The sequence below is a fragment of the Schistocerca nitens genome, chromosome 8 (assembly GCF_023898315.1).
Source record: "Schistocerca nitens isolate TAMUIC-IGC-003100 chromosome 8, iqSchNite1.1, whole genome shotgun sequence".
Lineage (NCBI taxonomy): Eukaryota > Metazoa > Arthropoda > Insecta > Orthoptera > Acrididae > Schistocerca > Schistocerca nitens.
In genome coordinates this window covers 35,729,263-35,873,441 of record NC_064621.1, presented here as the reverse complement: position 1 = coordinate 35,873,441, position 144,179 = coordinate 35,729,263, and the positions used below count along the sequence as shown (strand labels likewise).

At 43.4% G+C, this 144,179-nt stretch overlaps 1 protein-coding gene across 1 annotated transcript; it reads right to left on the bottom strand.

The window, feature by feature from the left end:
* Positions 1-30,523: 30,523 nt before the first annotated feature.
* On the bottom strand, positions 30,524-143,641 carry LOC126198829 (myrosinase 1-like). Its single transcript, XM_049935402.1, has 11 exons — positions 143,461-143,641; positions 116,282-116,415; positions 99,470-99,604; positions 98,575-98,697; positions 90,023-90,206; positions 79,877-79,971; positions 67,251-67,398; positions 45,679-45,827; positions 37,369-37,503; positions 30,941-31,047; positions 30,524-30,680 (listed from the first exon to the last, which is right to left on the bottom strand). The coding sequence occupies exons 1-11, from the start codon at positions 143,612-143,614 to the stop codon at positions 30,554-30,556; spliced, it is 1,491 nt and encodes a 496-aa protein (XP_049791359.1). The 5' UTR covers positions 143,615-143,641; the 3' UTR covers positions 30,524-30,553.
* Between the last annotated feature and the right edge of the window lie 538 nt (positions 143,642-144,179).

Genomic DNA, 144,179 nt, shown 5'->3' with positions numbered 1-144,179 from the left:
ATACACAAACGACTAAAAAATGACTCGCTGAAAGGAGATCCTAGCCAGAAACTGCTTCGTTCTCAGCTCGTGCCCATATGCGTAACGCTGTTTTTCAAAGACGTGAAGTATATCCATTTATTTGATTTTACGATGTTGTCAAAGCCTTATCTATCGAGATGTCGTTAGCTGACATTTAATTACAATAAATTATACAAAGGAGGCGCGATTTTAATAAACTTCTAATGCGCTGGTGTCTTGAAACGCGATCCACCAAGTAACGATACGAAAAACACCAAGCACGAAAAACACCAAACACGAATATTTTTAACCAACAATAATTCGCTACGTACATTTTATTACGAAGAACCGTACCACAAGCGGCTCTATTTTCTAGAGATCATCAATAAGACAGCATTACATCAAATCCTATTCAGAGTATTTAAGCAATAATGTAGAAACACCAGCAATAAGGGCCAAAATTACAAATATGGTGGCTCCTAAATTTCGTTTGTTAGGCAGAAAGCCCTTATGCATCTCATCAGTCACATTTCTCTCCATGAAGCAAAATTCTGCGGCATCTGATTCTACCTGCCACGGTCGATATGCTGCTCGTTGTGAAATTCCCCGTTGTGACGCCATATATATTGGACCAGATTCTCGTCCAAGTACGCTTTCCCGCCTTGAGTGAGGACTGCTTGACCCGTTGTTTACTACCAATGAAATCTGTGTACAGTGAAATACAAAGGCAAACTAATAAAAGGGCCAGAACATTCAGAAAACTGTTTTACAGTATTTTTGTTGTATGTCGTTTCAGAGCAAAATCATTAGAAAAACCTATGTTAAGTGTTTGGGAAACTCTACGAACTGTTGTTATTACTTATGCAGAACGCCGTGTTTCACTGTGCTGCACAGTTTACCATCTTGACGTTCCCTCTGTAGGCGTATGTTGCTGCTTCATTTAGCCGTTCGGCGTGTGGAACGCGAGCTTTGAAATAGCTAATGCTTCGTGATTATTGCTGTTATTGTTGTCGAGAGCGTTGAAGGCGCCACGACTCGTAGAATTATAGAAATTGTAACCTTTATCAAACTCAATCTTCGTTGTGAATTAATTTCGCACAATATTATGCTACACTGACTATAGCCACGTGAAGAACAATCCACGTTATTCGTTGTCAGTGTTCCACTTTGATTGTCGTTGAGATTACTGACTTCTGATAGCCTAACAGTGGCCAGATCAGCAGCGCACAGATTCCCAGATTCCATTGTTCCGTGATTCTGTTGCTGAGCAGGCAAGACGACTCAACTCTTATTTGCCAATGATTACACACTGAAGCCATGCATGACACTTTTGCTCAGGACGAAAGGTTACTCGTAGTAATGACTTACAGCACACAAAATGTAAATTAAAGGCGCCACAGCAAAACCTGAAGTTCTCCGAACTGTGTAACAACAAACTCGATACATACAGTATACTGTGGCCGCTGTTAGAGGTCAGATGTAATTCACCCTTAAGACAGGAGGTTCATAGGGTTCATAGAACCACCTTCACACTATTTCTCTACAGTTCCACTCCCGAACGGCGCGCAGGAAAAACAAACGCTTAAATATACTTAAATCTTTCTGTGCGAATACCATTTCTCTTACTTTATTTTTATGTTCGTTTCTCCCTATGAGTGGGGGTGCAACTCCAGTACAAGCTAAGTGGGGAGCATTGTTCTCTTATGGAACCAAACTGGCCAGTTGCCTTAGTACTACTTATATAAATAAACCTTTCATTTAGGTCCTTCTTTTGTTCATTTACGAGGTGATCTATAACTATCATGACAGTTACTATAATTTATGGCCATGGTAGCTGTCGAGTAGCCTACTTGCGTTCATGTTTACACAGGAATTCGATTACTTTCGGTGTGAAGTGGCAGCTGTCATGTCCACCTCGGTAGCTACGTGGTTAGCGAGGCGAATTGCTAAGTGAGGGGTCTCAGGTTCAGTTCCTGCTAGGTCGGAGATTTTATCCGTTTTCGGACTGCACGTTGTGTTGTCCTTACTATGGTATCGTCATAATTGACATTACTATTGAGAAGGCTGAATGGACATGGCCCAGAAGCCCGTAAAAATTACAAAATAAAAAAAACTATCATAATGAAGACGGCAACTTACGGCCCACAAACGATGCCTCTACTCCCCCAATGGAGCAGTGTGCTCTTTCTCCTACCAACAATGTTGTAGTGTGCTCGAATTGGTCCTCCCACCGCCACCACCCCCACCCTCCCTACTGCCCCCATTATGCTGAGACTCTTAGTCTGTACCTCCACTGGGAAACTGCATGAAACATCTGCAATTTCCAGCATGGTAATGCATCCTCAATGCTGTTTGCCTATTATTTGAGGAACGTGGTTGTAAATATGGAACTTAACATCAAAAGACACCAAAAATGCACTATTGCTACTCTCATATTACAGCAAATAACATTCCTACTTAAGAAGAAAATAGGACTTTGTAACTAACATTACGGCACATAAATGGCAATCATGCGTAAAAATGTATAGCTAACGTCACTCTGCATCAACAAAATACTCACTTTCTACTTTGATAGTACAATACTATGGTAAATAACAGTAATATATGGTATCAATGTATTTTATTATATACCTTCTGCACACTGGTACTGCACTTGATTGGGGATACTTGAGAGAGCAGATCAATGCAGTACATCTCCTCCTTCTCGTCCGCTCCAGTAATAACATGGATACACTGCCTGACGTCTCTCTTGCAGCATGATTTGCATCAAATTCAAAATGCTTAAGGATGTGCTGCTGGTTTAGCACAACCAAGAGGGTACTTGCTAATAGAGAAAGGGAGTAGCCCTCATTACCAACGAGTCCGCAGCTCGTGGGCTAGCGGCTAACGTTGCTACCTCTGGATCACGGGGTTCCGAGTTCGATTCCCGGCCGGGTTGTGGATTTTCCCTGCTCGGACTGGGCGTTTGTGTAGTCATCATTCCATCATCTTTCATGAAAGTGGCTAGACTGCACTGCGTACAGATTGGGAATGTGTACAGGCGCTGATGAACGAGCAGTCGAGCGCCCGACAAACCAAACATCATCATCATTACCAACTGGTTCAGCTAAACCAGCCATAAGATTTAAACAGAAGAAGAGAATAAAACTTATTTTTTTTTTAAAAAAAGAAAGCCATTTTTATTCGAACCTTCATTTCCTACCCTCACTGCGCAGTTTAATGGAAGATGTGCCATCAACATAGCAATTTACATCGAACGGTAAATGCTTATCACAGAGTTACATTTGGAAATAATGTCATCACTATGAAACACAGGTACAATTTCTATGTTCTATTACACAAAGCAGATATTTGTTTTTAGGAAACAGATAGTAAGTACTCTACTGCATTCAAATTATAGCGCTCATCCATAATTCTTTTATAAACTTTAGAAATAACTTTATACACTTTTCAGAAACAAGTGGATAGAGAATATATATTGCTATCTTTTCACCCCAAAGAGAAAAACATTCGTAAATGTCATTATCGCTCTAGACGCACCAACACTTGTACTACGAGAGATGGTCTATTTAAGCATGTGACTGAGAATGACATACATCCATGTTCATGATAGCGTAGATTTTCCCGGCGTATCAAATACTGATGATTTTCACGGGTTTGCAGCCGGGTTCCATCGTCCTGACGACAACACGATATTTCGGCGGACCATCTGGCCGCCATCTTCAGGTGAGATTGAGTGCACAATCACGCCGGAACTGAAGAGACCTCATTTTTTTTGTCTTTATTGATTTTCAATTCCCCCCGAAGGGGGCGGGCTGGCAGCAGCTTACGACGCTGCTCTACAGCCTACAGACTTTTTTTAAAAAAAGGAAGAAGAAAGAAACAAGGCAAAACAGGCGATAAAATGGTGATTTAAAGTGTAAAATGGCGTAAAAATGCGGAAGGTTAAAACAGAAAGCAAAAGGGGTTGGCAATGTTGATAAATTACACAGGAATCAGACAAGTAACATAGCAGACACACAATTAAAAAACATGGCGACAGTCTGGTTTCTGTTCGCAAGAGATAAAAAAAAAAGCACACCCAGCGACAGTATGATGGCTGTTCGCTACACTTCCCAAAAGACACAACACGGAACACTCACTGGAAAAACACACCGTAAAACACTGCACGAAAATGGCGGCACAAATATGGCACTCCCGATCCAAAGGCAGATGGCGGGGGGGGGGGGGGGGAGGGACCTGGAGGAGGGGGAAAAACAAGGAGGGAGGAGAGCAAAAACGAAAATGGGGGAGAACCGAGGAGGGAGAGGACTAATAAAGGGGGAGAAGGGCAGACACGACAGGGAATGAGAGGAGGCAGAGGAGGGAAATGTAAAAGGACTCGGGGGAGAGAAGGGGGCTGTAACAACTAAAACGGCTTATGACACCAAATGTAACAGTTGTGATACTAAATGTGACACTTCTGTCACTAAATGTAACTGGGTTTTCTCTTTTGATGCTGTCAATTGTCAGGATGAGCATTCTAAGCATTCTGTCAGGGTGAAAATATTAAATAAATTAACTTTTCTCTCTTAACAACATGTGGGCAGGGTGGGTTCTCCCTTGGCTAGGGTATGAGGTCGAATGAAACATCATTATTACATAAGAATAACTTTTATTGAAGATTTGTACAACAGTATCTTACGGAATATTCTGGTTCGGAGAGCGGCAGCTGTGTCGTTTGTGAAGTCTTCTGCTGCGGCAGCGGCAGCGGCGGCAGCGGCGGCGGCGGCGTCTGATTACGCGTAGCGGTGTGTATCTCGTGTCGCCGTCTCGCCCAGCTGATGGGAGACGCGCAGCGCGAGGTGGCCGGTTTAATTATTGCGAGCAAAGTCGTGCATCGGATGATACCTTGGGTGTGGCGTCCCAGTGTTTCTCTTCTATAAGCGGCCGCGTGTGTTGTGCGTCGACCAGCGGAGCGGCGCGGCGGGGCAAGGCCAGTGTCCCGGACTCGAACCACGGACTCCCGCTTGCCAGTCTTCGGCTGTCAGGTCTTCATCCCAGCTCACAGGTGACTGCTGAGGTGAGGCCGTCTCCTTCCCGTCCTCACGAGTCACCCGGGTACGTAAAAATCAGACTTCAAATACCTTTTAACTTCTGTCTTCTGGCGCCGCGGTTGCTGCTTGCTATTCCATTACAGCGGCGGACTTGGTTCGTCTGTGCATGATGCAGACTCTTCTTACATGACGGTCTTCAGCACCGAAACTGACTGAAAACTACTGCTACGCTTCTTCGTCATCTTCGTCTCTCGTCTCCGTCTCCGTCTTCGACTCCGTCTTCGACTCCGTCTTCGTCTGTCTTCATCTGTCTGACCCACTGCGTCTTGCGTATTTATTCCTTCAGTTTACTGGAGGTGAACGACCTCACGGTCATTGCCTCGTCTGTCACGTTGAAAAGCTTCTCGAAGAATCTTCTTAACGTCGGTCATTGGCTCTTGGGATGTAGGCGAGGGCCTTTGATCACACGTGACGGCTGAGAAACACGTGAGCCGGTCATTGCCTCTTCTGTCACGTTGAAAAGCTTCTCGAAGAATCTTCTTAATGTCGGTCATTGGCTCTTGGGATGTAGGCGAGGGCCTTTGATCACACGTGACGGCTGAGAAACACGTGAGCCGGTCATTGCCTCTTCTGTCACGTTGAAAAGCTTCTCGAAGAATCTTCTTAACGTCGGTCATTGGCTCTTGGGATGTAGGCGAGGGCCTTTGCTCACATACGACAACTGAGAAACACGTGAGCCGGTCGGGCGATGCCCTGATGGCTGAATCGACAGCGCCCGCTTATGTGGAAGTTGCTGACTTCACGGTCATTGTCTCTTCTGTTCTGCTGTTCTGCCCGCTGTGTACCAGTATGTAACTCTCTAAACTAAACCAAGTTTTTCATTTATATTCTATATATTTTCATTTATATTCTATATTTATATTTCTAGTTCAGTTTGATTTCACTAATTTATTTACTTAAGTACCACTCAACATTCCTCCACCCTTCGGAGAAATTCGCCCTCGAATTTACCACTCAACATTCCTCCACTCTTCACACGACAAAAGCACAAACAATGAAAACTCTCGACTTAGAAAATTACACACGCTTCACATTAAGTATGTGGAAAATACTTTATCACTTTACAAAAGTACTGTGCGGTCATGAATCACAATGTTCTTACATAAATGGTTGTAATAAGTGTAACAAATCTTGGTGACAATGAATAAACAAAAAAAAAAGATTATTCACTCGGAAAGTTACATAGCAACACCTGTTTAATCAACCCTATATGAATGCAAGAATATTTATTCTACAGTATTGTTTACTTTAACATAAGACTGTGTAGTAAAGACTGAAGTACAATAAACAAAATTAATACACTAATGCTCAAAAGTAACTACTGCAGTACACTAGTTAAGAGTGTGGTATCCAGTTAACAGGGATTTGATGAAGTGTTATATTATTATTTGGCTTATTTTTTCGTCTTAAATAAAAGAAAACTGTACAAAGCAGAAACACCAACACAAAGGTTCCAGATATACCCGTTCCTAGGATTATAATTTTAGTTTTGTGTTCACTTTTTAACTTTAAAACATGTTGCATCATAACATTGGCATCAATTTTGCCTTGCTGCGAGTTTATGATCATATCTAATGACTTCAAAAGGGAACTGTCAAGGGAGTCAATGAGGTAGGATAGGTTTTGTGTAGGAAATGCTTGCATGGCGTTGTCTGAAAAGAGCGAACAACATGGTTATGAACCTACCAACCTAGCAAAAACAAAAACAAAGAAAAGAAGGAATACATTGTAAACTACAAGATCTACATGTTTCTACGTTCAGCTTTTCTTTCTTAAAAAATAAACCATTATAATTTATTAATTATGTACATTTTTATACTATCCACAGTCTACTGAGATTCCACTAGGGCATTCGTACTCTTGGTCGAAGATTGTATGGTGCCATGTCTGTATGTTGTGCTGGCGTGGCCACTCTTTTTCCTTTTCGGGTACTTCCTCCACCCTTCGGAAAAGCAGACACTATTGTTGAAGGAATTACATCTGGAGCGCCCTTAAAAGGTTTTAAACGACTTGCATGGACAATGGTAGTTCGGGTGGGCAGTTGCAATTTAACGTTGACTGGTGACGTGATCTCAATAATTTGATAAGGACCTCTGTAGTTTGTTACAAATTTCTTCGTTTTTCCTTTAGCAATGTAAGGAGTTGAAAGCATAACCCACTGACCGATTTTGTAATTTGGATATTTACCTTGGGCATTACCTAATCTTTCCTGTCGTTCCAAAGCCTTTGTATTAGATTTTTGAACCATTTTCCATACATCCTTCATCATTCGACTGAAATCTCTTACTGTTTCTCCGACTTTTCCGTTTTTCTGCCTGATTACATCAAAAGGGGACGGCATTTTTCTCCCATAGACCACTTCATAAGGTGACATGCCAGTTGCTTCATGCGTTTTGGCGTTGTATACCGACACGATTATTGGTAAATACGTATCCCAATTAGAATGTTGTTCGTTAATATAATAACTAAGCATCTTGCCAATTGTCCGATGAACTCTTTCTGTGCGCCCGTTGCACTGAGGGTGTAACGGAGTTGTGCGTAATTTGCGTATTTTTAGTAAGTGGCATAGCTGTTTCATTAATTCAGACATGAAATTAGATCCCTGATCTGTGATAATAGCTTCAGGTACGCCAAATTTAAGTATCCAGTTGTTAACTAAAGCTTGGGCAACTGTATTTGCTTGCTGATCTGGGAGACTCACCATAGCTAGATAGCGTGAAAAGTGATCGATAATTGTAAGGACATACTTATTACCAGGAGGTGTTTTATGAAATGGCCCGTAGAGATCCACTCCGCAGATTTGATATGGACATGAAGCCTCAGGGAGCCTCTGTAAGGGTATTTTTGAACGAGAAAGTTCAGCTCGCTGTGCGCACGCAATGCAATTACGAACGTACTGCGCAACATCCTGCTTTCTGGTTTGCCACCAAAATCGCTCTGCTACACGTCTTTCGGTTGTCCGCTGTCCACCGTGTCCTGCAAGGATATGATCGTGGGCCTCTGCCATTATTTCTTGTCTAAGGTGTTGGGGAACAACAATTCGCGGTCCAAGTTTTGTTTTACGGCATAATACACCATCTTCAAAGCAAAATTGTTTTTGAGTTGCGTATTTTTTGCATTATGTATCTTCATCTTGTGCCTTTCTCCAGTCCTCAGTATCTCGGCCTGTTGCTTCCAAAAGTGCTATTTTCCGACTTAGGCAATCTGCATTCGTGTGTTTTTTGCCTGGTTTATGGATAACTTCGAAATCCATTTCGGAAAGACATAGGGCCCAACGGGTAAGACGACTAGATGGATCCTTTAACCCAAGCAACCATTTTAACGCTGCGTGGTCTGTAATAACCTTGAATTTCCTACCATACAAGTAGCATTTAAAGTATTTGATACCATAAATAACACTTAACAATTCTTTCTCCGTTGTGGAATAATTTCTTTCTGCCGTTGTTAGTTGTCTCGAAGCGTAAGCTATGGGGTGTTCCGCGCCATTAATATTCTGACTCAAAACAACTCCTACTGAATGACCACTTGCGTCACAGGATAAAATAAATTCTTTATTATAATCTGGGTAAGCTAATACTGGACTGTGTGTTAACTTATCTTTAAGGGTTTGAAATGCTGATTTACAATCTTCAGACCAATGAAATTTTGCACCCTTTTTCAATAATTGGGTTAAGGGTCGGGCAATTTCAGCAAAATTTTGAACATATTTTCGGTAATACGATGCGAGACCAATGAAACTTTGTACTTCCTTAACGCGTTGTGGTGTTGGGAAGTCCTTGACTGCCGAAATTAATCGAGGATCTGTTTTAATTCCTTTTTCACTAATGACATGCCCCAGGTGTGTAACCTCTGTCAATGCAAAAGTACATTTTTCCATATTTAATGTTAATTTAGCTTTTCTAAGTCTCTGAAAAACATTACGCAGACGCACAGCATGTTCATTAATGTCTTTGGAGAATACAATAATATCGTCTAGATATACACAACATTGCTGAGTTTTGAGTCCTCGCAATACTCCATCGAGTAGTCTTTGAAAAGTTGCTGGTGCATTTTTCAAACCGAAAGGCATTCTTTTAAATTGCCAATGGCCTCCAGGAGTAGAAAATGCTGTTTTATGCCTATCTTCAGGTGCAACTTCCAATTGATGATATCCGCTGCGTAGATCGATTGTTGAAAAGTATTTACTGTTACCCAAACTGTCAATGATATCTGTAATGTTTGGAAGAGGATAAACATCTGAGATAGTTTGTTTGTTAAGGTGTCTGTAGTCACAACAAAATCTATATCGTTTCGTACCGTCGGGAGGCTTCTTTGGAATAATTACGATATTTGAATTATAAGGCGAATCAGAATATTCTATAATTCCATCTTTTAGATGCTGTTCTATAAATTCATCCAGTACTGGCTGTAAGTGATGCGCAACTCTATAAGGCTTCCTATAAACTGGGGGGCTATTTCCTGTTGGGATCCTATGCTGTGTGATATCTGTTGCTGGCAGTGGACCTTCTGCATTAAATAAATCTTGGAACTCAACTAAAACTGCTTCTATCATGTCTCTATCATTTCCTTTCAAATGCTCAATCTTCTGGCATAATGCGGTTTTATAGGCGTCTGGTTTCTGACCATCATTAATATCTGACCAAATGAAATCTTCTTCTTCAAAAGTACTGACTGTAGCTACTAACATTCCCTTATGCAACTCTTTGTCCTCCACTCCGAAATTGTCAATATGTACCGGTACTTTTCTTTCTCCCTCAACGTCTTGAACCCGTACAACACTTCTACGTACAAAACAATGTGATACATCTAATTCCTCATTTTCCTCTAAAGGCTCTATTAGACACACTGTATCTGTAGGTACTTCGGAGTCAACGGTCATCCAGAAAAGTTTTCCTGAGCCAGATGGTATCTGATCCCGCGAATCAACCTTCAAGGACGTTGCACGCAGTATAGTTGATTTCGCCTTCCGGTTAGGGAAATCTTGCTGCAGCGGGCCCTTTGCAGCGGTGTCACCTAGCTGAAACACTATTCCGCTAAGTTCTACAGTTTGCTGTCTGAGGTCGATTTTAGCGTGATGTTTATTCAGGAAATCCAGTCCTAGGATCGCGTCGTACCCGTCAGTTACCTTTGTTACCACTTCTACATCTTCTTGAAATTGTACACCGTGAATATAGAAAATCAGTGATATACATCCTAATGACTTCACTGTACCTCCTCCTACTCCACTCAATCTATACCTTGGAGGGTCATATTTCTTTTCTCCAATACATTCATTACTTACTATTGATACGTTTGCGCCCGTATCCACTAGTATCCTTGCCTCTTTAGCCTGTATGGTAGCAGATAACCAGCATTCCGCCTTCACATTCGCCTTAATGGCATGAAATTTTATTGGGAACGCCTGGCGGCGGCTCCGACATTCCCGTTTGAGTTTAACTGATTTCTATTTCCAAAAACTTTCTTAGACCTGCATTCCTTGAATGTGTGTCCTATTCGTTGACAATTAGTGCATTGAGGTTGTCTGCAGTTTTTTGCTATATGTCCCTGTCGATCGCACCTAAAACATCGTACTCCTGCTGAAAATACATTTCGCTTGTCCTTGTATCTGGTGGCAATGTCTATTTCTTCGAAAGCTGTCGCCACAGATAGAGCTCTGGATACACTTTTACGTGGGTTACCTCCTGAAACGTCCCGTCGTGTCAGGGCAGAGTTTCCTAAAAATTTAGCAGAAGCTGTATTTTCTGCCTCTTGTAAAATAACTTTATTTGCTTCATCACTAGTTGTCAACTGATAGGTGTTAATATTAACTTTTCTAATCCTATCTACAAAACTTTCTAACGACTCGTTTTGCCTCTGAGTGATAGTGTTTAATTTTTCCCTATAAAATCTACAGCTGTTCTGTTTTTGAAAACGTTTAAGCAATCCTTTCTTCAATTCCTCAAATGTTGGAGCATTCCGTAATTCTTCATGGTATAAGACGTGTGCTTTAGCCTCTCCTAGCAATCTTAACTTTGTCATCTGTAAGAGCTGTTCATCTGACCATGATCCTAACTTTGCAGCTGCTACTAAATCATCAAAAAAAGCTGTTATGTCCTCGCCAGGTTTACCTGAAAAAGGAGTTACTAAGGCTGCTGGTGAGGAATCTAGGGTGGGAGGGATTGAACTGGTTTGCCTAACCTCACTCAACTGTTTAAATAATGCATTGTTATCATTTTTAAGCTGTGCTATTTGATAACTAAACTCTGAATAGCTTCCTCAGTAGAAACCGCTTGTGGTGCTGACTCTGACTTTGTACGATTTCGTGTCATCATTTTACAAACTGTTAGTTACACAATCTTACCACACTGAATTCAAAATATGTTTAAATATTTTCGACAAACTCTTAAAATTATGAGAGAGAATACACATCTAAATAAAGAAAATATAACGACTGCTGTGCAAACCTCTATCCTTTCACACATTAAACACTACTAACTGTGGACCTTTAGTGACTGCCATTCACACCTCATATTGAGCCAAGGGTTTTTTCTCTGACACCAAATGTAACAACTAAAACGGTTTATGACACCAAATGTAACAGTTGTGATACTAAATGTGACACTTCTGTCACTAAATGTAACTGGGTTTTCTCTTTTGATGCTGTCAATTGTCAGGATGAGCATTCTAAGCATTCTGTCAGGGTGAAAATATTAGATAAATTAACTTTTCTCTCTTAACAACATGTGGGCAGGGTGGGTTCTCCCTTGGCTAGGGTATGAGGTCGAATGAAACGTCATTATTACATAAGAATAACTTTTATTGAAGATTTGTACAACAGTATCTTACGGAATATTCTGGTTCGGAGAGCGGCAGCTGTGTCGTTTGTGAAGTCTTCTGCTGCGGCTGCGGCAGCGGCAGCGGCGGAGGCGGCGGCGGCGGCGGCGTCTGATTACGCGTAGCGGTGTGTATCTCGTGTCGCCGTCTCGCCCAGCTGACGGGGGACGCGCAGCGCGAGGTGGCCGGTTTAATTATTGCGAGCGAAGTCGTGCATCGGATGATACCTTGGGTGTGGCGTCCCAGTGTTTCTCTTCTATAAGCGGCCGCGTGTGTTGTGCGTCGACCAGCGGAGCGGCGCGGCGGGGCAAGGCCAGTGTCCCGGACTCGAACCACGGACTCCCGCTTGCCAGTCTTCGGCTGTCAGGTCTTCATCCCAGCTCACAGGTGACTGCTGAGGTGAGGCCGTCTCCTCCCCGTCCTCACGAGTCACCCGGGTACGTAAAAATCAGACTTCAAATACCTTTTAACTTCTGTCTTCTGGCGCCGCGGCTGCTGCTTGCTATTCCATTACAGCGGCGGACTTGGTTCGTCTGTGCATGATGCAGACTCTTCTTACATGACGGTCTTCAGCACCGAAACTGACTGAAAACTACTGCTACGCTACTTCGTCTTCTTCGTCTCTCGTCTCCGTCTCCGTCTTCGACTCCGTCTTCGACTCCGTCTTCGTCTGTCTGACCCACTGCGTCTTGCGTATTTATTCCTTCAGTTTACTGGAGGTGAACGACCTCACGGTCATTGCCTCGTCTGTCACGTTGAAAAGCTTCTCGAAGAATCTTCTTAACGTCGGTCATTGGCTCTTGGGATGTAGGCGAGGGCCTTTGATCACACGTGACGGCTGAGAAACACGTGAGCCGGTCATTGCCTCTTCTGTCACGTTGAAAAGCTTCTCGAAGAATCTTCTTAACGTCGGTCATTGGCTCTTGGGATGTAGGCGAGGGCCTTTGATCACACGTGACGGCTGAGAAACACGTGAGCCGGTCATTGCCTCTTCTGTCACGTTGAAAAGCTTCTCGAAGAATCTTCTTAACGTCGGTCATTGGCTCTTGGGATGTAGGCGAGGGCCTTTGCTCACATACGACAACTGAGAATCGACTGAATCGGCTGAATCGACAGCGCCCGCTTATGTGGAAGTTGCTGACTTCTCGGTCATTGTCTCTTCTGTTCTGCTGTTCTGCCCGCTGTGTACCAGTATGTAACTCTCTAAACTAAACCAAGTTTTTCATTTATATTCTATATATTTTCATTTATATTCTATATTTATATTTCTAGTTCAGTTTGATTTCACTAATTTATTTACTTAAGTACCACTCAACAGGGCAAAGAGAGTGGAGGTGGGGAAGAAAGAGGATGGAAGGGGGGGAGAGGGTGCCCAGGAAAAGGAGAGAGGAAAGGAGGGGGAGTGAGGATCAGAGCTGATAGGAGGGATAAATGGAGGGAGAGAGGGCATCATCCGGGAGGGGGAGTTGATGGAAGCCACCTTGGGAAAGGAGATGTAGGATGAAGAGATGGAGGGTAGGGGGGACACAACGGTGAAGACGTGGCAGGGGGCAGGGATAGACCTGATTCGGCGGCTCCTTTATACAGCGGAGAGGAGAGGAGCAACCCGGGGGGCGAGAGGGTTCAAGACGGCGGGAGGTGTAGAGGATGCGGATATGCTCGAGGAATAGGACCAGATGGGGGAAAGGAATGAGATCATAGAGGATCCGTGTGGGGGATGGGAGGCGTATACAGAAGGCGAGGCAGAGTGCATGACGTTCAAGGATCTGGAGGGACTTATAGAAGTTGGGGGCGGCAGATATCCAGGCAGGACTGGCATAACAGAGGATGGGACGGATTAAGGATTTGTAGGTGTGGAGGATGGTAGAGGGGTGCAACCCCCATGTCCGGCCAGAGAGGAGTTTGAGGAGTCGGAGTCGGTTGTGGGCTTTGGATTGGATGGAGCGGAGATGTGGGATCCAGGTGAGGTGACGGACAATGGTGAGGCCAAGGTAGGTGAGGGTGGTGGTAAGGCGCAAAAGGACGGGCGCAGACAGTAAGGGAGAAATCCAGGAGCCGGAAGGAGCGAGTGGTACGACCTACGATGATGGCCTGGGTCTTGGAAGGGTTGAGTTTCAGGAGCCACTGGTTACACCATGCAGCAAAAAGGTCAAGGTGATGCTGGAGAAGGCATTGGGACCGGTGGAGGGTAGGAGCAAGGGCAAGGAATGTGGTGTCATCAGCATATTGCAAGAGGTGTACTGGAGGGTGGGGTTGGGGCATATCTGCCATGTACAGGAGGTAGAGGGGAGAGGACAGAGCCCTGGGGCACACCTGCAGAGGGGTAGAAGGTGTGGGAATTGGCATTATGGATGGTAACATAGGAGGGGCGGTGGGAGAGGAAGGAGGCCACCAGACGGATGTAGTTGATAGGAAGGGCGTAGGTTTGGAGTTTAAATAGGAGACCAGGATGCCAGACACGGTCGTAGGCCTTTTCGAGGTCAAGGGAGACAAAAATGGCAGAGCGATGGGAGTTAAGCTGGAGGGAGGGGAGGTGAGTGAGGCGGAGGAGTTGGTCATCAGCAGTGAAGGAAGGGCGAAAGCCACACTGGGTGTTTGGGAGGAGGTGGTTGTGGTGGAGGTGGTGGTGGATGCGCCGGGAAAGGATGGATTCCAAGAGCTTGCTGAACACCGATGTGAGGCAGATAGGACGATAGGAAGAGGCATCAGATGGAGGCTTGTTGGGTTTGGAGAACATCAGGATACGGGAGGTTTTCCACAGGTCAGGATAGAAGCCAGTGGCAAGGATGACATTGTAGAGGGTGGCAAGGATTGAAAGGAACGAGGGAGGGCAGTGTTTGAGGTGACGGTAGGTAACGCAGTCGTGGCCGGGAGCAGTGTTGCGTTTAGTGCGGAGTGTGAGGCTGATGTCCTGTGTAGTGATGGGAGTGTTAAATTCAGATGGTGGGGTGTGGCCCAAGTACTGGAAGCTAGGAGTAAGGGGAGGAACAGAGGTATTCGTACGGTCCATGACATCAGGGAAGAGGGAATAATCAAAGTGGGGATCATCTGGGATGGAAAAAACATCAGAGAGGTGGGAGGCAAAGTGGTTGGCCTTACTGAGGTTGTCAGGAAAGGGACGGTCATTAAGGAGGAGAGGGTACTGGCGGGGGGGGGGGGGGGCGGTACCCAGTAAGGCGGTGGAAAGCAGACCAATACTTGGAAGAGTTTATGGGGAGCGTGGTGTTGAGTTGTGTACATGTCTGGCGCCAGGCATGGCGTTTCTTCGCAGTAAGCAGGTTGCGGATGTGTCGTTGTAATTGCCGGTGGCGGGTAAGTGTATCCCGTTCCCGAGTGCGGAGAAAAGAGCGGTAGAGGCGGAGGGACTCTTGAAGGAGAAGGACAGCCTGTGGAGGCAGGGCGGGGCAGTGAGGGTGGATGGCTTTGGTGGGGATATGGGTGGCGACGGCGTCAGACAAGGTGCAGGAAGGCAGCAGTGCGAGAGATGTCATCAGGAGATTGGAGGGTAAGGTCGTGGCCGTCAACCTGGGTGTGAATGGAGTCCCGGTAGGCATCCCAGTTGGCACGGGAGTAATCATGGACAAGTTTAGGAGGGACGTCAGGGCGAGGAGCGTTGCGGGTATGGCGACCGTTAGAGATAGGAGAACAGGAGCATGGTCACTGCCAATGAGGTCAAGGACATCTGCGGTGATGCGCCCAAGGAGGTTGGGAGAGGCAAGGACCACATCAGGAGTGATGTTGGATTTGGGTCGGGTGTGCTGAGGCAGGGGAACCAGGTCTCCCTGGAGAGTGGTGAGAAACTGATGCCACCGCTGGAGGTCGGCAGATTCACAGCTGTGGATATTGAGGTCGGTGGCAATCATATAGGTGGAGAAGGTGCGGTCAATGTGGGCCAGGAAATCGTACGGGATGGGGGTGCGAGGACAGACATAAATGGTGGCACAGGTGATGGTAAGGGTGGGGAAGAAGAGGCTGAGGGTGAGTTGCTCGGGAGGATTGTTAAGGAGAGGTTGGGGCCGGACAGGGAGGTGCTTGAGGTGGCCTATAGCAACTCCACCACGCGCCAGAGGGTACGGGTTATCGGTGCGGTGTAGGGTGTAAGGAGCCGTGGAGACGGAGATACGGGGTTGAAGGAAGGTTTCATTTAGGACGAAGGCATCCATGCGGTGCTGACGGAGGGTGTGGAGGAAGAGGAGTTTGTGGGTGGGCAGGGAGCAAATGTTGTGGTACAGGAGACGGTAGGGTTCGTGTACCATGGGAGGGGAGAGTTAGATGAGGGTGGTGAGGGGGGTGAAGGTGAAGTGGGCCTGGTTGTGGGAGTATGTGGCATGGGTGGTAAGATGGAAGATGGAACGGGCAGCGAGGGCGATTTGGGAAAGAGTGTGCGAGCGCTGGAAGGGGTGGATGTTTTGGAGCACAATGGTGGTGAAACGGATTATGTCCTCAGCAGTAGGGGGAGGGCGGAGCGAGTTCTTAGGGTGGATGGGGTCATCAACAGGACAGACAGGAACGGTGAGCTCAGGGGTGACTGGTGGAGGTTTCGCTTTACACTTCAAGGAGTAGGTAGGATGTGGTTTGTTGCAAGTGTTGCAGGAGGGGGGAGAGGTGTGGTTGGGGCAATTCTTGAGGAAGTGTGAAGCTTTGCAGTGGGGACAAGTATGGGGGTTCTTGCAGGTAGAGGTAACGTGGTCGTTGTAGGTGAGACAGCATTGGCAGCGGTAGGATTGGACTGGGGAACGGGAGGGGTCCACCTTATGACGGCGATTGTAGATGAGGGCTCCCTCGGTGAGGAGGCGGTCAATGGAGGAGGAGGATTCGGTGAATATCCGCACGAGAAAAGTCGGCCTGGCATCATTGAAGATGCGACGGGCCGAGCGGATTTCAACGTCGGGCCAGGAGTTGAGTTCCACCAACACCTCAGCCTCTGTGATCACAGGGCTAAGCTTCGTGATCACAGCAGTGAAGGTTGGCGGACACCGGGGAGGTTGAGGTTGATGGGGAGAGGGCGGGGTGTGGTAGGGGGTGAGGGTTGCATGTTGGTCAAATTGGATACGGGGGATGCGGGAGAGGAGATCGGTGTGGAAGGAAGCATTGGGGGATTTAATGAGGACTGAGTCCTTGCGAGGAATCAGAAGGGAGATGGGGGCATTGGGGTAGTATTTCCGGATGGTGAGGGTGAGGGAGCGGGCATCAAGTAATTGAGGGTCAGGATTGAAGAGGACAAAGGTGTGGGTGGCAGGTGTGGCGGGGGCAGGGGTCGGAGCCGCGTCCATGGAGGTGGGTGGGTCACGGGGAGTGGAGGTTTTTTTGGAGGAGATTTCGGGGGAAGGGTCAACATTCGGGCGCTTTGAGGGTTTCGTGATCACGACCGGGTGTAGAGGGGGCAGGGGGACGGTTGCATGGGGAGATGGCGGGGTTCAGGACCAACCTGAGCAGCGGATGACACAGACGGAGGGGGCGTGGGTGTCACAGAAACTGTGGAGCGTCGAGCCGAAATCCGTGCTGGCTTGGAGCCTGTCGGAGGTGGTGCAGGGAGCGGCGGAAAGTCAGTAGCTGTCGATGGTGCGACAGTGATAGGAGAGGAGGAGTTGGGGGTGGTTACAACCGAAAGTGGCGCAGGGGTGGGGTGGACAGGGAGAGAAGGAAGGACGGGAAGTGGGGTGGAGGATGAGCTCCATGTGATGGTGGTTGGAGCAGCGGAGGGAGAGGTGAAAATGATAGTGGTGGTGGGTTGGGACATGGTGGCGGCGCGCGAGAAGGGTGGCGGCGGCGGCGGCGGCGGCGGCGAGCACCGGCAGGTGGCGGCGGCGCGGTGGCAGGTGGCGGCGGCGGCGGCGACCAGGCAGCTGCAGGCAGCGACCGAACGGCGGCGGCGGCGAGCACCGGCAGGCGGCGACCAGGCGGCGGCGGCGGCGGCGGCGGCGGCGTGGAGGACCGGACGGCGAGCAGTAGTGACGGCGATACAAATTACTTTAAGAGAAAAAATTTTGTCACACACATAGCACTGATAAGAAGCTACAGTAGTTGTAGTGGCAACAGGCAACTCTTGTTGACGGTTTTTGCTAACATGCTGACTGAGATTCTTTCTGTAATTATACACTTGCCCACACACTTCGCATTTAAAAGCACTCATTTGACTTACTACCATTAATTGCTGGTTTAATTCAAGTACATGGAGGAAATATTGAAGACATGGGGGCTAGCCAGAGTGGCCGAGCGGTTGTAGGTGCTTCAGTCTGGAAATGCGCGACAGCTATGATCGCAGGTTCGAATCCTGCCTTGGGCATGGATGTGTGTGATGTCCTTAGGTTAGTTAGGTTTAAGTAGTTCTAAGTTCTAGGGGACTGATGACCTCAGATATTAAGTCCCATAATGCTCAGAGCCATTTCAACCATTTTTGAAGACATGGGTGTAAGTGCTACTCTGAGATGAACAGACGGGAATTTGTGTCTGTCCTTCTGACAATTTTAATACAAATGATGGATACATCATAATTGCGCAAGATTTCTTGTAGCATAATTCACACAATGTATGTGTCCTCTGTAACATTATGATGTAATATAACACAGCTGGAAATGTTATTAATTTTAGCTTTTTTAAATAGTTAGGTATTTCCCATATTACTGCAGAAGTTGTGTTCTAATGCATGACGATTGGCATAAACATAAGAATGTCCCAATTGGACACTGGTGATAGATACTCGTGAAGTTTTCCATGTATCTACTACTGCATTTGTGACCTACACAAGCATGTTTTTATAGGTTTGAAAACAACATCAAAATTGCTGGAGGTAAACTCAAATAGGTACTTTCAACTCTTAAGATTTATGTCTGTCATTTATAGTACTGTAAGATTGATTGTTCTCTGTCATCATGGTACAAGCAGTATTTCTCCTTAAGTGCCTAATGTAATTATGTTTTTTGTATGTCTACTTGTAATCTGTTTCTGTAATACTTTATTATTCATGACACTTCTTTTTGTACTAATGTATCTGCAATTAAATGATTGGTTGTATATTGTCAGAGTACTCAGTAAACTTTTATTTTGGACAACGTACAATGTATGTATCATGTTGTAATTTCATTGTACTGTTGGTACTGTATATATGGAATTATTTCATAATGTTCTAAATTGTACAACTTTTGAATGTTAATGTGGTGTACTATCCCAAGAAACAATTGAAATTGTGGCATGTAGTGTAACACAGATTATGTTTTCAAATATAGTTATCTGAATAATCAAATATAGTTTGCTACATCATTTGTATGACCAGTGAGAGAATTTAACCATTTATGATTGAGAATGTAGTTTGCAAAGTGAAAGGAATTCATTTGTGACCTTTGAGATTTTTTTAATGATTAACTGTTGACATTACTACACTCCCAAAGATAATGGTATCCTCTTGGAACATCAGATATTGAGTCCCAGGCTAAATGCCCCTTGTTCCCCACATTTGGTTTATTCTGTTGTGTTAGTAATTTACAGAAAGTTAATGATTCAATAAAATTATATCACTGAAGAATTTTCATTTTCATTATTGCATTGCCTGTCCTACATAATTAAATGCCATTCTCTGTGCTGCAGTGTCAAGAAAGTAGTCATCCTAAATGTGTTGTGTAAGATGAATGTACTGAAGGCATAAACAAATTGAGCCTCGGAAGCAAATCTCATAGGTGGTTCACAATTTTATCCCCAGCACATCCCTCCATATCTTTCTACATTTGACAGAAAATCAGCCCCTAGGCTGAGAGTAAGAATTCTTCTCTATCATTTCAGTCAATAAAGGTCTTCCTGGAAGGTCTTGGAGAGAGCCACTGGTTTGTTTGGAAAGATATGGAAAGAGGTAGTAGATTATCAAAGTTTGATGACTGGCTCAATTGGCAAGAGAGTTACTCTACAAAAACCAGTGTGGTATCTGGATTCAGATTCAGGCTGGTTCACAAATTTCATGTTTCATTAATGTTTCAAAAACAGTACACTCCACTGCACTGTAAAAGATTTCATTTTTGCGGTGTATACATCACAAATGGTTCTAATTGGTACATCACTTCCCATGAAGCTAGGTTATTGTTCATGTCTTATAGTGGAAAAACTGGGATGTGACAAACAAATGAAGGAATTAAGTCACCATTAATCTCATTATCTTGCAGTTCCTTGGAAAATATTTCTGACCAGTTTCCTGTTTTTTTTTTTTTTTTTTTTTTTTTTTTTTTTTTTGATGAAATCCAGTACTGACGCTTGCTTGAGTTGAGAACTGGTAACACCTAATATCATGACAATACACATGATGTATTGAACAATTAGTCAGGATATTTTAATAACACGGGACATTGAGCCAGAATGGAGTCTGGTCCCTTTTTTCTCGCCAGGGTATATCACCCGTGCAAGAATCTTTTCCATGTTCTGTGTGTTTACACACAGTCCCTGGGGTTCTTGTTATGCATCCAATAGCCAAGATGGTGACTGCATAAAGATGCAATTAATGAAACTTGTACTTCTGTGCAGAACACTTTTAAAATAAAAATATTAGGTCTCACACTATAGATAATTGATAATATTTGAAGTCTTGTGGTGATATACAAAACTTTTCAGAGGATAATAGAATAGCTACATTTTCAGTTGTGATCAGTAACTTCATACCAAGAATGATCTCAAGAAAGAGATGTAAGCTAACTACTGAGAAATTAACTGTCAAGAGTCATGAAATATACTGGATCTAGTGTTATAATGAGACTGATGAATTCTTTTCATGGGAGGAAATTTGCATTACTGTGATAAATGTCAATTTCACAGCAAATTCAATTATATAATCACTTTAACTACCTCCAGAATTTCTATGTCTACCTAATCTTATTATGATCTGAGGTATGTTGGTAGTTGTCTTTGTAGGATTTTGTTGTGAAACGATGTTAGATGAGATGTAGGATGCATAACACTTTCGCAAGTATACTGCAGCTGAATATATTATGAACTGATATAAATAACATTCTGATTTACAGTGTTATGCATTGTTATGTTTTCAGTGTGTGTTGTATCTGATGTACAACTATATTATGAGTAGTAATATAAGTCAGAAATGGAATCAGACATTTTAACTTTAGAGTGAGGGTTTTCAAAATAATACTCAATAAAAAATAATTATGTATAAAGGAAACTTACGTTAAAGTGACATGTTCCACATCATTACGAAATATCGTATTCATAATCTATGGAACAAGTATTTATGTATGTATGTATAATAGAGATGGTACAATAATATTATTATACAAAATAAAACAGTAATATGTAATACTTATGTATGGTTAGTTTTCACCCACCCCAACATGTGGTTGGGGGATTTGGATTTAAAAATAAAAAATGTTCAGGTAAACAAAATTTAAACAACAACATTGAGTCATTATATAAACTCTTGTCAAGAAGGGGAAAATAATTAAAAATATAACAGAATAATTTTGCTGCTTAGTAAATGTGGAGCATATTTGGCCAACCGCAGCCACCCTCTGAACACACTAAAATCGCCCATGAAAAAAAACGGCAGAAGGTCTTTAAGACAAACTTTATGAGATAATCAGACACAAACAAGAGTAGTGTCACTGAGTAATCACCAGACTGATGTGAAATATCAATCATCTTTAGAAAAACAATTCTGTTAATCATTTTCAAGTAATAATCAAAATTTAGTAACAAATATTTGCAAAAGTTGACTTGTTGAAGGAACTCAAAAATTCTACTTAATCTCTAATTATTTTCCTTCAAGTCAGCAGACGTTTCTTTGCTAATCAAAGTTCGTGAGGATGAATGTGTGAGTAGCTTGGTGGAACATGGAAGTAATGAAATGCTTTCATAATGCTTAAAGACAGCCAACTGGCTGGCTACTACCCAGTTAGCCATTTTGGGCACTCCCTCTGTCAGGTCTACTTTATCTGGTGCGTGGGTTGAGATGGGGAAGAAGTCACATGTACAAAGGTTGACAGCCACGTCCCAATGTGCAGTTTCTGTCAAGATGAGCAAGCAGGGTGAGAATAGATCTATGGTAGTAGGTGACCGTGTAGCACTGCTGAAGCAGGTAGCATGCATTGCATAGCATAGAATGATATCTTCAGTCTGTGTGAGACCCTCAGTTTCGCAAACCCTCAACCAGGTGCCACTCCCCTCGTATTACGCTGTTTGCAGGAGAATTATCAGTGAAAACTGAGCAATAACCTCTTAGAGGGTCTCACTGTCAAGGATCATGTGGTGGAAGACACTATGACATTAAATAGGCATGTACCATCACAGCAACTGCCTATGCTGATGTGACTAAGGGTGCTGTAAAGGCTGATATATGTCATTGACAAAAACAGCCAGCCCGCATTTTGCTCTGTGGTTGGTACTGTCTTCTCTTCAGTGGAGGCTATTGTCTACCATCACAGGAGTGTCAATAGGTTCAAAAATGTTCCTTGCAAACAGAGACACAATTGTCTTTCCAGCACTATGAGCTTCATTTCCTGTATGTGAATTCTGTAACCCATTACATGGGTGTAATTTTATCTACTTTGCATCTTCTACCCTTCTATTGTGACAGTGGGGCCGCACAGGATTAGCCAAGTGGTCTAAGGCACTGTAGTCATGGACTGTGTGGCTGATCCCAGTGGAGGTTCGAGTCCTCCCTCGGGCATGAGTGTGTGTGTTTGTCCTTAGGATAATTTAGGTTAAGTGGTGTGTAAGCTTAGGGACTGATGACCTTAGCAGTTAAGTCCCATAATATTTCACACACTTTTTTTTTTTGACAGTGGGCAACTGATCTGTGGGGTAGGAAAAGCAGGATTTACAGACGCGAACGTGGAAGCATCGGTGTTGTGTGGGTTGGGGAGCATTTGGCTTTTGGGTAGCAAGCCTACCACTAGAGTTTGACACTGAAACATTTTCTTCCATAATCTTCCAGTTGCCATGACCACTACTCTTATTTCCTTATGACAGAATCACCTGAAGGTGGAGGATTTTGATTGTTTTTTGTTGGCTCGTGCATATGTTTCTGTTGATGTTGCAGGCAGTGAGGAGCTGGTAATTATGATGATAAATAATCACTCAGCACTTGCTACAAATACTTTTATTCTATGCTACATCCATTGTGTATATGCTGTTTGTGAAATCTTATGGGACTTAACTGCTAAGGTCAGTTCTCTTCTCTTTAGAGATTTGATCTGGCAAAGAGACAGTTCTTCTTGCTGCCATATAGGGCAGCAATATTATTGGGGGTTAGAGCCAGCGGTTTGACATCCCTACACTGTCTTCACCACTGTAACAGCGTAGGCCAGAAATGCTGGGATTTGGTGACCTACAATTAATCTCAGAGTCCACTGAATGTGATTCCTTTCATTATTTTTTCTTATTACAATCTTTCTCTGCTTGGAAAATAGGGTAATCACTTCTCAAATCTGAGATGTATCTGAAGTAGTCAATGTGCACCAATGGGGTACATGCTGCCTGCTTCATGTGTGCATCAACATATTTGCTGTAAGATGTCTTACCCTTGCAGGTCATTACCATAAGACCCAACTAGTGAAATTTAAAACATCACATGGTGCTGATGATGAATGCCCTAACCACTGCACACATTACTACCTGTGTTTACATACTGTGGTAAGTAGGAATGCTAAATCATAATAAATGTAACAGTTTTTCCAGGTCTTTATTGTTCCTACTAGTGACTTGTACTGCATCCATGATCCATTGATAAGCTGCTTCATATTTTAAAATCATGTCCATGAGGTCTCTACATATTACCCTTTCTACTATTTGGAGCATAGAAACATGCCTCACTGTTTCCTTTTCTATAAGTAGTATGCCATTAAACAGGCCCGTTATTAAAGAATATTGTCAAAATTCAAACAACAGAAACTCCAGGGAAGGATATCAACAGTGTAGGAAAAGACACATTGCTGCTTACCATAAAGTTTATATGTTAAGTTGCAGACAGACACAATTAAAACACACTTAAACACAAGCTTTCGGCCACAGCCTTCATCAGATAAAGAGAAACACATAATTCATTCACACAAGCAAGCACATCTCACGCACACATGACCGCCACCTACAGCAGCTCAGCCAAAATGGGGGAGTTGGGGAAACCTTCTCAGAAGATCCCTCCCTTCTCCCATCATCAAAACCATATCCCTAGATAATGTTTAAAAATATTGAGAATTTAGAGATTTTCACATTTACATCAGTTTCTCCATATAATTCATCTCAACTTTGGTTTGCTTGTTATTTTGAAATATCTTCTATTTTTATTTCTGATAGATGTCTTTCACAAACTTGCAGTTTCGGGGATTTTCCTATACCAGATTTTACTGTTGTTATTTGCCAGAAATGGTCTGACAGCCAAAGATATTTTTCAGCTACATCACACTTTTCCCTGTCCATGCTTGTGGCCACAGTGTCAATAACCAATGGAGTCACTGCAGTAATATTTATTACACCATTGACCAACACGGACATGCGAAAACTCTGAAGAATATTGATGAGGGTTCTACTTGTTTTGTTTTCATATTTGTGTTTATGTCTCCACAGAGAGGTTTGTTTACTTTAGTGTCTGAGGCTTTTAGAACTTCTGTTAATTTATTGAAATAAGTTCCCACACTACTACTAGGAATTTGATACACACACAATATGATTAATTTTCTGGTTGTATCAAGCCCTGTTAATTCAGTACCTGATATTTCAAAGTCTTTGTCTTCACTTATTGTAGTAAGGACACACCTCGATTTGAGCCACATTTCTTTTCTTGTATAAATTCACAATCCTCAACCCTTTCGAAGTAGCCCTGCGGTAAGGGTCTGTCCTTACATACAAAGCTAATAATACGTGTTTGATTTCTGTGTCTTTACACCAGTGCTCAGTGACAGAAACTACTGTGCAGTACAAGGACTGGATCTCACCTTCAGACTGTTGTATTTTATGTTTTATTGATTGTATGATTTGATGGAGAGTTGTTAAGTCTCTGGAATGTCCCATGATACTTCTTCCGATGGGTTCTTGTTTTCTAATGACATGTAGAAATATCCATATTGTAAACTATTGTATCAGATTTTTTTATCTGCTGCAAATACTCTTTAGTTGGGGAAATCTGTTATCTGGATTTATTATAAAAAGGATCTGTTTCTCCTGTGTATGACAGCAAATATTTCATCATGCTTGGCCCAAGGTACACCCCATATACTATGGTGAATCTACTGTACCAATCTTCTCTTCCTCTTCCTGCTTAGGACTAGGCCATGTCTAGTGAGACACCATGATGGTATTGACTGGCATGACAGCAACATTTGTGAACCTGGCTGCCATCACTGCCTTCTGTAACCCCACATTAATCTGCCTCAAAGTTCCATATAGGTGTGGCTGATCATGGCACTGGGACAACTCATCAAAGTGTGCATTTGTGCCATGTGTCAGGGAAACTGTCTTCTCCAGGTCACCACCTATGTCTTATGCCCCATTCCTGTCCAAACTGTTTCCGACCCCTACCCACCGTCACCACATGGTCATCTTTTGTGAAATCCGTAACTAAAGACCTTAAGTCCTCCATCATTTGACAAAGCCCTGAATTTACTTTGAATATACTCGTGACCTTGTGTGCTACCCTAATTTTTTCTGTAAATGAGGCCTACATCTTGCCCATGACTACTACCTAGCAGCACCACATGTTTTCTTCCCAACTTGTTGTATACTCCTAGGTTTCCTGACATTGGTTGAAATGTATTGTACATTTCCTGTTGCTAGTCCTACCCGAGGCTCTGCTCCACTAAACTCTGTCAGAAGTAAATACCTGTTTTTTGCGTTGATAATAAAACTATCAGATCACATTCTCTTTCTTCCTGCCCACTGCCAGTTCTTAACCACTGTCCTCCCCTTTATCTCCCTTGATCCTGATCAACTCCTACTTGCTTCCTTTTCTGTTCTTCAGACAAAATGTTCCTACTGCATACTCTGCATTTCCAGGAGTTTTCCCAGTGTTTTCCCCACAGCAATCCTCCCCCGCCCCTTCAGTGAGAATATTTTCTACAAGACTGGCAACAAATCACCCTACTCACTATGCTATAACAGCTCCTGTATCTCTCACTCATGATTGAATTCCATAGAAGAATTAAGTTCAAATTTGTCAAGGACGTGAGATTGGCTGTAAGTACACACACATACACGATGATAAATTGTTTTGTGTTGTTGCCACTGTTTACGTTCTGTTTTAGAGGTACAGCGGCAGAAGAATTAATTACTAATTGCTTTGGTTTTGGAGAATCACATTATAAAGAATGTTTAGATATGTTTTTAAACGTTAGCAACTCAGAAATTGTATGCCTACATCACGTCTGTCTAACCAGTAACAAATACGAACTGTGTTGATAAAAATTAATTAAAACGTTTAATCACTCTTTTCTGGTAAGAACAGACAGAATAGACACTACTGGAACTAAGTACTGCATTGTTTTAACGAAATTTAAATTATTAAGAAAACTTAAGCAGATATTTTAATGTTTATGTAACACAAAATTTCGGCCTACGTGGCGAGTATTGGGATTTATATTAAACGAATTGCTTTTAAGAAAAAGTATTACTGAAAACGCTAAATATTCATTTTCGTAACAAGAACGGACACTACAGCAAGTATACAAAATAAGAGCTCCTACTTCTTAAGGCACTCCTGCACCCACAAAACATTTAAGTCACTACAGATAAACTGAAAGTAGATCAATAAATAGTACGTAATTTTGAAGTGAATTAGTCGTACCATTGAAGTATTTGGTAATTATAACAATAATTCATAGGTTGCAATATACCTACTTCTAACTTTACATACAGACGCAAATACTATATTAATGAAATACCTCACGTGTCATGTATGGAAAATACGACTGTCTTTATAACGTTTTTGTTATCAGTATGATTTTTATATTCTTCATTTCTTTAGGTCTAATGAGTCAAGCTACCTTTTATAAACATAAAAATATTGAGTCAAGTGAGGACATTGTAAACAAGTAGGCCTGTCTATTCTTATTAGAATATTGCTTCTATTCCGTAGTAGAATATTTTGGATGTTTGAGATACAGAGACTAGAAACAAGATAGTGAAGCTAATGCAAATAGTGCAAGCTGTTTGGTGGATAAAGCTTACATTTATGTCTCTACTGACATAATACAGTATTTTTACTGTGCTGTTTTGGTTTGTGTTTGTTCTGTGTCTTATAATCTGGAAAGATTTTTTTGGATGAATAAAAGAAATAAACTCTGTTGCCATCTGCGACATCGTAAGCTTTTATTACCGACATACGTAACATTTCCAAGCACATTATTTGCGAAGTGTAGTTTTCCCGAAAGATCACGTTATATTAAGCGATTAATTTGAAGATAATTGGCTCACATTATAATTAACAGACAGCACGTTTGTATTTCGCTTTCATTTATTATCTTAAATCATTCGTGATTTTTTGTTCCGCTTGTTGTAAGTACCATTAGGTACCGGAAATCCATTTTAAGTTATAGACACTTCTACTTCGTCAATAACATACAGTTACAATCGTAGTCGTGTCTGTAAACGTTTACATTAATACCTGAAACTTAAAGTCTTTGCATTATACGTTGGAAATTGTTTATTTTCTAGTTCTCGTTCTGGGAGTAACATATCTGCGACGATGTGTATCGTTTTGCTCCGGTTGGGCGGAGCATCTTGCTGATCAGACGTGGAGCGGGGACTATGTGTCGGGATATTCGCAGGTTTTAAGCTCATGTATTCATTGGTGCCACCAGAGTCCAGTTATTGACAAAGTATTATATTTAGTAGGGGATGTGTGATAGATTTGCTGTGATCGGCATGCTTATAAAGTTTGTGTTGGGGCGTAACGTTGCTGTGGTCATTGTTACGACATGTGCGAAGAAAATGACATGTCTGGTCTTAAAGGGAGGTATGGATTTGACTTGGGAAATGGTGACAGCCGTTAGAGGGATGAAGGATATTATGTTGATAGTTATGTCCACTCACAGGAGGGATACAGATATTGATATTTTCAGTTAAAATGGAGAGAAAATATTTCCAGATTTTTATTTAAATGGAAATATGATTGATTCTCGAAAGAAACATAATTTCATTATTTCTGAGAGTGTGACATTTTAAAATGAATTGTTGCCTTGGTATTCAAGTTATGGAATGATATCTTAGCGTGGTTGCGATGTGGGGAAGTTACCTCTGATTAACAAGAGTGTAAACATTATATCTCTGAAAGTGTGACGTAAAATAAATATTATTTAAAAGTACAGACAAGCCCAATGCAGTTTGCTGGTTCTGCGCAGTCCGATTGTGGTTTCCAATTGGAGAGACATGTGGTATAATTCATAACGGCGACTGGTATTTATTTTCAATAAAAGATTCAATATTGTTGTTAGGCCGTTGTTTAGCGAGGCTCACTGTTGTGTAATAGAGATATATACTGGAAGATTTAGTTTGTGGCAGTGAGTTGTGAGATCGAGTCTCTGATTTTCTGTCCAACGTATACTATAGTGTATAGTATTTTCCACTGATGCTGAGATTTTCTTCGGTGGTAATGATTCGTACGCACTTTGTTGTCAGATGCATTATTAATTCATTCTCATCATATTCCAGTTGCTACCACTAGCCCGTCAAACCGGAAATAGTGTCTGGAAATTCTGTAGTCCACAACGTTTTCGTAGTGGTACGTAGCGTGGCCTGTATCGTGAGAATTTCAACATACAAGTTAAAGCGTCCACGTTCTGACTGGACAGACGCTACTTCCAATACAGATGTTAACACCCGCTGGTTATCTTATGCGTAGTCTTACCTGTAAAGTCGAGTGACGTATTTCCGCAATAGAGCTAACACAGCAGATTCTTGTGTTGTGCTTTCTGAGTACAACTGAGCGAAACTAAGGTGCTGATTGCTGCTGTGCGTCGTCGTTCTCCCCTTACTTGCCACTGCGCATGTGTAGTGTCTAATCGTTTTGTTATTTCTATTAGGGGGGTCGTGTCTATAGGGTGGCGTATTACAAGTTGCGTCTCTTCTCCGAAGAGATGAGCTTGTACTATTCCCTCTCTAGACAGGCAATAACATTATTGCCACGCACTTAATGTCAGTGGGTGTAAATACCTATTTCATAATTTTCATAGCAACGGCAAGCGTCCACAGAAAATACCCCTACCATTATTATTACTGAGTGACTGGTTATTAATACGCCTGAGTATAAATTCTTTTTGGTTTATTGAGTTACGTCTTACCTTCTCTCAAAACAGCATAGAGCACTATTCACTCTTTGTGAAAATTGTGTAGGTAGTTCCTTTTTGTAGCAAATCATTCCACTCAAAAATCTTCCATATTTTATATCTGACATATCACGGAATAGTTTTTATCTTCTTCCGTAATTTCATTCTTTCTTTCTAAATTTCGTAATATTTGGAATAAACAATCCATACACGATCCACGAGATTGTATTGTTCTGTATCCAAATATCGCAACTCGGGCAAGGCTCCCAGTTACTTAGCGAGAGTTAAGCAGTCTGTGCGATTTTCAGTGAAGTTACGGATTGTTCAGACTCTTCGTTAGGTGTCAGGTAAACATAAAGCGGTACCTTTAGATGGCGAGAACTCCTTTTTATCGCAGTTCAGTTAAAATAATACAGAGTAACTGAAATTCACGTGAACATTAGTTAATCCGAACGTCAGCTACGTTTTACTACCACAGGTGACCCATTTCCTTCCAAAGAGGGTAATGGTGGTTGAATGAGGCGGATGTTATTGAGGACTATTAATACATCCGGAAACGGGCGTTATCGTGTATTTTTCTGCCTGTGCGCATGACGCACCCACTGTTTCCTTGCGTTTGTCGCTTGATGCCTTGGGCGATCAGCGGTAGCCTGTCCTGCGCGAAGAGAAGTTTGTAATGTAGTAAAGTGAGGCAGCTGCAGCCGCCGTTTTGATGTCATTTTATTACACTGCAGCCAGTTCGGTGACTCCGTACACCATCTTCAGCCCTTAACTGAAGCTGAGGCGTTGAACTTCAATAGTTTAAGCGATCCCATCAGTGGCGAACATCTATGAACTGGCTTCCGTACAATACTGTAAAAGCGATGTTGTATCTGTAGCCGTCATCTACCAGGTCAACTTGAATTGTTCGTTGACGGTCGCAGATACAACATCGGTTTTACAGTGTTGTACGGAAGCCAGTTCATAGATGTTTGTCACTGATGAGATCGCTTAAACGATTGGAGTTCAACGCCTCAGCTTCAGTTAAGGCCTGAAGATGGTGTAATGAGTCGCCGAAACTGGTTGCAGTATGATAAAATAACATCAAATCGATGGTTGCAAGTGTTTCATTTCATAATATAAGTGAACGACTAAAGTACCGCATATCGTCAATCGCAAGGAGACACACACAAGAACTAGAAGTTCGTAAGGTTGTAATACTTCCAGGCGCCAAAGCTGCGCGTATAAACTGAGTGGTTTTGGATAAGCTGGCGGAGGGTGATGTAGCTCAACGTTTGTGTCGATTATAGATAGTCAGTCAAACATTTGAGAAAGGTTTGCTCCTATTTTAGGGAACCTTGTTTCATGATAATAGTGAAAAAACAGAATGGGTTAATACCAACAATAGCTTTATTTCACCATCTATATCATATATTTAGCAGGAAGAGTTTTTGTTCTGAATATCTCCTCTAAAAATCTACTAGATGCCTTGGGAGTCCTCTTCCGATCCGGATCAGTGATATCCACGTAGTGAAGTCCAAATCTCGTCCTTGAAACACAAAAAAACACAGTTTCAGTACATTATACAAAATTTGTCTTTCTGATCAAATAGTTTGTTCTGTATGTTAGTGAATTTACCAGTTTCAAAATTACTAAAACAGCACAATCGTCTCACCACTATGTAAACTTTTAGCGTTATTTAGGTAACAATGTTCCTTAATGCTTAGAAATTAATTAACTTATATAAACCCCGATGAGGATCACGCTGAACATAATGTTAGTTGCAATCAGTAGTCTAAGATAGCTTACGTGAAACCGGTGCCCCACTCGAAGTTATCCAGAAGACTCCATGCAGTGTAGCCTATTACAGGGACGCCGTCCTCATTCATAGCGTTCAGCATCTCCGCCAAGTAGGCCTGGCGAAAAGAAAAACAGTTAAATGTAGGTGATTTGCCCCGTTTGGCTAACGAATGTTTGCTGTATAGTTTGAAAGTACGAGAGAATCTACATTTGGTGTAATTAAAATTCCAAGCTCTTGTCATCAAGTGTGAGGAGAGAATCGTAAATTTTTCTGGTGTCTTATAAATGTTTAGTGGGCTATCCAAGCCATCCATCCTCACAGCTTGGCCAGTACCTCATCTGCTTACTTCCAGGAATGTTGATTCTGGAGTTATGCAGGAGAACGTCTGTGAAATTTGGAAGTAAAGAGAGAGGTAACGGTCGAACTGAAGCTTTGGGGGAGTATTGTGGATTGTGCTTGGATAGCAGAGCCGCTGAAGCAATTGCGCGCGAAATCCAGAGGTCTCAGGTTCAAGTTCCACCCCGGTACACAGTTTTGGCCTGCCCTGAAGTTTGAGATCAGCGCACACTCCGCTGCAGGATGGAAATTCATTCCGTCACGCACTATGATGCGTTTACTGCAGTTGGGACATGCGTTATCAGCGAATAATTATCCACAATATACTACCATTCACATATCATCAGTGATGGAGTAGCCACCATAAAGTTGGTGGATGAACAAGCTACAGCAAGAGAGGTTTCCTTAATGTAACAGACGAAAACTGTTTTTGCAGTTATCAGCAAGTCTCTCTGAGATGCAACGTCAGCAGCCGCTACAGTATGGGACTATTCTGAGTCACCTTAAGAAAAGAAATGAATGAAATTTTCACTCTACAGCGGAGTGTGCGCTGATATGAAACTTCCTGGCAGATTAAAACTGTGTGCCCGACCGAGACTCGAACTCGGGACCTTTGCCTGGCGGAATTAAAGCTGTGAGGACGGGGCGTGAGTCGTGCTTGGGTAGCAGTCGGTAGAGCACTTGCCCGCGAAAGGCAAAAGTGCCGAGTATGAGTCTCGGTCCGGCACACTGTTTTAATCTGCCAGGAAGTTTCAAAAAAAAGGAAGTTGCTCACCGTCTCTCTTTATGAGGATTGGATCTCTCATCAGGTTTATAGTGCTTTCCTGATGTTGGAGTATTTGTAAAAGACATAAACATATATTCATTCGATCGAAACAAGTGTTTGGCTTCGACAGTACAACAGGGTTTGGAGCAGTTCAGAATTCGAGTTCAGATCGTTCTGAATACTCGTTTGGGGTGTAAAGAACGCTGCACGGAACAATTTCCGATGCAGTTGCATACATCAAGCCGAAACAAAAATGCTGACAGTAAAACTGGTGTCGACGCAATGAATCAAAAAGCTCCACCATGCCGAAAATATACAGTTTTCGCTTAGTAAGATAACAAAAAATTAACGTACAGTGTATTTCACATTTCATGTTACACACTTCTAAAGGCTGTAGATGGCAGTTAGTAGATTAAGTTTTAATGGGAACCCATGTTCAGAAACGCCATCCAGCCTGGTTGCAATGGCTCTGAGCACTATGGGACTTAACATCTGAGGTCATCAGTTCCCTAGAACTTAGAACTACTTAAACCTAAGTAACCTAAGGACATCACACACATCCATGCCCGTGGCAGGATTCGAACCTGCGACCGTAGCAGCGGCGCGGTTCCGGACTGAAGCGCCTAGAACCGCTCGGCCACAGCGGCCGGCGGCAGACTGGTAAAACAGGACAGGCGGCGAACTCCGGCGGAACTAACATCAAACTTGAATACTGGCCAGAGCACAAGTCTGTCTGAACACACAGCGCGCCGAATACTCCTAACTATGGGCCTTCGCAGACGACGACCAGTGCATGTGCCAATGTTGACACCATGACGTCGGCAACTACGACAGAAAGGGGCACGTGACCATCGGCACCGGATGTTGGCGCACGGGCAAAGCGTTGCATGGTCTGGTGAATCCCGATCTCCGTGACACCTGTACAGCGGGACGGAGACAAGTTGGTGGGCGTTCCATTATGCTCTGGGGAAAACTGACGAGGGCATCCAGGGTCCAGTGGCGCTCACAAGGTATCATGACGACCTAGGAGTATCGTACACTGGTTGCAGACAACTTATATCCCTTAATGACGATGTTGTTTCCCGACGGCAGTGGTATTTTTCAAGAAGATAATGTCAGAAGGCCGAGAGTGGGATGGAGTGGTTCGAAAAACAAAATAGCGAGTTCCAATTGATATGCTGGCTCCACATCTCCCTAGTTATGAACCCGATCGAACCCACCTGGCACGTGATTGAACGTGGCGTCAGAGCTGATCGGCCGGCCGATGTGGCCGAGCGGCTCTAGGTGCTCCAGTCTGGAACCGCGCGACCGCTACGACCGCAGGTTCGAATCCTGCCTCGGGCATGGATGTGTGTGATGTCCTTAGTTAGGTGTAAGTAGTTCTAGGGGACTGATGACCACAGAAGTTAAGACCCATAGTGCTCAGAGCCATTTGAACCATTTGAAGAGCTGATCGACTTCTTCCCCGGAATTCACAGGAATTATGTGACTTGTGTGTGCACATGTGGTGCGAGCTCCTCCAGCGAGCTACCAAGGCCTCACCCCTTCCATGCCACGACGTGTCGCCGCTGTTATCTGTGGCAAAGATGGACGTAGCGGCTGTTAGGTAGGTGGTCATAATGATCTGGTTGATGAGTTTATAGACAGGGCAATTCCGTGATGACCTCATAATCTTTGAAGGACGATGGAGACGGATAAATTCATCACTTAGAAGTAAGAGTCCCTGGTTCGGAAAGTTGCAAGTGAAAATCATTGTGATACCTCCAACAGTGGAATACATGTACAGGTACTGTAGTTGCTGAGAATGTAGGGTAGACAGCTTTTAGAGGTGTGACTAGGGCCTCCCGACAGTTGGACCGTTCGCCGGGTGCAAGTCTTTCGATTTGAAACCACTTAGGCGACTTGCGCGTCGATGGGTTATAAATGACCATGATTAGGACGACACAACACCCAATCCCTGAGCGGAGAAAATCTCCAACCCAGCCGGGAATCGAACTCGGGCCCTTAGGATTGACATTCTGTCGCGCTGACCACTCAGCTACCGGGGCCGGATACTTTTAGAAGTGGTATCACGGACCAAGACAAGGAAAAACGTCTAGTAGATATGGACACTAAAATGCATACAGGAGGAGCTATGACGACTTGTTCATCTGCGCTAGTGTGAAACACGTCTCCTCCATTGAACAAGGGCTCATAGCACCTCAGGTAGGCATTTTAGGGTCCATGTTACCAGACGTTTCTTCTTGTCTTGGTCCATACTACCACTTCTGAAATTTGCCTACCTTACATTCTTAGCAACAACAATACCGGTACATGTATTCCACTGTAGGAGGTACCACAATGATTTCCGCTTGTCACTTTCACCTCATTTGTTTCCGAACCAAGGACTCTCACCTTAAATTGATATATTTATCCTTGAGAGTTTGTAGCGTCATCACGGAATAACCCCTATACAGGGTGTTACAAAAAGGTACGGCCAAACTTACAGGAAACATTCCTCACACACACACACACACACACACACACACACACACACACACACACAAAGAAAGAAAATGTGTTATGTGGACATGTGTCCGGAAACGCTTACTTTCCATGTTAGAGCTCATTTTATTACTTCTCTTCAAATCACATTAATCATGGAATGGAAACACACAGCAACAGAACGTACCAGCGTGACTTCAAACACTTTGTTACAGGAAATGTTCAAAATGTCCTCCGTTAGCGAGGATACATGCATCCACCCTCCGTCGCATGGAATCCCTGATGCGCTGTTGCAGCCCTGGAGAATGGCGTATTGTATCACAGCCGTCCACAATACGAGCACGAAGAGTCTCTACATTTGGTACCGGGGCTGCGTAGACAAGAGCTTTCAAATGCCCCCATAAATGAAAGTCAAGAGGGTTGAGGTCAGGAGAGCGTGGAGGCCATGGAATTGGTCCGCCTCTACCAATCCATTGGTCACCGAATCTGTTGTTGAGAAGCGTACGAACACTTCGACTGAAATGTGTAGGAGCTCCATCATGCATGAACCACACGTTGTGTCGTGCTTGTAAAGGCACATGTTCTAGCAGCACAGGTAGAGTATCCCGTATGAAATTATGATAACGTGCTCCATTGAGCGTACGTGGACGAAACTAAAATGAGCTCTAACATGGAAATCAAGCGTTTCCGGACACATGTCCACATAACATCTTTTCTTTATTTGTGTGTGAGGAATGTTTCCTGAAAGTTTGGCCGTACCTTTTTGTAACACCCTGTATATATATATATATATTTACAGGCGCCTGCGTCTCTAAGTTCTGCGCTCTGTAGCGTCGCTGGATCACGTTTCTGGACTTGGGTTCCTATGTGAAACTTGATGTACTAAGTCCCCTCTACAACCTCTAGAAGTGTGTAACATGAATTGAGAAACGCCCTGAGGAATGTAAGTGGAATCTCTACCTATTTTCATGGAAATATGAATATGGTGTCCCCCGTTTTTCTTCGGCCTAGTAAATCGATTGTGCATCTTTCTCGTGTGGATGGTTAGAGATCTGGAAGAAAAACTGACGGTAAAATCTGGTGACGTGCACCTACCTTCTCCTATCAAACAGCAAAAACTGAGCTTATCATCTCCGTCCGGCTAGGCGATCGCTTGTACTCCTCATTATTCGGGACTCTGCAGAGAGATTTGGGGCGACACCGGCTCATAGATTGCTGAACGGCACCATCTCTCAACTCCCTTCCTACCAACAACTGAGGATTAAATTTGTTTCCACAAGAAAGAATCGAACCGGCTACTCTCGAGTCACCCGCCACTGCTTCCTTCATGGAGCTTGCCTTCAAAAGTGACTATTTCTGTACTTGCTGGTTGCAAGGAGGATACACTCGTCGTGACATAACTGTACTTCAGCGAGACCCACGACGAATACGTATCTGCAGGTTTCAATCTACACACAATTCGTAGGATCATCGCCGTTACCAACTGATATTCTGAAAAATTACGTAACTCCGAAAAAATGATAATGCAAACCATTATCTAATTTAAAAAATGCTCTTTAGCGGCCATTGAATGGAGTATTTTGATAGTAGTTTTTACGAGTTATGGACAAATACGTCGAGGAACATAGACAAAAGTGCCTGCTGATGATATCATCATGCAGCCACTGTGGTCCATGCCGCCGAAAGTTGCACCATTTTGTCGAAAGTGATCACATCGCCAGCGAATGCAGCAGCTGAACAAGCTAGGAGAAGCATTTTGCAGAGAAGGCGACTTGCAGTACCGCAAGAGATAGCCATAAAGCTCAGCGATTTTTCTGTTCTCAACAACAAGAGATTCAGGAACGGCGAATAGGAAATCGATGAAACACGCAACAACACACGGGGTGTTAATTTTCTCCAAAAAAGCCTCCCTCCAGGCGAGAACACGTATCAATGGAAAGAGACATGGTTTTGCAAGATTATTCAGTATACAATGTGAAAGGTATCACCGTCTCCACTCTCAAAAGAGGCCTGGAGTACGGTTGAGGTATTACAGTCACCTTCCAGTTCCAAAAAGAATTTGTGGTAGTATTAGATTGCCGTGCAACTCAGAAACCACTGCATTGAACTCATCCACCTGCAGCTTTTACCACCTCCAAAGGACTACATATGACGTCTTTTGGCCCCGTTGCTGATAAGCCATCCACCTCCATGTACATCAGATCTAAACAAGGGTCCATTGCTGTAAGTAGCGTTCCGCAGCTGTCGGTCGCTTCTGTCACGGTGGGCGACAAAAGTGACGAAGAATCACTGGTCATTCCAGTGATGTGAAACGTGTCGTTGTGGCGCCTGTAACAAGGTAATGCGTGTGAACCTTACACACGTACCGCATTTTTTTATGTGACGAACCGAGAATTACGGTTTCTTCAGTGAGTTATCATTCACCTCTCAGTATTAGTTTCTCGAATTATGAATTCTGTAAACTATCAGAGAGCGCTGGCCAAGTTCCTGTAAGCCATGCCGTTCTAACAGGCTGAAAGTGATAAATATCTCGCATGATATTACAACGAAGTGAAGCTCCTATCTCAGTCATGTTCGAAATGAAGCGAGATAAGGTGTTAATGTATCAAATGCCACGATCTCAATGAACTGAGTATTTTTTGTATGAATTGCTGATAACCGTGCAATACGTAAATTATTGCACTGGTCACGATGAGTGAGGAGAGGAATAACATGAAAAATTAACAACACTCTCGCAAAAAGTAGGGCGTGTGTCGCCGAAGATCGACGCCACGTCGTTATGTCGCCATGAAACTAGAGGCAAGGGGTTTCGCGTGTACGTCGAAATGCGCGTCAGCTTGACACACTTACACCGTAGTAGTCTATCCGCCCCTGGTCGTCCAGCTCTCCCGTGTCGGACCAGCCGTTCTCCATGACGAAGATGGGGTAGCCTGGGTACTGCTGCACCAGCCAGTTGAGCGTCTTGCGGAAGCCCCACGGTACACTCTGCAAAAAGACAAATCACACGTAAGTACACAGGCTAGTGATTGGCTGTCATCATCATTTGGCGTGGAAATTCTATATTGTCAGTTACAGTCTACACAAATTAATAAGTAGCTGAAGAGAACGTGCTACAAATAATTTCCAGTAAAAGATCTACTGAAACAAAGCTTCAATTTTAAATGGCTACAGAAATGTTTAACGCTTTCGACTCTGACGCTCTTCCGAGAGAGATCACCAGCGCATGCGACTATTCTTCCTCACTGCATTCGTAAGGCGTAGTTCACTTTCAAGAAAGGCAGCTAATTGTTGCGCACTGTGGGTCAAAGTCGCCCAGAGGACAGAATTCCAGGATACAAAGAAACACAGAAGAAGAAAGAAAGTACTAACCTGACTGTAGGAGATGTTGAAAGTGACCACCTAACGCTCTTGGGAGCTGGTCAGAAAACTGCCGAAGGCGGATGGACGCTGGACTGCTGGCATTGCTGCAGTCTCATCCGAAATGTCCTGCTGCAGGTCTTGAAGACCATGAGGGTTGTTCCGATACAACTTAGACTTGGGGGCTCCCGGCAGAAAGTAGTCGCACGCTGACATGACCCGTGTGGCCACCCGACTGACCTTTGACACAGTCTTCACGCCTGACACAGTCTTCACGCCTGACACAGTTAGCAAAGTGCTACAAGGTTCGGCCGGTTGTATGGGCAGTTGCTCCATCCTGTTGCAGATAACTGTAGGTCTTTTCCTTCTCCGTTAATGCTGCCACAAATGATCGTCCAATCGTATCCTGGCCACTTTTATTTGCCCCACCCTGCATTTTCTAAATTGGGGGGACGGGGTACTAGTTCATTAATGTTTTCATGAAAGACTATAACGATCACTACATGAAAGACTATTCACTGTCACTGTGAAGAATACCTTAGACCGTTTTATAACCATAGGCTGTTGGAGCTTTCTCACATTTCTAACAGACTGCCGGATCTCGGTGCTCTTCGTGTTGTCCATTAATCGTGTGGCGCTGCCGAAGCATAAAAACGTAAGTCGAGATTGAACAGGTCGCTAGTTTTCAACCGAAAGAAAGTAGTCTTAAGTCACGTGGACGAGCGGTTAAAGGCGCTACAGTCTGGAACCGTACGACCGTTACCGTCACAGGTTCGAATCCTGCCTCGGGCATGGATGTGTGTGATGTCCTTAGGTTAGTTAGGTTTAAGTAGTTCTAAGTTCTAGGGGACTTATGACCGCAGCAGTTGAGTCCCATAGTGCTCAGAGCCATTTGAACCATTTTTTTCTTAAGTCACGTAAGTGAAGCGTTTAAACTTTGGCTGACTTTAATTACCGCATGACAGCATTAGGCACATACAGGGCTTTCATAAGTATCGACTGTGCTGATGAAGAGATGAAGACTTTCTAGTCGGTTTCAGAAGTAGCAGGTCTCATATGACGTTGATGCTTACTTCAATCACTTGACGCGAACGGCAAAATGTCTTTTGAAACGCTTAACGCCCATCTTCCTTATCACTGTCCAGCGGGGCCAGAGCGCTGGTCCCAGTCTTCCCAGCAACGCGTTAGACTACAGCGGTGTGTTCAACATCGTGACCGCGACAATCGGCCGGTGTACATGGTGATTCTGTGACATCAATGCCGAGCGACGGGATGCTCAGCGAATGCTGCTACAGTAAAACTTAAACTCCGCCCAAACAAGTCCAACGGTGCCGACCGGCCGCCATGTCATCCTCAGGGCCCTATTCTGTATCGTTCATGCCGATCGGTGTAGTAGGTTAGTCTCGGCATTGACGTAATTTTCGGTTCTTTATCGAAATATCCTATTCAGTAAGCTTCTGAGACTTGTTACCGGACGGTCCACCCACCGATTTTAAGACAACTGTACCGAGAGGTTTTGGATTTCGGTCTGGCACTGTCGATCAGTGAGCTGTGGCTTATGTACACCTATAATTTGTTATTTTAAACATATTTAGCGGTTTTAGCTTTGGAGTTAGTGATTGTGTTACTAAAAAATCACCAGAGGACGCATCCGGTTGGAAAGTGAGTTCATAATTGACTATTTTCCTTTGTTAGAAATATGGTTAGGTTAGGTTGTTACTGTGAATGATTACCGCCAAAAAAAAAAAACTTTTCGGTCAATATTTTCTCAAAATACGTGTTATCTTTACGCAAATAAAAGTTTAAACATCATTAAATACACTCCTCGAAATGGAAAAAAGAACACATTGACACCGGTGTGTCAGACCCACCATACTTGCTCCGGACACTGCGAGAGGGCTGTACAAGCAATGATCACACGCACGGCACAGTGGACACACCAGGAACCACGGTGTTGGCCGTCGAATGGCGCTAGCTGCGCAGCATTTGTGCACCGCCGCCGTCAGTGTCAGCCAGTTTGCCGTGGCATACGGAGCTCCATCGCAGTCTTTAACACTGGTAGCATGCCGCGACAGCGTGGACGTGAACCGTATGTGCAGTTGACGGACTTTGAGCGAGGGCGTATAGTGGGCATGCGGGAGGCCGGGTGGACGTACCGCCGAATTGCTCAACACGTGGGGCGTGAGGTCTCCACAGTACATCGATATTGTCGCCAGTGGTCGGCGGAAGGTGCACGTGCCCGTCGACCTGGGACCGGACCGCAGCGACGCACGGATGCACGCCAAGACCGTAGGATCCTACGCAGTGCCGTAGGGGACCGCACCGCCACTTCCCAGCAAATTAGGGACACTGTTGCTCCTGGGGTATCGGCGAGGACCATTCGCAACCGTCTCCATGAAGCTGGGCTACGGTCCCGCACACCGTTAGGCCGTCTTCCGCTCACGCCCCAACATCGTGCAGCCCGCCTCCAGTGGTGTCGCGATAGGCGTGAATGGAGGGACGAATGGAGACGTGTCGTCTTCAGCGATGAGAGTCGCTTCTGCCTTGGTGCCAATGATGGTCGTATGCGTGTTTGGCGCCGTGCAGGTGAGCGCCACAATCAGGACTGCATACGACCGAGGCACACAGGGCCAACACCCGGCATCATGGTGTGGGGAGCGATCTCCTACACTGGCCGTACACCACTGGTGATCGTCGAGGGGACACGCGGTCTGCACGTCCAGCACGATCGCTGGTCCAACTGAGGCGCCACGTGGAAATGGCATGGCAAGCCGTTCCAGAGGACTACATCCAGCATCTCTACGATCGTCTCCATGGGAGAATAGCAGCCTGCATTGCTGCGAAAGGTGGATATACACTGTACTAGTGCCGACATTGTGCATGCTCTGTTGCCTGTGTCTATGTGCCTGTGGTTCTGTCAGTGTGATCATGTGATGTATCTGACCCCAGGAATGTGTCAATAAAGTTTCCCCTTCCTGGGACAATGAATTCACGGTGTTCTTATTTCAATTTCAAGGAGTGTATCAAGACATCGGCTCTGCTTACGTATATTACATGAGTGTGAACTGACGTTACTAGTGCCTTTGTGTACTTTTTCCCGCAAATGGGGTTGTTAGTAATTATCGAAACGTGTTTACAACTTTCAAGTAACAATAGAAAGCAAATATGTGAAGCCTGATATTGGAAACCTTCCAAACTATCACGCATTTATGACTTACGCAGCACCGTTTGGCGACGAAGTCAGCCTACGTTTCTCTACACAATACTACAAGAAATGAGGACAGTGTGTCTATTGTTTGGTGTGGCCAAGTGGTTAGCGCGTGGGAATGCGATATGATGGGTCACAGGTTCGCGCATGTGTGGATGAAAAAAAAATTTTTTTTCTCTCTTCGTATATATATATATGCAACACGTTCTGAGGCATTGTTATTCGTGTAAGTTAAGATTTTTCTGCAGTATTCGTTATTACGTACATGTAAGAGCGCACTTCTTCAGTAATGATTTCGTGATTTCTGTGTGTTTAAAATACGAAATATGAAATTGTTGGAGATGAAATTGCTGTGAGTGAAGCAGCCGACAGTGACCTTTATATTTTTTTCTTGTCAGAAATAATTCACCATTTTTTCCGAATATGTAGCGATTTCCGAGTATGCGGTTAGACAGAAATCTAAGAGCACAACTTAAATTACTGGGAAAGTATCTAGAAGCAGTCATCTTCATAATCTTGCTTGTAACAAGTATTTATCTGCGATCGAATCCTCAACCACTGTAGACGGAGATGAACGATCTCTGCCGTAATATTGTCAGACTGTAGCACCATATACGAAACATTTTCATTCATGAGATGCATGTTATAAAGTTCAACGAACTGCAGGAACTCTCGAAAATGCGTTATTTTTTTTTCAATTTTGTTTTTAAGACCCAAACAGTTGACGCATCATATAGGGAAGTGGGCTGCTTAATCATTTGGATATCTAGGAACGTGTTATAACCACATTCTGTTTATCTTCTTATTCTTTGAAACTCTCATAATCAGTTTTTCGGGTGCTTTTATAGATGTATTAGTACAATGTGGTACTACACACTATTCCTAACTCATTCACACTGACATCGTGTTTTGAATTTTACGTTTCAGAAAATAATATGATATAATGCTGCATTTACGACAATCTGCAGAATAGAGTCAAGTACGCTATCGTTATTATGCATGCATGGAAACATGCGGTCAGAGAAACTGTAAAAATTTTTATGCATTTCAGCTGAAAATCATGGAAATGGATATACTGCGCCTGATACTGTTAAGGAGGAGGCAAGGGCGATGATGGCGGGCACGTCAGCTTGATGTAATGCGGCGTCATGTGTTATGGCAACGCAAACGCAATTTTCAGTACTTGGAAGAATAGCGCGCCTGTGTCGTCTGCTAACCGCTTTGTGGTGGTGGCGCTGTGCGCGCTGCAGTGCGCATGCGCGGATCTGCCGCCGCTTGCTTTTGATTGGCTTGCGCGACACGAACCGACAACAGCACTTCGGTTCTCTAGGCCCGAACGGTATCGCTACCGAAATGCATACTGAATAACGCAGAGACTTTAATTCGAGTACTAGACCGTTCGGTGCTATTGAGTACCGAAACGGGCACAATGGCGAAAAGATACAGAATAGGCACCCAATTTACAGGCGTCGCTGGAAGTGGATATGGAGGGGCATGTGGTCAGTACACCTCTCTCCCGGCCGTATGTCAGTTTATGAGACCGAAGCCGCTACTTCTCAACCAAGCAGTTCCTCAGTTTGTCTCACAAGGGCACTGCTCTTACCAACAGCGCTCGGCATACTGGATGGCCACCCATTCAAGTGCCAGCCCAGCCCGACAGCGCTTAACTTCCGTGAAATGAAATGACGGGAACTGGTGTTACCAGTGTGGCGAAGCCGTTATGCTATTACCATACTGTGCTTTATTTCTTTATTACTTAAATTATCCGAGCGATACCTTTAGCAAGAATTCGTATGTCCAGGAGAGAATCTCACTTATAGTTTGTCAGGAAGTCACATTACGCTAAGAAGTATGTTGAAGAGTAACAATACTTATTCTTTAATGATATGACGACGTAGGTGAAGTTTCCCTATTCGTTTCAATATAACGATTGTTGCTTTTGATTTTTATAATATTTACGTCGTCGGAAAATCTCCTTTGAAGTAAAAGAGACCAAAGTTATACATTTACAAGCACTATAATGACCCTCCAAAAAAATTGCGTACTGCATTTTACTGCTGTGTAATTTATCTTGCACAAAAAGAGGTAAATTACATTAACACCGGAGGTCAGCTGACAATTTCATGTTAGCCTGTATTCCTGCTTTTCTTCTGCAACTTTTAGTAATTTTCATCCAGTACTCAAATTTTTGAAGTGGAGTAATTCTTCTCTAATATTATTTGCCTGCAAGGTCGATAAATAATTCGTCTGTATTCCTTACCTAACTGCTGTACATTGTGAACGGAAGAGACAGTAACTAGTATAAAAGAAGCAAGGGATGCTGATCTGGGTGTCTTTAGTCAATGTAAACTTGTTTGATTTTCCAAATATCTTATTTACTGAAACGTTTCTGTATATTAAGCAATGAAACTCATAGATACCGTTGTTGTTGTTGATGTTGTTGTTGTTGTTGTGGTCTTCAGTCCAGAGACTGGTTTGATGCAGCTCTCCATGCTACTCTATCCTGTGCAAGCTTCTTCATCTCCAAGTTACTACTGCACCCTACATCTTTCTGAATCTGCTTAGTGTTTCATCTCTTGATCTCCCTCTACGATTTTTACCCTCCACGCTGCCCTCCAGTACTAAATTGGTGATCCCTTGATGCCTCAGAACATGTCCTACCAACCTATCCTTTCTTCTAGTCAAGTTGTGCCACAAATTCCTTTTCTCCTCAATTCTACTCAGTACCTCCTCATTAGTTACGTGATGTATCCCTCTAATATTCAGCATTCTTCTGTAGCACCACCTATTCTCTTCTGGTCTAAGGTGTTTATCGTCCATGTTTCACATGCATACATCGCTACACTCCATACAAATAATTTTAGAAAAGACTTCTTCAGAAACGCTTTTCTTGCCATGGCCAGTCTACATTTCATATCCTCTCTACTGCGACCATCATCAGTTATTTTGCTCCTCAAATAGAAAAACTCGTCTACTACTTTAATTGTCTCATTTCCTAATCTAATTCCCTCTGCATCACCTGATTTCATCAGACTACACTCCATTATCCTTGTTTTGTTCATGTTGATGTTCATCTTATATCCTTTCAACATACTGCCTGTTCCTTTCAACTGCTCTTCCTGGTCCTCTGCTGTCTCTGACAGGATTACAATATCAATGGCAAACTTCAAAGTTGTTATTTCTCCTCCAGGGTTTTTAATTTCTAGCCCAATTTTCTTTGTTTCCTTCACTGCTTGCTCAATATACAGATTGAATAACATCGGGGATAGGCTACAACCCTGTCTCACTCCCTTCCCAACTACTACTTCCCTTTCATGCCCCTCGAGTTTTATAACTGTTATCTGGTTTGTGTACAAATTGTAAATAGCCCTTCGTTCCCTGTATTTGACCCCTTGCTACCTTCGGAATTTGAAAGAGAGTCTGCCAGTCAAAATTGTCAAAAGTTTTCTCTGAGTTTGCAAATGCTAGAAACATATGTTTACCTATCTCTAAGAGAAGACGTAGTGTCAGTATTGCCTCACGTGTTCCTACATTTCTACTGAATACAAACTAAGGTCGGCTTCTACCACTTTTTTCCATTCGTCTGTAAAGAATTCGTGATACTATTTTGCAACCGTGACTTATTAAGCTGATAGTTCGGTAATTTTCACACCTGCCAACACCTGTTTTCTTTGGGATTTGAATTATTATGTTCTTCTTGAAGTCTGAGGGTATTTCGCCTGTCTCCTACATCTTGCTCACCACATGGTAGAATTTTGTCAGGGTTGGCTCTCCGAATGCTATCAGTAGTTGTAATGGAATGTTGTCTACTCCCGGGGCCTTGTTTCGACTTAGGTCTTTCACTGCTCTGTCACATTCTTCACGCAGTATCATATCTCCCATATGATCTTCACTCACGTCCTCTTCGATTTCCGTAATATCCGTACATCTCCCTTGTATAGAGCCTCTATATACTCCTTCCATCTTTCTGCGGTAGCGTTCTCGCTTCCCACGCCCGGGTTCCCGGGTTCGATTCCCGGCGGGGTCAGGGATTTTCTCTGCCTCGTGATGGCTGGGTGTTGTGTGCTGTCCTTAGGTTAGTTAGGTTTAAGTAGTTCTAAGTTCTAGGGGACTGATGACCATAGATGTTAAGTCCCATGGTGCTCAGAGCCATTTGAACCATCTTTCTGCTTTCTCCTTCTTTGCTTAGAACTGATTTTCCACCTGAGCTCTTGATATTCATACAAGTGGTTCTCTTTTCTCCAAAGGTCTCTTTAATTTTCCTGTAGGCATTATCTGTCGTACACCTAGTAATATATGCCTCTACATCCTTACATTTGCCTTCTAGCCATTCCTGCTTAGCCATTTTGCACTTCCTCTCGATCTCATGTTTGAGGCCTTTGTATTGCTTTTTGCATGCTTCAGATAGTTAGAAAAACTTAAATCGCCCGAGAGATCTGTGTCTCGCTGCTAATCAACATTTATTTTGCGTTATCTCCGTCGGAAGCGAGTCCAAAGCGGACACAACGTCGACGCCTGACACAATGGAGAGACAGTAAGGAAAGATTTCGGCAGCGGTGTAGGTTGTAGGTGTAGACTTATGGTAGAGTACGCACCCTGAGCCAGGAAGAGGCAGCGAGCGGATAGTCCGTGTAGTCGCCGGCCACGGCGCCAGCGTCGAGGTCCATGGACGGGTTGGAGCCACTGACGCCCTCGGTGGTGGGGTAGCTGGTGTAGTGGTTCAGCCCAAAGAAGTCCGCCGTCCCTGCGACAGGGTGAGAAACATTCAGGAGGGACTAGCGAACATTTGGCTGAAGCGTAAGTGCAAGATTACAATAAGTAAAATTACTGTGTGATACAATGCTACGTAACTCACCGCATTTTCATACGTCTTATGCAACAAAATTCAATTCTGAAACAACATAAGATATATTTTCCACCACTACACAAAATTACCTGATACTGTTTGTCCTTTTTCATATCACGCCCTTTTCTTACATTTACTTTATCAGTTTTCTCCCTATGGTTAAAGTTTTTTGTATTTGGTTCCTGTCTTAGAAATTATACCCAGCTTTATTAATGTGTGTTGTAAGTAAGAAACATCTTTTATCCGTAAAGGCTTATAGGAAACAATTACAGTTTTGTAATCCTCTGATAGAACGGCGTCCTTTGCTGTACATCCCAATAATATACACTACTGGCCATTAAAATAGCTACACTTCGAAGATGACGTGCTACAGACGCGAAATTTAACCGACAGGAAGAAGATGCTGTGATATGCAAATGATTAGCTTTTCAGAGCATTCACGCAATGTTGGCGCCGTTGGCGACACCTACAACGTGCTGACATTAGGAAAGTTTCCAGCCGTCTTTTCATACACAAACAGCAGTTGACCGGCGTTCCGTGGTAAAATGTTGTTTTGATGCCTCGTGTAAGGAGGAGAAATGCGAAACATCACGTTTCCGACTTTGATAAAGGTCGGATTGTAGCCTATCGCGATTGTGCTGGATCCCAAGAGCTTCGTATCACTAGCAGTCGAGATGATAGTCATCTTATCCGCATGCTATAACGGATCGTGCCGCCACGTCTCTCTCCCTTATTCAACAGATGGGGACGTTTGCAAGACAAGAACCATCTGCACGAACAGTTCGACGACGTTTGCAGCAGCATGGACTATCAGCTCGGAGACGGTGGCTGTGGTTACCCTTGAGGCTGCATTACAGACAGGAGCGCCTGCGGTGGTGCACTCAACGACGAACCTGGGTGCACGAATGGCAAAACGTCAGTTTTTTTCGGATGAATCCAGGTCCGTTCTGTTTACAGCATCATGATGGTCGCATCCGTGTTTGGCGACATCGCGTTGAACGCACGTTTGAAGCGTGTATTCGTCATCGCCATACTGGCGTATCACCTAGCGTGATGGTATGGGGTGCCATTGGTTACACGTCTGGCTCACCTCTTGTTCGCATTGACGGCACTTTGAACAGTGGACGTTACATTTCAGATGTGTTACGGCCCGTGGCTCGACCCTTCATTCGATCCCTACGAAACCCTACATTTCTGCAGGATAATGCACGACCACATGTTGCAGGTCCTTTACGGGCCTTTCTGGATACAGAAAATGTTCGACTGCTGTCCTGGCCAGCACATTCTCCAGATCTCTCACCAATTGAAAACGTCTGGTCAATGGTGGCCGAGCAACTAGCTCGTCACAATACGCCAGTCACTACTCTTGATGAACTGTGGTATCGTGTTGAAGCTGCACGGGCAGCTGTACCTGTACACGCCATCCAAGTTCTGTTTGACTGAATGCCCAGGCGTGTCAAGGCCGTTATTACGGCCAAAGGTGGTTGTTCTTGGTACTGATGTCTCAGGATCTATGCAGCCAAATTGCTTGAATATGTAATCACGAGTCAGTTCTAGTATAATATATTTGTCCAATGAATGCCCGTTTACCATCTGTATTTCTTCTTGGTGTAGCAATTTTAATGGCTAGTAGTGTACTTAGGTTTTTATTCTGGCACTTTTTTAAAGTGATTCGTTTTAGGCTCTTTCCATTCCGTTCAACCCTGTTCAGTCATAGCGTTCCAGATTAACGACGATACGAAACTGCAGTGTCTGTTTTGTTAAGAAGAACGATGCAATGTTTCTTGGGACATGCGTGCATCTCGGAAGGAACATTGCAACGTTGTTCTTAACAACACAGATACTGCAATATCATATTTATTCGCCGTTATCGGGCAGCGACTTTCAATTAAAGTCTCCTCTCCTGTATGGGACTTCATAATGTGTCCACGAGTGCACGGGTAGCCAACAGGCCACACTTAGCGGCGTTCAGGAGCGGACGTCGGTCAGCGGAGCTGCGCGCGGCCACTTGCTTACTTCGAGTGGCCGTCGCGAGTCGTTAGGCACACGTCCAAAATACTGCACAACGATCCAAGTCACTTTTCAACAGGATCACGCCAGGCCACGCGCGGATGACGTCGAACGATTCCTTCGAGACGATCTCCTCCTGGATCCTACGCACATCGCGGGCATCCATCTCTCAGTTACGGCCAGCGTCGTTTACATCAAGATGACAAATGCCGAGTTGTGCACAACTGTGGTGAACCAATTCGCGAACTCATTTGAGTTCGAACACTCCATCCGTCACACGAGGGCGGCCACAGCAGACCACGCGGGCCTGCGCTCGCGCACATTCACAGTCTTTCAACTCCCCAACCGACGTCGTAACTGCAGCTTCCCGACCGTACGGCAGCGTGATCAGCAATGTGCCCGAGAAACGTTTGGGTTTTATAGGGTGTATAATGGTGTCCGTCAACTAAAAATCGAACTGGCGAAACACGTCCCGTTCCTACCTGAGCATCGGTGTTTGCCATACGTTAGTAACGTACGGTGGCCAATCACCCACGTGTTCTGACTGTGGTCAGTGTATTCAACGCCGGCTGACGCGAACACCGACCGGAGCATCGGCGCCACCGGCGGAGGAGACAATCATCCTCGTCTACTAAATCAAAGTGGCGAAGACGTCCCCTATGGACGAAGAAGCCACTGATCATCTGCGGCCGGCCGCAGTGGCCGAGCGGTTCTAGGCGCTTCAGTCCGGAACCGCGCGACTGCTACGGTCGCAGGTTCGAATCCTGCCTCGGGCATGGATGTGTATGATGTCCTTAGGTTTAAGTAGTTCTAAGTTCTAGGGGACTGATGACCTCAGATGTTAAGTCATTGATCATCTGCGGGTGCAGACGTGCTCTGAGGCCCTCCAGCGAGGACACGACCTAGCTCACGATACCACCCCATGCTACAAAAGTACTGCTACGTCCACAACCGCCGTCAACGGGCGAACTTCAAGAAAACGATGGACGTCGACAACAGGTTCGCGCCGGTCTCGGCCGTCCTTAGTGAGGGAGCGATGGCGACCGATCAGCACCCATACCCTGACACGAGAATGGCTCTGAGCACTATGGGACTTAACATCAATGGTCATCCACGAGAACTCATGTCTGTAAACAGCGATCGCCTCGCAAAAGGCGGTGGCACGCACCTTCCGAAGATTGCCTCCTCTGCACAACGGAACAGGAAAGTGACAACGTTGCGGAAGGCTCAGAGGACGCGCGCGTGCACACGAGCGCTTGCCCACAGTGTGTACCAAATACACACGGAGCAGAAAAGGTCGCGACGGGCCCTGGAGCACGCTATCGACACGGAGGGTGGTAACGTCTCAACGAACAATGGCAGGTAGCCAAGGCTTTTCATGGTGATTATGCTCAACTGTATTCGGCGTGGTAAACCAGATCCGGCGGTCGTTACAGACGTCTCAGGGTTGATCCACACCCCCATACCATACGCACTGGAAGCAGCTTGATTGGGGACGTGTCTGAAAGCGGGGTGCCTGCTGCCATCGCCATAGGAGCTGCCAACGAGAGCTCGGGACCAGACGGCCTCCCGTTGCAGTTTTATTGGGCCTTCAAGCAGCTGTTGGTGCCATGCTGGACAGAGATTTGCCAAGAATTGATGTCTACAGATGTACCACTTCCTCTAAAATTCTTAGAAGGTGTAATAGCGCCTGTTTATAAACCGAAGGACAGTCCCGTATTCACGGTTACCGGCGCTTTACGCTGCTGAAGAGTTACATGAAAATTTTCACCAGGTTAACTGTTAAGCGTTTTAGGAGTGCAATACAGTATGTAATTTCGCAGGATCAAGCATCGTTGGAGGTGAGGTGGGCGCGGGGGGGGGGGGGGGGGGGGGGTCTACACAACATACGTGCAGCTATGCCGATGCAGGGAGCTGACACCACTGGCGACTTAAGTCAAGCATCTGACCGAGTTGACCACTCATTCTTGACTGCAGTTCTCTGGAGCATGGGCAGCCACACTGCTTTATCGAAGTGGTGTGCGCCTACTATGCAATGCGTCATCAAAGGTGCTCGTTAACGGACATTTAACTGCAGCCATCCAGATTCGCCACTTGTTGCGCCTAAGCTGCCCATTATCGACGATATTATACGCGTTGGCCGTAGAATCCTTACGCGGCCTACTGGCTGGAAGGATGTTCGATGCTGCGACGTTCCGATGCACCGCATATGTGAACGACTTGATGTTGGTACTTTGCAGCGGTGATGATATGAGGGACGCCATGGAATGGATGACAACATACGGGGCTGCCCCTGGTGTTCTATTTAACGTCGAAAGTCACTAGCCATGCGAATCTGGACGGGATTACCACCCGACAGTGTCACCCCCTTACGTATCAGCGACCAGATGAGGTGCTTGGGTTTAGATGAACGATAAACGCCGTACGACGACCCGAAATTATAGGCGCTTCCTGCGAAAATGGTTCAAATGGCTCTGAGCACTATGGGACTTAACTTCTGAGGTCATCAGTCCCCTATAACTCAGAACTACTTAAACCTAACTAAACTAAGGACATCAGACACATACATACCCGATGCAGGATTCGAACCTGCGACCGTAGCGGTCGCGCGGTTCGACTGTAGTGCCTAGCTTTGGCGACGCCGATGGAGATCTACTGCGTCATGCAATGCATACGGAATCCGAATGTGGTGGAAACGATACACCCCATCGTGCAATGGCGTATCGTGTGGCGGACAGTTCACACAGCCTTACTCGGCTCTAATGTCCGATCCAATTGATACGTGACAGTCAACATGAAACACATCACACAGGTACAGGTACATAAAAACCACATGGCAGAATCCCCCAACGGTGTGCAGTGCAATGTGACTGACACAGTCGGATGCCGCCTTATCTGAGCAGAGGCTGTGCTTCGTCAAACCAGTGTTGGCTTTCCTACTGACGGTAACACTGACACATGTCACCACACAAAGTCTTGTTCATCCATACATACTATCTGAGAACCAGGAGCGACGCCGTCACGTTGGTTCGAGGCCATGCAGTCCATTACTTATTCAGTGATGGCCCAAAGGATGTACTCGATTTCTGGAACTATATGGAGGAACGGCATTGTACCATTGTTAAGAACTACCTCTGGAGTGCACTACACAATCTGCCATGCAGCTGGATCATTCATTGCGAGAGACGATGAACGTGTTGAAATGCAGATGAATTTGGAACAAACAACGGTACCCAACAAAAGATGTGAGAAGACACGCTGCGATGGCCAGGCAAACACGAGGGTCCTAGTTGCAACTACTAGTGGAGTGACTGCTTGCTTTTTTTCAATCGGAGTGTGGACCTCCCTTTTCTTTTCCATTACAACAAAAATAAAAGAAATTTAAGAAAAGCGGATAAGATGACCGCCCATATAAAGCAGGAAATACAGTTCGAGTCTCGATCCAGCAAAATATTCATTGTCATTATTGCCTTATACAGCTCACAGTTATTCGTATTGGTAACTGCGAATACGTTTCATGGGTTTCATACCGGCTGTAGTCGCCGCAGAGCCCGTTCCTTTTGACATGTATGCGTGTTGGAAGGAACACTGCAGCGTTCTTCTTAGCAACACAGGCACTGCAATATCGTATCTACCCGCTGTTACCAAGCAGTGATTTTCAATTAAAATGTCCTCCCCTGCATGGGAATTACGTAATGAGTCTATGAGTACAGCCAGTTGTTCGTATTCGCAGCTGTGGATACATTTCACGGATTTCGTAACAGCTGTAGTCGGCGTAGTGTCTATTGCTTTGGGCACGTATGCATGTAAATCCAGGCAGTCTCTAGTGCAGTTTTAATTTCTTATCAACAGCCAGCTACATAGCTGATTGTGCATCAGCGTCAACTGCTGTTACATCACAAGGGGAGCAAGTTGCATGTCTAGCATTCTGTCGGATTTTATAGTTTACTTCTTCAGTTAGTCTTTCTATGATGGGTAGGATGTATCAAAGCTGTGCGCAGACCCATGAGGAACTCGCCGCAGTTCACGAACTGCTGAATGCTCATTTGGCTACGGTCGGCCACCTTCAGACTGCTGCCTTGGGACGTAGCGGTGGCAGATAATCTAGCACATTGCAGGGGCACAAAGCTGTAGTTTGTTTCGCTCGTGGACTCTGCTGCCGAGGCACATCATAAAGTACCCGACACGGTGGATCTGCCCTCACAGCAGAACGAGTGGCGGGTGGTAACGCATTTGCGTCACTTGATGCGGTCGGCCGATGTAGAGAGTGGACGGGTAACCTCGCCAATTCACCATGTGATTGGACAGGTAGCTGCTCCTCTAGCAGGGTTCGGGCAGGCAGGGATTTACTAGCTATTGGGAGCTCCACTTTTAGGTGCGTTATGGAGTCCCTTTGGGAGATAGCGTTCAGGGCTGGAAAGAAAGCCAATGTGCACTCGGTATGTGTGCCGAAAGTGAGGCGGGGGGGGGGGGGGGGAGGCTCATCCGAGATGTGCAATCACGCCTGCAGCTATCGGGCGCGTAGGGTGCAGTCGTCTGCAATTTGTGACTCACGTTGCACCAACGACACCTGGGCTATCGACAGTTCATACAGCGACTGGCGAAAGTGGTGAAGACTGCTGGCCTCACATGTAGGGTGCAAGCAGAGCTCGCAGAATGGAGCGTTGTTAGCAGAGTAGAGCGGCGATCCTGTGGTTTGGAGCCAAAGCATCCATCGACTCTGGATGGTCTTGGCTGCAGAGGTCTAGACCTGCATTATCGGGCGAGGATTTGTAGAACTCCCTTTGATAGATTAGGGGTGCGCTACACAAAACGAGCAGCTACTCAGATAGCAGAGTACTTGTGAGGTGCACATGGGTTTTTTTTTTACTCTAGGCGATAGTCTAAGGAACTCTGATGAACACTTGCAAGTCATTACGCAGCAAGGGAAGTCAGACCATGCTCGAGAATAAAGACACTTTATCTGTCAAAATTTTATCAGTAAATTGTCGAAATATTCGTAACAGTTCCCGAATTTACTACGTTCCGGAAATGTTCTCACGCTCAAATTATTCTCGGGACTGAGAGCTGGCTGATACACGAAGTGGAAAGCTCTGAGATATTTAGCAAGACATGGAACATGTATCGGAAAGACAAATTAGGGGTCATAGGAGGGGGAGTGTCCATTGCTGTCGACAAAAGCACTGTCTTGATGGAGGCCGGCGGTGAGTGTGACAGTGAAGTTATCTGGTCACGTATAACTGGGCTAAGTGAAACCCAGTTAATTGCTGGAGGTTTTTACCGGGCACCGCATTCTGCTGGGACAGTTCTAGAGTCATTCAAAGACTGGCTGACTGTGTGACTGGCTGACTGGTGTGGCAGTTCATAAATACCCAGCTCATGCAATACTACGAGGGTAAGTCAATTATTAACTGCAAAGTAGTTATAAAATTTTATTGTAATCAAATAGTAAACTTACAAGAACATAATTTTTCGACATAGTCTCCTTGCATTTCAACGCCCTTGGCCCATCGTTGTACAAGCTTCCTGATGCCCCCATAAAAGAAGGTTCTCGGTTGAGCTGTGAGCAAGGAATGTACCGCTTCTTTCACTGCTTCGTCAGAGGCAAATCGACGGCCCCTTAATGCCTGTTTGAGTGGACCAAACAAGTGATACAGGGGGCAAGATCGGGTCTATATGGAGGATGATCCACTGCTTCAAATTTGAGTTTCTGGAGCTTTTCAGCAGTGTGGGCAGCAGTATGCGGACGGGCACTGTCGTGCAACAACACGACACCTTTTGACAGCAATCCTCGGCGTTTGCTTCTAATTGCAGGCTTTAGCAGCTCACTGTAACGTACACTGTTTATTGCTTATTGCTTAGCCCCTTTCTCCACAATGTCCCAGTACTGGACCTTGTGCGTCCCAAAAAACTGTTAAGCGTCATTTTTCCTGCGGACGGTTGGGTCTTGAACTTTTTCTTACACGGCGAATTTGGATGTTTCCATTCCATACACTGCCTTTTACTCTCCGGCTCGTAATGAGGGATCAACGTTTCGTCACCAGTAATGATCCTATCCCTTCTCTCCTTCGTTACCATAGCAAGCGCCTTTGTTTATGCAACTATGTGAGTTGTTTTGGGAGCCATATTGTACAAACTTTATGAAACCCAAGTCTGTTGTGGATGATTTCGTAGGCAGAACCGTGACTAATTTGCAGATGATATGCCGCTTCGTCAATAGTTAATCGTCTGCTTAAAAGAATCGTTTCACGTGAACGCTCAATGGTTTCTTCATTTGTGGCGGTAAACAGTCGTCTGGCTCCTTCATCGTGCGTAACACTTGTGCGGCCATTTCGAAATTTTTCAATCCATTCGTAGACACTCCGTTGTGGCAAAACACAGTTCCCGTACTGTACCGAAAGTCTTCGATGAATTTCGGCCCCTGTTACGCCTTCCGACCACAAAAAACGGATCACTGAAGGTTGCTCTTATTTGGTGCAAATATACAGCGGAGCAGCTATGATTAACAGCACGTCAGCGATAACGAAACTAACCTAGCAGCTTGAAAATTGCAAAGATATAACAACAAATAAACAAAGCATGCGTCATCAACTAAAAACGACAGTTCTACCAAAATAAACAAAAATGTAACTACATTTCGGATAGTAGTTGACTTACTCTCGTATTTGAGGGCGATTTTAACCTACCGTGTATAGACTGGGATGTCTATGGATTCATTGGAGAGGTACAGACACGCAGTCGTGCGAAGTACTTTTGAACACGTTTTTTGAAAACTGTCTTGAAAAGTGTTGTGTACATAGTTCCGCGTAGTCAGCGCGTACACAACTTTCCCACTAGAGCGCGCCCCGCTAAGCACAACAGCACAGGCGCAGCGCTCGTCCGTCTCCGCACTACGACATGGCGCTGTCTTTGAGACGGACCAAATTCTGCTTCCGCCGATCCGCGTATTAATATGTAACGCAGCCAATGAGATTGCTGCTAACGTAGAACCGTTTCTCCTCGCGGATCACACTCGCGCAGTGATACCTGAACGCGCGAGGTATTATAACGAGTGTACAGACCTCCGATTAGTCAGTCTGCATTTATCTGCACCAGTCTGCATTAGTCTGCATTAGTCTATAGTCAAGTTTCAGTCTGCGCCTAATAAAATTATCATATTCCTGTACATAGCCATGAAGAGAAATGTATAGACACTTTGTCAAGTATCAGAGATATGTGAGAACAAGATTAACGTACCAAGACCAAAGGAAATTCAGATTGTCAATTGTAAATAGCATCCAGAACCAAGTTAAGTTATTTTTATGCTTGTTATTATTTTCATAAATGTGTGTGAAAATTAATCAAGTTGTTTTTAAAGTTGGTTACCGTCAATCTGCTACTCTAAGCGTGCAAGTGGCATTTGTGTCGTCTGACCTAACGGCAGAAGATAAACACGCCACAATAAGACCACGAGACATAATGCTGACACTCGCCTACTTTGTTAGAGCGACGAGTCAAATAATCTGATGGTGTGTGTACCGAAGGTCTTACAGTACGCACTCCACAAAAAGCTAGTTCGGCAGCCCACAAGCAGTGAAAAATCTTATACCTTATACAAATAGGCCTGACTTTATTGAAAATGTCAGTAACAAACAGGGAATAGCGATCGTGATGACATTGTAGCAACTATGGTTACGAAACTTAATAAATCAGTCAAGAAAATTAGGAGAGTGTTTCTGCTAGAAAGAGCAGATAAGCAATTGTCAGCATCTCAATTAGACAGTGAACTAACATAAGTTGGTTCCTGTGGAATGGACGTAGAGGAATTATGGACAAAGTTTAAGCAGCTTGTAAATCGTGGTCTGGAGAATTATTTGCCTAGTAAGCGGACAAAGGACGGAAAAGACCCACCATGGTTTCACAACGAGATTCGGAAAATGCTGAGGGTGCAGGAGCTGTTGCATTCCCGGTTCAAGAGGGAACGCGAAAAGAACGACAAGCAAAAGTTAGTAGAGATTCGCGAGTCTGTGAAAAGTGAGTCATCACCGTCACATCTTAGCATAAGATCTGGCAGAGAACCCTAGAAAATTCTGGTCCTATGTAAAATCGCGAAGTGGATCGAAGGTTTGTCACTTGTTGACCAGTCTGGTGTAGCAACTGAAGATGCAAATCGAAAGCCTAAGTTTTAATATTACATTCAAGAAAACGTTCAAGCAGGAGAAATGTACAAGCAAACCGTCGTTTGACCATCGAATAGACTGCAGTGTGGACGACATAGCAAAAAGTATCCCTGTCGTAGATAAAAAAGTGACAGATTTGAAAACAAAAATGTCACGAGGTCTGCATGGAATTCCATTTCGGTTTTTCAACGAACGCCCTACGGCATTGTACCCTTACCTTGCTCGAATTTATCACGAATTTCTCGCCCACCGCCAAGTCCCAAGCGACTGGAAAAAGGGGGTGGATGATTCCTATATACATAAGAAGAGTAAAAAAACGGACCTGCAAAATTACAGACCAATATCCGTAACATCAGTTTGCTGCAGGCTCCTTGAACTCGTTCGCAGATCGATTATAAATTTTCTGGAGACGAAGAAACTTATGTCCATGAATCAGCTTGTTTTCAGAAGGGATCCCTCTTATGAAACAGAGTTTTCCCTTTTCTCACGTGATATACTGCGAACTATGGCTGAAGGGCAACAGCAGATTCCATGTTTCTAGATTTCCAGAAAATGTTTGACACAGTGTCCCATTGCAGGCTTAAAGAAGATACGAACACGTGGAATAGGTTCACAGATATGTGAGTGGCTCCAAGACTTCTTAAGCTATAGAGGTCAGTATGTGTCCTCGACGGCGAGTGTTCATCAAAGTTATCGTCAGAAGTGCCCCAAGGAAGTGTGATAGGACCGCTTTTGTTCTCCATATACATAAATGATTTGGCGGAGAAGGTGGGCAATTAGACAAAATATCTAATTGGTGTGATTTATGGCAACTGGCTGTAAATTTAGAAAAATTTCAGTTAATGCGGATGAGTAGGAAAAACAAAACACGTAATATCCGAATACACCATTAGCTGTGTCCTGCTTGACACAGTTCCGTCGTTGAAATACCTGGGACGTGGTACAAGACTGTCATCAGAAAAATGCCTACCAACTCAGACTTCACGCCATCCACCTCACAGAGTCTCCGCTGTCGGCATCTCGTGGCTTAATGGATACTGAGGAGCTATGATTAGTGTGCGCTAAAGTAAAGGATATCCGGCAAACGCTTAGACAAAAATTAGCTTGCATATGCAGGACAGCACCAGACAGTATCACACCAGCAGACTTTTTACACGCAGATAGAATTCAACAATGTAAACTCCAGGACAGAATGCAACGATATTATGAAAAGGGTAGCAAACAGAGGAGATGCTGAGTCGCAGATAGGCACAACAAAAAGACTGCGAGAAAATGAGCTTTCGGACAACAAGGCCTTTGTCGGACACAGAACGTACATACACACGTCACGCAAACGCAACTCACACACACATGATCGCAGTCTCTGGCTGCTGAGACCACAGCAGCCAGAGACTGCGGTCACGTGTGTCTGAGTTGCGTTTGTGTGTGTGTGTGTGTGTGTGTGTGTGTGTGTGTGTGTGTGTGTGTTCTGCCTCCGACGAAGGCCTTGTTGGCCGAAATTTCATTTTCTGACAGTCTTTCTGTTGTGCCTATCTGCGACTTAACATCTCCGGTATACAGGGTGTTACAAAAAGGTGCGGCCAAACTTTCAGGAAACATTCCACATACACAAATAAAGAAAAGATGTTATGTGGGCATGTGTCCGGAAACGCTTTATTTCCATGTTAGAGCTCATTTTAGTTTCGTCAGTATGCACTGTACTTCCTCGACTCACCGCCAGTTGGCCCAATTGAAGGAAGGTAATGTTGACTTCGGTGCTTGTGTTGACATGCGACTCTTTGCTCTACAGTACTAGCATCAAGCACATCAGTACGTAGCATCAACAGGTTAGTGTTCATCACGAACGTGGTTTTGCAGTCGGTGCAATGTTTACAAATGCAGAGTTGGCAGATGCCCATTTGATGTATGGATTAGCACGGGGCAATAGCCGTGGCGCGGTACGTTTGTATCGAGACAGATTTCCAGAACGAAGGTGTCCCGACAGGAAGACGTTCGACACAATTCATCGACGTCTTAGGGAGCACGGAACATTCCAGCCTATGACTCGCGACTGGGAAAGACCTAGAACGACGAGGACACCTGCAATGGACGAGGCAATTCTTCGTGCAGTTGACAATAACCCTAATGTCAGCGTCAGAGAAGTTACTGCTGTACAAGGTAACGTTGACCACGTCACTGTATGGAGAGTGCTACGGGAAAACCAGTTGTTTCCGTACCATGTACAACGTGTGCAGGCACTATAAGCAGCTGATTGGCGTCCGCGGGTACACTTCTGCGAATTTGTTCATCCAACAATGTGTCAATCCTCATTTCAGTGCAAATGTTCTCTTTACGGATGAGGCTTCAGTCCAACATGATCAAATTGTAAATTTTCACAATCAACATGTGTGGGCTGACGAGAATCCGCACGCAATTGTGTAATCACGCCATCAATACAGATTTTCTGTGAACGTTTGGGCAGGCATTGTTGGTGATGGTCTTGATTGGGCCCCATGTTCTTCCACCTACGCTCAATGGAGCGCGTTATCATGATTTCATACGGGATACTCTACCTGTGCTGCTAGAACATGTGCCTTTACAAGTACGACACAACGTGTGGTTCATACACGATGGAGCTCCTACACATTTCAGTCGAAGTGTTCGTACGCTTCTCAACAACAGATTCGGTGACTGATGGGTTGGTAGAGGCGGACCAATTCCATGGCCTCCACGCTCTCCTGACCTCAACCCTCTTTTCATTTATGGGGCCATTTGAAAGCTCTTGTCTACGCAACCCCGGTACCAAATGTAGAGAGTCTTCGTGCTCGTATTGTGGACGGCTGTGATACAATGCACACATGGGGGTTTTTTAGGTTAGAGATTTCCCTCCCTAGGCCCGACAAGACGCCTCCTGAGACGCGGCAAGATAGGAGTAGACAAAATGCAACAGGGAATAACAATATTAATGTGCTAATAATAAACTGCAGGAGCGTCTATAGAAATGTCCCAGCACTCCTCTCATTAATAAACGGTCACAACGCCCATATAGGACTATGGACAGAAAGTTGGCTGAAACCAGACGTAAACAGTAATGAAATTCTAAACTCAGATTGGAATGTATACCGCAGAGACAGGCTGGACAGTGAAGGGGGAGGCGTGCTTATAGCGATAAGAAGTGCAATAGTATCGAAGGAAATTGACGGAGATCCGAAATGTGAAATGATTTGGGTGAAGGACACGGTTAAAGCATGGTAATTGGATGTCTCTATAGCCCCCTGGCTCAGCAGCTATTGTGGCTGAGCACCTGAAGGATAATTTGGAAGATATTTCGAGTAGATTTCCCCACCATGTTGTAGTTCTGGGTGGAGATTTTAATTTGCCGGATATAGACTGGGAGAAACAAACGTTCATAACGGGTGGCAGGGACAAAGAATCCAGTGAAATTTTTTTAAGTGCTTTATCTGAAAATTACCTTGAGCAGTTAAACAGAGAACCGACTCGTGGCGATAACATATTAGACCTTCTGGTGACAAACAGACCCGAACTATTTGAAACAGTTAACGCAGAACAGGGAATCAGCGATCATAAAGCGGTTACAGCATCGATGACTTCAACCGTAAATAGAAATATTAAAAAAGGTAGGAAGATTTTTCTGTTTAGCAAATGTGACAAAAAGCAGATTACAGAGTACCTGACGGCTCAACACAAAAGTTTTGTCTCAAGTACAGATAGTGTTGAGGATCAGTGTACAAAGTTCAAAACCACCGTACAATATGCGTTAGATGAGTATGTGCCAAGCAAAATCGTAAGAGATGGAAAAGAGCCACCGTGGTACAACAACCGAGTTAGAAAACTGCTGCGGAAGCAAAGGGAACTTCACAGCAAACATAAACATAGCCAAAGCCTTGCAGACAAACAAAAATTACGCGAAGCGAAATGTAGTGTGAGGAGGGCTATGCGAGAGGTGTTCAATGAATTCGAAAGTAAAGTTCTATGTACTGGCTTGGCAGAAAATCCTAAGAAATTTTGGTCTTATGTCAAAGCGGTAGGTGGATCAAAACAAAATGTCCAGACACTCTGTGACCAAAATGGTACTGAAACAGAGGATCACTAAAGGCTTAGCATTTCGGCCTTTATTTTCCAAAGCTGTTTCACAGAGGAAGACTGCGTTGTAGTTCCTTCTCTAGATTGTCGCACAGATGACAAAATGGTAGATATCGAAATAGACGACAGAGGGATAGAGAAACAATTAAAATCGCTCAAAAGAGGAAAGGCCGCTGGACCTAATGGGATACCAGTTCGATTTTACACAGAGTACGCGAAGGAACTTGCCCCCCTCCTTGCAGCGGTGTACCGTAGGTCTCTAGAAGAGTGTAGCGTTCCAAAGGATTGGAAAAGGGCGCAGGTCATCCCCGTTTTCAAGAGGGGACGTCGAACAGATGTGCAGAACTATAGACCTATATCTCTAACGTAGATCAGTTGTAGAATTTTGGAACACGTATTATGTTCGAGTATAATGACTTTCCTGGAGACTAGACATCTACTGTGTAGGAATCAGCATGGGTTTCGAAAAAGACGGTCGTGTGAAACCCAGCTAGCGCAATTCGTCCACGAGACTCAGAGGGCCATAGACACGGGTTCACAGGTAGATGCCGTGTTTCTTGACTTCCGCAAGGCGTTCGATACAGTTCCCCACAGTCGTTTAATGAACAAAGTAAGATCATATGGACTATCAGACCCATTGTGTGATTGGATTGAGGAGTTCCTAGATAACAGAACGCAGCATGTCATTCTCAATGGAGAGAAGTCTTCCGAAGTAAGAGTGATTTCAGGTGTGCCACAGGGGAGTGTCATGGGACCGTTGCTGTTCACAATATACATAAATGAACTGGTGGATGACATCGGAAGTTCACTGAGGCTTTTTGCAGATGATGCTGTGGTGTATCTAGAGGTTGTAACAATGGAAAATTGTACTGAAATGCAGGAGGATCTGCAGCGAATTGACGCATGGTGCAGGGAATGGCAATTGAATCTCAATGTAGACAAGTGTAATGTGCTGCGAATACATAGAAAGATAGATCCCTTATCAATTAGCTACAAAATACCAGGTCAGCAACTGGAAGCAGTTAATTCCATAAATTATCTGGTAGTACGCATTAGGAGTGATTTAAAATGGAATGATCATATAAAGTTGATCGTCGGTAAAGCAGATGCGAGACTGAGATTCATTGGAAGGATCCTAAGGAAATGCAATCCGAAAACAAAGGAAGTAGGTTACAGTACGCTTGTTTGCCCACTGCTTGAATACTGCTCAGCAGTGTGGGATCCGTACCAGATAGGGTTGATAGAAGAGATAGAGAAGATCCAACGGAGAGCACCGCGCTTCGTTACAGGATCATTTAGTAATCGCGAAAGCGTTACGGAGATGATAGATAAACTCCAGTGGAAGACTCTGCAGGAGAGACGCTCAGTAGCTCGGTACGGGCTTTTGTTAAAGTTTCGAGAACATACCTTCACCGAGGAGTCAAGCAGTATATTACTCCCTGCTACGTATATCTCGCGAAGAGACCATGAGGATAAAATCAGAGAGATTAGAGCCCACACAGAAGCATACAGACAATCCTTCTTTCCACGAACAATACGAGACTGGAATAGAAGGGAGAACCGATAGAGGTACTCAGGGTACCCTCCGCCACACACCGTCAGGTGGCTTGAGGAGTATGGATGTAGATGTAGATGTACGCCATTCTCCAGGGCTGCATCAGCGCATCAGGGATTCCATGCGACGGAGGTTGGATGCATGTATCCTCGCTATCGGAGGACATTTTGAACATTTCCTGTAACAAAGTGTTTGGAGTCACGCTGGTACGTTCTGTTGCTGTGTGTTTCCATTCCATTATTAATGTGATTTGAAGAGAAATAATAAAATGAGCTCTAACATGGAAAATAAGCGTTTCCCGACACATGTCCACATAACATATTTTCTTTCTTTGTGTGTGAGGAATGTTTCCTGAAAGTTTGTCCGTACCTTTTTGTAACACCCTGTATAGTGAGTAGCAACTATCCCTTTCATAATAGTTGTGTGATGTCCTTAGGTTAGTTAGGTTTAAATAGCTCTAAGTTCTAGGGGACTGATGACCTTAGATGTTAAGTCCCATAGTTCTCAGAGCCGTTTGAACCATTTGAACCTTTTATAATATTGTTGTATCGAATCAGAGTTGCACACCCGAACATGAAAAGAAATGCTGTCATTTTGCTCAAGGAACATTCGGTCCGTTACATCCTGAAAGCAGTTACGAAATGTAAAGAAGACTTAATGCAACATCTTACCACACAGCATCGCAAATTATCCAAGACAACAAAATACAAGGAGTAATATTGTAATTGCTTGAAATATAGTGTAAGATTGAATAACTACTTGTGCTGCAGCTGGTCTGGCGCGCATTTTCACCCGTCGCTACTGATTCCGCATTACGTACCAGTGCAGTTGACATCACTAGTTGCTATCCTTTTCTTCCATTTCTCCCCCTCCACCTCCAATTTACGTAACAATTTACTTAGCATTGCAGTATACGCTACCTGTGATTACGTATGAGATAAGATATTACTCGGACGCCCATCACCACGCCGCAGGCACACTCTCGTTCTTTTGATACTCTCTTGCGCAACTTTTCAGTATACCTGCACCATTAGTTCTGAAGTTACAGGCTGCATTACGCCTTGAGTTATGAGTGTGATCGTAGTTTGCTGGCGTACACACCAGATTTAAAATACTCCCTCAGAAAGAAATGACACGGCGTCAGATCACAAGATCCAAGTCGCCATTACACGTCACCATTGCGAGAAATGACCTCTCTTCTAACAAGCCCATTTTCGCAATCGATGTGTGTAAGGTCGCGCCATCTTGTAGAATTCAGATATCTTCAGCATTCAGAAGGTCCACCAGACGCCACACTCCTTTAACATATTGCGGTGGCTTTCGCCGTCCTCTGCCAATGCGTATCCGCGACCATCTTCAAAGAAGGACGGCCCAATTAAGACCTCGGCCCAAATTCACACTACGAACTTGCTCGACGTGGATGTAATGGTTTTTCCATACTTACTCGAGGGTTTTTTGGGCCCTAAGTGCTGAAAGTTCGCTTTTGCGGGAAGCCACTCTACAGAAAGAACGCATCTTAGTGAAAATTATTTTCTCGGTGAAATTCTTGTGTGCTCTTTGATTAGTAAGCATCCAGCGGGCAAACGCTCAGCGCTTTTCATGGCCGTCTGACTTCCAGTGTTACTTATAATTCGTCTCGATTGCAAAATTTTTATTCATATGACCGGTTTCGGTTCATCTAGAACCGTCTTCAGATCTGTTATTTCGGTTACAGGAGTAACCCATCCAAATCAAGCAACTTTCACATGCTGCGTCACATCAACCAAAACCGGTCATATGAATAAAAATTTTGCAGTCAAGACGGATTATAAGCAACACTATAAAATCACCGATTGCTGCTATCCTATTAGACATTATGTCTGTTTTTGCAACGTCTGACTTCCGTTCTTACGTCAGCTGGGTTTCGTAGGTTCAAAGGTGCACACCTTGTTTCAGAATTCGTTTAATTGCCGGTTCTGGGAATATCTAGTTTCTCGGTTATTCAGCGTATGGGTTTCACCAGGCTTGCATTAATGTTATTACTCACGATGGCGTTTTTTCCGCATACGACGCTCCGAGGTTTTATTGTCCACAACCGAAATGGTTTTCTCAAATTTAGTAATCAGTCCCATAACAGTGGACGTATACAGTACATTACGTTGGCAATACTTTCCTCGGAGTTTGTGAACATTCTCTGGACAAAGCTGACTAAAACTGTAATAAGATAGCACTAGAGCAACACACTGTTCCGCCGTGAAGCGCTCAGTTACTAACCACTAAGAAAAGACATGAAAATCGTGCAATGGCCAGTGCCACATCTATCTAGCAGCAAGCGATACCGCTGTACTCCTGCCGTAGTAAGTTTCCCAATTTCTCCCATCAAACTGACAATAAAATTTTCGTAATGTGTCTGTTCGAATCACACATCGCAGGTTGCTCTCCGTCGAGATGTTTAAAAGGGAGTTAGAAGTCCTCACAAGTCGATGGACCTCGACGTCCACTCTGCGCTAAAGTAACTATTCCGACCTTTCTACAGTATCCTCCGACTATTGGCAACGGAACCTCACTGAACATCAAGCACATGCTAGCGGGAATCTTATGTTCGCCTGTTACTTACGATGCAGTGACCCATTGTCATGGATGTCACCTACATCTGATACACCGAAACAGTGACGCTGCGAACCCTTTGTTACCTCAGTATAGAGGGTGTATTTAGTTTCCGTGTCATATTTACGCGTTGCACCTCAAACTTTAGCTTAAGTTTTAGTTTATTTTTATAACCTTCTTGAAGATCAACGCTTCACTATAAAATAGGTAACCATCGAATTACTGAACATGGGACCAGCGTCTGAGATAAAGACCAGCAGCATAATTATTAGGAGGCGAATCACCGCATCCCTTGTAACATCTCTTGCATGGAATGATTGCAAGCTAAAGTAAAACGATCGGGCGTTTATCTCATGAAATTACAATGAAACGATTACCCTTAGGCGTTGATATACGTCAACGGGGACAAATGAAAAAGTGTGCCCTGACCGGGACTCAAACCCGGGATCTCCTGCTTACATGGCAGACGCTCAATCCATCTGAGCCACCGAGGACACAGAGGATAGTGCGACTGCAAGCACATATCTTTGGCACGCCCCCCGTGAGTCCCACATTCTCAGCTTAATGTCCCGCACTATATCTCATGATTGCTGACTGCTGTGGACAAGTACAAAGTCTGTTGACAACGATCTGTCGACTTCACCTGAATCCTTTGGAAAAAAAAAGAAATCGGAGCAGATAAATTTAAAATAATTACAAAAGTTCTTAACAGATGGTCCATCTAATTACTCTAAAACCAGCAAACAAAAACATTGTACCGCAACTTACACAGCATGTCTGCAAGCTATGACAAACCAGGAAAGAGAGGCACAGTAACTGAGTCTGACTCGCGCTCCTTTTCAGATACATGAGAACATTTGTCCCTATTCGATTATGTTTCAGGAACAGGCCATTTCAGTATCGCTGATTATCGATAAATCTCTACTACGGTGTCACAGAATACAGTTACAGAAAAAAAAGTATGCACGGGAGCCTGGCTGTTTACAAACATGAACGAAAATATGTGGTTCATCCAGCCGGCCGAAGTGGCCGTGCGGTTAAAGGCGCTGCAGTCTGGAACCGCAACACCGCTACGGTCGCAGGTTCGAATCCTGCCTCGGGCATGGATGTTTGTGATGTCCTTAGGTTAGTTAGGTTTAAGTAGTTCTAAGTTCTAGGGGACTAATGACCTCAGCAGTTGAGTCCCATAGTGCTCAGAGCCATTTGAACCATTTTTTTGTGGTTCATCCCATAAGTAACATTTTAATGTGCATTACGGAACTGAGGAATGAACGTTAGTACGCAACGTTTCTGTGGATTTAAACTTATTAGAGGATATCCTGGTGCTGGACAAGCATTGGGGAACTTTACGTAAATGATGGTTCAAATGGTTCAAATGGCTCTGAGCACTATGGGACTCAACTGCTGTGATCATTAGTCCCCTAGAACTTAGAACTACTTAAACCTAACTAACCTAAGGACATCACACACATCCATGCCCGAGGCAGGATTCGAACCTGCGACCGTAGCAGTCGCACGGTTCCGGACTGCGTGCTTAGAACCGCGAGACCACCGCGGCCGGCTTACGCGAATGATCATATCTACAATTCCGTTTAGTGATCTGTAGATAGCCCGGAATGTAATTTGCGCGACCAAATGCGGATATGAACCATTATTAACTAGAAGTAGTTATCCTTTCATATTTGATTATTTGTTGAAGAGTACGTGCAGCCGACTGAAAAGTTTACGAAATAATTTAAAAAATTGTTTTTGCCACGAACAGATTTTCACATTACGGAATTTGTCGTAAGAAACAATTTCCTTAATTATCACTTCGCGTCGAATAAGTCTTAACCTTTATGCAGTACTGTCATACGGCAAATAGTATAGTGCAGCGTCCAGTGGTGGGTGCGTGTAGCACAAGTCTCATTCCAGCACGAGATTCATTCCACAACTAAGTCTTACAGTTTCTTTTCAAATGGAAAGATAAGGTGAAGTACTGAGCCGATAGCTTTAAATTACGGTCATTTTAAAGTAATAGTATCGGATTTTACACCCTGACAGTTTTATTTTGCCAGCAGTGCCTGTAAGTTACCTACGTTCAGCAGATATTGTCCCGGTTTTATGCAGTTCCAACGATAAGATGTTTTTTTTTAAGATAGCACTGACACTAAAGCAGGAATACCTCTGTGCAATGATTATTAAAAATACTGCAAAAACTATTTTACGTATTTCTGGGACAAACTGTGAGAAGTTTTGACTACTGTTTGGAAATCGCATCGACGGATCGTGATAACCCACTCATTAAGGGAGCTGTGAACACGTACCCGGATGATTTCAATATTCTCGGTGACTGGAATGCTGCCCTTTCTTCGACATCTTCATGATGAGTGTGCTATAGACACTCTTGTCTTCCAGGATGACAACAGTCATTTTACATGGCTGCATCAGTACGTCCTGGTATGGCGAACACTCATGCATCCTATTCCACCCCGACTGACGCTTTAAATCACCTCATCACCTAGTCTTAGTCTCATAGCAAATGTTTGGCAGCATTTGGAACTGGAGCTCCATGCGATCTGATATCACCAACGAGTGGCTCCGGCCGGCTATGGTGTACCTGAACAAACTTGAGGACTGTTTTGCTCGTCGAATTGCGTTCATAATCAAGGCTGGAGGCGTGTCACACGATGTTACCGTTATTTCTCCTGGGAAGACAAAAGTTTTTTTTTCCGTTGTGTTGATTACACTTTTATTAACACGACATTGTCATTGTTGTTTTCACAGTTTTATTACTCCCATTAACCTTATAGAACTGAAGTGTCAGAAGCAATTTTTCTTCATTTACCAATACATGGAATAGGTCCGCTGTTGAAAGTGATTCACGTTTTTCACGGACGTTGTAACTTACGTGTTTCGTAGAATGCTGCGAAAGCGCACACTGCTCACCTTTGATGTACTCGACCTCCTCCGGAGTGAACTCAATGAGGCGGGACCTGGGGTATCCCTCAGCCTGACTGTTCTCCGCCACCCTCTGCTTCACGACAGCTGGGTAGTCGCCCTCTGACGTGAAGATTGGGTGACCGTACAGCCCGGCCTAAAACACGATTAAATTATCACTGATGACTAATGATTAGTCGTCGGATTTTAGGCAAAAAGCCGGCCGGAGTGGCTGTGCGGTTCTAGGCGCTACAGTCTGGAACCGATCGACCGCTACGGTCGCAGGTTCGAATTCTGCCTCGGGCATGGATCTGTGTGATGTCCTTAGGTTAGTTAGGTTTACGTAGTTCTAAGTTCTAGGCGACTGATGACCTCGGAAGTTAAGTCGCATAGTGCTCAGAGCCATTTGAACCATTTAGGCAAAAACCTATTTTGTTTCTCATTAAATAAAGACAACAGAAGTTGTACATACACTAATTACGCCAACTTATCATCGAAAACGCTAGTTTTATAGCACCTAAAAATACCTAATTTCAGGTGAGTACCTGATTGTACCTAAATTTTAAAATTCCAATAAAATAAAAATTTTTGTGTCTAACATTCTCTCGTGGTCTTCCCAGCTAAGAATTAACGCAAATATTTTATCGAAAATTGTAATTTTATAGTTCCTTAAATACCCAATTTCATGTTAGAAACTGATTGTAACTCATTTTTAAAAATCCTAAAAATACCTAATTTCATGTTAGAACCCGACAGTATCTAATTTTTAAAAATCCAGTCTATTAAAATTTATATGACTAAAACTACTCTTCTGGTCTTCCCGGCTACGTAGAAAACAGTAACTGAATGATAACTGGATTGCTCGCATGCGTGAACGCCAGTCGTGAGTCAGACGACGACAGCATACGCCAATTTGCGTTGTCGCTCGCTGTGAACCGACACAAGGGCTTGCAGGGCACGGAGGAGCCTTGTGTTCTGCCCTGTCTGAAACACCTGCCGTGTCTTCATTCAGTCGGTCAGCGTGCTGCTTGGATGTGGTGAAATATTTCACAGCGACAGTGTATGTGTGGAAAGTCAAGCATGCCGGAAGCAGTTAGCTCCAAATCGTCTCTGATTCGTCAGTAGATACAAGAATTTCCTGATTTCTCTACAGACGGAAGAGTTATTCACTGCAATGTATGCAAAATAACCTTTTATCTGCTACGCCCACTCTGAGAACAGTGATTCCACCTTTTTTCCCGCGTTCGCTTGGACCAGACACATGTGAATGCAAAATTACTGTTTGTGCAAGAATTTAAAAGTTTTCTAGGGAAATACAGTCACCGCAGCATTACATCAGAATCCAAACTGAGAAAGAACTGTTTAGATACTTTATATGAAAATACATTCATAAGGATAAGGGAAGATATAGGCGATTCAAACATGTGGTTCTCTGTAGATGAGGCAACTGATAGACAGGTTCAATATGTGGCTAATTTGATTGTTCTAAAGTTAGACCGTAACACTCGCTCTATATCTCTTCTGATCTGCATCAACGCGCTAAAAGACTAACCAGGAAATACTGCTCACTTTATTTATAAAGCCCTCAAATTATCCCAACAATCTAGATAGAAATACAGTACTTGGAGCAGCGTACATGATTGGGCTGTTAAATTGTTGAAACTGACGCGATCCACTTGGACTTCCACCGATTACGGCGTCCTGGAGCGTTTCGATCCAATTTCGATCGTCATCTAGCAGCTGCAGCGCACTGCAAGCTGCGTGAAACGTTGAATGTTCAACGCCATTTTCAGTTCTCCGAAATGCGAAAGATGTGGCTCTGCGAACAGTGTGTAGTAAAAGGCGCAAGTAAAACAGCATTCACTGTTACTTGGATGGACAGTGTACACTCTACCTAATGCGAGGTCCTGATAAACGCCTGGAAAACCCTTCCATTGACTGACCGCGTCGGCATCTACTGAAAACGCTTTATTGTTTGTCATAAATATAGTAGGAGGGCAATTGTTGTACATAAGAGTTCGAGCAAAACTATCTTCCTGAGAGAGATTGAAATAAGCTAAGCTGTGGCACGGTGAGGATTTTCTAAACGTTCCTGCAGTGAAATGAAATCGTTGACTGTTTTGTAAACGAACATGTGAGTGCATAACTGTAGGGTGTCGTTCGTGAAAAGGCAAACGCCAGACTGCTTGCGAGGTACCATTATAGCGACCTGACTGATCTTTGGTCACTTAGTCACACTCAACACTCTGAAAGCCAAACGTCGCCTGGTGGCTTCCCTCATTTCACGTGTTTGCAAATGTATTTGCTCGATTCTACGCCAGTGCAGTATTCGACATTCAGGTGAGCTTCAAATGCACGTGAAAGTACTGGTGAGTATTGTGCTACCAACAAACTGTCTACTGCAATACTCGTACCTTCACCGCGCGTATTAACTCCAGCTGTGAAGCCGCCAATTTCAGGTGCCCGTCCGCGATACACTGGACACATATTCCCAGTAGCAACATGTTCACCAGAAACAAATTTTTTCGGAAACTTTTTCCGGCAACGGTCTTCTTTCTGGCTAGATGAACTGGTATTTAATGAGCCACATGGACCATGTATCATATTGGTTTCGACAATGCTGTGCAGAATGGAGTCTATGTCTGCAACAGTGCATGTAATATAACACCAAACAGACCTTCAATGGCTAAGTGCAAATAAACGTAGATAAACTTCAAAGTGCACAGAAAATGCAATTTACAACAACTGTCTGTTCACTTCTAAGAGTTCACTGAACGACGTTCCCTGTCTAAGTCAGCCCTGGTCGATGATCTATAGCCAAGGGGGTGAGAGCTGCTCTTCTGTCATTGGCGAATTGTACTCGGGCGGCAACTGGCCGAGGCGAAGTCGATATCTTGATTCTCAGCGCCGCCCGTGGCAGCAGCTCGCATCTTTGCGCCTCTGGTGTTTTTGTTTTGTTTTGTTTTGTGGTTTTAGAGCGCACAACTACAGTCTTGTTCGGACGACACAGCAAACGTAACCACTCCGAAGCTGTGTAACGAAACTTGCCTTAAGGTGCTGTCGCTTCGTAATAATATTATAAAAGGTGAAATTCTCGTGGACTGTGGAGCTGGTGAAATAGTTTTCATACCACGCAATACCCGTCATTCCCAACAATTTCCCTTTCCTCTTCAAACGCATTCCGTTCCCCGTAAGCTTATGCTCCGCCTTGACCATCAACATGTCGCCAGCACAGGCGCCTCGAGCCGCCACTGTCGACCTCAGGCTGAACTGTTTCCTCTCATGGACAACTCTACGTAGCTTGCTCGCGGGTCACAGCTAAGATTATTTGTTTCTAATGGGCAAAATATCAAATTTTGTATATAAAGGAATTTCCTAATTTTTGCAATTTCTTTAAACACAACACTCTGCTGTTCTCCTATCCAGGTATACTGGTATTTCATACTTCAAATATCTGTATGTGTACTTACAAAATTGATTTTTTCCGTCACCTCTTCTGTCAATCGCAGTTGCGTGTAGACCGGTTTCCCTGAACACACTAGAGCTTTAATAATAGGGACCAAAAATGCATAATGAGATTTTTTGTATGCAGCGTCGTTGGAAATTGTTGGGTCCTTTAGAAGATCTTTCGCTGCAGTATTGCTCACTGCCTCCTCCCGCAATTTGAGAACAATATTGTCAATTTCTTCCAAATGCTCGCTGTAATATTCCATGGCCTCTGGCCACGTTCCCCAGCGGGTAAGTATAGGTTCTGGTGGAAATTTGTCTCGAAATAACTGGATTCTTGTAGGTGCTTTAATAAAGACCTTATTGATGGTTGAAACTAGCTTATTTACATGTGGAAATAATAGACGTATCGTCTCAGCTACATGGTTCATGACCTGGGCAAGGCATGTGATATGGAGCAAGGCTGTGTAAAATACTTTCAACAATTTAACAGCGCAATCATGTATGCTGCTCCAAGTACTTTATTTCTATCTAGATTGTTGGGATAATTTGAGGGCTTTATAAATAAAGTGAGCAGTATTTCCTGGTTAGTCTTTTTAGCGCGTTGATGCAGATCAGAAGAGATATAGAGCGAGTGTTAGGGTCTAACTTTAGAACAATCAAATTAGCCACATATTGAACCTGTCTATCAGTTGCCTCATCTACAGAGAACCACATGTTTGAATCGCCTATATCTTCCCTTATCCTTATGAATGTATTTTCATATAAAGTATCTAAACAGTTCTTTCTCAGTTTGGATTCTGATGTAATGCTGCGGTGACTGTATTTCCCTAGAAAACTTTTATTGTCAACTGCATTGAATGGTATGTTTGCTGTAACAATGGCTCGACACAGGTCAAGATGAAATTCGTTTTTGTTTGTTGCATGAGGTTTAGTTACAAACGTTTGTTTGAAGTTTGATTTGTTTTTCAAATTTGCCTTGTGTTTAATCCCTGCAACATGCTGACTTACATGCGACCTCTGTTCAGATCGTACCTAAAACCAAGAATAAATGATACATACTTTGTAAATCCTTAATTTTGTTAAGTAGATCTCGTACGTAAATTCTGGGTATTTCGGCGCTAATAACTCGATCAATGTCATTGGACCTAATCTCCTCTTCGAACAACAAAAGGTTGTGCGAATGAGGCAAAGCATGCTTCTGTCATTCTATCGAATGCATATAGCACCGTACTTCTCCAGATAACTTTTCGCTTGTAAGCAGGTCTATGAGGAGATTTTGTTTTAAATGAAATACTCGAGAAATCAAGTCGTGCCTGTCGTTGAATGCCTGGCCGGCAAGTTAATTTGTTCTCTATTTCGGGCCACTTAGGATAGTTGGTCTAGTAATAAACAAATATGCACCGCCGTATTTTCTAACATAGCAAAACGTACGATCTGCCATATTCCTGAGAGCACCAGTAAGTGCGGAAGAGAGAATCACCATCCTGTCGAAGTCTTCCTATAAAGTGTCTCTAAGGTCGATGCAATTTTCCGCACGTCATTGTCTCTGATCAGCGCCGATGAGCACTGACCGTTCAGTTCCAGTTTTTGCATATACGTCTACTAAAAATTGGTTAAAAAGGCCTCGAAATCGGTGTAAGTAGGTACGTCGGTTCTTACTTAGCTGGATTAAAAAATTGTATAACTTCGTTGCAGAAGGTTTCTGTTAAAATTAGGAGAACCCGTGGGAGGATCAACATTACACACAGCAAAATTGTAGCCGTCTTCACCTCGGGAAAACACTGAAGGATACTGCAACGGATCATAAGCGCGATGTGTTTCTCTGAAGTGGATCATCATGAGTTCGTAACTACTCGACTAACACGACAGCCAGTTCATTTGTAATTGGTGCATTAATGCGAACTGAGTGAGATTTTCTTGGTATTTTTCAGCTGTAACTACAAACTTGTAATTATTGCGCTAGTCATTTGGAACTGATCGAAGTGTGACTTTAAAGCTGTCGACATACGGGTTCACACTGTGTAGCATTTTTGCACACTTCTTATCAAACCTGAATTTGTTGCCTAACATTTGCCTGGTCTTGTTAATTAGCTACAAAGTAAATTTGTAAAAACCTTGGATTATCTGTTGGCAACAAAGATCCAATCAAATGTTACAGCCGCGCGGTCTTGGGCGCCTTGTCGCGGCCCTCGCGGCTCCGCCCGTCTGAGGTTCGAGTCTTCAAAACAGTTCAAGTGTGTGTGAAATCTTATGGGACTTAACTGCTAAGGTCATCAGTCCCTAAGCTTACACACACTACTTAACCTAAATTATCCTAAGGGCAAACACACACTCCCATGCCCGAGGGAGGACTCGAACCTCCGCCGGGACCAGCCGCACAGTCCATGACTGCAGCGCCCGAGACCGCCCAGCTAATCCCACGCGACACCGCTATGGTCGCAGGTTCGAATCCTCCCTCGGGTATGGATATGTGCATGATGTCCTTAGGTTAGTTACGTTTAAGTAGTTCGAAGTTTTAGGGGACTGATGACCTCAGATGTTAAGTCCCATTTTTCTCAGAGCGATTTGAACCATTTTTTTGAATGATCCGATTCGCACGAAAAGAAGTCATTTGGAAAGCGCTGTTGTAGGCCCCTAAATTCTCCAAAAAGTGTTTCGACAGCGGATGTTCTGCATTCAATAAATCTTTCAGTGGCCCTAGTGGGTCTTGTAGTGTTTCTTAGGAGAACGTTGCTAGATGAACCACACATTCCCTTGAGTTCTTCGTGACAATTCAAAGCACGGTAATGCGAGCATATTTCGTGCAGTGAGTCAAGTAGAGAATAATCGACATATTTTATTACGGAATCGTAGTCAGACCCACTTTTTTTTCTTTTTCTAGCCACTGTAGGTCCTCAGTATCGCATACCGTCGGCTCGTCATCACTACTGACTGACAGCCTAAAAACGGCATATCGCACCCGACCTGCCTCTAACTGCGTCATTCGGGTCTGATTGGAATGTGTTTGCCGCACTTCCTTTAACGGACCGCTGTCCTGTTTCAGGTGATGGTTGGTTGCCTCGTCTCTATCAGGGTAGCGGCTCCGAACAACAAACGAGGCTCATGCCACTTATCCGTCTCCAACAGCCGCGAAATTTCATGACGGCTACCATAAGCGGATAAACGTGCTTCTCTTTCATGGTGCGTTTCTAGAGAACATGAGATTTCGTGACGGTTGCGGTCATCGGTCAAACGCATTTCTCGTTCGGAATTCGTATCTACAGATCGGGAAATCTCGTTACGCCTACGATCCGAGGATCACCGAATCTCACCTTCTTCGTCAGTTTCCGCTCCTTGGCCTGCAGCGTGACGACGTTAATGTTCTACGTTACTCTCTAGAGACCGCGACACAGCGTTACGGTGTGTGTTAGGATTCAAACGTGATTCGTGTTCACAAGAAGTCTCTTGAGATCGAGACGAAACAGTGCTAGCACGCTGCAGTGCTAAACGCTCTTCACACTCCGGTTTACTTTCTGTTAATCTTCGCAATTCTACTCGTTTGGCTTGAGAACATCCATGGCCGGCCGGTGTGGCCAAGCGGTTCTAGGCGCTTCAGTCTGGAACCGCGGGACCGCTACGGCCGCAGGTTCGAATCCTGCCTCGGGCGTGGATGTGTGTGATGTTCTTAGTTAGGTTTAAACAGTTCTAAGTTCTAGGGGACTGATGACTTCAGATGTTAAGTCCAATAGTGCTAAGAGCCATTTGAACCATTTTTGAACACATCCATGCCCGAGGCAGGATTCGAACCTGCGACTGCAGCAGCAGCGGGGTTCCGGACTGAAGCGCCTATAACCGCTCGGCAACGGCGACTGGATAACAGAAGAAAGGTTAAGACCGCTTTCGGGAAGGCATTATTACTACTCGAAAAACTTATCACCTGTAACAGTTATACCAACTGAAGAATGAATTCAAGAATGTAAGAAGCTAAACGAACGAAGACGCTAATAGGAAATCACAATAATTGTGTCACTTCACTTATACCGATAACACACGATGAAACTCTCTGAGGGAAAGTAGGTACAAACGATAATAGTTACACAGATTAAAGAATCAGTTCAAGAATGTCTTTCTATAACCGGATTAAACTGTTAACATTATTATTATTATTACTATGATAAAACGTTCCAAAATACTACATTTTACGGATTCTATCATTTCTATTCTGGTTCATTTTGTTTGGTTTTATAAAACTTCTGCTGTTCCGATCTTCCAATATGACAGGATCCTTACACGAAACTGAGTCGATATATGTAAAAAAAATTTTGCCAATTTTACTCATATCATAGACAGCTCTCGCTTGACCAAAAATTTGAATACGGAAAAATTGTTTTCACAAAAGTGAACCTAAAGGTTCCCAAGACAGTTTCTCGGTATCTGCTGTAGATTCATAATCCCCCTTACTGACCCAGTTAAAGGAAGCCCTCTGTATATATAGATAATTCTGCTACTAGGCGGTGTATCAAGATGGTACATGCGTCAGAACTGAAGTTAGACCTCCAACAACACAAACGTAAAAACCGCATCCAATTTCATGGCTCTGAGCACTATGGGACTCAACTGCTGTGGTCATAAGTCCCCTAGAACTTAGAACTACTTAAACCTAACTAACCTAAGGACAGCACACAACACCCAGCCATCAAGAGGCAGAGAAAATCCCTGTCCCCGCCGGGAATCGAACCCGGGAACCCGGGCGTGGGAAGCGAGAACGCTACCGCACGTCCACGAGATACGGGCCCAATTTCATGCAAACGCGATGCACGTGCTAGCATACCGACAGACAGATAGACAAACAAATGAGCAAAAATTCTGAAAACATTTGTTTTGGCTTATATTGCTGTTACAAAGACCCCTCATATTAAGTTTTCTTAAATATCTCCTGTGTACAGACTTCGGCCAGTTAGAATTTTTTTTATATCTATAGATGAGCCAAAACATTATAATCGCCTGCTTAAAAGCGTGTTCGTCCGCTATGAACGCAATTCAGCACTGACTTGAGTGTCATGGATTCGACAAGTACTTGCTAGGTTTCCAGAGGTTTGTGGCGCCAGATGCCAACGAGAAGGTCTCACACTTGCCTTAACTTACGGGCGGTTGGTTTGTGGGCCCGATAGCATCCGAGTTGGGTTTCATCGGACTCAGATAAGCCGTATTTGATGACTAGGAGATCAACGTGAGTTCACTAACATGCTCCTCAAACAACTGTAGTACCATTTTCGCCTTGTGATACGCACAGTTTCCCTGCTGGAACATACCATCGCAGTTGGGGGGTGTTTAGGGTAAGGGATTACAAGTGCTTCACAATAATGTTCAAAAAATGCCTCTGAGCACTATGGGACTTAACATCCGAGGTCATCAGTCCCCTAGAATTTAGAACTACTTAAACCTAACTAACCTAAGGACATCTCACACATCCATGCCCGAGGCAGGATTCGAACCTGCGACCGTACAGTCACGCGGATCCGGACTGAAGCGCCTAGAACCGCTCGGCCTCCGTGGCCGGCTAATAATGTTCACGTATACCACGGCTGTCACGGTGCCAGGTCCCATGCAAAACCAGGGGAACGTCCCCCATAACATAATACTTGCTCCTACCGTCCGTGGCGCGCTGCATGTCTCGAGCAGTCTGGATGACGGCATATCTGGACACGGCCATCGATATTGCTCAAGTCGACGTATTTCCGCATTTGCGCCCCTTGTCGTCGCCATAATGTTTTCCCACTCGTCTCCGCTCCGCTCGTATACTTCTCTTACCTCGCCACGTGCCCCCAGCACCAGCAGGCAGCATACAGCCTCGCGGTGGGCAGTGGTCATAGTATGTTGGCTCACCATTGTAGATTTCGCTAAACGGAAAATTTGTCGTGGTACTTTCTATAACACCAGCTGAATGCCAATCGTTGGCCGGGTATCCACTTCTAAATCTATTAGTCTTACCCCAACTTGCCTCCCTCGTCTCTCTCTGTCCATCACCTCCTGCCGCTCTCTCTGTACATCTCCTCTTTTCCCCCTCTCTGTCTGTCCATCACTTCCTCCTCTTCTCACTCCACGTTATCACCCCCATCCTAATAGAAGTGTGCTTGTGCTTACCTCCACAGTATTTCTTTCCAGATAGTAAGTAGTATATGTACAGCATTTCGTTGCAATCGATCCAGGATATTAGGAGGAGATTTTTACTCGCAGCTTTGCCCGCATACATACACGTTACATATACCGAACGTATTTCACACATATTTATACACATATTTGACCTGTATCTAGCGAATTTCACCCTGCAGTTTAGTTTTCAAGGAACTCAATGTTTATGACGTCATGTCTCCTGATCTATGTGTCGCAAAACGAAATTTGGAGATACATTCCCTGGTATATGTAAATGCTGTCTGCTAAGAGTGTTGCGATTACAGTTATTAGTAAAGAAGTAGTGCCCTAAAAGTTCATGCGTGATATGGCAGTTTTACTGCCTGAACTGCGAAAATGTAGAAAGCGATAAACTGTTTTCGTTTCATCATTTCGTACGGGTGTGAGCGAGAATAAACCTCGAAAAGGCTTGAAAGTGTATTTCAAGTTGGTTGCAAATTACAAAGTTCTCTCATTCTTAAATAATGGATTAACATAGTCTGGCTATTTGCTACACTTCTTCTTCATCAAATGGTTCAAATGGCTCTGAGCACTATGGGACTCAACTGCTGCTCCCCTAGAACTTAGAACTACTTAAACCTAACTAACCTAAGGACAACACATACATCCATGCCCGAGGCAGGATTCGAACCTGCGACCGTAGCGGTCGCGCGGTTCCAGACTGTAGCGCCAGAACCGCTCGGCCACCAGCGGCCGGCACTTCTTCTTCATCGCCACCCCTACTCCTTTGAAGGTAGGTGGTTCTTATCCCCACAGTGGTTCTTTACAAGCGGTAAGTGACGTTTTACCAAGTTTGGTTGTAATCGATCCAGTGGTTTAGGGTAAACGTACTTACAATTTTATAATATGTATGCTTCTGCTACACAAAAGACTAACGGTAGTGTGCCAACACATAACCTACTGTAGTCTGTTCAATATTTTGTAGCAACTGTAGTAAACTACACTCGCTACACCTCATCGGAAAAATTTATCCGTTTCATTACCATGTTTGTATCGTTATTACTTTGTTTGTGTTATGGGTAACAGACAATTTCTCAGTTTATGTAAAATTTTGTAAAGGTTCAGGTATCGACCGAGCTATCTATTGCAGAATGAACTATTTTCTACACCGTGAACGGCATAAAAGACTTTTTATTTTTTTAAGTTAATTAATATTAAAAGTCCTTGAAGCTTTGCAGAAAATTACCAGAGGAGAGGAGAGTGTTTCCTAAAACTCATTCGCGAGGCTCTTAAGCGATACACACCACCCACAGTGAGTTCTAGTGACACGTAATAGATCGAATGACCAGCTCAAGTCGCAAGCACGGCTTTATAACTGAGCTGACAAAGGTCTGTGTCCTTGCATAGTTTAGCAAGTCGACGTGTCGTGGACTCAACAAGTCTTTGGAATTCCGCTGTAGAAATATTGAGCCACGCTGCCTGTATGGGTGTTCATAATTGCGTAACTGTTGCCGGCGCAGGGTTTTGTGCACGAACTGACTCCACGACTTTGTCCCATAAATGTTCGATATGATTCATGTCTGACGATCTGTGTGCCCACATCATTCGCTCCAATGGTCCAGAATGTTCTTCAAACAGCCGGCGGCGGTGGCCGAGCGGTTCTGGCCGCCTCAGTCCGGAACCGCGCTGCTGCTACGGTCGCAGGTTCGAATCCTGCCTCGCTCATGCATGTGTGTGATGTCCGTAGGTTAGTTAGGTTTAAGTAGCTCTAAGTTCCATAGTGCTCAGGGCCATATGGACCATTTGATTTTGTTCTTCAGACGAATGACGAACAATTGTGGCCCTATGACATGATATCATTTTTTGGGAATATGAAATCCATGAATGGCTGCTAATGGTCTCCAAGTAGCCGAGCATAAAAATTTCCAGTCAGTGATTGGTTCAGTTTCACCAGAGAACCCGGTCCATTCCATGTGAACACAGGCTACACCATTGTGGAGCCACCTCCTGCTTGTACAGTGCCTTGTTGACATCCTGGGTCCTTGCCATCGTGGGATCTGGGCGACACTCGAACCCTACCATCAGCTCTTACCACTTGAAATCGGGACTTATCTGACCAGGCCACGGTTTTCCAGTTGTCTACGATCCAACCGATGTGGTCACGAACACAGGACAGTGCGGCGAAATTTGGGGTTAGCGGGCTATGGGAGCAGCCGACGGGCGCGAGTGCTTTTCCTAACAGCACGACATCGCCGAAAGCGCTTCTTCTAACGGCTGCATTTGTCGTACGTCCCACATTGATTTCCGCTGTTATTTCGTGCAGTACTGCTTGTCTGTTAGCACTCTAAGCAAACGCTGCTGCTCTCGATCGTTAACTGAAGGGCCACTGCGTTGTCCGTGGTGAGAGGTAATGCCCAAAATTTGGTATTCACTGTGGATTTTGGAATATTGAATTGCCCAACAAGTTCCGGAATAAAATGTGCAATGCGTCTAACTCCAACTGGTATTCCGCGTTCAAAGTCTGTTAATACCCCTCGTGCAGCCTTGATCTCTTCGGAAACCTCTTCATATGAGTCTCCTAAGGACGAATGACACCTCCGCCAATGCGCTGCCCTCTTATGCCCCGAGTACGCGCTACTACCGCCATCTGTATATCACCACACAGCTATCCCATGACTCTTTTCACGTCAGTATACAACAGCTCGAGAAAGACCAGTAGCAGGGTGATACGACTTGTCCTGCTACGAACGGTCTGGTGCAGCAGTTGTCGTTTGCTCGAGGTCAAAAATATGTCTCGGAAACCAACAAATTCTGAGCTCACCTTGATGTAAGATTTTAGTTTTATTTCTATATGATGAATTGACTTTTCCGTTATTATGTGTTCAAATGGAGTAATTGATGTACGACGATTTTTGATGTGTGAGGAAATCATGCAGTGTTGCTAAAACCAAAAAAGAATGGATATTGAGTAGAGCCAACGAATGTTTGTGGCTAGCTACAGTGTGTTACGACCGACGTAAAAGAAGAGCACATTATGGCAGTGAAAGATGAATAATGTAGGAATCCACACTCACGTAGAACTGATTCTTGCGTTCAGCTGCGTCGATGTCGGCTTGAGCGTCCGTGGCGGGTTCATACCACATTACGTTGATTGTGATGCCCACCTTCCCTGAAACACGTAAAACAGCGTTCATCAATCAGCTGCTGAAGTTGTCAAGGAATTCACCTCTACTAAAACCGAACTGGAACATAGCAACAGTACCACGTACGAGAAACTGAGAAAAATAGCAGTATGGCAGTAAAAGTTCTCACACTTAACTCATAAACTAAACTAGGTTAAAAATTAGTATATGTGCACAAAGCAGGAATTATATCAAAATGTTAGAAATAGTCACAGTGAGTTGCAGTAGCCCATTACAAACAGTACCTTAAGCTGCTTCACATTGTCATTAAGGAGACAAAAATTTGTGGTATGCAAACAGAATAGCTAATTTTCAAAGAGTAATTAAAACTATGTGGTCAATCGTGAATTTTGCCAACAGCACAAGGTCGAGGATACGAAGCCAATGTGTAATAAAAAGGTTTTTATTACTAGTTAGTTAGATATATGTATATTATTTAAGTACCACTTTGGGAACGTGGTATGTGAATTAAATAAAAACTTCGTTTCTGAAGGTAATCGTATAACTGTCTTACAAAATGGCTTTCGAAAATGGCTATCTGAGATACACCTCCGCGATTCTGACAAGGGGGAGACGGAGTCCCTAAAGACTGAGGATTATCAGGGATACAGTGACGTCTGCAGCACCATACTGAGTTTACCGCTGTGCTGCATCTGTCAGCCCTGTACTTTGCCACATATCTAATTTTTCCGTTAGGTGTGGTCAGTTTCTTGAACGATTAAAGTACGTAATAGAGAAACTAATTTATAAAACAGCATAAAGGAGTGATACAGACAATTTAGACCTATTTCTATACTATCGGTATTGGCAAAATTTATTGAAAAGGCTGTATAGGAATTGAACATTTACGTTCACATAATTTGCCGTCAAACGTACAGTTTGGTTCAAAAAGTGCTTTAGTAAGTGAAAACGCTATATTCTGTTTTCAGTGCGAGGCACTCTACAGGTGAAATACTTCATCATCTTTGATTTAACAAAGGCGTTTGATTATGTTGACCATAAATATTACTGCAGAAATCGGACCATTATGAAATAAGAGGAGTAGCTTACAATTCGTACCTCTCATACTTTAAGAACAGAAAGAAGGGAGTCATTCTCTGTATTAATGAGAATGGTTATGAGGTGGCGTTCTGAAGGGGACAGTGTAAAGTTGGAGGTTGATCGATGTCAGTTTCTGTTTGTAATGTGGATAATGATGTATTTCTGTTTGTTGATGACACTAGCTTGGTAGTGGAGGATGTTGAGTGCAACACGGGGCAATGTAACAAACAGTACAGTTCAAGACATCAGTTAGTGGCTTGTAGAAAATGAACTGATGCTAAATGACATTAAGATTTTTTTTAAATATCAAATACGCAATTAAACTATTACTGATATTTTGATTATACAGAACTGGGATATGACTAGCGCGTCTGAAGAATCCGTATTCCTAGGCGTTTGGATACATGGTAAGGTGTCTTGTAAAGCCAATGTTGTACATTATCTGTGGTTCGTACCTATCTCAAACGTGGTCAAAGGAAATATTAGGTGTAATCTATCTTGCAGAGGAAACTGTAACTAGAAAGCAGCACATCGGCAGGTAGAAGGGACTGCCATGAATAAATAAGCCGGGGACACACTGTGGCTGGATATTAATATCAGTCTCATCAACAAAATATGTATAAGTATGAAAGGAAGAACTACTTGTTGTTGATGTGCGTTTTCTGACTGGCCTAAAAGCGAACGCATGTGGATCCACAAAGCTTCCCAGAATGACTATAAATTATCTGAATGAACATCAATTACATATATCAGTTTAGTATCACAAAAGAAAACATATTTTACATTTTATGTAATAAACAAATTGTCAAACTGCAATGGCGATACGACTGGGGAATAGCGAACTGAATCTGAACAATCATCATGAACCAATAGATGGGGCTTGTTCACATTTGAATTGTCACGTTACAATAGACATGTGAATTAAAACTTGACTGGTTCCCACTAGTAATGTATCGTAGAATAACTTGCATATGGTAGAGGTATGTACTGTTATTAAGGCAATGTTTTCCGTGGGTAACCACCGCTAATATTGCGGGCGTCACTGTGTTTCTGGAACGAGGAACGTACGAAAACATCCTGCATTAGGACACCCATTCATAGACTCATTCAGAATAGCTACTCTATTATAACACTACGGCATGCAGTGTTGCAGCACGTAGAGAGGGAGGGCGTACCACATCAACGAGAACAGACTTCCAAGTTTACAGAAACTGTTTCCTCTGAGAAAACCAGGATTTTCATCATCTGTTACTATTGTGCATGATAAGTAACTACGAGGAAAGAGGCTGTTATTTCACTATTGGTACTGTGGATGCCAGGGATTGTCGGAGAGGCGTGAGACTCAGCATCAGTGTACTAACAACAAGAAAATCAATTAAAATCCTGATACAGAAGGTATAGTAACTCGCGTGGAACATATAATATGAACGAGTAACGCATGGTTTATGCCTCATATAAAGTGGTTGTATGTTACCCACCAGCCGCACAAAGGCATGTGGATCCAGAATTCTTAAGTTCAGTAACACAAAAATGGCTAAAAAGTGGGAAACTAGCGTGAAGCGCATTGATTCACGATTATTATTCCTCGAAACTGATAAATGGTTTGAAGTTATGACCGTTGTCTAAATGTCCACTTCCTTTGTATAGTCGGTCCGCGTGGCCCCGATGTTCCTCTGCGTAAAGTAGTGATGCTAATAAACTAAAGTACTTCTAAACGTCTGATTTTCGTGTATCTCAAACCTGGAACTTCAACAGAAATATATTCATTAAAAATAAAACCGATTAAACAGCCTAATAACCGGCTAAACTGGAAATCTGAACATCTACATAGCACAAAATCTAAAGTGGAGCATGTCCACGTCTGCCTCATATGATGCCTGGCCCGCCAGTGCTTCCCCATGTGATATCCGCTCCACCTGCCACAAGTTGCTGTTGAGAGAGAAAGCTTGCCGAGCCCTTACCAACTTATAGAAAACATCCTTTGTCTACGTCCCGAACCAGCCGTACAGCTCTCTGGCCACGCAGCACTATTATAGTATTGCCAAACTTGCATTAGCAGACACGCTACTCTTCGCCCAAAGAACAGACTCAAACTCGGTTTAGCATACTTCATTTCCCCGAATAAATAGGCGGTTGAAAGTAGAAATAAACATTTATTCACGCTATCATTCACATTTATTCACTCTATCCTTCGTTGAAACTGGCTTACACTCCGCATGGATAGGAAGAGAAGTAATGCTGAAACACATTGATATACTTCTCCTTCTTCGAGGTCTGCTGCAGACGCTACGAAGTAGCGAGGGCCAGTAATGACGGACATGTTGACTACTATGAAAGAGATCTAATCGAACCCTTTCAAAATGAGAGTCAAGCACGAAATTTAGTCAACCGTACGGCTTTGTATTCTGAGTCAACTCATTTTATTCACAAAGGATTTTTTTCGCTCAGCGAAGGACAGTTCGAGCAATATGCAGCGTAAGTTTGCAAACCTACAACTTCACCTTTTGTGGTCACGCGTCTAGAAAACCTGACAATGGTCTTTCAATGTGTATTTTGTTTAATGCCTTTTGTTTTTAACAATATGTGCTCATTCCCAAGAAATAGCAGCTTTCACTCAGCTACTACTAAGCTGAAGTCCAATCCGCGTTTGGGTCGCACCTCCTTGAATACTTGTGCACAAAGGCGCAGGAGAGGGTGGTGTAAAACCGACTGGGAGGGTCAGAACGACCCCTAGAAGATTTCCCGGTAGCTGCTGCTATCACGCGGCTAAGTTACGAACTAGTGAAGAGGCAGCGATTATGAGCAGTTCGAGCTTAGTTTGGTTCGCGTGTTGGCCGTTGTTCGGATTGTGCGAATTTTTAAAATTCCAAGCAGTTTCTTTTCCGATTTGCGCGAAGTTTGTTCATGGTTATGAGAATTACTACACCATCTTTACCCAGCGATGAAGAACTGAAGAAAAAGTGGCTGAAAAAATTGCCACTGAATTGTCAAAACTAAAGAAGCCTATAGTATGCACAAAACAGTTTATAAAGTATGGAAAAGTAAAAACATTTGTAAGGAGTTATTCAAAACTGAAACTAGATGCAGTGCTATTAATTCCCTAATTTTCCACCATACTTGACAACAGCTGGATCCTCTTGCAGATGCAGAAAGAGAAAATTTCGAAAAAGTGGTGGTAAGAAGCCTGGAAGATGGATAGGCAGTACGAAGCGCAGAATGCTGTTCATAATGTGGAAGACAAACACATATACACTCATGTTCAGAAAAAAACAGAACATCTTGAACTACTAGAGACAGGACGTTCATATTCATAGGACATATACATAGAATGTTGTGCAGAAATGATTAGCATTTGAACCATGTCAACCATCGGGTCCAAGGCCAACATGGATATTGCAGCGCAACACCACCTACCGCCAAAATGTGCCTGCGGCTCTCGTTGTCGCTATAAACCAACGGCAGTGGATCAGTGTGACTGCTCAAATGGTTCAAATTGCTCTGAGCACTATGCGACTTAACTTTTGAGGACATCAGTCGCCTAGAACTTAGAACTAATTAGACCTAACTAACCTAAGGACATCACACACATCCATGCCCGAGGCAGGATTCGAACCTGCGACCGTAGCGGTCGCTCGGCTCCAGACTGTACAATCGCACGGCCACTCCGGCCAGCGTGACTGCTCAAGTCACGCAGGCTGCCCCGATGACGTATGCGCAAACCGTACCATGAAATAAGTGAAAGAGGGTGCCTTATTAGCACGAGAGAATGTGATGCACCCATCCGGGAAATTGCTGCTCGTATGGGACGAAGTGTTCCGCAAGTGCACCAGGTGTTTTTGTTTTGTTTTGTTTTGTTTTTTTTGTTTAGGGCGCTCAACTGCTAAGGCCATTAGCGCCCACTCACAAACGTTAGTGCACTAACAGCGTAGAAAAACGCAAGGGGGCAACATCAGAAACTACTTACAAAGACGCAGAGAAACAAAATAAAAGAGTTCGATCTCTTTGGACAAATCCACCAATGTAATAAAACGAAGGACACGAGCAGCTGCTCGAGCGTCATCAGCTAAAAGTTCCTGTAAGGTAGACGGCAGACACAGGACAACACGAGAGTGAATAAAACGGGGACAGGACAATAAAACATGGCGCACCGTCAATGGATGACCACAGGGGCACTGAGGGGCAGGGTCACCGGACTACAGGTAGCGGTGGCTAAATCGGCAATGCCCAATCCGCAACCTGGCCAAAATGACCTCCTCTCGCCGGGAATGGTTCACGGAAGGCTGTGGAACATGAAGAGACTGATCAGATCGCATCGCCAGACCCCCCCCCCCCCCCCCAAAAAAAAAAAGGTTCGACACCTCATCCAAATGGCATTGCGGGACAGATTTACGTCCTCCTCGCCTGTGGCGCAACAGTGGAACAGTGGAACACGTCATACACTATGAGGGGTGCCTCTTATGGCAAGGGTCTACGTGCGCGTCTTCCACTTGTCCACCTACCTTTGACGAATGTTCAGAAACTTCTAGACAGAAATGGTGTATGGATCGATGACAATAATGGTAATAATAGATAGTGTTTCTGGACGAATCCACGTTCATTTTGTTTCAAATTAGTGGCCGCATTTTGGTTCGATGCAGACAGGGGCTGTGGCATCACTGTGACTGTATTCGCACAAGGCGTAGAGCGCCAACTCAAGGCCTTGTGGTATGTGGTGCTACTGGGTACAACCACAAATTACAGTGTGACCAGTGTGAACTACATGAGTAACATCCTGCCACCCGTAGCCACGCCCTTTCTGCACAACACTCCAGACGCCATTTTTCAGCAAGGCAATGCACGACCACATGTTGCTGCGCAAACACATGACTTTTTTATGTCAGAGGATATCAGCCTTTTGCCCTGGCCCTCCAGATCACCAGACTTGTCGCAAATGGAAAATGTGTGGGATATTGTGAAATGACGGGTGCAATATTGTGACCCAGTTCCAACCACTGCAGATGAACTTTGGAACCAGGCAACTGCAGCGAGGATGTGCATACCACAGGACGCCATTCGCACCTTATATGCGTCGCTGCCATCACGCACAGAACAAGTTATCAGGGCGCATGGCAGATTCTGTGCCCTCTAGGCAACAGGACACATGCTGAACTGAGGTGACTGAAATGCTAGTTATTTCTGCAGAACATACCAACCTACATCTCCTGTGAATATGATCCTCCTATCTCTAGTCATTCAAGGTGTTCTGTTTTCTCTCAACATGAGTGTACTTTTCGAGTGCTGTCCATTTCAACAAGAAACAATGGTGCTGTGTTTAGAGTGAACAAAACATACTGCTGCGTTTTATTGATAAGAGAGGTGAAATACCCAGCATTACTGGATCTGTAACTGTTATGACCAATTTGAGTGTCCTGATTACCCTAAAAAAGAATCTTGTGATTCAGCACGCAGCGAATATGTTGGAAGACAATCTTTCAGGGCACAAATCGAGTTTTTAATTAAAAACGTCGACAGTCGCAGGATGATTTGGACCAAGAGCTGCGGGCTCTTTGGACTTGATATACAGAAAACAAAGTGGCTCACTAGCAAAATATAATCATTTGCTGTAATTTAAGATCCTGTTCCCTTGTAACATTCAGAAACAAAATGTTAATCTAGCACTGAAAGTTTTTGATAAAAGGAAGTAGCTGTTTTAAGTTCTTAACTTCTAAGGACACAGACTTTTCAGGGTCGGAACATCACTCATACAAATAATTTGAGACTGGTGGCACACAGTGGATGTTGAAGGTGCATATGAAGGTGAAAGATTCAACAATCAGTACAGGCAACCTATTAGGATAAATAGCTTCTTACAATCATTCTTAAAAACGGTTGAAAAAATCTTTAAGCCCTCCGACTTTTCACTCATTAATGAATACCCTTGATGCGTTTTAGCCTTGATTCCATATGTATCTGTACATTACAAAACAGATTAAATATTTATGAGCAAGTTTCTGAATGACAATCTGGAAGATAGATTTACTTGTTATTGTCAGCTCAGTAAGGCAAATTACTATCTAAGTTATGTCCAAATACCTGAGAGTGAGAAAAGAATTAAGATTCGAAGCTATGGCTCTGCTTAATTCTTTGAATAAAATAATACAATTGATAACTCTCCTTACTTGTTCCGACACAAATGATAACTGTGCAACTGTTGACAAATATTCCGTGGTGTTAAGGGAGAATTTCAAACTATCAAAGGTACCAGACAGTTTTCTGCATTTACTGATGGGAGATATATGATTATGCTGCAAAGAAGGTACTTCTTCTTAAAAACTGAGAGATTTGCACCTCTTGTGTGCAATCTGATAAGGAGGTTGAATTATCTATCCCAAATGACTTCGTTGCAGAATGGACCCTGGAAGGTTGACAGTTCCCATTGACAATGTTATTGTGGTGATCACTACTGCTTGGTTAATGTTGAAACATACTGTATGTTGGATGTGTATTCAAGTACTATCATTAGTGATTTAAATCATCGTTCTGTTTTGCGTAAAATGTGTAGTCTAAAGATGGAGACCTGTGATATTGTTGAGGGTGATACCTGTAAATGCCAGAGAACTTTGGACGACCTATTGCAAAACATCAATTCCCAATCATGCAAGGTAGTGATAAATAATTTGACTAAGAATATCAGTGACACTGTCGCCAGCAAACTTAAGCGGCAGCCAGTTAAAAATACTGAGGACAACACAGAATATTTTGTAAATAAATATCTAAATGCTATATTTTCTGCATATTTTACTGCAGTTTTGTGTAAATACATGCGTAAATGCTATATTTTTCAGTCATTCCATCCCACTTCCCATTTATGAAAATTTCGGAGAATCTTAGACACAGAAGAGAAAATTTCAGTTTTAAGTTTGTGCGTGTGTGTGTGTATGTATGTGCGTGTGTGTGTGGGTGGGTGGGTGGGTAGGTGGGTTGGGGTGTGTGTGTGTGTGTGTGTGTGCTGTAAGGGTTTTTTTTTTTTTGTAGTTACAAATAATGAAACAGTACCAACATTTGTTTCAGTGAGGACACAGATTTCAGTTACTTCACAGTTAAAGCAGTTAATGAAACCGCTGTGCTTTTTGCTCAGAGAGTAAATAATAATTAACAAACAGTTATGTCATTTATACTTTCTTTAGAGCAGGGGTTCCCAACAAAATTTTGTCGAGGACCCCCTTATCGAGCATGATTGGTACCTTGTCATATCACAGTATCAAGTGCCTAAAAAAGCCAAATTAAAAGTCGTTTTATATGTTTTCTATTTTTGGTACTTACAATGGAACCTCCCCATCGCACCCCCCTCAGATTTAGTTATAAGTTGGCACAGTGGATAGGCACTGAAAAACTGAACACAGATCAATTGAGAAAACAGGAAGAAGTTGTGTGGAACTGTGACAAAATAAGCAAAATATACAAACTGAGTAGTTCATGGGGCGATAGGCGACATCAAGGACTCTAAGAACACAGGAGCGCTGTGGTCTCGTGGTAACGTGAGCAGCTGCGGAACGAGAGGTCGTTGGTTCAAATCCTCCATCGAGTGAAAAGTTTAATTTTTTTATTTTCAGTTCATGTGACAAACTATTGTGTTTTCATCACTTTTTTGGGAGTGATTATCACATCCACAAGAAAACCTAAATCGGGCAAGGTAGAAGAATCTTTTTACCCATTCGGCAAGTGTAAAAGTTAGGTGGGTCGACAACATAATCCTGTCATGTGACGCACATGCCGTTACCAGTGTCGTATAGAATATATCAGATGTGTTTTCCTGTGGAGGAATCGGTTGACATATGACCTTGCGATCAAATGTTTTCGGTTCCCATTGGAGAGGCACGTCCTTTCGTCTACTAATCGCACGGTTTTGCGATGCGGTCGCAAGACACAGACACTAAACTTATTACAGTGAACAGAGACGTCAATGAAGGAACGGACAGATAATAACGATGTAAAAATAAAGAAAGTAAAATTCTCACTGGAGGGAAGACTTGAACCAAGGACCTTTCGTTCTGCAGCTGCTCACGCTACCACGAGACCACGGCGCTCCTGAGCTCACAGTGTCCATGATGTTGCCTATGTGGCCCATGGACTACTCAGTTTGTATATTTTGCTTATTTTTTCACAGTTCCACGCAACTTCTTCCTGTTTTCTCAATTGATCTGTGTTCAGTTTATCAAGGCCTATCCACTGTGCCAACTTATAACTAAGTCTGAGGGGGGTGCGATGGGGAGGTTCCCTTGTTAGAAAAAATATTGACATAGTCATTATTGAAAAAATGTTGAGCTTAAAACGTTTTCAATTTAGCCGTCGTTGTTATTGTTAAATTTTTGATTATTACTTAAAATCTTTGTCTTCAAATCTGGCTGTTTAGTATAACAAACTCCTTAAAAAAATAAAAATTGAGTATGAACTGAAAATGACAGGAAAAAAATTAAAACTGAGTGTATTGGTCTGTCAAGTGTACTACACTTGAGATTGCATTGAGTAGACATGTGTGAAAAATAAGAAAACACTAATTTCATGCAAGGTGTGCTAGTGTCAGTTGGCTCTAGGAAGACGCTATACGCAGAAGTTAGCGTTCGCAAAAGCTCTGATCACGTAGGAAGCAGCCAAAACAAAAAAATCTCTTATCATACGAAATAATTTAACATATTTTTTATTCTAATAGCATCTTGCGGACCTCTCTGGCATAGCTCGCGGACCGCTGTTGGGAACCACTGGTTTAGAGCAACATGAGAGGCGAGTGTGCGACGTTGTGCACAGCTCTGGCCACGAACCGCCAGCGGGCGTCGTCAAGCCGCAACTCTGCTTGCGGCTGATGGAGCTACTTTGCTGACGTCACCAGTGTGCGCGCCAGACCAGCGTTTCTAGTCGGCCGTGAGGCCCATTTTCACTTCGTCCTCAGTCGCGGAGTGACCCTGCTGCCGCTCCGGGAAGAGCACACTTAGACGTGGAGTGGAGGAAACGGTTGCCTACCTTGCTGGGTGGCGCGGTACTGCTCGTCGTAGAGGCGGTAGGCGGCGGCGTGCGCCTTGAGCAACGTGTAGGCGGCCATGTAGTCGCCCACGCCCGAGGAGTTGATGGCCGGCGCTATGGCGGTGTTGCCCGAGTAGCCGGCCACGAAACTGGCCGGCTCGTTGAACGTCTGCCACCACTTCACCTGCAACCAGCAGCACGGTGTGTCGCGTGAGGTCTGGAGATCGTGCGCTCTTAATCACTGCTACTTTATTATCCACGTTCTTTCTTCGGAGGATCTACCAGTGTATACACGGCGTTTCCTGCTTGTTTCTCAGCTCTCTGCAAACGTATGGTGACGCATAAGGGACGATCGAAAAGTTTCTGTCACAGGGCGTTGCTGCAGCGTATACGCTGTAAGTAGGCTGTTTAGTTTTTTATATTGGTAACGCCAGGTAGCGCTCTGTATGAAAATCACTGGCTGTGCTGTGTGCAGTCTGTGGCTGGTTTGCATTGTTGGAATATTCTAGTGTTGGGCAGTTGGATGTGAACAGCGCGTAGCGTTGCGCAGTTGGAGGTGAGCCGCCAGCAGTGGTGGATGTGGGGAGAGAGATGTCGGAGTTTTGAGAGCGGATGATCTGGACGTGTGTCCGCCGTAAAGAGTAAATTTGTAAGACTGGATGTCATGAACTGATATATATATATATATATATAGTACGACTTTTAAACACTATTAAGGTAAATACATTGTTTGTTCTCTATCAAAATCTTTCATTTGCTAACTATGCCTATTAGTAGTTAGTGACTTCAGTATTTAGAATTTTTTATTTAGCTGGCAGTAGTGGCGCTCGCTGTATTACAGTAGTTAGAGTAACGAAGATTTTTTTGAGGTAAGTGATTCATGAAAGGTATAGGTTATTGTTAGTCAGGACCATTCTTTTGTAGAGATTATTGAAAGCCAGATTGCGTTGCGCTAAAAATATTGTGTGTCAGTTTAGTGTTGATCAGAATAAGTAGAGAGCGAAATGTCTAAGTCCGTTCAGTTCTGCTCAGCTGTTTGAAAATCAAATAACGTAAGAGGTTTACCAGCACAAGCATTTATAAGTTTTTCTAAGGGGACGTTTCAACGCAACGTAACCCAGATGCAAGTATGTATACACTAACGTGCAGGCAATGGACTGGTGTGTTTCAAATGGCGCTGAGCACTATGGGACTTAATATCTGAGGTCATGAGTCCCCTTGAACTTAGAACTCCTTAAACCTAACTAACCTAAGGACATCACACACATCCATGCCCCAGGCAGGATTCGAACCTGCGACCGTAGCGGTCACGCGGTTCCAGACTGAAGCGCCTAGAACCGCACGGCCACACCGGCCTGCGACTGGTGCGGCATTCGCGGCTTTTGATGTGCGCACGGTAAATGGGGAAGCGTCAACTATGGCAACGTTATTACCAAATACATCCAAATAGGGCCAACATGCTGTTATTACTTTCTTGGCTGCCAAAGGACAAGCACTGATAGACATCCTTCACAAAGTGAAGAATGTGTATGGAGCAGCATGTCTATCGATAACCAGTCTGGGAAAACTGCGACGAGCGGTGCTGCTGCTTCATAATAACGCCCTCACCGTATCGCAGGTGTCGGAACGTAGAAGCTGCGTCCAAACAAGTGGGACACACCAGTGCATCCGGCCGATAATCCTCATCTCGCCCTGCAGTCCCTTAAGAAAAGCCTTCACGTGTCGTCAAGTTCTGTCAGACGAGGATGTGCAGTAGGCAGTTACGAACTTCTTCACACCGTAGAGCCGGCCGGGGTGGCCGAGCGGTTCTAGGCAATACAGTCTGGAACCGCACGACCGCTACGGTCGCAGGTTCGAATCCTGCCTCGGGCATGGATGTGTGTGATGTTCTTAGGTTAGTTAGGTTTAAGTAGTTATAAGTTCTGGGGGACTGATGACCTCGGAAGTTAAGTCCCATAGTGCTCAGAACCACTTTTTTTCACACCGTAGAACACAGTGTCTTACGAAACGGGTATCTTCAACCTGGTGCGTAGGTGGGTTGATTGCCTCAGTATTCACGGCGATTTTGCCTGATTGGCATACCGATTCTCCACTGGGAATTACCAGTATCAAAGTTAAGGCTTCAGTACTGTTTATACCACATAACGTTTTAACATGTACTCGAGCTACTCATTCCATCACATCTCTTTTATTTACGTGTCTTCGACCGGCCAGTCTCACTCTCCTTGTCGACGTCGACCGGATCAATTCTAATTGCGGTACACACGTGAATTTTATACTATTATAAGTTTTCTGAGAGCTGACATTTTATTAGTGACACACCTTACCCCTAGATCTTTGCTTTATCGTTGAGGAATACAGTCATCAGTCTAGCGACATGAAATGGGCTCGCCATTGGTGTACTGTTTCACGTTAGCCTGCCTATCCTCTGAATGGATGTAGCCTCATAGTGGTGTAGGGTCGTTCACAATTTGATCCCGACCAAGGAACGCCTTCATCGCACTGGTCGTAGTCCGACTGATCTTTGCGACGCTTGTCATCTACCTGATACGTTACGTCACACACTCGTCTCTTGTGGACGAGAACACGCACCGGATTCGCAGATAACTGGCTTCTCTTACCCGGTCAGCTGAAAGTGCTTTCTCGGTTGAACTTGTCTGTCCGGACTTCCCCATTTTCCATCCGGCGAAGAGTAATTCGATCGTATGGCTACTCGGACACCAGACCCACTACGTAATCGGGTGTGAGAACGATAAAAATACCCGTGCTTTTCAACAATAAATGGTCAACGCCCATTGGCTTGCACGTTATTGTGCTGTATTTGCAAATACAAGCGTTGGAATTTTAATAGTTTCAACTATTTATTTACAGCTCGTACAAAGTAGATACGTGTTTTAAAGTATTACTGACCTTCCTGAGTAGCCACCAGCATTGTTTTTAACCCGTTGACAGCGATGTGGAAGTCGTAGGATACTCTTAGCAGTGCCAGTTGTGTTGACTGTTCGAGCGGAGCGGTTTATTGTCTGACGAATTTGTAGCAGTTCTGAAGCGAATGCCGTGAAGAGTTTCCTTCAGTTTAGAAATCGAGTTGAACTCACGAGGGCTTAAGTCAGGGGAGTGCAGTACGTGGTATAGCACTTAGCAGCCCAATGAGTCAAACAAACCAGTGACAGGAAACTTCCTGGCAGATTAAAACTGTGTGCCCGACCGAGACTCGAATTCGGGACCTTTGCCTTTCGCGGGCAAGTGCTCTACCATCTGAGCTACCGAAGCACGACTCACGCCCTGTCCTCACAGCTTCACTTCTGCCAGTACCTCGTCTCCTACCTTCCCGCGAAAGGTAAAGATCGCGAATTCGAGTCTCGGTCGGGCACACAGTTTTAATCTGCCAGGAAGTTTCATATCAGCGCACACTCCGCTGCAGAGTGAAAATCTCATTCTGAAACCAGTGACAGCTTGCACTGTACGTTCTTGAGCATTGCACATCAAAATGATGGTCAGGTTCTGCAGAAACTGTCACCACTTCTGTCTGTAAGCTGGTGGTAGGTTGTGTTCCAAAAATGAACAGCATAGAGACAGATGTGATGACACTTTCTACAGGACCTGACCATCATTTTGCAGGACAATGCTCAAGCACGTACAGTGCAAGCTGTTACTGGTTTGTTTGACTGATAGGGCTGCTAAGTCCTATACCAACTACTGCACTCCCCTGACTTAAGCCCTTGTGAGTTCAACTCGATTTCTAAACTGAAGGAAACACTTCACGGCATTCGCTTCAGAACTGATACAAATTCGTCGGGCAATAGACCGCCCCGCTCGAACTGTCAACACAACTGGCACTGCTACGAGTATCCTACGACTTCCACATCGCTAGCAGCGGGTTATACACAATGCTGGTGACTACTATGAAGGTCAGTAAAACTTTGAAACACGTATCTATTTTGTACGAGCTGGAAATAAATAGTTGAAACTATTAAAGTTCCAACCCTCGCATACATCAGCTTGCCTTTAACCGTCAAGTTACTGGTTAGTTTTTTTTGTTCGTTTTTTTTTGTTCTTTTTCCGTTTGTTCTGGAGCCTTGTTTCACTGTGTTCTTCCAATTTTTCTTCTTTTTTTTCTGTCCCGGAATTGTAGATTTTACATCAGTAGAGTTTTATTTTCAAAAAAAAATTGAAAAGTAATAAAACAAAAAACAAATGGCCTCGCAGTCAGTAAAGCATTTGCCCCCGAGAAGCAAAAGGTTCGGTGTTCAAGACCCGATCCGGCAAACAGTTTCAGTCTACCAGGAAGTTTCGAATCAGCGCACACTTCGCTGCGCAGTGAAAGTTCATACTGTACTATAACTGCTTACATCGATTATAGAGATAACCAAACTTGCATTTCTAAGCTGACTGTTCGGATACGTTTTAATGAATTAGACAGTCAACCATTACTTGTGTAGCACGAAATAAAGGTTTGTAAAAATCTTAAGCACTTTAACCACCCTACGATACACACCGACGGCAAAAAATTGCAGCACCAAGAGGGAGTGCGACATAACGAAAGTTGACAGGCGACTTTCTAAATCTGAAAGATGATGTCTATTCAAATTTCGCGTCAGTCTGATCAGTGTGGCGCTAGTAGCGCCACTGTGATGATGCAGATCAGGTTTGCTTTAAATACACACTGTAACGGTCGTGAGCGTTACTTACATTTGAGAATGGACGTGATGAGTTGGTTAGTCAAGAATGCCTTTAAGACGACAGAGATGCCATTATTAAAACCTCACTGAGTTTGAAGGAGGCCGTGTAATGAGGCTATTGTCGTGGTGAACTGTTGGCCTTTAAGGCAACAAAAACACAATTATTAGATCCTGAATGAGTTTGGACGAGGTCGTGTAATAGGGCTACGAGAAACTGGACGTTCCTTCTGCGATATTGCAGAAAGTCTTGGCAGCACTATAGCCACTGTACATAATAGCTGGCAGCGGTGTTCAGGGATGGACTTCTCCGACCCAGAAGGTGTGTAGCGTGCATTCCACTGACGCCGAACCACCACCATTTGCGACTTCAGTGGTGTCGGGTGAGAGCTCACTGGAGGGGAGGGTGGAGGTCTGTTGTGTTTTCTAGTGAGAGCTGGTTCTGCCTCGGTGCCAGGGAAGGCCGCGTGTTGGTTAGGTGGAGGCCAGTTGAGGGCTTGGAACCAGCCTGTCTGCGTGCTGGACACACTGGACCCACACCTGGAGCTATGCTCTGGAATGCGATTTCGTATGACAGCAGGAGCACTCTTGCGATTTCCTACGCACCTTCACTGTAAATTTGTGCGTCAGGCTGGTGATCCGACTTGTTTTGCTGCTATTCGTGAACAGCATTCCAGGAGCTGTTTTCCAAGAGGATAACGCAACCCCACATACAGCTGTTGCAACCCAACATGCTCTGCAGAGTATCGACATGTTACTATGGCCTGCTCGATCATAAGATATGTTTCCAATCGAGGGTATATGGGACGCCATTGGACAACCACTCCAGCGTCATCCACAACCAGAATAAACCGTCTCTGTATTGACCAACCTAATGCAACAGACATGAAGCTGTATGCCACAAACTGTCATCCGACGCTTTTAAAAGACAATGGATGCACGTTTCCACGCTTTTGTTCATCATTCTAGAGGTTAAACCGGCTATTAATGTACAAGCACTTCACGTTTGTAATGTCTTATCTCGCACTTACATTAACCCATTATATTCCATGGTATGATTTATCATACGCTTGCTCTTCTCACGCATATTTGTTTTCAGAAGCTCTTTGTCAACAACTGAAATATTTCTTTTGTGTTTTATTGCTGGTATGAAAGTCCATTGTTGAAACTGACAGTAGGAGCGGAGATCATGATTGTTTATTTCCTAGTGGAAAGCGTTTGTTCTAGTGCTATTGACTCTGCTGCTTCTCGTCATGGACAGGAAGTAAGTAATTATAAAATTATGATGTGCAGTTTCATAATTTCTCTCATGTTATTACAGATTAGTAATTTGAATACTTAAATACAGTATATAAGCACAAATTGGAAAATAGTATTTTATCTGATTCGTTGTGGTACTGGCTTATATCTTTACATATGAAATATATTGTGGGCAGTAAGGCGTCATTTTCTCGCAGTTGGTCCGATTCATTTAAGATGTAATGTATCCTGTGATCCTACACTTGATATAATAGAACATCTCTGCACATCAAACTCGACTCCAGTAAGTCTTTTTCGTAAAGTTTTTGATGTTGATTTGGTTGAAATTCTGACGAGAGAGACAGTAAAATATGCTGCTCAAAAGGGACACAACATACAAATAAGTCATGATGACATCTACAAATACATCGCTATTTTGCTGTTATCTGGATATTGTAAGATCATGCATAGACGTATGTACTGGGAGATCAGACCTGGCACAAACAATGTCCTTGATCGGATTCTATCTCCAGAAATACTTTGGCAAAATTCATAGCGTCTTCCATGTCAGTGATAATGACACCATTGAAAAAGAAGATAAAGTTTATAAGGTTTGGCCATTAACTTTACATCTAAATAAGAAATTTCAAGATACCACAGAACCTCTAGTATCAAACATCTCCTTGGATGAGGCCATGGAGCCTTATTATGGCCACCACTTTGTGAAACGGCTGATAAGAGACACGCCAATTCGCTATGGTTTCAAATGGTGGTGTTTAGCTACATCTAATTGATATCTCATCAAATTTGTCATTAGTCCTTTATTATTGTAATGTCTTAGTTTATTAATGTAATGCAGTACAGGTATTTTGTTGATTCCACTATATGAATTTGCCATTTATTCTTGATGTTTTAAAAAAAATGGAAACTTATAACATAAATAAAATGGACATTACAATTCCTGTAAATTATTATTGTACTTTTTCTTCATTTATTCGCCTAATAAATGATAATAACAAAAAATTCAACATATTACTTGTGGTAAAGTTGTGTAAGGAATTCTACCCCTTACTGTCCATCGTATGATATATCATACGTTAATAAAATTATAAATTTAAGGCCGTCATCATATATTAACATTCATAATGTGATTATTAATCCATGTGGGTAGTGGATCTGAAATCAAAATCTAAGGAAAAAGTTAAGTCTGGGATTAATGGGGTAACTGGAGATTTTGCAGTGTTAATCACTTAAACGTTTTACCTAGACAGATGTATTCTGAAATTTCACTACTCTACATTAATCATTTTGTACGGGTCGCAATTTTTTCCTTCAGGGTTGTTGTTGTGGTCTTCAGTCCTGAGACTGGTTTGATGCAGCTCTCCATGCTACTCTATCCTGTGCAAACTTCTTCATCTCCCAGTACCTACTGCAACCTATATCCTTCTGAATCTGTTTAGTGTATTCATCTCTTGGTCTCCCTCTACGATTTTTACCCTCCACGGTGCCCTCCAGTACTAAATTGGTGATTCCTTGATGCCTCAGAACATGTGCTACCAACCGATCCCTTCTTCTAGTCAAGTTGTGCCACAAACTCCTCTTCTCCCCAATTCTGTTCAATACCTCCTCATTAATTATGTGATCTACCCATCTAATCTTCAGCATTCTTCTGTAGCACCACATTTTGAAACCTTCTATTCTCTTCTTGTCTACACCATTTATCGTCCATGTTTCACTTCCATACATGGCTACACTCCAAATACTTTCAGAAACGACTTCCTAACATTTAAATCTATACTCGATGTAATATGATCCATCGTACTGCAAATTTTGATGCACAGGATAAGTGAGGGGTGGTACGAGTTTCTATTAATGTTGCTGATTGCAATACTTCGTTTATTGTGAACGGAAGTGTGCTCTTCTATTTTGCAGAGAGGCAAAGGAAAAAACACGAAGGTGGTAATGGAAAAAGGAGAAGAATCGTCATTTTCATGATGGCACCAGAAACTCTATGTGTACGTGTGTGTGTGTGTGTGTGTGTGTGTGTGTGCGGCCGGCTGAGGTTCTAGGCGCTTCAGTCTGGAACCGCGCGACCGCCACGGTTGCAGGTTCGAATGCTGCCTCGGGCATGGATGTGTGTGATGTCTTTAGGTTAGTTAGGTTTAAGTAGTTCTAAGTTATAGGGGACTGATGACCTCAGATGTTAGGTCCCATAGTGCTCAGAGCCATTTGAACCATTTTTTGTGTGTGTGTGTGCTTGTGTGCGCGTGTGCGTGCAGCGATCTATGGGTAATTATAGGCCTGTTGAATGAATTGGTAGATTTGTGTGAAATCAATTTGTTTGGCACACATTATACTGCAGAACCATATCGATGGATAAACAAACCACTGCTTATAGGCTCCTAGTAGTCCCAACGGCTCAGACAGGAGTGGCCGACAGTGGGCAACTACAAACTGGTAACTGTGCCAACACTGCACTGGTCTCTCCGCGTACGTCACACTCACGGCATCCAAATTACTACACGAAGTACAACTCTCTTTGTTGCTCCTTTGGGTCAGCGCTACTTCCAGATTCTCCAGTCTCGATAGCCATGGCACAGGACGGGCGCAGCGTATCGCTGGCGATCTACTCACCCTGTCTCCGTAGTTTTCGTAGAGCACTCTTGCGTACTCGACGAAGTAGTCGGCCAGCCTGGGGTTGGGCCATCCGCCGATGTCCTGCAGCGTCTGTGGGAGGTCCCAGTGGAACATGGTTACCTGGAACACACACACACTCACACTCACTCACACTGAATGTCAGCAGCAGTGCAGAGACTGTGGCAGCAGGGCGCTGTTTCTGCCCAGCATAAACACCACAGTCTCCGTTCTCTCGTTAACGGCGGTTATTTTCGTACTTAGAATAACATATAATTATTATCTGCTAACCATTCTTAGAAGAGAACATTTGTAAGAAATTTGCATCGCTTTGAATAAAAGTTAGGCGAGAATATTTACTTGAAAGCCGGTATTTGTTATCTCTATTGAATTTACTGTCTTCACAAGCAAAGTACGAAAATAGTTTGTGACTAATTCAGAGAGGGAACGTTTCTATCGTCGGACCTTCTCCTAATCTAAGCAAGAGCGCAATTACACGCTTACTTTTCTACTCTCACGGAGTGACACGGTCAGCAGTGATATTCTCGATTCGTATTCCAGAGGGCGGAGACTCAATTCTCCGTCCAGAGATCCAGATTTAAGTTCCCCATGATTTCCGTAAATATGTTAAGACGAAATCCGACAAATTCTTGTAAGGTGTTCGCCGATTTCTTTCCACATTTTATTGAATTTGCTATTGTGATCTGTCTTTAATGGTCACCTGAACGTTAAATATCAGTCTTACTTTCTCCTCTCTGAATTCTGAATTTTTCGAGTGGACGAATCTTGTTAATTTCCGGTTGTCAAGAGGTATCACAGTTGACAATGGCACCGAAAACATGCGACACATGTTCACAATACTCATATAATGTAGACAATAAAGCCTTATTCTTACCACGGGCTCGATGTCATTTGCCAACAGTCCATCGATGACGTTGTTGTAGTAATCGATGCCCTCCTGGTTGATGTTGTTTATGTCCCCAGTTGGGAGGATCCTGGCCCACGCTATGGACAAGCGGTAGACATCCACCTGCAACAGCACTGACACGTCACTAAAAATATAAAACTACGTACTTTATCTTATGCTGAACAGACAGTTTTGTACCTCTCATCATATGAATTGTTAAAAGTTGCTATCCCTTTAGTACATGTGCATAAAACTTTACATATTCTGACGTAAATGCTGTGTAGCATTATTAGCTGGAATATCCCACTGGGTGGACTTAGGCTCGTATTAAAAAGGGTATTCTTTCTCCGCGGACGACGGCCTCTTTCCTTGTGGATGCATCTACATCTAAATACACACGATTACTCTGCAGTTCGCAATTAAATGCTGTGGCGGACGGTTCATCGAACCACCTTCAAGCTCTTGCTCTACCTTTTCTCTCTCGAACAGCGCACGCGAATTAGGAACACTTAAATGTTTCCGTGCGAGCTCTGATTTCTCTTATTTTATCAAGATGACCATTTCTCCCTGCATAGGTGGGCACCAACAAAATATTTTCACACCCTGAGGAGGATGTTGGTGGTTGGAGTTTCATGAGAAGATCCTACCACAACGAAAAACGCCATTGTTTTAATGACTGCCACCCCATTTCGCTTATCATATCCATGACTATCTCCTCCCTATTCGCGATAATACGAAACGAGCTACCTTCTTTGAACTTTTTCGATTTCCTCCGTCAGTCCTATCTGACGCGCATCTCACACCGCACAGCAATAGTCCAGCAGAGGGAGGACGAACGTAGTGTAAGCAAACTCTTTAGTAGACCAGATGCATTTTCTAACTGTTCTGCCCAAAAATCGCAGTCTTTGATTTGCTTTCCCCACAACGTTATCTGTATGAGTATTTGAATTTAAATTATTCGTAATTGTAATCCCTAAGTTCCGGTACTTAGTTAAATTTACAGCCTTTAAATTTGTGTGTATTATCCTGGTACTTAGTTAAATTTACAGCCTTTAAATTTGTGTGTGTTATCCTGTAGCCGAAATTTAGCGGATTGATTTTCGTACTCATGTGGATTGCTTCACACTCTTCGTTAATTACAGTCAATTGCCACTTCTGTCACCATACAGAGTATTGTGTCGTACGCGTTTCTGTAGATTGTAGTTGAGTGTATTCGGTGTGTGTATAATGCAGCGCTATGTTTGTGCGGTGTGATGATGAGGAGATGTGGGAGAGGCTGAAACCTGATGCCGGTACATAGCCTGCTCCCCACCTACACCCACATCTGCGTACATCTGCTAGCCACCTTACGGTTCTGGGCGGAGGCTGCTTTATGTACCAGTGCTACTTTCCCCTCTTCCTGTTCCAGTTGCGTATGGTTTGCGGGAACAACGACTGTTGGTAAACCTACGTGAGGGCTCGAACCTACCTATTCCTCTCGAATAGGACAAGAGGGCCACCGAACGAAACGCCCACACCCGATGGGCGGGTCACCATCAACATGGTCGCATGACTTCACCTGATGAATCACCTCGCAGATATTTGGAATTTAACCCAGTGCCTTTGCGCAGAGACTGCCGCTCAGGAACTGTACGCCACCAAGTCTCTTCCCAACGCTGGACAAATACTGTCAGAGAAAATTTTCCAGCTTGCACCTTCTTGTCTTATCTTTCACATTATAATATTTCTTTTCACTCAGAGACGACGTAGCCAAATAATATTTGCTTTGCTCCGGGAAACAAAATATACTGTACAGGGTTTGCTTAATACAAACAGACAATGCGGAAGGCGGTATTTATATTATTAAGAATTTATTTATGCAGAGGTAAAATTAAAATTAAAATTCAGAACGTATCAAAATATGTATATAATGCATCCTTCTTGTATGACGCCCAGAAAACGAAAGACGACAATCTCGAGTCTATCCGATAAAAGAAGAAAACGGCAGCAACGATGGAGCTGCTCTGAGATATCGTCCGACCCGTGAGAGAGATCATGGTGAATCAACGTTATCCCCCGCGAAACAAAACAGAAAGACTGCTGTCGCTGATGTGGGAGAGATTTGTATATGACAATCCCTAAGTTGCTACCTGTTAGAAGTTACCGTGCTGGCGGTTAAAGATGCCGTTTTAAGGACCGTAATTCGAGCACTTATCTAGTCGTTTTAATCGGGCGCTGCAAGCCACAAATAATCACTCCGATTGCTTCAGTCTTCCCAAGATGATAGAACAACCAGCGTTTCAGACACTTTGTCTTATACTCTGCTTCGACACCGGGTGGTCAAAAACGTGGAAACACAAAACACGAAACACAGTGTCCAGTGCTGTGTAGGAAAACTGTTGCCATTCAAAATAGCTTCCCGCCGACCCGGAATGGTTAAATGCAGAAGCTGAATGGTTTTCAAAGGTATCTTCCACCATTCATCCCGAAAAACAGCAACAAGTTTAAGTAACGATGATGAAGGAAGATACCAACCACACTTCTCTCTAAAGTAAAGACGTAAGGCTCAGTAGTATTGAGATATGATGACTGTGGTGCCCAGGGGAGACTCGACAATTCATCCTGGTGCACACAAAACCCGGGTCGGTGCAAGCTGTGTGAACAAGGGCCCTGGCGTCTCGGAACACAGCATCACCACTGGGAAACAAATATTGGACCACGGCATGGACTTGATAAGCCAAAATGGTCACTCACTCCTTGGTGATTATACGGCCTTGCAGAGTAACCGTGGGGACCACAAAGTATCACGATAATGGCTGCCTAAATAATTGCCAAACCCCGCAATGTTTCATTCTTGGGACGTAAAGTTGGTCAGAAGTTGGACACCGTGCGAAACATGACTAATCGGACTAAATGACTTTTTTCCATTGCTGCCTAGTCCAGCTATTATGCAGTTTTTCAGTGACTTTTGCAGCTTTCGTAATCTTCTTTTTAGTGATTATTCTCTTCAACGACCGTCCGTCGCGTTCAGTGAAGATACATTTCCATCCACGTTGTTACTTAGCGAGTGAAGTACTTGCTCTTTACCTGTATGCGTTATACATCTTCGATACGGTGTCTCTCAAAAGACCAGCCATTCCGGCTACCTTGCTTACGGGTTCACCCACTATACGAGAGCCAACAACTTGCCAGTGCTCTGAACTTAGACATATTGCAGTCCCAACTACGCAGAACACTGTCCTGAACACGACTACCGCGTGTAACGCATCGAGGGCATTCCACAGATGGCGTTCGTGGTGAGACGCAACATTGCAGGCTGCAGGCTTGGCTAGCATCTCATCTACCTTTACGCTGATCAACCAGAACATTACGACCACCTACCTGACAACTGATACGGATAACAGCGGCGACGCGTCGTGGCATGGACGCAAAGAGGCCTTGCTCGATCACTGGAGGGAGCTGGTACCACATCTGCGCACACGTCATCTAATTTCCGTAAATTCGGGGAGGCGGGCGATGAGCTCTGACGCTACACTCGATCACGTTTGTTTTGTGTTCCATCGGGATCTGGTGACTTAGGGGGCCAACACACCTATTGGAACTTGCCACTGTATTCCTCGAACTACTCCATCACACGCTTGGGTTTGTGATATGGCGAATTATCTTGTTGAAAAATGCTACTGCCATCGGGTAACATGAAGGGATGTACGTGATCTCTAACTGGTGTACGATAGTCCTTGGCCGTCATGGTGCCTTGCACGAGCTACTCTGAACCCATGGCTGCCAACGTAAATGTTCTCCAGAGCACAATGGAGCCGCCGCCAGCTTGTCTCCGTCCGGCAGTACAGCTGTCAAGGAGCTGTTCCCCTGGAAGACGACGGATTCGCGCCCTCTCATCGGCATGATGAAGGAGGTATCGGGATACATCAGACCACGCAACGCTCTGTCACTGCGCCAAGGCGATGTCGTGGTGTTAACATTGGAACATGCATGGGTCGTCGATCGCGGAGCACATCGTTATGAGTGTTCGGTGCACTGTGTGTTCAAACACACTTAAGTCTGATTTCCGGCACAGTTCACCGCCTGTCCTGTTTTACCAGTTTGCCCAGCATATGACGTCCGACATCCGTCATGAGTTGTGACCGCCCAACTTCCCGAAGTCTGGACGTGGTTTCACCACGTGTTGAAGACACTCGCCACAGCACTCCTCGAACACCCAACAAGTCGTGCAGTTTTCGGAATGCTCCCGCCGAGCCTCCGGGTCATCACAGTCTGCCCTCGGTCAATCTCAGATAGATGGCGCGCCTTCCAATTCTACACATGGACACCACGCTCACGCTTCGCATCGTACGTTTGAGTCACTAACGAAAACTTTCACTATTGTTATTCGTACAACTGCAGCCTACTCCTTGTTTTAGAGGGGTGTGTAAATGTTCCATTTTCTTCCGGTACGAACTTGCAACCACCAGACACTGATTCTAACCGTTTTGCGACAAGCACCTCAGGCTTTATTGCGGAACTAGTTCATTCTTCGTGGGCCCAACACTTCCGCAGCTATCTTTATTCCTTACGCTAATTATAGAGGGAACCTTAAGTCACACTTTGGCAGAATTATGACTGCGAATTTGTAATAAACTGGTGATCGCGTGCCTTGCACTTCTATCGTAACATATTCAAGGGCCGACTGGTGATTCAATGTGTGTACTGGCTGTTATGGATGTACGTGTTTCTTGTGTTCCTTCTTCATAGAATACTGTATTTTCTCTACATGTGCTTTATTGTTGCTTTTATAATACTGATTGTATGTTCGTGTAGATCGTATATCAGTAGCACACTGTTGTAGACTGTATGTCATTAACACATCATCACACATTGTGAGCCTTCAGCTGTTGGCCACGTACTCTTGCATTCATGAAACTTCCTGGCAGTCCTGCCGGACTGAGACTCGAACTCGGGACCTTTGTCTTTCGCGGGCATGTGTTCTAGCTACTTTTTTTAAAGCATTTATTGAAGGAACAATATAACACATTCCAAATACACACTGAGTACATGTACTAACCATGCACACATGTTATACATGAAATGATTTAAACAAAAACAGTCTGATCATTGCAATTATGCCGATGTTAAACAAATACAACGGAAGATTGTGTTACTGACTAAATTACCAGAAAGAATTAATCTGGATATGAAGAAAAGTTTTTTTAAAGACATTCAAACTTCTTCAAACATGAATAAATAAAAAAACTGCTCTTTGAATTACATGTGCTCCAATCTTTACAGACGCAGTAATAGGATTTACCAGCAAGTTTGTCGGATAATTTTTAATATATTAATGCATACAAGGAAATCGTTGAGGGAAGAAACTGATCTTTAACTTTCTCAGATCAGTCAGATTAATTATGAGCATTTCACACAATTGTAGGGAAGTTATCAAAACCTATACAGAATATGGAAGGTTTATGCCCAAGGCACATAAAAACAATTTAATAATCACATTAGGAAATCTCTTAAATACTTGAGAATGGCGTAAAAGAGATGTTACAAAGTGGACTAGCCTTCAAACTATACTTTCTGGACATTAATGGAATGTTAATTATCTGTAGTGATTAGACTTGTATAATAGATCTTTCACTGGAAAACTGACTTGCACATCACAGTGCAAAAATGAACAGGGCAATTTGCCAGCCATTGAATATTACATTGTATCAGATACAGTATTATGGTTTTAACCAGTCGATAAAGACATTTCCATAAAAACTGACAATTTTCGTATTTATACTGTAAACCAATAATGCAGCTTTAATGTTTTTTTTACACTATTGGAAACACAATCTGACTGTTACGTAAATTCTGAACCTTAGCTTATAAAGTTTCAAAAACTACTTTCTGAAGAAGAAAAAGCACCCACAAAACATTTACAGTAAAAATATAAATCATATCCTTAAGGTAACCACAATACATTACTGTCAACACCGTCTTCTTTTTTTTATCTAACCAATGCCCATACGTTCAAATTTTATTTTTAAGATATTAACGAACTTTTTCTTGTGATTCGAATACCTTCTACTGTTGCGGTATTCACACAGCATGTGTACCTTGAACTCTATGGTGCTGTCGGATCCTAGATTGTTAATCAAGTAATTAACAAAATTTCCCAGCAATCAGCAGTACACAGCATTATTTTTTGCCTCTGGGAAACAGCGTGCTTCAGGCCTGTGTATCAATGACAGCGATATACTCTCAGGGGATGTCGTTGTAGTCAGAGCTGTTTGCTCTCGGATCCACTTCCAATTATTCATGTGACCGCTGCAAGTGTATCTATGAATTTTTGAGTCAACGGGATGGCATTGTTGGCATAAATTTGTTTCACAGAGTCCGATTACGTACAGTCTTTCATTGGTGCTATGTTGTTGACTGTCTTGTACCACGAAATTTTTATATCAGACGTGAGCACAATTCTACTAATGTTCTTCCAAATCTCAGTCCAATCAGTGTTTGGAAACTGCCGTTGTATGTTCTTCCTTCCTTCGCTTTTCTTTCGTTCCCGCATTATCGGTCTTGATGTCAAGTGTCGTGACTGTCTGATTTCGGCACTTACATAACTGAACTCAACATAGAAAACTTTCACATACTGTAAACGACTGTTGATATTCTGCACATCAGTCGGGGGAAGCAGTCTTCGAGTTTTAGTGATCTCGAAAAGTTGGCTGGTTATGCTTTCTCGCGATTCTCTTATTAAATTGACTTGCCTTTTGGTAAAAAGTGCCGAGGCTTTATCCGTTATATCAGTTAATCCTAGTCCACCTTTTTTAGGATCTAAAGTGCCTACTTTAGCAGTTACTCTGAACACTTTACTTTTCCACAAGAAGTTTGTGATTCTGGACGTTATTCTCCCCGCTGTCATTCTCTGTATTGGAAACAGCTGGGCCGTACAATAAAGAAGGATGCATAAGTTGATATACTTTGTTCTTCGAACTTGGTTCATATATCGAATTAAATTCTCTATAACGGCTCCTTGCACTTTATCTGCTGCAACTTTCCAATTTAAAGCCGTCATTTTCATCGGGTATGCTGTCAGGGTGATCCCAAGTGTTTTATGTTGTCGGACTAATTTTTCCCAAGCGACGTTGATATTATCAAAACCTCGGAGATCTAACATCTTACTTTTTTCGTTTGCATTGGCTCCAGATGCTCTACAGTACGTATCAATCACTGCTACTAGCGTGGTTACCTCTTCATTATTCCTTATAATAACCCCTATATCGTCAGCATAGCCTCTTATAAGTTTTATTTCCTGATAATGTTAAGTTAAGCCTTTTAATCCAGCGTGGACACGTCGGAAGAAAGGTTCAAGTGAAATGGCGAAGAGCGACATGGACAGAGGACTTCCCTGAGGAACGCCTCGTTTTATTGTTGACAATTCACCGCTATTTTGGCATTTATCCCAGTTGCTGTGTTCTTTATCAACTGTATGACCCTATCGTTTATACCTATTTTCTTCAATGTCTGTAGAAGATATTCATGATTTACTACATGGAAGGCTTATAAAAACCTAAAAAAACATAAAGTACACTTTATTGTTGTTACAGATAATAATTTTATCTGTAAGGCATGAAATTCTCTTGTTTACTATTCTAGCTATTAATTTATAATCAGAATTCAGCATTGAAACTGGACGAAAATTATTTAAATCTTTGTTTCCATTATTTTTTGGCACGAGAACAATTTTACTCTCCTTAAACTCAGTCGGAATCATTTTACCCTGAATAACTTCATTTAACAATGTCCGTGATTTTCGCACTCACTATTTGCCAGTTACGGATGTAAAACTCTGCTGGCAGACCATCCGATTCTGGGGATTTTTTTGGTGGTGAGGCGCACAGAGTCTCATACACGTCTTCTTCACTCACTACCTCGACAAAATTTTCGTTGTCATCTTCTGTCGGCTGTGGGGCTAGGATGTCAATAAATTCTTGCAAGGATGCATCACTACGATTATCTACAGAATATAGCTCGCAATAATAGCGATAAATCTCGTCCATGATATCTTGCTGGATTCTGAGAATCTTACCGTTTTTTGTTCGAATTTCATCAATAAAAGCCCTCCTTCCGTTTTTGGTATGCTTCACTAAATGATACAGGGAAGTAGTTTCGTCTTCTGACACCGAATTTGCCTTCGATTTTGTGTTCAACCCTTCCATTTGATTTCTCATGATATTAAGTAACTTGGCTTTGACTTTTTTGAGGTCTGCTATCCGACGTAACGAACCTGCTGAGACCTTATCATATAGACCTCTCAAAACGGAATAGTAATATAGTGCATTTCATTTCTCTTGCACTCTGGGCACTGTGTTGAATAAGAACCTTCCTCGACTTTGGCTTCGCCATTTTAACCCACCAGTCGATGGCAGTGGCATATCTACTACGAGCACGCAGGCATACTGCCCATATTTCTTTAATCAGGTCTTCTAAATGATGACTTAGTAACAAGGAAATGTTCAAATTCCTCTGAGTCTTGAATCGGCGAAGTGGCCATCTTCTTAGATTTATGCGAGCTAAGACACTTGAATGGTCTGAAAAAAGTACGTAGGAATGGTTTCTACTTTTTTCACGGAAGTTTCAATATTTTTAGAAATATCTAATCTATCAATTCTGAAACGAGATGTTGCCGTGACATAAGTGAACTCAAAAATGGAGGGGTATTTGATTTCCCATACATCCTTTAATTCTAAACCAGTATCTAGTTGTTTTAGTTCATTTGAGAAATTAAAATTAGGTAACCGAACTTTTCGATTTAAATCACAATTAAAATCACCTACAAGTAATAACTATCTTGGATTTTTCCTTAACAAGTATATCAGTTCATCTTTGAAGAAACATGCCCTGTCAGCTCGGTGAGAACTTCCTGAAGGGGCATACAAGTTGATGATAGTCACATCATAAATATTTAGTGCTATTCCCTTCCGGATTCCAGTCGTTCCACCTCACTTACTGGAATCCCTTCCCTCACCAAAACAGCTGTTCCAACGCTTGTTTCGTGAGGCACGTTAATGTAACTGACATAACCGGGAATGACTAAACCCGACATTAGAACTTCTTGTAACAGGGCAATATCAGTCGCGGATTCGTACAAAAATTCCTTAAGTGCCGATATTTCAAACCAGACGTAATCTTATTTATCTTTACAGTGGTGACAGAATAAGACTGCGTCATTGCGCTGTCACTATATAGTTATTTATTTATTAATCGTATGGCAACAACAGCAAACGTTGACAGGTACATAAAGTTTAATTTTACTTGCCTATCTAGTTAAATATTTACGTATAGTTTAGTTTTACTTTTGGCACAAATTTTATACACATTTTTAAATTGTGAAAATTACTAAATTAATATTACTGACTACTTTAACTGATATTATTGCAAGTTAAAAATAAGACGGATACATTTAATCATAGTTCAATATCTAATGATTGAATCCAACTAACAGCAGAGGGAGTAGCATTAATGAAGTCACTATATGGTCCAGGGTACTTCCTCTGAGGACAGTCTCTAACAATATGTTGAACAATTTGTTCTTGGGTCCCACAATCACAGGCTGGAGAATCTCGGAGTCCTCACTTGTGCATCTGGCGTGGGCAGTTCTTATTCTGCTGAGTCTTATCCAGTCACTTCTCTGCAGGTGAAATCCTGGTAGGCTGCCAGTTGGGTCTTGACCACCTTGATGTGCTGTTGTTGCAGCATTCCACTTCTTACACCACTCTTCTTTAATGTCGAACTTCTCATCGTTCCTTCCATTATGCCACAGTGGATTGCGAGATTTTAAGCGGTCTGGGGGAGGGTTGCTTAAGACTGTATGAACTGGGAGGTCTTGTGGGTAGTCGGGGTCGTGTAGTTTCCTCCATTCTCGGTTGGTTGCTTCTTAAGGTCGGAATTCAGGGGGTGGGACGCTGCTGACGCTGTGCAGCCAGGGGATCGGGGTGGATTTTCATGTGCCCGTAGTAATCCTCATTCGCCCGTTCAGCTGTACGTCCAGCTTGCTCGTGTGGGCACTATGTGGCCACACTGGAGCACAGTATTCGACAATTGGGCACATCAGCGTAAGTACCGTAGTACGTAGACTCGATGCGTCGGCACCCCATGGTGTACCAGCTAGTTTCTTTACTATGTTGTTTCGGGCCTTTACTTTTTGGCTTGTTTTTTCCAAGGTTTTTTTATATGTCAGAGACCAATCTAGTGTGACACCCAAGTATTTAGGCTGCCAATTATGTCTAACCTTTTGTTGGCGGAAGTTCACATTCAGCTGCTGGTTTGCAATTCTGTTGTTTAGATGGAATGAGCAGACTTTTGTCTTTGCTGCATTTCGCTGGAGTCTCCGTGCTTTGTAGTATGTATTGAGAGTTTCAAAGTCTCTAGATGACATAGTTCCTCCTTCCTCGAGTGTGCTGGTTTGTATGGCTATGGCAAGGTCGTCGGAATAGCAATACTTTACTCTAGCAGTGTTTGGCAAGTCACTGGTGTGCAGATTGAAAAGAAAGGGCGCTAGGACGGACCCTTGTGGGTACCAATTTTTCAAGGTAAACGACTTGCTAACCTTAAAGTAACGGTTGGTTAACATATTTACCACAAGTGTCGTCTGTTTCTTACTTGGAACATGCTTTTTTAACTTCAGCAGGAGTCCATCTAGCGACACTGTGTCATATGCTTCTGATAGATCAACAAAGGCCACTAATGTCTTTAGTTTCTTTTGGAATCCAGCCTCAGTGTAGGACGTCAAGGCTAGGACCTGCTCACAGCAGCTCCGCTTGCTTCTGAATGCAGCTTAATGTGTTGGGGTTACGTTGTTTATTATTCCTTGTACTCTGTTATGGACGAGTCGTTCCAGTAGTTTGAAGCACACGCTCAACAGTGCAGTTGGCTGGTAACTTGAGGGGTCATGTACTGACTTTCCAGATTTGAGGATTGCTAATGTGTGTGCGATCTTGAACTGTTGAGGCACCCTTCCGGTCTTGAGTATATCAGCCAAGTTCTTCCATGCTTCGGCTTTTCTCATGTTCAGTGTTTTGATGGCCTCATTTATATCTCTTTCAGAAAAGGGTCTGCGAGTGTGGTGTTATCATGGAGGTGCCTATTGACTTCATTCAGCTCGTTCTTTACTTTTTCCTTCATGGTTGTGCCTACAGGGACCTTCTCAGCTCTTGATTTTATGTATAGTGCCAGTTCTGATGGCGTTATCTTCGGTTGCTGATTGCAGACGTTGTTTGCAGTGCCAAGTTTTCTTAATAATCCCCATGCCTTTCTGCATGAATGAGTGAAATTTAAACTAGACGTCAGGTCCATCCATTTCTGCTTTCTTGCTTCATTTAGCTGTTCTAGTATTATTTTATCAGTATCAGGGTTTTCAGTTTGTTGGTGTTCTGCATACAAGTTTTCTATTGTGTGGCTCCAGCAAGAGATGTATTATTTCCTGAGCCCTCGAGGTATATTACGTTTGGCTGCACCAATTATGATTCCCACGAATCTTTTGTAGTGCGACGTGTAGACAACCTCCAAGGTGGTGTACCCCGGACAACGGACTGCTAAGGCAGGGCTTCGACTAAGTGTATACTACCGGCAACCGTACTAGACCAGTCTCTCATGGCTACTCAAGACGACAGCACAAGAAAACAAACTACAACAAAAGCCCTTCTAAGAGCTAGACAAAGAGTATGAAGAATTTTGGACAAAGTAATAGTATATTACAAACCATTATATAGTTGTTTTGATGAACTAATTTAGTGTCCTGTGGATCAGGGTTCAGTTTAACTATTAACAGTTTTCTCGGAAGACTGAACATGGAATAACACTTCAATCAGTATATTAGTTACTGTCTCGTTTTTTTCTACTTCTGAGGTTTTCTCTTGTACCGCTATCAGGCTGATTTCCTTGTAAACTTTCTGATTTTTCCTCCAATGATTCGTGTAGGACCGTCTCGTACCGAACATTCTGTGGGCTTGGGTCGCCCTTTCCGGATTTTCCCTTCCCTTGGTTACGAGCTACATTCACATTTGGTTGCGTTTTGATTTTACTTCGCGGCTCATCTGGGGCAGTAGCAGACGCTATCGCGATTTCTGTTGCTGGCGCCTGCCCTGCGGTGTTGCCCGTAATTTCATTTTGGCCACCACTTCCTTGTCCTTTATTAATATCATTTACTTCCTGATCGAGGGAAACAAATGGAGACGGCAGTTTTGCAACCTCTCCTTGAATTTGTTTACTAAAAGCTGTTGATCTTTGCAGTCTGCTACTTCACCTGTGGTTTCTTGCAAATTAAGACTGACTACACCCACTTCATTTTCTGGTACCATATGGTTATTACCTTTCTGTTCATCAGTTTCCATTCGCATTCTGCCTTCCGGTTCCTCTGCCTCCTCATCGCACTGTTTTTGCTTGCGAACTGAGGGAGTTGTACAGGACAGCTCGTCCTCTGAACAACTATCGGTTGTCTCCAGAAGTAGTTTTTTTGGTTGCATTTCATTTTCACGAGTGGTGGTGACAGGGTTCCCCTTTGTTGTTAACGGGAGAAATTGACTGTTATCGTGAAGGGAGACATCAGCTTGGCCCGCTGCGTTAACATCCTCAACCAGTTGATCCGGGCTATTCTTTGGTAATAGATCATTTAAGGTAAGTTTCTGACGCCGTATCAAATCACTTTTACGAACAACAGTTTGTCACGGACATTCCTGCCTGCAGTGGCCTGTTTCGTTACATATGTGACATGTAGCTTCCTGACCTGTATAAACAATTTGTGGCTTACACCCACAAACAGTTCTGTGAGACGGAATATTTGTCTTAACGTCCATCGCTACAGAGCGGACCCCGTTGAAACATTGCAGTTTAAAGCGAGGCGACCATCTTTCATTTGCAATTGATTTCACGTCTCCGTAGTTTGAAAGGGCTTCCTTAATCTCATCATTTTCAATTTCAATGGGAGGATTCAAGACACGAACGGTTTTGTAATCAATGTCAGCTCTGTAGATAGAAACCTTACTTTTATAACCATTTCTATGCACAAAATCTACTTCATAGCCGCACTTTCGTAATACTTTATCAACAGTCGCAGCACTGAATAACTTGACAAAAACGCAGTACTTTTCCTGATCCAGTTGCCAGGTAGGGACGGTTTCAGAATTGAGACCAATTATCTGTGTAATCCAGTCATCTGTTTCCAGGGATGTAGGCTGAACAGGAAGGGATTCCCTGTCAAAAGCAAATACCAGAATATTGTCCCTGAGATTTGTAGCCCTGGTTAATCCAGCGAAGAAATTTCGGTTAAACAACCGAAATTCCAATTAGCAGCAGCACGACCAGCAGGAGCGATCAGATCACAAGGAATATGAACGAACACGGAGGTTAACTGACGGACAGCACTCGGCGAAGCACAAGTACAGAGATGTAAACACAGAGGTGCAGCGCAACAGTAAACAACGTCCACTCGCTAGCGTGGCTGTAACGGAACTGTGACTGAGATACCCAAGCACGACTCACGACCCGTTCTCACAGCTTAATTCTGCCAGTACCTGTCTCTTACCTCCCAAACTTCACAGAAGCTCCTCTGCGAAACTTGCAGAACTAGCACTTCTGGAAGAAAGGATATTGCGCAGACATAGCTTAGCCACAGCCCGGGGGAATGTTTCCAGAATGAAATTTTCGTTCAGCAGCGGAGTGTGCACTGATACGAAACTTCCTAGCACACCGTTTTCATCTGCCAGGAAGTTTCATGACAGTGCACACTCCGCTGCTGACGAAAATTACATTCTACTTGCATTCAAATCTAGAAGTTGAGGTGTATTATCTCTGCTATTCCTGTACATTTTAATATCAGAACGCTCTATTTATCTTAACCATCCAAATCTTTTTTCTGGAAGGAAAATGAGAAACACTATGGGGACGCTAACCAGCATGGCTGCATTTCTTGGAACTTCGTTCGCTACGTAAATAATGAACAGAGGCATGTCTTTTTAAACAGCAGTGTTCTTTCCTTATTCGGTGTGCACTTTCCTCTCCCCAAGACGTATCCTAAAGCTTATCAATATGATAAACATAACACAAGATCCTCACCCCCCCCACCCCCCACCCCCCATGAACCATGGATCTTGCCGTTGGTGGGGAGGCTTGCGTGCCTCAACGATACAAATAGCCGTACCGTAGGTGCAACCACAACGGAGGGGTATCTGTTGAGAGGCCAGACAAACGTGTGGTTCCTGAAGAGGGGCAGCAGCCTTTTCAGTAGTTGCAGGGGCAACAGTCTGGATGATTGACTGATCTGGCCTGTTAACACTAACCAAAACGGCCTCGCTGTGCTGGTACTGCGAACGGCTGAAAGCAAGGGGAAACTACAGCCGTAATTTTTCCCGAGGGCATGCAGCTTTACTGTATGATTAAATGATGATGGCATGCTCTTGGGTAAAATATTTCGAAGGTAAAATAGTCCCCCATTCGGATCTACGGGCGGGGACTATTCGTCGTTATCAGGAGAAAGAAAACTGGCGTTCTACGGATCGGAGCGTGGAAACCCAGTTCTAAGCAAAGAAGGGAAAGCAGAAAGGTGGAAGGAATATATAGAGGGTCCATACAGGGGCGATGTACTTGAGGACAATATTATGGAAATGGAAGAGGATGTAGATGAAAATGAAATGGTAGATATGATACTGCGTGAAGAGTTTCACAGAGCACTGAAAGACCTGTGTCGAAACAAGGCCCCAAGAGTAGACAACATTCCATTAGAACTACTGACAGCCTTGGGAGAGCCAGTCCTGACAAAACTCTACCATCTGGTGAGAAAGATGTATGACACAGGCGAAATGCCCTCAGTCTTCCAATCCCAAAGAAAGCAGGTGTTGACAGATGTGAATATAACCAAACTATCAGTTTTTAATAAGTCATGGTTGTAGGGGGTTGGAAAAACAAGTAGAAGTCGACCTCGGGGAAGATCAGTTTGCATTCCGTAGAAATGTTGAAACACGTGAGGCAGTACTGACCCTACGACTTACATTAGAAAATAGATTAAGGAAAGGCAAACCTACGTTTCTAGCATTTGTAGACTTAGAGAAAGCTTTTGACAATGTTGACTGGAATACTCTCTTTCAAATTCTGAAGGTGGCAGGGGTAAAATACAGGGAGCGAAAGGCTATTTACAATTTGTACAGAAACCAGATGGCAGTTATAAGAGTCGAGGGGCATGAAAGGGAAGCAGCGGTTGGGAAGGGAGTGAGACAGGGTTGTAGCCTCTCCCCGATGTTATTCAATCTGTATATTGAGCAAGCGGTGAAGGAAACAAAAGAAAAATTCGGAGTAGGTATTAAAAACTTTGAGATTCACCGATGACATTGTAATTCTGTCAGAGACAGCAAAGGACTTGGAAGAGCAGTTGAATGGAATGGATAGTGTCTTGAAAGGAGGATATAAGATGAACATTAACAAAAGCAAAACGAGGGTAGTGGAATGTAGTCGAATTAAGTCGGGTGATGCTGAGGGATTCAGATTAGGAAATGAGACACTTAAAGTAGTAAAGGAGTTTTGCTATTTGGGGAGCAAAATAACTGATGATGGTCGAAGTAGAGAGGATATAAAATGTAGACTGGCAGTGGCAAGGAAAGCGTTTCTGAGGAAGAGAAATTTGTTAACATCGATTATAGATTAAGTGTCAGGAAGTCGTTTCTGAAAGTATTTGTGTGGAGTGTAGCCATGTATGGAAGTGAAACATGGACGATAAATAGTTTGAACAAGACGAGAATAGAAGCTTTCGAAATGTGGTGCTACAGAAGAATGCTGAAGATTAGATGGGTAGATCACATAACTAATGTGGAGGTACTGAATAGAATTGGGGAGAAGAGGAGTTTGTGGCACAACTTGTCTAGAAGAAGGGATCGGTTGGTAGGACATGTTCTGAGGCATTAAGGGATCACCAATTTCGTACTGGAGGGCAGCGTGGAGGGTAAAAATCGTAGAGGGAGACCAAGAGATGAATACATTAAGAAGTTTCAGAAGGCTGCAGTAGGTACTGGGAGATGAAGAAGCTTGCACAGGATAGAGTAGCATGGAGAGCTGCATCAAACCAGTCTCAGGACTGAAGACCACAACAACAACACAAAATCGACTTTCATTCTCCTGTACTACTACACAATAAAGGTGGCGGGAGTAATGCAACTCGTCTTGGTTTGTTTGACAGCTTTTTTATTTTTAAAACTTTAATTTATTTAATTTTATGTTTTGAGACATCAGTCTTCTCTGTCAACCGCTTCATCTTAGAGCAGCCCTTGCATACAACGCCCAACGTCCTCAATTATTTGTTTGATTTATTCCAATCTCTGTCTGCCGCTACAGTTTTTACCCTCATAAGCTCCCTTTGCTGCTGTGGAGTTTTTCTCTGATGTATTAACATACGTGCTGTCAGCCTGTCCCTTGTCCTTGTTAGTGTTTTCGAAATGTTCCTTTCTTCGCCGATTCTGCAGAGAAGCTCCTCATCCCTTATCTTATCAGTCCACTTGAGAGCAAACAAGTGGGAACACCAAATTTACATTTGTATCTTATCTTCGTCGGTGCACATTGTACTAACCTTTGGCTGAACGCGGGTGACTGAATGACCTGTGGGCATTTCCCTGTCGTTCCCAAGATCACAGTCTCGCCTTTATGCAACGTGTTAAGCTTCGTATACTGCACGTACAGGTAGACGCACGTTTTCTCTTCCTGCTTGCTGCAGTGTAAGTTGGTTTTCGTAAGTGAATGTACCATTTCTTACAGAAGCCTTAGAGTGAGAGATGCGATGTCGGAGCCCATACTTACGCTCATGTTTTTTGCGAGCTCGATGTCCGTCTCGTACTTGTGGTAGGAGTCGCAGGCCACGTCGCCGTTGGTGCCGTCCGTCGTTAAGTTGGGTGTGGTGTGGAACATGTGGTCGAAGATGTTCTCGCCCTTGCCTGCAACACCGTCAACCGGCACTTAGCAATAAATATATTTTCCTTGCGAATAGAGCTACGTTTCGCTGACAGCGACATATTTCGGTTACCATCTGCGATTTACAAAGATTCTCTTTCATTAGCTTTGATCTCAGAACGATTAAGAAAGAGTAAGTATGACGTTCGTCCTCCAAAACACTTTTTGTTAGAAAAAAACGTTTTAAGTTTCTACTCCAGTTTCCACACGTTAAAGTAATTTAATTGCAGTTACATAAGATGGTCTGGAGAAAAAGTGTCCAATGTATATTTTCATGTCACAAGAGTAACATCCATATCGTAACCAGGGTTAACTCATATAGGGAATTTAATTTCAGTTGTAGAAATGTGCTAATTTGGGTGATCGAAAATGAGATCTGTTGCGAAGGTGTACATGTGACAGGCTAGAAAATGTGAAAATTCTAACGTCTGGATTGAAATTCACGCTCTGACGGGCTGACAAACAAATGGGTATGAAATTTTGTAAAAATAATGTTGCGTTACAACCACTTTTAGATTTTGGCGTCTTGAGGAACTGAGAGCAATGAGGGGTTGTGCGTGTCATCGCTTCCCTTACCTTCAGTTTGAAATGACCTTATCTTATATTTTTCTTCTTCGTGAACCGTTGAGACATCAGACAACCTTTCCATACAAAGGGAAATGTTGCCACAATTATTAACTCGATTACTGAAGGGAACACGTGGAGACCATACACCAGTAGAAGGAAGAGAAATGTAAATAAACCAGTTATATTCTTTATGAAACACAGAAATGAGATGCAGTTTTGCCACAAAATGTGGAAATCTGCCAACCCACATTTTTTAATTAATCGGCGATCCGCTAGCTTGCCGTGGGTCAAGGTAAATGTACGGACAAAGAAATACAGCCACTTGCGCAACAACTATGATAACGACTGGTTAGAAAAACAGAGACGAATGTTAGGGATTTATAATAGCAAACGTATATAACGAACTGTGAGTAATTAACGTAATTCGAGGACCAGACAGGGGCAGTGGGACACAGTTTACTGCTCAGACACTGATGGAACCATAACGCTGTTGCCTCGCGGTAAAAATTGCATGTTGTTGTTGTGGTCTTCAGTCCTGGGACTGGTTTGATGCAGCTCTCCATTCTACTCTATCCTGTGCAAGCTTCTTCATCTCCAAGTACCTACTGCAGCCTACATCCTTCTGAATCTGTTTAGTGTATTCATCTCTTGATCTCCCACTACGATTTTTACCCTCCACGTTGCCCTCCAATACTAAACTGGTGATCCCTTGATGCCTCAGAATATTGCATGTTTGAATCTTAGTCACGGACGAAATTGCTATGAGCTTTCTACCGTGAATGTCTTCACTAAAGCTGAATGTAACCCTATACGGTTGCTTCCAAGACAGTGGAAGCCAAGGGAAATGACAGCAACTACCGCGCAATTACTCATGACGAAGTGAAGGCTGCTAAGAACCGCAACCAGCTGGGCTGAGGGAGCGTCAAAAACAATGGTTCAAATGGCTCTGAGCACTATGGGACTTAACATCTGAGGTCATCAGTCCCCTAGTGTGGTGTCACAGCCAGACACCACACATGCTAGGTGGTAGCTTAAATCGGCCGCGGTACTGTAGTACATGTCGGACCCGCGTGTCGCCACTGTGGGATCGCAAACCTAGCGCCACCACAAGGCAGGTCTCGAGAGACTGACTCGAACTCAGCCCAGTTGTACGGACGACAGAGCTAGCGACTAGACGTACGAAGCCTTTCTCTCTCATTAGCCGAGAGACAGTATAGCCTTCAGCTAAGTTAATGGCTACGAACTAGAAAGGCGCCATTAGCCTTACAGTGATTGTAATTAAAGTCTCCTTTGTGCGATGTACCACAATGATTCATTAAAAGATAAGTATTATACCAGCTACGTACTTTTCTTCATAGCATTAATTACGTATCCTGTTCCAGTACTTCACGCCCGTCTGCGTTAGTCTCGCGTGCCTTTAAGCCACCTCTATCTACAAGGTGTTGGCCCAGCTGCCGACACATCACCTAGAACTTAGAACTACTTAAACCTAACTAACTTAAGGACACCACACACATCCATGCCCGAGGCAGGATTGGAACCTGCGACCGTAGCGGTCACGCGGTTCCAAACTGACGCGCCTAGAACCGCTCGGCCACTCTGGCCGGCGAGGGAGCGTCTATTAGTAATTTTGTTTACTCAGACGCAGCACAACAGGTTCCCGCAGCCAACCTGAATGGGTGTGGCAATGCAGACTGTTGCTACAGCTTTTGGCAGAGGCGGCAGTTCGCCCACACAACGCGCAGGTTGGTGCACCTGTGGCTACACCAGTTCTCTGACCGTGGGTGAGGTCACAGTCCCTACGTGCCGCCGCTGGAACCTTTGCAGATTTTCGCTGTCTTGTTTATTTTACGAATTACAGGATTGGTGATCATGAAAACTGCTCCAACCTCTCCCTTCCCCGCCCCTCAACCTCATTACCACTACCATTCGATAGTACTCTACGTAGACGAGCTATCCGTTGTTTCAGTTGACTGGGGAAAATTGATTGTAATGTGTAAACAAGCAGATTAAAGTCCCTGAGTTTTTAATTAATTAATTTGCAGGCCCAAGCCTTCTACCATTGAACTTGTAATTGCGCAAGCAATACAAGTCTGTGATTTGAAACGCTATTATAATTTTATTTAAGTCTCTTCCTTTGTACTGGGAAGGCCGATACGATTTCGTTACGTGCCTTAAAAGTGTCCGAAAAGTCTCTGGGTTACACACTGAGTGGCAAACACACGACCTGGAATGCAGTCACAATAGGCATAAGCGAGGAGAAGTCTGTTCAATATTCGCGAAATGTTAGAATAGTGGAAAGTATCAAACATCAAGAGACTCCGATAACTTCCTCCAACAGGAGTTAAACCGAAAACATCCCTAGTGCTCACCCCCTTGTGAGGTGTCTGCCTTCCTTTTTATCGTACGTAAGTGAGACAGCCTCGCATGTTTCTAGTTTCACCAAAATTTAAATTTCCTCCTAGGGTTAGAGTTCTTTTACAGAGTGCATCTGGCTTATCTGAACGACGCGCAGTGTAACCTAAGAAGTCAGGAGAGGGGGCAGGAAGAATAGTGGAGGAAAAGAACGAAAGGGCATCGGAGAGGAGGGGAGGGGGGATAACCAAGCTAGTCTGTGACGTAACTAATTACACCCTTATAGAATGTACGATAGGGTAATGTTTGGTAATTTGAGCCACAAGATACTTATGCCTGTTGTTAAGTTTGTTTTATAATTAACAAGAAGGACAGTTGTGACTTTGAGAAAGTGGATAATGATACCAGGTACTGTACTGACAGGACGCCAAGTTCGTCAACAACTTGCTCACACTTCGTGACTCGACTACAAATGTTCTTTCTGCGTGGCAATCAATAATTTTTTTTATTGCTGGGTCTACGCACTCAGTGAAGATTATAAAACTCAACACATAGCTCAAGCAGCTGTCGAGACTGTCATAGCGCAGGGTTCAAGTACTGTTCCCCAGGATGTTTTGAAACGTTTATCATTTCACAGTTATCGGAGAGAGGTCGAGAGTTAATTACACTGTCATTTAAATCAGTGGTTGGAAGTCCATATGAAGAGCACTTGGCTATCTGAACAGGTTGCAATAAGTTTATCGACCTTGTAGATAACAATCGGTTAAAATTGAAATTACGAGTGCAGTCTGTTCATGTCGTAGAAATGTGAAACTATTAACGAAAATCTGTATTTCATTGCGGGCAGCACAGCATCTACATGTGGCAGAGCATAATTAGATGATCAGACGATATCTGTTTTGACAATATTGATAAAATGTTCTTTCCAGAGTAAAATCAAAAAATGGCATGCGTTGTTCGTGCCACTACCGAAAGAATAAAGATTTGATAATGGATGGCCACCGAATGTTGTTCGGGGTTTCTAAAACTATCTGCTCTCGTCGCACAGTTTATAACACTGGGAGGAGTGGGGTTCGAATCTCCTTCAAGCTGCCGTGATCTACGTATTACGTCCTTTCTCTAAATCGACCATGATTGATACTGGTATTGTCGTTTTCAGAGACATACCATCAGTACTCTTTAACACTGAGCTGACTCCGTACTTAATTACTTCAGAGCTCTCCCAAGTTCAGGTTTAGATTTGTGGACGTGTTAATCAACGATTTCCGCATTTCGTGGCAGAAGATGGAACTTTGTGACTTCGAAATTGAACCCAATTAAATTTAAAACCCAAAAATACAGCTCTAAGGATAAACAACTAAACAGAGAATAAATAGCATTTACTCTGGCCGGTGATTATGACACCCTATTCCTAAATTTCGCTAAATAAGACACAAATTACGATCTGAAATTATTGCAGTTATTTGAGTGAAATGGAGCTCAAATCTTGCAAAAATAGAAAATCCATTTGTTTCCTCAAAAAGAAGAAAGAAGTTCAGTGTTCTGTAACCCGTCGACGATGCGGTCATTAGAGATCGACTACAAGCTCGAAGGATGAAGAAGGAAATTGGTCGTGTCTTCTCCAAAGTAACCAAACCAGCCTTTGCCTTGAAGCAGTTACGGAACCCGTGGAAAGACTGACAGTAAGTGTTTTGCGTCTATATTATTTTTCAGAATGTAGATCGTGGCGATAGACTTATTTGTAGCGTAGCGCGAGGTCTAGGTTAGACTGAAAGGTGACGGCTTCGTCGCGAGTCGTCCAACCCAAAGTATATGAAAGCGAAGTCTTAGTTCTCGTGATATACTGACCTGTCGCCTAGCCTGAGATCCAGATTGGCTCGAGAGGTGACAGTTTGGTTGTATTTTGATGAAGCGGTATCGAAGGCTTTACTTGAATCGTCTTTTCTTTACTTTTGCCGATGGATGACTTTATACGTCCCGTTGTCAGAACTTCACGGGTCAAAGCCGACGTCCGGTATCAGTAAGTTCAGCTGATCTCCTTCTCCCAACCAGGGTAAATACTAAACACAAAAAGAAAGCAGATAGGTGAGGCCAAATGACACATTAATGAAGGTTCTGTTGGTAATCCAATCAGGAACACGTCCACTTACACAATGCTCAGAACTGCATTTTTTACGCGAATGTCAGTGTATCACCTACAGCGCACCGCTATCAGTCGCTTGCCTTAGGTTTATCAGTAACTTTAGGAACTGACCTCGGACTGGACCGCGTTTCGCTTTTTTGAAGGTTAAGATATGAACAGGGAATCAGGTGTTAGTGCTAACACCTGATTCGCAGTGGGCGTCTAATCTATCTTGTCAGTTATCTTAGGAAGATATCATATACGTTACCGAACCTCACTGTTCCCTTAACAACAGGTGTGTTGTCCCACGATAAGCCGAATTAATATCACGTAAATAACACAATGAAAGTTTTTGAAATGTTTCACGTTCGCATTATCTTATTAGAAATCGAAATCACGTTCTTCGCGGCTTTGTGCTGACTTTCACTGCTATTACACAGCAGGACGATGCTAGAGATACTAAGTAAAAGAGGCGAACCGAAGAGTGGAGTGCGTAACTAATCAAGTACTTGTGCAATATGCAATTCCGTTCAGATACGTGTGTTACTGTTATTAAGTAACTCCTTTTCACTACTTTCTGTGCAGAACTGGCTGCCCACCAAAGTACACCTAACACATCTATTGACTTACGTAAGCCAGTACCCTTTTTTATAAATGGAAAGATGTTGCATTCCTGTACAGAGATCGAAATACCATGATGAGAGTGATACAGCCAATATTTATCTGTGCAGATGGATTTCTCTCAGTGTCCAAGGAAGAAAAAGTATACAACGTGTTAGAGATATAGAGGTAAGTGCAGATATTGCGATCATTGGTTTCTTAATATGTACTCACTTCAGTGTGTTAGTTCTTTCTTCTCTGCGTATAGCAGTCTTCCCTCAAACACGTCGCATAGTTTACTGCCTGATGCTTTCTGCACGATCGTACCTGCACCAATAAATGGTTTGCGCCTCTCAGTACTGACTAATGTTTTGCTTGTACGTGTCCTCACTTCAACACTTAACCTGCTGCCCAGGGGAAAATACGGACGAATGGCATGCTCTTGCCATATGTACTTGGAGCTACTAACGAACCTAAAAGCATACTGGTGCCGGTGGCTATATTTATTAGTCTGCAAATGAAGTAAATACTGACATAATGTTATTCAGTACATTTCCTCACTCACCGATAAATCTACAGTTAGACCACAACATCCAGTATGTATAAAGTATGAAAATGAATGTAATTTTTCAGTATTGTACTGGTCGCTGTTCCACCTACAGTATGTACGTAATAACGATCGCTAAGCACGCGACAAAAGCTACCTGGAGTAGCCTACGTTTACCTGTCTTGAAGTTTACGCTTCTGTTAAATGAAACTTTAATGTCGATCGCACACTATAGCTTCATTCCACACGAATTACGAAAGGCAGCATTAAAACTGTTCTTCGTGTTCTCCAGGAAGTATGCAAGTAAATTCTAATCTTTGAGCAAACGTAATCACTTGTAAATGTGGTAGTCAAGGAACTCAAGGAACTACATACAGAGTGCAACTCAACTCTGTTGGAAAACTCTCGGAGGCCATGTCACGAGTAACTGCAGAGATAAAACAGTGACGGCAGCAGAGGATTAAAGTGGCGAAACAACAGTCTAACGGAATTTAATTAACAAGAGGAGAAAATATATAAACGCAGCAAATGAAGCAGGCAAAATTGGAATGCAGTTACAGCACAGAAAAGTAAGGGTTTGAGAATTGGAACATTTTAATAAAACTCGTTCACCTTGCTACAAGCAAAGTGCGGTCAAAAACAGACACAGAACCAAGGAAATAAGCGCTATGTCACAGGCCTCGGCACGTTACAACACCGCGCCGAGGGAGAGGTACAAGCTCAGCAGAAAATAGACCGGGGCAGGAAACCGAAACACAAAAATGACACCCGTATTCGTTACCTCGTAGAAGATTCCGAAAGAAACTGTACTTTTTTTTTAATAAGAACCAGTGTGAGAGGACCTACACAGCACTAAATAGCCTGTGAAGCGAATATAACAGGATAGGGAGGACATGCGGTCATTGCGAACCGAGTATCGCGCCATAGCCTCACCTTAGCTCCCTTCAATCACTTGAGTTCTGCAGCTCTCAAGAAGCTCATCACTGCGACCGATGGCGTCCGCAGTAACAGTACTCGATTCCACGATTACGATACTGTAGCGAATCTACGTCCTAGGTATTCCAGAACGGTCTACGAACCGTACCTGAAATGACGGTCTTCGCCTGATGAAGTTCGTACAGTTGGCCGCCTACCATTGCTGACGTAGAATCTGACAGTCTTCTGACAACACCACGTCGCGGATTGCTGACAGTACCGAACTTAAGCGTGCAAACCGGCAGCAGGGCCACGTGGGGTGCACGTTGCTGTTCAACACTTAAGCCGTCGGCACACGGACCGTGCATCCGAACCTTGAGCGTTGAGCGTGCCGAGTTTTTGGCGTCACAGCGTGGAATAGCACGCTTGGGCGTCTTTCCGAACGTGCAGAGCAATGTCTGGCATGTCAAATATTCTGAGCGTGAGTCTGAGCGTTGACCAATGAGATGGCACAACGCCACCTACGGCACACGCACGCCGTCTCCTTTCAGTACAGAGTTGTGAGGCGCCATATTAGCATTCATTTCAAGCCTGTATGTATATACGCCGTTCCGAGCACCAGAAAATTGAGAATCACTGCAAAACCCGTTGTTAACTGTGTGATTCTTTCCAATAAAATAATGAGAAACATCATATTCGTGGCAAAAGAATTTTTGTAACTTGCGTATAATGAGAGTAGGCAATTAGAAGGCAGCGAGACACTGAACATCCACCCAAAACGCATTGTTCTTGGTACAATTTGTTATAATTAAGTTTCAGTTAGTAACATATCTTCGAATAAGATTTTTAACAAGCGGTGAGATACTATGATTAGATACGAAATGTGTGATGTTGGTTTAGTTTGCTAGCACGGTAGCTCACCGTGTTCGGTCAGAGAGCTGATTGGCCTCTGTAATAAAAAAAACTGAGTGGAAGGAGCAACAAACGAACTTGACCGGATGTTATGTGACGTCCGCAACGGCCAAATACAACGATCAACAACGAAAAAGAAAAAAAAGCGTAATGAATAGCGTCACTGTCCTACAATGAGATTTTTTGTTGGGGCGGTGGTTCGCGTCCTGACACAACCAATCTTTTTCCTAACATTCGCGATTTTATTAGGTTCTGATATTTTATTATTTGTTTGATATAAGTATAGACTATAATATTTAATGTTATGTAAATACAAGTTCACCTTTTTTTGAGGGATGACTTTGTTCGATTGGCTTAATCTAAAGGACAGCTTGCGCTACTTGTATAAAGATATTTTCCTCCTTCTTCCTTCGTAATTCACATGTCGCAAAGATTCTGCTGCTGGGTAGGAACACTGATCAAGTAAGACTGACCTTGGGGTTTTACTAAAATGTGGGAATGATGAAATAATGTTTGTCTTATGCGGAGAAGTATTCAAAATTTGTAACGCACTGTTTGTAATGGAACTTTTATGAGACTGTTTCCTTATTGATTGGACATGGTACTTTCCTTTTCATGGACGATGGAAGAAATGTGGGATTTAATAGAGCTAACGTGGGGATTTTACGCGCGCCCGTTGAGTAAACAGTGTGATTTACGAACTAGAAACATCCCTCAACTGTCTCTGGAGTGCGTTGCGATCGCGTATACCACGTTGGGGCCCACGTACCGTATGCACAAGTCGCATCGTTCCTGAGCGTTCAGCAGCACGTTGAACTTGACACGCTCAACGTTAACTTTGGACAGCCTGCGCGTGCTCAAACCTACCAGGCCGGTAGTATAAATATCGACCCACCACACGACACCCAACAACACCACATCGCGGTTGGGTCATCAAGGGTCAACACAGAATTCGGAGTGGGATCGAGCACACGCGAACGAGACCATTCGTGCTGGACCAAAGCGGCGCCGGCAGCTTGCCGTGGCGCGAGGTCATTCACCTCTTCCCTTAATCCTGCCGACGCACAGTTACTGCTATTCTGACTTCATGCATAGGCGTCTCCGCTCGGCCCCTCTGTAATAGGGACGTTAAGAAATGAGACTGACAGGGGACACAAACCGACAAAACTGCAGTGGCTACAGACCAAGTATAACGATTTAGAACCATGTATGACTACAGGAAAGACATATCTCGTGCAAACGAAAATTAAAGACACTTTTTAAAAAAAAAGAAGCGGCTGTACGAACATGATGAGCTCAGATAGCAAACCTGTACTGAACAAGCGAGGGAATGCTGTAAGGTGGATGGCATACATACACTGAAGAGCTAAAGAAGCTGTTACACCAGCCTAATATCGTGCAGGGCCCTCACGAGCACGCAGAACTGCCGCGACACGACGTGGCATAGGCTCGACTAATGTCTGAATTAGTGCTCCCGCAAGGCTGCCCATAAATCAGTAAGAGTACGAGGGGATGGAGGTCTCTTCTAAACCGCACGTTGCAAGGCATCCGAGATATGATCAATAATGTTCATGTCTCGGGAGTTTGGCGGCCATCGAAAGTGTTTAAATTCTGAAGAGTGTTCCTGGAGCCACTCTCTAGTAATTGTAGACGTGCGGGCTGTCACTTTATCCTGCTGCAATTGCCCAAGTGCGTCGGAATGCACAATGGACATGAATGGATGTAGGTGATCAGACAAGATGCTTCCGTACGCGTCACCTGTCAGAGTCGTATCTAGACGTATCATGGGTCACATATAACTGCACACGCCTCACGCCACCAGCTTGAACAGTCCCCTGCTGACATGCAGGATCCATAGACTCATGAGGTTGTCTCCATACCCATACACGTCCATCTGCTCGATACAATTTGAAACGAGACTCGTCCGACCAGGCAACTTCTGTCACATTGAACGATTCTCTTCAGTCGTCGTTGGTTCCGTTCTTGTAGGATCTTTTTCCAGCCGCAGCGATGTCGGAGATGTCATGTTTTACCGGATTCCTGATATTCACGGTATACTCGTGAAATGGTCGTACGGGAACATCCTCACCTCATCACTACCTCGGAGATGCTGTGTACCATCGCTCGCGCATCGACTGTAACAACACGTTGAAACACAATTAAATCTTGATGACCTGCCATTGTAACAGCAGTAGCCGATCTAACAGGGGCGCCAGACACTTGTTGTCTTATGTAGGCATTAACGACCGCAACGCCTTATTCTGCCTGTTTACTTATCACTGTATTTGAATACGCATGCCTATACCAGTTTGTTTGGCGCTTCCGTGCAGAAGGACTATGGGAATGAACTTGAAGACAATATTATGAAAGGGACGAGGAAGTGGACGAAGGGGCGATGGGGCACGTAATACTGCTAAAAGAATATAACTGAATACTGAAAACATAAGTCGAAACAAAGTAGCTACCTGAAGTAGACGACCTTGTAAAGAACTGTTAAGATTCTTGAAAGAAGCAACCACAGCAAAACTGTTTCACCTATGCGCGGGATGTGTAATAGAAGAGAAATACCTCAGACAGAAAATTAATTTGTTAATGCCAGTACGAAAGAATGCAGTTGCCGGCAAATTTGTTAACGAACTATCAGTTCAGTATGTCATGGTTGAAAAATACTGATACGAATTATTTACAGAAGAGAATGACCGCTAGAACCCGACTAGCAGGGAGATCATTTTGGAACTTGCAAGGCAGGAGAAGGTAGTGGGGAAGTGATTCAGTCTTCTCCACACGTTGAACAAACTGCACACAGAGCAAGCAATAAAGAAAACTAATGAGAAATTTACAAAACAAAGTGATGTGCCGGGAGAAGAAACAATTTTTTAAGGTATGTCGTTACTGTAAATTGTTACAGACGACAAATGACTCCTAATATCAGTCGAACGGAACGGATAGAATTTTTAAGATGAACACTAGCAAAAGTACAAGAAAAGTAACGGAGTGTAGGTGAACTAAGTTAGATGAAGTTGAGTGAATTAGGGTAGAAGACGAGATGTTAAAATTAGTAAACGAGTTTTCCTGTTTGGAGCACTGACGAGGGATTAAGTGAGGATGATACAAAATTCAGACTGGAAATAGCAAGAAATATTTTTCTGACAGCGTCCAATACAAAGTTAAGTGCTAGGAAGACTTTTCTGGAAGTATTTGTCTGGAGTGTAGTCTTACGTGGGAGTGGAACGTGGACAATAAACACAGCAGGGAAGAAGTGAATAGCACCTGTGAAATGTGGTACTATGGAACAGTGCTGAAGATAGAGGGCAGATCGAGTAACCAAAGGAGAAGCACTGAATCGAAGGGGAAGGAAAGGGATTTATGGGAGCAAGTGACTGAGAGGGGCAAAGTATGTGGGAAATAATGTAAAGAGAGACCGAAGCTTTCCTATAGTAAACAGGTTCAAATTGATGTGGATTGCGTTAGTCACGCAGAGGTGGAGAGACTCGCTGGTGTGGAGAGCTGCATCAAACCAGCGATACGAGTGAAAAATACAGCAAGGATAACGACAGCAGTTCGTTTCACGTATTTTAAAATCAAAGACTTTTTTAGGTTATCTCAGTAATATGAGTTGAGTAAGTGCAATTACGTCGTCTATATCGAGATTCATTACGTGTGTGTCTGTTCACAATTTCCATCGGAACAAGATTAGTTTTGGTCAGAAAACATCTATCAGCGTCTTTTTGTACACTTTGCACAATTTTCACAGCAGCACAATGAGGCTCTACCGTACTTTAAACGACTTTCCCCACACCGTGGCACTGCTAATATGGTCACTGTAAATTATTAATGTCCAGGATACTGGAGAACTGTCGAAATTACGCTGAATGTCGGTTCCACACCTCAGCAATTTATGGAAGAAATGTGATCATTACTATACACTTTGTCTCCACCTAAGATTCGTCAAGCGCTTTTTCTCTGGTGTTCTTGCAATGTGTAGCCGGAGTCAGCCCCAACAAACACTGGTTTCATGCGGCGCCAGTGTCGGCGAGAGGACAATGAGTTTAAAGTGGAACTGAACGTTCGCTTCGATTGCGCGGTCCCAGATTAGTCCAGCGCGACATTACTTTTATCTCATCAGGGACAGTGCAACGCGCAGAAATTTCGCTAGGCCTACACCAGCAACCCAGCACTGGGGCCCGGGCCCACCTTGACTGCTACCACCATGCAGCAGCGCAACTCAGTCGCTTCTGCAGTACTGGTTATTCGTCGTGTTTGACTGTCCCTGATGATATATACCGATAAAACAACCATCGAACTAGGCTAATTTGGGACAGCACGAATGCACTTCTTACGAGAAGTCGGTGAACAGCTGGGAATCGAGTGACAAGGTAGCCTCGACTGACCGCAGTGTTCCTTCCAGAATGTTGGAGAACGTTGTAGAATGTCGTACAACAAGAATGACAGCGAGACAGTTATCAAAGTTGAAAGGTGGCTACACTGAGCCACAGCGCCAGAGATCGCGCTAGAGAGCATTGTTCCGCGGCCTCCACTGGCAGTGATTATTGAGATGTCGTAGTGGGCAGTGCTTGGGGAGAGCTCGTGGTAGTCAGTGCTTGTTAAGAACTCGTAGCAGAGAGTGTTTGTTGAGATGTGCTAGTAGGGAGTGCTTGCTGAGATGTGATACTGAAAAGTTCTTGTTGAGATGTGGTAATAGCGAGTCGGTGTGGAGATATTTTGTAATGATTAGAGTGATTTTGGTCAATATATGAAGGTAACGAAACTTGATTTATTTTTCATTATTTCCATGTTTTAAATAATGCGTCATTACAGGTTCAGTCAACAAAGCATCTGGCTTGTGTTCTTGGATTAGAGTGAAATTCTGGTTTTCTTGAGTAATTATGGTAGTTCTATTTCCTTTAATTAATTCAGTATAAATGATATTTAAAATTTCTTGCGTTGTTGAAGAAGAACCGTGCCAGATGCGTACGTTGAGTCATACTTCCACACACAGAACAGATACACTTGTGCTTTGGTTTCGTAGGTTTTATAGTTGCTGGGGACTCAATTAATTAATTGTGTTAATGAAAATTTCCATTTCATTCTTTGTTGTTGTTCTATGCAGTCAGATAGCGTAATAATACTAGTCAGGGCCAACCGTTTACGAGACTTCGTAATCGAACAGACAGCTACTAAATCAAAAAATTTAAATTATTTGCATTTTTTATTATTTTAATTAAGCCCCCATGCACGTAGCGACCCTGTTTAATTAAGCCCCCATACACGTGGCGACCGCTGCTTCGGATCGTCCCTTGGAATCTTCTGACTGTAAAAATAGTAGACAGTAGTATTGTTGTAGTAATTTGTAGTTTAGTAATTGTAGTCTATATTGCATGTGTAGATTTGGTAATTGTCATTCTTCTAATGGTATTTTTTTTGCAAAATTTCATTTCTGTTGTCTTGTCTACGGGTTTGACAATTAGTGCAATTATTTCAATTGTTCGATTAATCGTGTTTGAGGGAAACATTTCGTGTGAATGGTATTGTTGGAGATAAAGTGTCATTGTGTGTAATTTTCATATTGTGACGAATTTTGTATATTTTGTAAATGATTACGCGATCGATGAAAAAGGCAAAAATGATGGATAGTGAAAATGACGAAATTGTTAACATGGCGAACTCGCCAACAGAGGAAGACAGTATCATGAATAATGAAGTTGAAAACAATTTAATAAGTCGGGAAAATAGTCCGGAAACAGTTCAAAATTTTTCACAATCGAAGAAATTTCAGAATACGAGATTAACGACAGAAGAGATGGAGCAGTTGATGGGTGCTATATTAAATTTGGGATCTGAATTAAAAACACGGTTAGACTCACGGGGATCTCAGTTAGAATCAGTACTAGGAACAATTAAAACTGAGATAGGAACAATTAGAACTGAGATGAAAGCAATGACAACACGGATATGCTCAAAAATAGAAACAATTAAAACCGAATTAAAAACAGTGGGATCACAGTTACGATCTGAAATTAAAACCGAGATGGAGACAATGGAAACACAGTTAGGCTCACGAACAGGGACATGTTTCAAAATCATGAAAGATGAATCAAAGAAAGAAATTAGAAAAGAAGTACAACCGATTTTGAATGCTCACAATAATAGTTTAATTTCAACAGAAATCAGACAAGAGGAACAGGACAGAGAACGGGAAGAAAAAGATCGCGTGATAGTACAAAAATTTTCAGAGTTAAATTTACAACATGCACACGATAAGGAAGAAATATTTGAGAGAATCGAGGAATTCGTACCAAATGACTTAACGCAACAGTGTGAACAGTTAACTACTAAATGTGACAATACCGAAACCCGAGTCGCGACACTTACGGAAGACGTAAACTTATCGGAAAGAGTTGAGGAAATTTCAGATAAATTGACAAATCTTAGTTTACATGGGGACAGAGATTCGGATGATACACCTCCATTACCATTTGCAGAAACCGAAGAGTACCAGAACATACATAAGCATGTTGAAAATCATGGAAAATTTAATGAACGCGTCAAAAGGGAATTTGAGGCATTACGAAAGCAAGAGAAACATATTGAAGGCGAAATCTTAGGAAAAGACAGCAAAAGAAATTTAGAATCACAGATACCAGGGGGGTTTGAAGAGAGTAATTTGTTTCATTTACGGGATGCAACAAGAGAGCGCCAGACGCGCGAACTTGACAGTAATCAACACTGGGACTGGGACAGACGCGGTAGGTCTTTGTCGCCACGAGGTGAAAACTTTGACTGTAAACACTTCTTGACTGTTCGGAAATTTAAGATCTTTCGTAATTCTAAGAATGACATACATCCATGTTCATGGCTAGATCAATTTACGTACGCACTTCCGCCGAATTTGCCACTAAGTCACAAACTGAAATTTATGTGCAGCTATTAAAGTCCTCAGGGGATTCACTACACTAAGTGAATATGTGCCGTAGCGCTCACAGGGCCCCGAGCTGTAGTGGTGCTATTTCCCTTTTAGTTTTCTGCACCGCTGCCTACTCTTTCACTATTCTTTGCATCTATAAAAAACAATTCTTCTACTATCCATCTATCTAGACAGTAGGTAAAGAATAACCGGATTTGACGATTTTACCCAAAAGTGACTTTGGAAATTACCGTTCGGATTTACTATATTTTCTGCAGCATTCATTCGTAATTTAAACGAAATTTTACCTGATTATCTTCGTGACAATATTACTTCATATGTTGAGGACATTCTTATTGCTAAACATTCTTGGAGTGAGCACAACAAAATTTTGGATTCATTATTAAGTATTTTTGCACGAGTTGGCATTACAGTGAACTTGGAAAAATCTGAATTTGGTCGTTCTCAGGTGAAATTTCTCGGTCACATTATTTCTACAGAAGGTATTCTTCCTGATCCAGAGAAGCTAGATGCTATTCGTAATTATGCTGTTCCTACCACAAAACGTGATGTTCGTAGTTTACTTGGTGTCTGTAATTTTCTTAGACGCTTTGTTAGATTGGATGATTTGGCCACACCTCATTTACACATTTCAGTTATGCACATTTTGGTCCCAGAAAATGTTGTCATAAATTGCGAGAAAATTGCTACTTCAGTAATATGGAAAAACGTATTCGATCTGTTCTTGCCAAATGCAAATTATGTCAAAAGGCTAAGCCGCCAACTGTTTCTCACATAGCACCGTTGTTTCCTATCATTCCAGCGAAATTAAAGGACATGGCTGCAGTCGATTTGTTCGGTCCAGTGGTTCGTTCTACTAATGGTTTTGCGTACATTTTCGTAGCAGTGGAATTGACATCAAAATATGTGTGTTTTACACCTTTACGCAAAGCAACAGCTCGTTCAGTATCTAATGCTTTTATCAAACATTTTCTTAAAGAAGTTGGACATGTTGATAAGGTTATATCAGATAATGGATCACAGTTTCGCTCTAAAATTTGGCTTCGTACTCTACGGCGTCATAAGATTAAACCAATTTTTATTTCACTTTTTCACCCTCAATCTAATGCTTCAGAGAGATGGATGAAGGAAATCAATAAATTGTGCCGTCTTTATTGTCATCAGAATCACAGAACTTGGGATCAGTATCTTCATATTTTTCAAAACATTCTGAATGAACTCCCTAATGACTCAACTTCTTTACCGCCTCTATTGATATTAAAAAATAAAGCACCGTCAAATCGCATTTCTGAAATCGTTCCTTTTCCGCCTTCACGGAAACTGCGGCATTCTGAAGTTGTCAACCTGGCTCTACGAAATATTGCATCTGCGGCTGCTAGAAGAGAAAAATCAGCGAAGCGTCCTGGTCGTTTAAAAACTTTGTCAGTTGGTCAGAACGTATTAATTAAGTCTCATCGTTTGTCTCACAAAGGAAAAGGCTTATGTCGCAAATTTTTTCTGCTTTATAACGGTCCATATAGAGTTCGCAAAATTATTCATGATAACACTATTGAAGTAGAAACTCTTAAATCTCGACGCTCTAAGGGAATACATCATATATCGAACGTAAAATTTTTTGTGGAATGACATACTTTTGAGACATCAACAGTTGTACGTAAACACACGGAGAATGCAAGGATACCGCGCTGTGTTCTGGCGGCGGCGCGTACTCAAAGCAACAGTGAAGTCTGCGCGCCGCACGAGGCAGTCGTTGACCGCAAACAATCATTTTCTACGTCACGCGTCTACAGCTGATCGAGCGCTCAGTGCGAATGCACTGACAGACGTAAACAAATACACAGTCTAATTTCTCGGATTAAATTCAGTATAAAGCTATGGTGACTTTATAAATTATGTTATTAACGTTCAGTATTTTTCAGGATACGGTTGTATAAAATATTTAAGACCTTCAGGTAAATTCTGTGCGTGTCCGACGTTAAGACGACTTGCTATGGAGAAAATTTCAGGAAGAATGTAATTTCGAAAAAAAAGTAATAAACTAAAAAGGGTAACTATTAATTGAGTTTATTTTTCAGGTAACATAATTCCACTTAGGTACGTATTTTAGATGTAATTTGCTGCTCGCGATTACGTGATTCATACTTTGTGCTAATTTCATCTTCTATGAATTTACTTGTGAAGCGACGTGCTTGTGTACATTTGCTGATTTTGACAATTATTGATTAATGAACAGTGTTATTACTTATGTATATTATGCATCGCTTGGCTGCTATGCTTTTTCACTGATGTCATATTTTTTTATTATGTGCCTGCTGTGCTTATTTATTTACATTTTAATTGTCACCTGATTAATTGTGCTGACTGTGGTTATGTATGTAAGTTATATTTTGTGATTTACCTGCTTGCGCCTTCATGTTTACTTATTAAGATTACGTATGAACATTTATTTGTTTATGCTAATATGATGCTAAAGACCTGTTTATTATGTAAGATAACATATTTGCTGCTTTGCGTATGGATTGCATATTTACACATTTCTGTTTGTTGTCATAAGTACTATTTAATTTGGTGTATAGAAATGCTGATATACTGTGTGCGAACATGGAGTTTAGGTCACACTATGGTATTAATTATAGATTGTTCGCTTGGCAGAGACTCGTTATAGGGATTGTGCTGCATTCACTTGTTGACATTCTGTTCTCTACTGGTATATTGTCGCGCTATTGCATGTTTTGCTTATGCTCAGTGCCTTATATTTTTAAGATAAGAAAATGAACTGCTATAATTCTACGAACGACATTGGTACAAGAAACTGCATAGAAGTCACATGAGCTGGAGGTTTTATGGAAGCTGTATAAATTTATGCTAATAGGAAGGAAGCGAACGACATGACATACCAACACTAGGTTAGACCATTGACAGTATTACACTGCATTTTTCGTGAGTAATTGAAATAGGAAGTGATACTTGACACAAGAAATACTCCACATGTTTGCTTCTGTTTGCCATAATTCTTGAAGTGGTGTACACACTGTGAAATATTGTGATCATTCACACTTCGTAATCGTACTTACTTACTGAAAGTTATTCAAACTAAAGGCTGTTAGAGGTCATGTATGCATTTCTTTTATTTAATGATGGACAAGGAACCAAAATGTATCTTATAATTTATAATGAGTAGAAAATTTGGGTCAGATGGATTACACAGAGGTTGTGTGTGGACACTGTGTCTTCGGATTGTATGGGATGCTGAATTGAAGTTTGCACTAGGATTTTGTCTGTACTTGTTCGAGGAGACTGACTAGAGGAAAGAGTTGTTATGGAAGTGAAATGATATTGGTGCTGAGGTTTATATATATCGATGTATTGAAGAGGTATGATTGAGGTATTGAGATTATGTGAAGTTGATGATTATTGGAGTTTTCGTGGACAAGAGGTAAGGTAAATGATATTGATGATCGACGTATTGAAGAGGTATTATTGAAGTATTGAGATTATGTGATGCTGATGATTATTGGAGTTTTGGTGGATAAGAGGTGAAGTAAGTGAGGAGCATATTTTTTTTTTTTTTTCGTTGGTCTATATGGAACAAGGAGGATAAAGATGGCAGACTAGAACACTAAAGTAGCAGGAAGATTGTCTACACACACACTTTGTTAAATCACTAAGCAGTATATACTTTTTTTTTTTTGGAGAGAGGAAGTAATTGCATATCTTGGCTCACTGACAGTTGTTCAGCAACTGTACAATTTGATCTAGCTTGGCAAACATTGGTCTTGACATGATGACTATGACGCTGACTAACTATTATTGACTGTTATACATTGCTGCCACTACTACTTGATACACATGATGAACATAAAATTTTGACAGAATTGCATTTACACAGTTAACACTATTCAATTACACAGTAGCACTAATGTGGATGAAAGATGAGTGAGTGTTTTTTGTGTGTTTTCCTTTCCCTATCCCAAATTGGTACCAATCTATCTCCTAAATATTATTTTACTTGTTGTTGTGGCTTGCACTGACACCCATAAAAATTATAGGTTTACTGATATTTGTGTATTTGTAATATTTAATATGACAATTATCTGATATCATTTGTGTGTTTATTATGATTTGTATGTTTAGTGTAAAAGCATTGTATGTGTATTCAAACTATTGTTCATGCCTGAACTGTCTGATTAGTGATGGTGCTGCACTTTTCAACATGATGTGTGACATTTAGTCATGTTTAATTTCTGCTGATGAACAGTGTGATTAGTGAAAGTGAATATTATGGACTGCGGTCAGCACCTGTTCAACATTGCTGGGTGCCACTGATGGACTGCTTCTACTGAAATGGTGTTACGTGTTGGTGTCTGCACCTGTTTAACATTACTGGGTGCCACTGATGGACTGTTTCTACTGAAAAGATGTTACTTGTTGGTGTTTGCACCTGTTCAACATTGCTGGTGCCACTAATGGAACTGCTTATACTGAAATGGTGTTACTTGTTGGTGTCTGCACCTGTTCAACATTACTGGGTGCCACTGATGGACTGTTTCTACTGAAAAGATGTTACTTGTTGGTGTTTGCACCTGTTCAACATTGCTGGTGCCACTAATGGAACTGCTTATACTGAAATGGTGTTACTTGTTGGTGTCTGCACCTGCTCAACATTGCTGGGTGCCACTGATGGACTGCTTCTACTGAAAAGATGTCACCTGTTGCTGTGTGCACCTGCTCAACATTGCTGGTGCCGCTAATGGAACTGCTTATACTGAAATGGTGTTACTTGTTGGTGTCTGCACCTATTCAGCAATACTGGGTGCCACTGATGGACTGTTTCTACTGAAAAAATGTCACTTGTTGGTTTTTGCACCTGTTGACCATTGCTGGGTGCTACTGCTGGAACTGTCAACTACTTGTTTCTTGGGCTATGGAAAGAGTTTATGTGAATATTTGTATAAACTGATTTTTTGTGTATTACTGTTGTGAAAAGTTATGAGACTCTTACCTGCACATATTCGTCATTGCTGACGCTATTGATTGAACTGTTTAACCACATAATACTTGTGTAAACTGTTATGTAAAGTCACATGTATGAATGAATTTGTATTGCTTACTGTATTTTATATATTAGGTTATTGAAAGGTCAGTGCAAAGCCAAAATTTTATCTAGTTATATGATATTTACGCATTAATATTATCTTTTATTTTTGTCTGTATTTTTTTTTGACGAATTTGGTGGTATTTTCACCACCAATGCTGGCAAAAATACCATCAAATTCTAGCCTGTGGAGGAAGGGCATATGAAAGGTGGCTACACTGAGCCACAGCGCCAGAGATCGCGCTAGAGAGCATTGTTCCGCCGCCTCCACTGGCAGTGATTATTGAGATGTCGTAGTGGGCAGTGATTATTGAGATGTCGTAGTGGGCAGTGCTTGGGGAGAGCTCGTGGTAGTCAGTGCTTGTTAAGAACTCGTAGCAGAGAGTGTTTGTTGAGATGTGCTAGTAGGGAGTGCTTGCTGAGATGTGATACTGAAAAGTTCTTGTTGAGATGTGGTAATAGCGAGTCGGTGTGGAGATATTTTGTAATGATTAGAGTGATTTTGGTCAATATATGAAGGTAACGAAACTTGATTTATTTTTCATTATTTCCATGTTTTAAATAATGCGTCATTACAGGTTCAGTCAACAAAGCATCTGGCTTGTGTTCTTGGATTAGAGTGAAATTCTGGTTTTCTTGAGTAATTATGGTAGTTCTATTTCCTTTAATTAATTCAGTATAAATGATATTTAAAATTTCTTGCGTTGTTGAAGAAGAACCGTGCCAGATGCGTACGTTGAGTCATACTTCCACACACAGAACAGATACACTTGTGCTTTGGTTTCGTAGGTTTTATAGTTGCTGGGGACTCAATTAATTAATTGTGTTAATGAAAATTTCCATTTCATTCTTTGTTGTTGTTCTATGCAGTCAGATAGCGTAATAATACTAGTCAGGGCCAACCGTTTACGAGACTTCGTAATCGAACAGACAGCTACTAAATCAAAAAATTTAAATTATTTGCATTTTTTATTATTTTAATTAAGCCCCCATGCAAAGTATATAACTGAAACAAAGATAGTTTCCACAAAAAGATGAAACAAAAACTGTATTTTTCAGAGGATGCAGCTCTTATACAAGTAACTGCCGTTTAGATTCAGAAGACAGCATTTTCCAACAAGATTACGATTTTGTATCACTATAAACAAGACAGAGTGACAAATTTTAAGATATTGTGGTGTAAATGTAAAAGTATCATCTGTAGAGGGGGAAAACCCAAGAATTTATATATTTACACCCTAAATGATAAGGAGAGAGGGTGATTGAGCATGGACGAGGCAAGTTCAGAAAGTAAGTCTACTGTGACTATAATGGGCTACTGGTTTTTCTTTTTTTAGGTTTGGCAGCACTGAGAGGTAGAGGGCGTTCCCTTGGCCAGAGCGAGCATCGCAAGAACACGGAAGTAAACACACGTTAAAGAGTCCAGTCGCGTGAGAGACGTCGGTAAGAAATCCAGCCAAGTGCGAGCCACGTGCCGTCAACCGCCTCCTACTCGCGGATGGAATAACACCAATTGCAAATTTTTCGGGAATCGAAACAGTTTACGGCGAAGGTGTTACGAACAGAACGAGTCCGTTTAAGTGATGTAGGGAGTTCAGCGGAGGTAGAACAAATGTGCATGACGAACAGAGGAGTGGAAGATATTCCATTTTGACCAATAAGTTGGTGCAAAAATTCGGGGGACTGTTCATGAAGACCGCCGATTGACGGTGGACGAAATTTCTGCGATGTTTTCATAACTGTCCGGAACTCTCTTGCACGAGACACGCACAGAAACGCTGCGATGCCGGAGACTGTGCTCAGGATGATTCCCAGAAGAGCTGCCAGAACAGCATAAGAGAGATTGGATCAGTGGCGCCCGTAAATTTCTTGAGCGATTTCAATAGGTTTTCTGAGCTCTTTTATGACTGGAGATGAAACGTGGCTGGGTCGTTACACGCGTGAGACAATAAGACAGTCGTCACAGTGGCGTCACACCAATTCCAGATCTGCGAAAAAATTCAAGGCCTCAATTTAGAGCAAAAGAAAAAAAATCATGGGCTCAATGGTATGGGACTGAAAAGGCAAGATTCTGGTCAGATTTCTGCTTCAGGTGGGGACCATAATGCAAAACGATATTGTGAGTCCATGCGTGTTGCACGACAGCACCCGTCCTCACACAACCTCACCCACCAAGGCGGTCTTGGGCTCATTTGGTTGGGATGTTTTGAACGACTCTCTGTGCTCCTCTGACTTACCCCTTCAGTTTATCATCTTTTGACCTCCTTGGAGGGTTACATGAGTGGAATTAAATTTTCAACCGACGACTAGGTGCCGAAAGAGGTTCTAAAGTACGAGAAGGAGCTGGTGGGGAGTTCTTCGAAGAGGGCATAAAGAAGTCCGATGGCTTACCGCATGTTCTGAAGGGGATGGCGAGAACGTGGAATAATAGTCTACAAGTGTCTCGACAATATGCTGTAATTTTTTTCAAGTATACTTTTCCCAAAAAGTATAAAAGTCTAGTACACTTACCGTCTGAACACGTCTGTATAGAAAAATAATGTTTTTGGGAGAAGTTTTCGATACGTGCTAACCCGTTCATAGCCGGACACTGGTCTTAGTGTCTATCGCTATCTGTCCGATATTGTACACTATAGTGGATGTGAGGTGGTAGCTTTTCTGTTTGAGGAGGGGGATATTGAGAGGTGCCAGTCTTTTTCTGACCTGACACATCTCATTTTATTCCGCGAAATCCATGAATCATAGTTAGATTCATGTTTGTACAGATCGAGTTACGCTTATGGCTAAATGCAGTAATGATGCCAGTGATTGTAATAGACAAGCCATCTCTTCCTGTGAAGATATCAGTGATTGTAAAGAACAAGTCAGTTTTCCGAGAGATTAACTGTTCCTATTCCGACTGGGAGTTCTTGCGTGTGGACTTTGGGCTGACTTTTGAGGGACGTGCCGACAGCAGGAGAGGTTCTGACCCTTGTCAGGTGGGACACAGGTACTCTGCCAGCCAACAATGATCTGACCATTCATCCAGCACAGGTTCTGCTAAAAACCGTAATAACAACGAGTCATGCTGAGACTCGCACGTAGTGAATAAACGGTCGTTATACTATTAGACCCAGCTCGGTCAAAATATGCTTTCAAGAGGGCAGTTTACTCAGTCCGGTGGCTTCTAGGGAGGCCGGTAGAGTGGGCAACACTTTGAACAGATCCCAATCGCCTGTCGTCCCGAAGAAAGTCGTGCTTTCTTTACTGAGTTTGTTTATTCCCAGAGACAGTAATATCCGTTAACCACATGCTACTCGCCATGGCATGAGGAATTCTTCCACCAAAGGGTGTAAGCCGTCCTCATGACGCGTTGTTAGAAAATATACCACAGAATATGAGGCGAGGAGGCCACTCGCGAGGGTAGCAGAGAGCACTAATACGCTGCTTCCTGGACCTGGGTAGGCGCGCCAGCCCCGAATCCAATCCGCCCGACGGACTAACGACGAGGGCCCGTGTGCCGGCCAGCCTAGATGTGGTTTTTAGGCGGTTTTCCACATCGCACTAGGTGAATGCCGGGCTGGTCCCGACGTCCCGCCTTAGTTACACGACTCGCAGACATTTGAAAAACGTTCGCAGTATTTCACGGCTTACACTAGACACATGGTGTGACCTGTGATGGGCTTAAAGGGGCTTATCAAGGTACCATTAGTTCACGAGCGTTTTCTTAGGAAACCATATGACCACGATTTCTGTACCATTTTTTCGCTCCAAAGCGGAACTGTGGATTCGAAGACGGCTATCGACAGGAAATGGTTGAAATTTTTACCATATATTCCTAAGATCACAACCTTGAAAATTTTCTTGATATCTTTATCCTTTTCCGAGTTACAGAGATACTGAAGCACGCACAAAGTTTTAGGCACGCCAAAGCCAGTCTGAGGTGTAAATTAGTTTTCTGTTATTTCAGTGTGACATAAGTAAATTACCAAAATTTTGTTGCTCCATGAAGTTCTTTTCATAGGAGTGACAGCCCCTGCTGTGGCAGAGAAAAGAAGGGAATAAGCGGAAAAATAAGGCGAATACGCTCTGTTTAAAAGATGAAAAGTGGGATACCAGGTACCTCATTTACCTTGCTACCTGTAAAATCTTTCTCAAAATTTTGGTATGCGAACACATTTGCGCTTTTTTTGCTGAGAGGAAAGGACGCAGTGGCAGTGGGGAAGATGCGGAAAAGTAATATATGTTGGAAAATAGTAGAAAGTGGTTGTGGTACAGTAAGAGTGGGGGAGACAACGGCAGTGTCAGAGAAAGAAAAGTACACAGTGGCAGTGGAACATACTTGACAGTAATAGAAAAATCCTGGGAAAAGACAGTGGAACATGCTTGACAGTAATAGAAAAGTGGTGGGAAAAGGGGGAAGGAGACAGTGCCCGTGGGATAGGAATAAAGAGAAGGAGAAAGTTGAAGTGGGTGGGAGCCAGTGATACAAGAGACAGCATCAGTGGGAAGGAATGAATGAGACAGTAGCAGTAAGAGAGAATAAGAGGGAGATGGTGAATGTGAGTGGAGATGGTAGTAATAGTAGGACAGACTGTGGCTATGAGACAGGCAACAGTGACAGTTAGAGAGACACAAAGAAATGACAAAAACGGAGGTGAATAAGTGAGCGAAAACGGGCAAGTGGGAGTGGATGGGTATGAGCGATGGACAAGTGGGTGTGAGCGAGGTACAGTTAGGGGAGCTTGTGAGAGTGAGAGGCGAGTTACGTATTAAGAAGATCGCGAATACGTTCGCTTGAAAAAATTTTTTGGAGTATTTTTGAAGCTGCTGACGAAGGTAAAATAAATATATGGTAATCCTCTTTTCAGTCGTAATCTTGTAAACAGGAGTGTATTCGACTTTTTGTGCTCCTACAAAAGCGTTTTTTCCGCTGTTCTCATTTATTTCATCTAATCAAATGTTCTTTCCTTTGTGTGCTTAATTAAGATCCATATTAATGTGATTATTTCACTTGTGCACCCTGAGAAAGATTGTAACAAACTTAGATTCACTTGGACCAATATTTAAATTCCAGAGTTAGTGACCTCCTTTTTCACACATTGTCCTGTTAATGACCCTGTGAAGCGCAGCACCCAGGGCTCATTTACTAGGGCTACCCCTTTAATATCATCAAATTCGTCGCGCTCAGTTCTTAATTCAGTACTGGCTCGCATTCGGTTCGGACGGTGTGGCCGAGCGGTTCTAGGCCCTTCAGTTTGGAACCGTGCGACCGCTACGGTCGTAGGTTCGAATCCTACCTCCGGCACGGATGTAGGTGATGTCCTTAGGTTAGTTAGGTTTAAGTAGTTCTAAGCTCTAGGGGACTGATGATCTCAGATGTTAAGTCTCATAGTACTCAGAGCCATTTGAACCATTTCGCGTTCGGCTGGCGCTTTGCTGTACGACGACGTTTGGTCTGTGGGGCGCTCAACTGCGCAGTCGCCAGCGCCCGTACAAAGTCCATTTTTTTTTTTTTTGGACATTTCAATTTTTTACATATTCCAATCTAGCCACTGTCACGAATGATGATGAAATGATCCAGGTCCCAGGCAGAGAAAATCCCTAACCCGGCCGGGAATCGAACTCGGGACCCCGTGATACAGCGGCAGCTACGCTATCCACTAGACCACGAGCTGCGGACGTTTTTCAGTGTTTATGAGTGTCTGGAGTGGTCGCTGTCACGCTGCGGTGTTGAGCGAGACATCATCCGTGTATTTCGCTTCAGTGTGTATTTCAAGGGGATTTTATTCGGTGTTTATCTGTACTCTTCTCGATCTTTTACGAATATTCTTGAATGTCAACAAATGTTTTTCAAATTTCTAAAGTATTCTCGAATGTTCTAGAATATTCCAGAGTGTTCTGCACTATCCCGGAGGGTTCGTTAAAGCTTTGCAATGTTCTTGAACGTTTCATAATGTTCAAAAATATTCTCCGGTCTCTGTAAAGACGTGAATGAGTGACAGTGTATTTCACTTCAAATTAGGGTATTTTTGAATACTTAAATGGGTTTACGAGTATTTTTGTGCAGTAAGCGCTATTTCTGAGCGTGAAATGCGAACGGTTTTACAATTTTCTGAATGTTCGTTCTTACTAAGTTCTCGAATGTTCTCGAATGATCTGGAATGTTCTCAGAAAAGAACTCAAACCAAAAACCACGCGAAGCGGGTCTGTTTCAGTCATGAAAACAGGTTAGGGGGAACTCACAGAGTCCTCGTGGGAGCCGACAAGGCTTACATTCCCTTTAGTGTAACGGCTGCCACAAATCTGCTGGTGACAGTCGCGGCTTGCGAGGAAAATACCAGCTGAATAAGGGCGCGACACAACAGATGTTCCGTGCTGAATAAGTGAAACGACCATCCACATTGTGGTGGAAAAGAGCACACGAATTCCGTCTCAGTCAGCCTGACCATGTTTTCCATCAACTGCCGGCTCTGTGACATTTCGTTCAGTGTGGATGCACCAATACCGCCCGAACTCTAACGGGAATCAATAATTTGCGAATAGGGGTTTAATGGGCGAGGGATAAGTTGGAAATGTGAGTCGGTCAGGGATCATATCCTCATGGCCGGAGCGGTTAAGGCGGCAACTGCCCACGACAAGCGGCAAATCCGGGCTCGAGACCCGGTGCAGCACATATTTTCAGCTTTCGCCATTGCATTTCCACTGTGCCCCGTGCGGCTGGAGGACAATAGTTTTTCGCCAACCCTTTCCCTTTCCTTACCATTCCTCTTATTCATACACAAAGTCACGCAATTCACAGATAGGGCTGACACGACTTCCCTCGCTCTGGTAACTGCCAACTGTGGAGATAGGAAGTGCATCTGACCGCAGAGGTGGATAAAGGCAAATTTTCCAAATCTCGAGTACATCGGAGCCCGTACTGGACGGGATTAACGAGAAGAAAAAGAAGTGTATGCTTATCCAGGACAGGTGCATGCTGCTGTTTGGATGCTGGTGGTCGAGCGTTTACCTCCCTCGTTCCAGGCGCCTTCTATCTGGTACGACGCCGTGGCCACGCCGAACAGGAAGTCCGCCGGGAACTGCCCGGCGTCCTGGGCGAGCCCCCAGGCGGCGGTCGCAGCCACCACCAGCAGCAGGCTGAGGGCGCGGCTCGCTGACGTCATCTTCACCGTGGTCCACAGCCCGCGGCCCGCGCGCGTCCCTTTATACGTAGCGCCCCCAACCTATCGGTGCGAGAGTGCGTGTCCTTATCTGGGCGGCTGCCAATGATTGCGATAACTCCGCCGAAGGGAACGTGCGCCAGCAGTTGGGTTGGGCCGTGCTTAGCTACACATCTAACGGTGAACTGATAAGTCCGATGAATGACCGTGAAAGAAAACGGCTTGTTGTTAACTGGCAACATAGGTTCCAGCGTAACTTCTTTCGCTTTAGCGACTGGCGCCATTAGTTTAGATGCGAGCGGATGAGAAACATTTGTGTCTAGTGTATCAGCTGAGCCGCCTTTACACCCGAGTGAACGCGCATTCGCAGACAGTTCGCCAGCGTTCTATAGCATTCGCTTGTAATCTGTTCACAGAGCGTTTACACTAGAGGACAACACGAGATAACGACCGTGGCTTGTGACCGCTGCGTTACTGAATTTTATTGCTTGAAATCGGTACACCGGACATCGACAGTGACCGGGCCAAATATCTCACGAAATAAGCGTCAAACGAAAAAACTACATAG

What these genes read in the sequence shown, in the direction of transcription:
- LOC126198829 (XM_049935402.1), bottom strand. Translation starts at nt 143,614, where the DNA reads ATGACGTCAGCGAGCCGCGCCCTCAGCCTGCTGCTGGTGGTGGCTGCG. An exon ending in CTGCCTCTTCCTGGCTCAGG is followed by an intron (nt 37,504 to 45,678) that starts GTGCGTACTCTA and finishes GTCTTTTTGCAG; the next exon opens with AGTGTACCGTGGGGCTTCCG. An exon ending in GAGTGGGGCACCGGTTTCAC is followed by an intron (nt 30,681 to 30,940) that starts GTAAGCTATCTT and finishes TTGTGTTTCAAG; the next exon opens with GACGAGATTTGGACTTCACT.